Source organism: Silurus meridionalis, chromosome 8 (genome assembly GCF_014805685.1).
Source record: "Silurus meridionalis isolate SWU-2019-XX chromosome 8, ASM1480568v1, whole genome shotgun sequence".
Classification (NCBI taxonomy): domain Eukaryota; kingdom Metazoa; phylum Chordata; class Actinopteri; order Siluriformes; family Siluridae; genus Silurus; species Silurus meridionalis.
Window position 1 is genome coordinate 15,390,881 of NC_060891.1, and position 144,179 is coordinate 15,535,059.

A 144,179-nucleotide genomic window follows, 5' to 3' on the forward strand; every position below is an offset into this window, starting at 1 on the left:
TATTGGCCAGGAAACCTTTCTTATTCGGGCCATAGCAAACGAACAGCTGCTCCGACTTCCTTCATGGACTCCTGTGGAGGTAAGTGTACAGTGCGAGCACAGTCGGTTCTGTATCTCCTGGCCGGGGGCTATAAATGGAGGAGAATGCCTGTAACACAACAGGTCATGTGGGAGCCGTAGGCACCTTAGGTACGTACCCAGGTTTGTATACAAAAACACTCTGGCAATGCCAGGGGCAAATTCCAGGCGGGAAGGGGCCACGGACAGAGCCTGCAGATCCCCAAAATCACCAATAGAAAAGTGGTCTTGACCGACAGGTACCTAGGGGCTACTTCGGCTAAGGGCTTGAAGGGGGGCTTGAATAGAGCAGCCAACACAACTGCCAAGTCCCAGACAGGCACTCTGGGTGGCGTCCCAGGCCTTAGCCTCCGGGTACCGCAGAGGAAACGTGTCACCAGGGGATGCCTACCCAGTGACTGCCCCGCAGGTGGGGTGATATATGCCACGATGGCAAACACCGTAAACAGGGTTGAATGGGTTAACCCTGTGGCAAACTGTTCCTGTAGGAAGTCCAGAACTGAACCAATCGGGCTCACACCATGACGTGAACAGCCGCCACCGTGCGGCATACCCCTCCTCATAGAGGGAGCTCTGGAATGAAGTAGGTCTCTACTACCTCAGTAGAGAGACCAGCTGCTATGAAATTTGCCTCCTCAGGGGCCACAGCCACAGCTTCCACAACTCCTGGCGGTGGTGAAGTAGGGTTCAGCTCACCTGTTAGAGGAGATCCCACCTGGGAAGAATTTCCCACGGAGGGCCCTCGAGCAGGGACACCAGGTCCGCAAACCATGGCTCGCTTGGCCATCGAGGCGCCAACAGGAGGAGACAGACTCCTTACCATCGTAAGCGTTACACGACAACAAGGGGTCTCGGGACAGAAATATCGGTTCCTTCCACACAGCCAAGGCTCGAAGGGCAAGCCACGAGACCTTGATGGTACAATATGGATTCCATCTGTACAACCCACTTCCCCGGAGCCACCACTGGAGGGGCTTCATGTGAAGGAGGCCGAGTGTGATTACACTGGATGCTGCCGCCATGAGACCCAGCAGCCTCTGGAACTGCTTTACAGTGAGTGGCTGGCCTTCTCTTACCCTCCTGACTGCAGTGATGATGACTTCGATCCCTCCAGAAGACAACCGTGCCCGCAACCTGGTCGAGTCCCACACCATGCCCAGAAAAGTGGTTCTCTGTAGAAAGTGCACTCTTCCCGGCGTTCAGTCTGAACCTCAGTTCCTTCATGCAGGTGAGAATGACATCTTGATGCTGAACTGCCTGGTGCTCTGAATAAGCCAATATCAACCAATCGTCGATATAATTCAAAATGCGGATGCCCTGGAGCCGCAGCAGGGTCAGTGCTGTGTCCATGCATTTTGTGAAGGTAAAAGTGCTAGGCTGAACGGGAGGACCCAATATTGGTAAGCTTCGCCACCAAACCTCAGGAACCTCCTGTGTGGGGGAAGGTTGGCAATGTAAAAATATGCGTCCTTTAGATCTATCGTGACAAACCAGTCCTCGGACCTGGTCTGAGACACGACCTCTCTGAGAGTAAGCATCCTGAACCTGAGCCTCATAAGTGAGTGGTTCAAATAGCGAAGATCCAGAATAGGACGCAACCTGCCATCCTTCTTCAGAACAACGAAGTACGGGCTGTAGTAACCTGACTCTTGATCAATGGCCTGTTTCCCCAGGAGAGTGCACACCTCCTGTTCCAGGACCAGAGCCTGCTCAGGTCCCACCACGGTGGGACACAACCCGTTGAACCGTGGAGGAGAAGACGCAAACTGAATCGCGTAGCCCTTCTCTACAGTACGCAGGACCCACTGGGAGACCTCTGGCAGCCCCTCCCAAGCTGTAAGAAAGGTCCTCAGGGCTGGCCTCTGACCCACTCAGAGCGGCTGGAGAGGTGCTCTGCAGCCGATGACACCTCGCGAGAGGTTGTGGATCTCCCCCATCTGCAACGATCTTTTGGGAAAAAAGACAGGGAGCAAACTGCTGGAGGGAGACTGTGCCCTGAAGCACGTCTCGTGGCAGGTCTAAAAGACCGGCCACCAGGGTGTCTGAGAGGCCCCCATCCAAGTTTTTGGGCGAAAGTGGAGGGAGATGTTCGCTGGAGGGGGGCCGTGCTCTGAAGCACATCTTGTGGCAGAGCCAACGGCTGGCCTCCTGGTGGTGCAGGGGAGGGACGGGCACTGTAGCGTGAGGTGTTCACCGTCCTTCACACCGTAGGCCGTCAGGACCCACGCACCACAGCCCGTTTGTTGGAGGCAAGGGTGACCCTCTGTTTCTGGGCTTTGCGATGCCCGGAAGGACCGGCTGGGGCTGCTGCCTAACAGCCCGACGAGATTTGGCGAGGGAGGTACTGCTGAAACGCAGCCGACTGCTTTTTAGACTCCTGGAACCTGTTTATGACTACCCGTTACAGCGTCGCCAAACTGCCCAGAAGGAGTCATCGGGGCATTTAACAGCACAGCTCTATCCTTATTTGGGATGTCAGATAAGGTGAGCCACAAATGCCTTTCTGTGGCTACCAGGAGGGCCCTCGAGCAGGGACACCTTCATGGACCACCCAACGGCCCGCACCGTGTGCTTGGTGGCCCGAAGGGTTAGGTCGGCAGCACGACGCAACTCCTAAATATCATGGGTCCCGGAGCTAAGTCCCTCATCCAAATCTTACAGCACGTCAGTCTGGTATGCCTGCAACACACCCATGGTGTGGAGGCAACCAGCAGCCTGGCCTGCTGCCGCGTAAGTCTTCCCTAATAAGGCTGATGTTGCACGCACGGCTTAGTAGGGAATACTGGGGCCTTTAGCGAGGATGCTAATGAGTGACAGGTCTTGAGACTTGGTTGTCATTCAGTTTATGAAAACAGACTTAAAAAAAACGTGGAAAAAGGTGCTAGGAATTAGAAATCATATGGGACAGCGAGCTTAATTTAAAAAAAGGATAAAAGGAAAAAATTCAACTGAATCTGGATGGCGGATAATTTCTTCTTTTAAAATTAATTTAAATTGTAGTAACAGATGCAGTGAAGCAACCAATGGGCTGTTAGTAGTAGTTTCTTCTTAGCCTTGCTACATAGAAAAGATTGAACATAAGTAGATATGCAAAGTTTGTTTCCTTTTAGAGCAAGAACAATTAAAACAACCTAAAAACATGGAACTTTTTGCAGAATGCTCACAACATAAAAGTCATGAATTTATCATTTTGGAAAAATCTTTTAATAGCAATATTTTAGCTTTCTAACATACCTAGTGTCCAACTGATAAAATGATTCACAATTGTGTAGTGCTTGTTACTTTCAATAGTGATATTTACAGTGTTTTTATTGGAAGAGCATATTTAGACAAATGGCAAAACTATCCCCTGAAGCATACATTATTGCTGTTAAAATGAGAAATGACCTACAGACTGCTTCTACAAAACTACAGTTGTGAATCATTTATTAAGAAGCTTTTCTTTGCTATACCACATCAGTAAGGTCCTTCTGAGTACTCCTGCTAATAATGATAGGTCATCTCAGACAGATGGCTGCATGACTGGCCCCACTCCCTCTGTGTACACGGTTAATCCCCCACTTCTTTTATTCTTCTCTTCTCTCCTGGGCCCTATTGTCCTTTGCATAGCTTTCTTGGAGACATCCTCAGCACTTGCCACCCAGGTGATGAGGAGGTGCTGACCCTGTTTAACCTATTTCTCTTTTGGGAAAAAGGCTGAACTGGTTGAGGTTCACTGAAATAGGAGATTGAACAAAAAATGATAAGGGTGTCATTACTTTTGAAACTGCACAACCACATGTCTTAAATTTGGTCAAAGATATTGGACCAGTTATTATATAATAAAATTCCATAATAAGAATGTGATATATGAATGCTGATAAATGTCTAAAAAATTTGTCAAACAGTTAATATTTTCCTTCCTTTAATGCATAATGCTCTCAGGATAGTAAGGCCATCAGAGCATGTGTGGTTTTCAATAAAAATGTATGTTCCATTTATCATTAAATATGTTTTGGTATTTAAAAAAAGAAATAAAATAAAATAAATAATCTCCGTTTTATTACACTGTTTAATGAAGGGTTGGTTATTGAGCATTTTTTGTTTGTTTATCATTTACGTCGTACATATGAAAGATAATGTTGTTCAGCTTACTGCTGCTTATTAAATGACAATTACAATTTTGTAACGTTATTTTCAGTTGCTTTTGGTGAATGCACAACATCAAATTAAACAACTTGAATGTGTTTCAATGTGCATGATCAAATACAGTAAAAAAAAAAAATAGCTCATGACTAAAATTCTTTTTTCTATAAAAAATATAAAACAATAACAGTTGTTAATAAAAAAGTAATCCTACAATTTAATGACTAACTTGAATACCATTGTTGAATAAACAATTCAAGTTAGTACTTTTTAGAAACTTTTTTCCTGCAGCAAACCACATTCCTAAAATCAGTCAGAGATTTATATAAGGTTTGACTATAGTAAATCCCTTCCCAGTGCACAAATATTTGGTGTATGGGCAACGCCTGAAAGATCAAGATCCACTTTACTATAGGTCCTTTGTAAGCATTTCAGCCATCATTTTTTTTATGGTGATTGAATGTATCTGGCATTTAAAAAGTTTTTCCCTTATTAACAAAAAGCCCAGTTTATTTAGGGTTGGACTAATCCAGTTGTTCATAATGGAGACATTGTGCTCAGAGACAAGTGTATCCACAGCAAAAAAGAGAAACAGTTAAATTTCCAAAAATATATAAGTAACTAAGCCCTGTGGGAATAAATACTATTACCTATACAGGCAAACTGCAATAAGCTGATGACATTCCAATATGTAAAACAGACTTTTCAAGACTTGAAATAACAAAAAAGGACTTGTAATGCTCCAGTTTGCCACAGGTTGATATTATTACTACAACAAGCACAATCGCAGCATGTGGTTAAAATCAACACCTCACTAATAGCTAAAAATGCAATAATACTTTAGAAATTTCTTGCCAACTGTCTATAGTCAGCTGTGCCAAGACTCCAAGACAAAAAAAAAACATCGCAAGAACTCGGTAGCCTAATTACCAGTACATCACAATTTGCCATCTTCAATCAATGTATAGCCAGTTCTGGAAGAAAGAAGGCCATTCATCCTAATCCAAAATAAGAAGAGAGCATTGATATGCTGGTGGGACTGGACATATTGATGGCTAGAATCAATGATCTATGATCAGAGGCAGTGTGAACCTGCCAGAGGGAGAAAAATATACCTGCCTGGAAGCTCCATCTATAAGGTGCTTCATCAGGGAAAAAAAAGAGAAATATTTCAGCTCCTCCCTCAATCCAATCACCCGAGACATTGTCCCAGCCAACTTCAAGAGCTTTGTGTATGCAAGCTGCAATTAGTGATATAGTCAATAAAACAGTAGGAGGCTGTGATCACAATAGCAAATTAAGGAGGCTGTCACACAATGACAAGACAGAGATACCAAGACTATCATGAGATAAAAACAGCAATGTTTATATTTAAGGTGATATTTAAATGGGGAGAAAATGGTGAGCACTGAATAGTTCCAGTCAAGTGAGTAAGCAAAGGCAGCAAAATAAGCCAGGGCTAAGAAAATCAATTCTTCCACAAGTGAGAAGCCATTAAGATGTGATTTTTATACCTGCACTTCAGCACACACTGTAAACTTGTCCTGAATATTTATGGCGGTTTTAACTGTCCACCACATCACTCTCTGAGGTGTCACAAAGCAGCTGTAATCAAGACTTGGAGATGAGTCCAGTTCCGTGGCTCTCTATTTCTCCTCACAGTCGATAATTCTGCGTTCTGCTGTGCATGTAAATGCTTACCACCTTATTCAGTGTCTCATCAGCTGCCGAAAGTGCAGAGCAGGAAAACCATCACAGGATTAAAGCATATCTTATATTTGGCTGAACATCTAAACAATTAACATTGTCATATCATACCCAGGCTTGCACAGTGGTGCTGCAAGCAGTGCAGCTATTACATAGCTCTAGGGTTTCTGAATCAATCCTAGGCTCAATTTACTTTGTCAGCCCAGCTTTCCCAGAATAAACCCCAGATCCACAGCCACCATGAACAGTATAAAACATTTACTGAATATTAATTAATATGACATACAATTATTATAGTCATGCAATGATATAAAATACTCATCATTCATACTGGTGAGATGAATGTTGGCTAGTGAAATCCCCTATCTGTACCTAAGGATTAATTTATATGATTTTGCTATGTAGAAGGAGAATATCCAGATGGTTTGAGGTATATGATAAGACAAGACCATGTTCTGTACCAAAAGGCTACTTGATTACCTCCTTGGTGGTAGTTCCTAAATATATCTATTACTGTAGGTATGACACCTATTTGGCATTGTGTTCCAACAAAAATGTATAGTACTCCAGAGTACAATAATGGAGAGAACACTTTGGCAAAAACATGTAAAAATGTAAGTCAAAAGCCTCTATATGTATTTTTGTCCTTTTTTCTTTGTCTTGTTAAGCTTTGTAAGCTTATCACAATTTGCTCAGCCATGCTTTATTGATTGAAAAGTACTGATGCACTGCGCTTTAATTAGGAATCTACATGCTTGTGTGGAAGAAAATGGACAGGATCAGCATTAGCTGACCATGCTTTAACAGCAGTCCCAGACTGTACTTTTGCCTGCTATCTCAACCATGGCATGTTTTAAAGGACAACATCTAAATTACTTACAAAAAATGAGCTGATTACTTATGGATGCAAATATACTGTAAAATATAAAGTAAGAAAGGTTAAACTTTTTCGCTTGTGAACAAACTACTTCAATGTTCTCACTCTGCCATCGTACAGGCACTCCTGAGGTTTTATTATAAATTAGTTAATAGTAGCAGATGATGTCTAATTGAGTTAATAAGAGAAGTTAAAGAAAGTTCATTCTTCCTCTCAGACATTTTTACAGCCAGTATCCTCAAACTGAATTTATTATTTTTATGTCGGTTTTAATATGTATATATCTTTCCCAAAAGTCAGCATGTGAGAATTACACTTTTTTGTATAGAAATAGTCCATACAAGATTAAAAGACACCATTCATGTTTTTTACGTTTAATATATTTATGGTTTGCGCCATTGTTTTGACCAAAACCCAGTGTTTCATCTTGGCTGTTTGCCAGAATTCAGCCACAGCAACATCCGACTTCTCCCAGAACACTATATTTCTATAACACATTGATTATATAGTCCACAAATACTGATTTATCTTTGCTCCTGTAATCCTGAGAGTCTGCTATCTAGTTATCACAGCAAAAAGCTTACTCTATACTTCATTCTCTCAGGCCTTAGAAATTTCATTGTTCACTTTTATCCCAGTGCACACACTTAATGCTGTCAATTTGCATTAAGTTTATGATCTATCCTGCTAAAAATGCAACTTTCCTATGCAGCTTCCCAGAACAATAAAGCTCAGGGATAAGTAAATTAAACGATGATGGCATAGGCACTAACAAACAGCTCTTGAAATGCCTGAGGGTACAGAAGAAAAGTTTACCTTCCTGGTCTCTGTGGGGTGACGCTTTGTTTCATCCACAATAGTGAGCATATCCGAGTACATCAAAGGAGCATGAAGTGTTTTCAAACCCCTCCACTAATGAGAGAAGACTGTTCTGCATAAATGTGTTTAGCTGGAGTGGATTGTGCTGTTAGGATTTTCAGACACTACAGTCTAAACTCTGGTTTTAATTCATATGTAATCAGCAGTATATGTAGTACTAATGGAGAAAAAAGAAATTTTGTTTATTTCACGCACTAAAATCAAATGAATATAGTGTAATAAAATGCAAAAAAAAAGACGTTTTTCATCACAAATATGTTGAATTGAAAACTTAATAAAGTGGACAGTTTTATTATTAGTAGGACAATTAACCTCACTGAATCCTGCAAATATTCAACATTGTCAATCCTGCAAATATTTAATAGTTTTGCATATTTACAACAATCAAATCTCGTAAATAAAAAAAAAGTCCATGTTTACCTTGAAAATCATTCTCTGTCAGGGGAACAACACAGAGTTTATTTACCAGCACAAGCCAGACTAGCAATGCATCACAGGTCACTGCAACTAGCCTTGGTATTTACTATCTGACAGGACCTCACTAATATCATTATGGATTATACAGTAACCGTACCCTACAATTTACTGCGCTTTATGGCTTTAGGATTGCTTGGCACCCTTGGTCTATAAACGTGAAGGTAGATGATTCTTCATGGACTGAAGGGTGTAGAACATTGCTTTATCTCCAGATCAGCATGTTTTAAACCCAGGGATGCAGTCAGTGCATCCCATACCAACACATCTCCATATCCTTTCAAGGGAAGCCGTGTTCACTTCAAAAGGGCAAAACTGAATTGATTATTGATTTCAACACCCCATATTAGCATAAGCAGTGTGTTCCCATTAGAAAATATTCGTAGCTTTCGTGCTACTCTGCTGTGCATACCACCTGCCTTTTCAAAAGAATCTTATCAGAAATTCATTAAAAAGCAAGTCTAATCACATTAGCAGGCAATTAATATACAAAACAATATCCAGGCATTCACAAATGATCTGGAAGTCAAGGTCAATGGAGTGATTTTTGTTTAACAATTACGACAGGCTTAGCTGTAACTATTCCCAAAAGAACATCTTCCTTGGGGTGTTGGGGAACTGACCTTTGTTATTCGATTAATATTCATGTATTTTTCTTTAATGAACATCACTGTAGAAATGGAACTGAACAAAGTGGTGTTGATTAGAAACTACGACTTTCAATTGAAACAAAGGATCTGATATTGAAACTCCTTATCCTTTTGGCTCCTTTTACTTTATCTGCTAGGGTGCATGAGCACGTCCTCCCCCATCATTAGTTTTTATGCTAATTCCACTGGAGAAAAAAAACAAGGCAGAAATAATTATCTTGATTATTCAGGAAACACTGTGTAGCTGGGATTTTGCAGACACTCTCGTCTTTGGCTGTAGGGCATTTTATTCTCCCCACAAGTGGAGGTAATTGTAATGAGTGGATGTTTAATTATTATTATTTTAAATACAGCCCATTTTAATGAACTGCTTATGATTTGTGCCTATGCTGCAATTTTTATCCATTCGACATCTATAAAAACACATCAACTGTAACTTTTTCTTAAAATGAGATTTTTTTTATGTTTTGCAGTCTGCTTTTCTAGATTAAGCATAATATTTAATAGCTTATACAAACTCCAGGCAGATAAATGTTTTAAGACGGTGCAACAAAAGAGATTGTTGAATTGTGTTTGGCTCGATATACCAGAAACAGATTTCAAAAAGAGCTCAAAAGTAACATTAGACAGCATGTTTCTCAGAGGACACAGCTTTCCACTCTCCACCAGCACAAGCCTCAGGGAAAATAGGTTCTCCGTCAGTGTCTCCAGAAGAAGCAATATCACCAAACAATAGACAAATGCAGAACCCACAAGCTGATCCTATCTGCTATTCTCTCAAATATTAGGAGGAAAGCACAAGGGCAGCAGTCTCAAAGGACAACATCTATTATTCATCTAAAGACCTTATGAATTAAAAATAAGGTAATCTATCTATATGTGTTTTACATCAAAAACAGTAAAAACATTGTGATTAAAAATGATTCCTTTTTTGTTTATAATGATTGATCAACACTTAGTGAGTACAGAAATTATTAGCATTGAAAAATAATACTAGTCAACAAAAATCATCTAGATGATGTATAAATTAATTTGCAATTGTATTGTTTAAAAAAATTCGTATTCCCATTATTTTGCAGAAACAATAATATTTTGCCATTTAGTTGATTTATTCTTTAAATAAGTAAACTTAAATAAGGACCTTACTGCTACTAACAAATGCTTCAGAAAATCCAGCCAAGCAGCAAATAGATTCATCTCTTAATTAATATCCACAGTTTAAGCCTGCCAGCCTGTGCAAATGAAGACGTTAGATTGTACTTACACTTTAGCCAGTGCAAAGCATAATTTGATATGAAACATTACAGCATTATTAAGACTTGATTAATTGTTTCCCTTGTGATTAATTAACAATAAATCCTTACAACATTCAAGACCTCTGTTCGATTCTGTGTTGTGTTATGATTAAAAGTATCACAACCCTGACTGAATATATATTTGCGAGCAAACAACCTCCCAGGAAGACTTCATCATGTAGACAGTGTCCATTCATCACTGGAAAACACCCTGACAAGTGGTCGTAAGCGGAGCTCCGAGGTGCAGAGCTATGAAAACTGCTGCATCCCAGAGCAACACAATCACCATAACTCTTTCAGTTTAGTACTACGGCATGACCAAGCTCCAGTCCAAAAGCCTGCTTGTGAGTAAGCAGATCAACCTAGATCAGGGACAGTTGTTCATACCTACAGCAAAGGATATGAGCAACACAAGCAAGATCAAATATTAATATTTGGGTAAAATTCTGAAATAAATAAGAAATTGTTCATGGGACAAAACAAGGCCTTATGAAAATAGTCAAATTAACAGCAACCTCCCTATAAAGTTGGTGACTAACATTGGCATTTTGTCTTTCATAAAATCTCTGAGGTTATCACTCAATTTCCAGCATTTCCATAAATGTGGCCTATATTATGTGCCCTAAGGTCAGTTTATTATCCTCATCGATGTTCTATTTTTTGCCCTCTTTATTGAGTTGTCGGACCTCATGCTAGTGTCCATCTGTTTCCGTGCTCCAAAGGGCAGATGCCTCTCACCCGTTTTTTTGTTGTTGTCTGTTTCTGTGTGGTGTTCCTTCCTCAGCCGCAGGTGCTCCCTTAATCAGTGCAATGCACTGACAGTCTCGCACTCTCTTGGTCCTTTTGTCTCTAGCATGGGGACAGTTGCCCAACTCAGCATCCCGATGGTGGCTGACCAACACATGCTGGATCTGAGACATAATGAGATCAGACAGGATGCAAATGTGCCCCAGCAGGAGAGGAGAAAGAGCACAGAGTTAGAAGTGTGGGCTGCTAATCATTATATTAAATAGCTGGTTATAAGGATGGTCATCCATGGGCAGAGTGCATAATGTTATAACATTCTAAAAAGCAAACTACCATAATTTCCAGACTATTAAGCGCACCCATATATAAGCCGCACCCACTGAATTTTACAAAGATTTTTATTTTGAACATAAATAAGCCGCACCTGTCTATAAGTCTACATTGAAACTAATGAACTTTACACAGGCTTTAACGAAAGACAGTGAATGTTACACGGTGTAGCGGGTAATATACAGTGAGGAAAATAAGTATTTGAACACCCTGCTATTTTGCAAGTTCTCCCACTTAGAAATCATGGAGGGTCTGAAATTGTCATCGTTGGTGCATGTCCACTGTGAGAGACATAATCTAAAAAAAAAATCCAGAAATCACAATGTATGATTTTTTAACTATTTATTTGTATGATACAGCTGCAAATAAGTATTTGAACACCCAAGAAAGTCAATGTTAATATTTGGTACAGAAGCCTTTGTTTGCAATTACAGAGGTCAAACGTTTCCTGTAGTTTTTCACCAGGTTTGCACACACTGCAGGAGGAATTTTGGCCCACTCCTCCACACAGATCTTCTCTAGATCAGTCAGGTTTCTGGCCTGTCGCTGAGAAACACAGAGTTTGAGCTCCCTCCAAAGATTCTCTATTGGGTTTAGGTCTGGAGACTGGCTAGGCCATGCCAGAACCTTGATATGCTTCTTACAGAGCCACTCCTTGGTTATCCTGGCTGTTTCGGATCATTGTCATGTTGGAAGACCCAGCCTCGACCCATCTTCAATGCTCTAACTGAGGGAAGGAGGTTGTTCCCCAAAATCTCGCAATACATGGCCCGGTCATCCTCTCCTTAATACAGTGCAGTCGCCTGTCCCATGTGCAGAAAAACACCCCCAAAGCATGATGCTACCACCCCCATGCTTCACAGTAGGGATGGTGTTCTTGGGATGGTACTCATCATTCTTCTTCCTCCAAACACGTTTAGTGGAATTATGACCCAAAAGTTCTATTTTGGTCTCATCTGACCACATGACTTTCTCCCATGACTCCTCTGGATCATCCAAATGGTCATTGGCAAACTTAAGACGTGCCTGGACATGTGCTGGTTTAAGCAGGGAAACCTTCCGTGCCATGCATGATTTCAAACCATGACGTCTTAGTGTATTACCAACAGTAACCTTGGAAGCGGTGGTCCCAGCTCTTTTCAGGTCATTGACCAGCTCCTCCCGTGTAGTTCTGGGCTGATTTCTCGCCTTCCTTAGGATCATTGAGCCCCCACGAGGTGAGATCTTGCATGAAGCCCCAGTCCAAGGGAGATTGACAGTCATGTTTAGCTTCTTCCATTTTCTAATGATTGCTCCAACAGTGGACCTTTTTCACCAAGCTGCTTGGCAATTTCCCATAGCCCTTTCCAGCCTTGTGGAGGTGTACAATTTTGTCTCTAGTGTCTTTGGACAGCTCTTTGGTCTTGGCTATGTTAGTAGTTGGATTCTTACTGATTGTATGGGGTGGACAGGTGTCTTTATGCAGCTAACGACCTCAAACAGGTGCATCTAATTTAGGATAATAAATGTAGTGGAGGTGGACATTTTAAAGGCAGACTAACAGGTCTTTGAGGGTCAGAATTCTAGCTGATAGACAGGTGTTCAAATACTTATTTGCAGCTGTATCATACAAATAAATAGTTTAAAAATCATATATTGTGATTTCTGGATTTTTTTTGTAGATTATGTCTCTCACAGTGGACATGCACCTACAATGACAATTTCAGACCCCTCCATGATTTCTAAGTGGTAGAACTTGCAAAATAGCAGGGTGTTCAAATACTTATTTTCCTCACTGTATGTTGTGGCTCCTTTAAGAGCAGAGCGGCATTTTGGGAATAGCATTTTTCTGGTATTACTGCTGTCAGGGTGCGAGCGAAACAGAAGGCGGAAGCCGGAGTACAGCTCACTCGGGTTTTAATGAGTGAAAGTAAAAGTGTGAGGGAGAGAGATACACACGAGCACATACACACACGCGCACACACGCAGACACACACTCACACACGCACACGGCAGTCCATCGGTTGAGAGAGTCCGAGGTGCGCTTTGGGAGAAGCGTAGCTGACCCGAGATGCACGGGGAGGAGAAGCGCAGCCGGGACAGGATTGTAGAGAACGGATAAATAGTGTCCTGTGTGAACACCAAAACAAGAAAACATCACCCGCACGTAAAGTCCAACACATACAATAACGAACGGCTGGTGAATGTGAGAGAGGGGTTTATGTAGGAGCGGGGTGGAGTGATGATGAGCTTTAGGTGTGCATAGTTATGCCTGGAGCTCCAGGGAGAGCGGAGGCATAGAGAGCCACCAAAGGGGGCGTGGCAAGTGGATCCCTGACATTCCCAGAGGGGCGGCACCTGATGCCCCAAACCCACCGATGCCCAGAGGGACAGGACACAGGACCCCTGTGTCCGTCCAGGGTCGAAAGGGACCTGGTCAGAACTGCCTGTAGCAAAGACTGGGGACGGAGAGACAGCTTCAGCGGAGGCCAGAGGCGGAGAGACGGCTCCGGCATAGGACAGGGACCAAGCTGCGCCCGCAGCGGAGTCCAGAGGCTGAAAAACCTCCCCGGCAGAGACTAGAGGCCGAGTGACGTACTTGGCGGCAATCAGATTGACGCCCACTGGGGAGGTCTGGAGCGGAGTGATGTCCAGCACAGAGGACAGGAGCGTAACGATGTCCACCCCGGAGACCTGGAACGGAGTGACGCCTTCGGCGGAGACCTGGACCGAAGGAGTGCCAACCACGGAGGTCAGGAGTGGCGCTATGTCCATAGCGGAGATCGGGGAATGATTGATGCACTCGGTGTAGACCGGGAGCAGAAAAGCGTCCTTGGTGGTGTCCAGAGGCCGAGTGACGCCCACGGCGGAGATGAGGAACGAAGTGACGACGTGATGACGCCTTCAGAGGAACTTGGGAGTGCTTTGTCATCCTCCGAGGGACCTGGAGTAGAGACGTAAGGCATGAGTTCGCCTTTCGATGGTCTTGGAGGTGTGGCTTCACCTTTTGGGAGACTTGGGGCTGAGACGGCTTCGTCGGAGGAGCTCAGAGGAGTGACGTTGAGATCGGAGGAGTTTGAAGGCGAGACATGCTGGAGTGGAGAGGAGCTGTCAGAGACTCTGTGGAGCGGAGAGGAGCTCTCGGAGACTCTGTGGAGCGGAGAGGAGCTCTCGGGGACACTCTGGGACAGAGAGGAGCTCTGAGGCGAGACGTCGCCATTGGAGGAGCTTGGGGCTGTGGTGTCGCCCTCAGAAGAGTCTGGGACCGTGACATCACTGTCGGATGGCTCTGGAGCTTGGCCATTGCCTTATCGTGGCACAGCGAATCCTCCAACCAAGGTTTGAATCGCGCCGGGACCACGGCAGCAAACCGATCATGTCCCTGTCTTCCCTTTCCTTTTTTTTTTTTTAATCCTTTTCAGGAGGTTTGTTATTCTGTCAGGGTGCGAGCGAAACAGAAGGCGGAAGCCGGAGTACAGCTCACTGACCCGAGATGCACGGGGAGGAGAAGCGCAGCCGGGACGCATGAGGCATGAGTGACAACGAGCTCCAGGTGTGCGTGGTTAGGCCTGGAGCTCCAGGGAGAGCGGAGGCATAGAGAGCCGCCAAAGGGGGCGTGGCAGGTGGATTCCTGACAACTGCATATGTGCAAGGCCGAGGAATATGTCCTTATTATTTTCTGATGCTCATTTCTAGGTTTCTTTGACTAACCCAAAACGCTGTTGCCAAGAAAAAATTAAAAAGCACGAGTTTTGGAAACCTGTCTGTGCTTATATAATTTCTGTTGCAACTGGAGTTAGCGAACTATCCCATGACCTACACTCAACGCGCTACAACGGCTTGTATCTAAACAGTAGCCTACCAAGAAAGTCATTGTTCACTGTCTTCCTCCTTCCTTTCACAACAATTTCTCTCAGGAGTTTATGGTGCGGCTCGATTCAGTGGGGACGTGTCTGATTTGATATAAAGAGTTTCATTGGTTCACCTGTACCCGTTCAGCAATTTCATTGGTCTAATGTTATGGGGCTCAGTTTTTTGGCTTGAATCTTGTGAAACCGGTAAAAACCCAAGAAAAATCCCCATATTAGCCGCTTTGTTGTCTAAGCCGCAGGGTTCAAAGCTGGGGAAAAAGTAACGGCTTATAGTCTAGGAAATACGGACTCTGAACTGCAGAACACCCATTTCAACAAGTTTTTGTAACAAGAAGCAGAAGGAAGGAAATTACTCCCAATGCCTAACCAGAGTTTCTTGCTTATTTAAAGTATGCATGCCATGGCACTTTTATTTAGCTCACTAATATTAGACTGTGATTTATTTTAAATGAATTCATATTGGGCAACATAGCACCATTGACAGGCAATTTATTTTCCCTGAAAACACGAGAGCACCATTGTAAACAGGTTAACTATGAAATGAAGTTCTAATGAATAAGCTAGGAACACAGCTTGCTTAAATAACATGCACATTTTACCGTAATTATTTAGCTGATAGCTAAATAAAGCAACAGATTCAAAGCAACAGGTAATTCAGATTCAAAGCAACAGGTAATATGTGCCAGTTAATTGATAAATTATTGTTAAATCACAGCTAAATTGAGCACACAGTGTTCTTGGGTTGTTACTATTACCTCTGGATTAGCATAAAAATTCATTTATGTTTTAGCTTTAGCTAAATCATACCTGCTTATCGAATGCTGTAGTTATTGAATGGCTTTCTATACCAAGGAAGGACACGCTAATAATTGTTCCAAAATGTTAGAGTGGTGTTATCAGATTCAGCAATCATCAAGGGGCATATGGGTGGAAAAGGGAGTGGAACTTCAGTTAATCCAAGAACTCATCACAATGCAAATTATGTTAATTTTCCTAAGCTAGTCATCCAGTCATGGTGGAGCAGAAGTCTGTCCACTGGCATAAGGGATTCCATGTTAGGATGGCATTCCATCACAGGGAATATTTTCCCATTTTGAGTTGTCAGAAAGTCTACAACAAGGGTAAAACTGCAACCATATGCAGATTAGGTAAAATTAAATATTGAATATATTTATTTTATTTCTTGTAAAAAAATTATTGCCATTAAATCAGTTCAGCTAATGACATTTAAGCATATACTCATCATTTCAGGCCTCTGAACTTTGTGTTTGTATAATGGGCAATTTACTTTCAGATCTGAAATATATATTCTCACTACAAAATAAATAGTTAATTTAACAATAATTACCACAAGATTCAAGATGAACAGGCTATGTTATGATATAATACTACATGCATGTATTTTATAAGGATAAAGAAAAAGATCTTTTACCCTAATAACAGATTTGGCAAAACTGAGAAAAACATGACCTGTCTGTGTATAAAGCCAAACGACTGCCAGTTCAGTCTCCAATACCCTCTCAAAAGCCTTATGCCCTGAGGGATATGGATCACCTTGACATTAAAGGCTACACAAGTGCTTCCAACTCAAAGGAATATAGACATTTTCTTTCTCAGTATGAGACATTATGGAATGTCTTTAAATGTAAAACCTTGAATAGTTCCATACAAAAATATATATTCTTTTTTCAACTATATATTTAAAAAAAATTAAAAGACAAAATAAAATCCTTCCTGACTACTGACACTTTAGATTTTACATTTTTAGAGTGTGTATATTTTTAAATAAATGTGCTTATTCATACTTGGAAAAGATTGAAAGCATTTTTCTCTGTTTCAGCCAAGACTGACTACACTTGAATATAACAATTGTTTATCTTGTTGTTTTTGCATTACTGTGTGAATCCATTTGGCATCTCATGTGAAACATTGTTTACTGAGTCATCTATTACAGGTTATTAAAAGCACATTTTTACATGTAGACGATTCTCTTTTTCGACAGATATTGTAATATTACTTAAGTAAATTATTAATATTATTAATGTATATTATATATAATAATAATAATAATTCTTCAGAACAATATTTATTATCTTTGATATGTTGTGTATTTGCTAATTCTATGCTTGAAATACCATAAATGGTTTTCTATTAAACCAGTTTGAAATTTATTTAAGAGCAAATTGCAAATGTTGTCAGGAAAGAAACCTTGAGATATTGTATCCTGAGATGGGATAAAATATTTCTGAATGAGTAAATGTATACTGTCATAGATAGTGTTTTAGTGGTGCCTTTATGTTGGAATCTCTCTAAAATGGTTTGCCCAAGGGAAACATATTACACACAAAGCCAGACTGCAAAATTAAATTACTTATATTGTTTTTTGAGTTAAAATATAATATATAAATTGATGCCTGGTTATTTTACTTGACAAAGATATTTTTCCATACAAACTGAAACAAGCTTAAATGTCAAGTAGAATACCACGTGTGTTGCCAGAGGATAATACAGAGTGATTTGTGCTGCTGTGTTGCAGTATGGATCTTATATTCCAAGAAAAATGCAGTCAGGTTTTGAAGCATAAAGCACAGTAATACTAAAGTCTCTGTGCACAGAATGTGGCAGACCTGTATGCCATATGTTCAGTAAATGCAGGCTCAGGTAGCTTGTCACATTTCTGCAGTAAATGGGCCAATTCCCGCACATTTAGCAGAGCCATCATGTCCAAGTGCGTGCTAGACTTGTGTTAGTGTCTAATCTAGTGATGTAAATGGGAAAAACATGCCAGTCACACACAGTAGCTCAGATGGTGTTCTTGTATAGAAAATGCCTGAAAGCTCCAAACCTCCCTTCAGATTTTCTGTTCTGTTTCAGCAGAAGGCAAGCAATTACTGATACAAATATATTCCTAGAGAAGGCTGTGGGTAAAATATGCAACATCAGAGTAAACTGATGCAATCTGTCGTTGACTAGTTTGATCTTTTTTTAAACAGTACTTTTTTCAGGTTTGTGGTGTTGCCTATAAATAGCTTGCTTATCTGTACCAATGTAAGCATTATCTCTGGAATTCAAGTCATGTGAGGTTTATGGGCAAAACTAAAAGGCAGGGGCAGGATTCATGCCCATCACAACAAGCATGCACTATGCTTGCCACCAATCTACTGTACAGCTGATGTGTAGTAAAGAAAACCTTTCCTACAACCTACAGTCTAACTGAAAGAATACGACAGTAAAAGCTAGTTATACATGTAAGCCAAATGCTATTAAATAATGCACTATTTTGGAAGAATTTAAAAACCTGACCTTCAATCTGGGCTTTATTTAGCCAACTATTCCTACTAGTAGTTACAAACTAATGTTTGGGTAGCGAATGTCTTCTTTTGGTATCTCTCATATTACTTTTTAAAATTATTATTATTATTATTATTATTATTATTATTATTATTATTATTATTATTATTATTATTATTATTATTATTATTATTATTATTGTTATTATTGTAAAGGTCAAGTGAAGACAAATATTTGTATATGTTCATTGTTCCGAATAAGTGTGCTTAATTATTACCTAACAAGATATATTGTGTGCTTATCTTATAATCTGTTACTTGTTGTTTTTACTTGTTGTTACTTGTTGACTTGTTGTGATTTGCTTGATATAGGTAGGACGTATGATGTTACTCAGTTTCAAGTTATGCAGGGAAGTCAATGAGGTGAGATATTTACTGTCAACCTGGAGACCAAAGAGAGATATCTGACACACAAATGAAAGACAGTGAAAGATAAACACTCAATTTTGTAAAAAAAAAAAAAAAATCACAGATGGTGCTTTCACAAATAAATGCTTGTTTCACCCAGCACTCTTGGGGTCTTCTCCTTTAGCACCACAACCAATTGTGTGGAAAGGGGTGAGTAAACAGCCAATTATGAACCAATGAACAGGTGTGTGGGATCAACCTATTACCCTAGCACTTCCTCTGTCTGCTGCCACCAGCTTGTTTCCATATTACACCACACCGTTTCCTACTACACACAGTTTACAAAAATTACAGGCTTTCCCTTTAAATAAACAGGTTTTTTTTCCTTGTTCCATAAGATAATGCACCATCTGTATTTGTTAATTCTCTCAATCAACTCTAAATCACGATTTTGTGGTGCATGGCTGGAACCATGGCAATAAATTTAATATACAGTCTGTGGTGTGAGAATCCTAGGAAACCATGTGCTTACCACGACTGTCATTTTCCCTTTCCTCTGTCTAATCTATTACTCTCTATTTTTCTCTCTCTTTCTTTACTGCTCCCAAGTGGATTCACTTTTCTCTGTAATTCAGTGCCAGTCTCAGTCTCAGTCTCTCTCTCTCTCTCTCTCTCTCTCTCTCTCTCTCTCTCTCTCTCTCTCTCTCTCTCTCTCTCTCTCTCTGTATCGCTCTCATTTCTCTATGCCAGTGCACAGCAATCTGTCTTGCAAAGGATAATTTCCCATGTTTGATTGGAATACTCTTCCATCTTGGAAGCCATACAAAAACCATACAAAAACTCGAGCCCATGAGTGACCCACTCAATCTACCATGCACAATAAAGAAAAAAACATGTTTCAAGAGATATAGGAGTGTTTTATGTAAGCTTCTTTTGATCCTATGTATATTACACTTATGCCTATGCATGCAGACCACATCTTAACAGGATCTTTAATACATTCATGTTATCAGCTCCAACATCAGCAAAGGCTTCTCCGTTTCCACTTTATCCCTACTAGGAGCCAGTAGCAGGAGATGAGACCACCTAAGGGCTGACAGCACACATCCACAAACAGCGCCTGCCTCTCCCTTTAACAATGCATGATAAATATTCCAGCACATTGGCAGGATGTGCCCAATGCCTAGAAGCCATTCCACCCTGCATTGTCATTAATTACAAAGGGGTCCAAAATGTAGGATGTGAAGCCGTGCAGGCCTGGTTCCCTCAAGCTTTTAATTAACTAAACGCATGCACACTTTCTGCCCATTGATCACGGCTTAGGGAATTGATTATTTCAGCTGTGGTAGACAGAAGAGACAGAGCACAACATATCTCTAGGTGAGCAGAACACAGCTAATGAGACACCATTGCTGAGCATGAACTAATGTGCTGGTCCCTTGGTCTCAGTATTACTACATGGTCATGTACTTCTTTGATGGCTGAGAATCAGGATGAATCAATGAGAATAAAATTTAATCCGGTATAGTGACTTAGTCTAAACCATGCACTAATAATTTTGAGGTACGCATTAAAATTAGATTTTTGGGTTTATGAAATGAATGTTGAAAAAAGAGAGTCAATAAGATTTCTTTAAGATCTTAGAATCTCATTTCTCTCTTATACTGTCTGCCACACTGCAGTTGTATTAGCCTTAGTAAATGTCCTTGAAGCACAGAGGACATCCTGAAAGAACAGAGATGATGATAGTTTGTAGCTCCCAATTGGACACAGTGTCATCCATGCCCTAGAATCTCACTGTAGGAAACACACACACACACACACACACACACACACACACACACACACACACACACACACACACACACACACACACACACACACACAGGTATAAGATCACTTATATGTGCACCCGCACACACATATGCTACCTGTGAAGCCTCCTGTCATGACTGAAGCCATCCTATTTTCCAACTTAAATGAAGCAAGTGGAGTTATATTTGATCTTTAGGTTTTTGGGGGCAGGGTATGAGTGAGACAGAAAGTGTGAGACAGAGATGGCCTTGTCCTCAAGCAATGGTACACTTTTTTATGGAGACAGGCAGGCTGAAATTGGTGAGCTAAATGAAGGTGGATAGGGTGAAAATGGAGTAATGTGTTAGCTCCTTTTGGGAGCAGAGAGCATGTGCTCTCAATGGGTTCTCTTTTCCATGCTTATGACTAATGTACTCATTCATATACCTGCTTCACCTCAGCATAAATACATCCTTTTGAAGAATTAGCCATTTCTTTAGAAAGCTTATCTTAATAATGCGTAATAATCCTTCTATTATTTTAAATCTGGTTGAGCCCAATGGCCAAGGTTTACATAATATTTTTGCACCTGGGAAAAATATACACAATATGGACAAAGCAAATGTTTGTGGACACCAGACCATTAGATTCATTAGTATTTTTATACAACCCATTGCATTATTTAGTCCTGATAATAACCTCTACTCTTCTGGAAAAATGTTCGATTAGAATATGGAGTGTGGTTGTGGAGATTTGTGCTCATTCACCCACAAGAGTGTTAGTAAAGTCAGATGCTGACTGGTGTAGGGTGAGGAACCCTGGGGTGAAGTCAGCGTTCCAATTCATCGCAAAGGTGTTCAACAGGGTAGAGGTCAGAGTTCTATAGCCAGCCATTTAATATCTTTTACTCAAATACATGTACAGAGAAAGCGATAGATAGATAGATAGATAGATAGATAGATAGATAGATAGATAGATAGATAGATAGATAGATAGATAGATAGATAGATAGATAGATAGATAGATAGATAGATAGATAGATAGATAGATAGAAAAATTTTCTTAGGCATATGTGTGAATATATAAAGTCTTTAGTTCCACCACAACCTTGACCAGGATATAGCAGTTACTGAAAATGTCACTTTCATTGTCATTATAAATGAAAGATTAAATTCAGTTTCAATTTTGGATTAAATGACAATCACAAAGGTGAACAATATCTGAAAATATATGAAAGAATATTGCTTATTTTACTCACAACTCATAGCAACTCATATATGCGCCCATATGGTCTCTTCATACACATTCCAGGGGTAATAAAGCCTTGTCTAAAATAATATTTTCAAACATTAGACAAATAGCTGTGTAAGCAGTACCAGGATGTGCTGTAGCATAACAAAATTGGATTTATTTGCTATGTACTTTAATATGAATTTATTTGTTCCAGTATATGGTAACAACATGCCACATTTAGCCAGAATTGTGTCAAAACAAACCATCAATAAACTAAATGAATTAAAAAACCAACATAAACAGAAATAAAAATCAAAGAAAATAGATAAATGCAGAACTGTAATAAAACCAGGGAGATAGTATGATGTAGTATGGTGTGCCTAACAAATACATTTAAATCCTCCAGCTTGCTCTTAGCAATATCACAGACTTTAGTATTTCCTTGAACTGGGGATAAACTAAACATCAACAAAGAATACAGGATCAGTAAAACTTGTCACAGCTAAGAGGTATGACATAGTTTTGACAAGTTCTATTGATACTGTATTCTGTGTTGATGTTTAGTACCATAGAGTAGAGGTTGGAGGTTAGTCCTCTGAGATGTACGGCACAAAAATGTCTAAAGTTGAAAGAAAAAATAAGAGAAAGATTGAGTAAGTAAGGGAACTTGTGTGTGTTTGATAAAGAAAGAGAGAGACATCAAGAGAGAAAAAGAGTAAACTTGGACTGCTCCCAATGCTGACTTGTGCGATGAATGTAATAATGACAGGTTGGGTTATGTTGTCTGGGTTTGAGAGCCTCTGTATCACTGCATGACTTCCAGGAAGTCCTAGAAGGCATATCCGGCAACAGCCAGACATATACACACACAGACAGACTCACTCAATATATACTGTATGTACACCTTCAACATTAAGTGCCTTTAGCCAAATTCAGTGACACACTTGTGGACCTTCCTCCAACAGATTGGCTTTTACTAGAACCGTTTGGGTAAAGTACACGCTTGAGGGGATGGCAGCTGTCCCTTCTAAATTCTGAGCTCACCCTTTCCCCTCTATGTTCCTCAGTGTTTCTTATCCCCCCTTCAGAGTTCCACAGCAAATGCAGCTATGTCTTTTTCTGAGCTGAAACATATTTTATTGAATTAAAGTGTGTCACAGCTCTTATGTTTAATCCTTAAACTAAAGTGTCAGCAGTGAATAAGTATAAAAAATATAACTTCTGAATGAAAGGATATAAATCTCGGGTTTGTTCTTCACTAGACCCAGCTTCGGGGCATGGGATGACACCATGTAAAGTAAAATTTCATTTGTGGAGAAGCCCGATGGAAGTCTCTATCGCTCACTCAGTGCTCAATAACCTTGAGCTCATATTTCTCTGCTGGTGATTTAAGACCTTACAGCATTGCCCTGGGTTTTAGTTCTGCTCTGATCCACTGTCTCGGACTGCATCTGCAGTACACATTATTTATTTCAGCCTGCTACAAGCCACGTAGTGACACATGGGCACAGGCCAATGTCCCATCTATCTTCTGGTTAAATATGTGTCAGCCAGATCAGGTTTGAGTGTGAAGAGCCAGGTAAAGAATGTTACAGATTGGCAGCACTGGGCCCATGAATCAGCCTGTCCTGCCTCCCAGAGAGTTCAGGGCAAGTTTTGCTTGTTGTGCGCTTCTTGTCGATTACGCCGTCCTGCTGATTAATGGACCATGTAGAGTTAGAGGAAGAACATGTCCACATATCATGGACATGATAGGCTCAACAGTGTGGAATATTGATAGGGATTTTTATTACACAAACTACAGCAGTGCAGAAATTATATTGTATAACAGCAGTGATTCATTCACTGTAAGACCTGTTGGGTTGAGCAGGACTGGATTTATAAGGTTTTTAAGGTCAAACCATATATAAGGGATTTTTTTAAAGGGAAATGTCTAATAATAAGCTCATACAACATTATTTCAGTCAATAAGAAATGGCATATTTAAATTGGTCTTGATGGATACACAGACCATGTAGAGAAGCTAGTCAGCATATCATTTCAGGACATAAAAAATATTGTTGTATACGTGTTCTCCATCTGGTGCTACTTAACTGAACCAACAAAGGATCTTAAAATGGCCATAAAAGATGTCAGAGTGCTTCATAATTAATTAAGTATCTTGAAAGTGTGCCATGTTTGCATTTTACCAGTTTCTTTCTCTGATCAGAGGGATTTTAAATACTTTTTTAAACCGAGAACCCATTAATCAATTTCAAGGAGAGAAATTGTAAATTAAGTCACTCATGCAGAATACTTAACTAGCCAGACCGAGTCAGTATATTAGAAAAATCTTCTTAATATATGCATTTGTCAAGTTAACATTTAAATCACGTAACATGTAAATCTTTAGTGAGTGAAATAATTCATGTTCAGTGGGGTGGCTGTGAACGGATTGGGATGGGTGGGTTATTTCCCCTACCTCTTATTTGGCGGGGAGGGGGTTTGTCATTAAAAATATATGAGATCCTATAAGAAGGTATGTGGGTGTGTCAATTAGTGTCTGCTCCCTGACAAAATCTCAAACAATAGAATGGATCTTCTAGTTTGCAGTTTATATACAGATAAATATATGTGTAAAGAATATGAGCTTACTGGCAATTCCTCTACCATGTTTGCAGAGTATACATTGTTTCTTTAAAAATCACACTGCAAATTGTTCTATAAGGATATTTATGGTCCATCTTCTTTTCCATAAGCCACCATAGACTGCCTACAATTAAATCTTTAGAAGCTGTTAAACTGTAGAACAAATTCACTGTTAAACAAAAGAGAATTCTGTACATGCCACAGGAACATGTTTTTGCCAAGTAAGATTTCAAAGGACTGTTTTTTTTTTTATTTACCAAGGGTAATTATAATGCAGCACATGCATCTCTAGCCTCTCCGTTGTAATTAGTCCATTCTGCAATTAATTCCTAAACTACATGTGAGTGAGTGTGTGTGTGTGTGTGTGTGTGTGTGTGTGTGTGTGTGTGTGTGTGTGTGTGTGTGAGAGAGTGAGTGCATGTAAGTGTGTCTTTGTCTGTGTCTGTGTGTGTTTAGTTGGAGAAAAAAAATTCAACTTACATATGCAAGCAACTCTAAAATAAAGCATGAAAAAAACATTGAATATACTGAGTATGCTGCTGAGAAGTGGATGTTGGCTAACATACAGCAATGCCACATAGGATAACACACAGGTTTATCATTACATGCAATTTAAATGAAGACAAAAGACAAGTTATTTTTTCCAGAGTAAAAGCTGTTCAGTTGTTTGGGTTCTAGTAATATCTGTTAGTGTTTCCAATGCTAAACTCTGAATTATTCATTACATCAGTCAATTGACTAAGTTTTAAATAATTAAATTGACTAAATTTACCATTTTTGCACTTCATCAAAGGTCCACCATGGGGTGGGACATCTGTACAATTCGGGCCTAACAGTTTGTTTAGGCCCGCTCTAGGTTTTCTTTGACACCAATCACCCCAAGAAAAGTCTAGCGTGATGTGCCTGGCATTACAGATTGGACTAGGTACTCGTATTGCTAAATATGAAGAAAGTTCAAAAAGATCTTTATTTGCTGTGAGTTCTGTGATCTTAGAACTAACACAGGTGTTTTACGTTTCTGTGGTTGTTTTTAGCCACCCATTACTTAACAATTTTATCATTTGTCCTCATGCAAATTTGCACATGGTTCTTGTCCAGTGAAGCAAAACTAGAGATCTTGAGATCAAGCTAGAAAGAAATCCTAATTTTAGACAGAGCACAGTAGAAAAGTAAGCAGTGTTTGTGTATGCCTCTTAGATCTAGCGCCAGGCTTCAATCCTGAGTTACAGTCTTTGTGAATGTTTCTTTCTGTGTCTGTTGAGTGTGTATTTCCTCACAAAGCATAAAAATACTTATGGGAACCTGAGGTTTAAGAACTATTTTGAGTACACAAAATTATTTACCTGGAGAAAAGTTTTATTCCTAAATAAGTGTACGCGTTTGTGTGTGTGATTGGGGGGGTTGGGGGTACCAGAGGACTAAAATAGTTTTTAATCCTCTGGTACCCATAGGAATTTCATTATATTATGATTTGTTCAGACATTCTTCTGACATATTTTCCCTTCTGAGTCACTGTAATTCTGTTCTAGATTTAACTTATGATCTAATATAATGTCTGCACAGACATAATTTTCCTCATCAAAATTAAAAAGTAGCCACTGATGTTTTTTTTCTATAAAGTAAATACTTAACAGGTAAAGGTCAGATGTTTGTACTGCATAATTCCTTGCCATTCTCCAAGTTAATATGCTGCATCATGTAAAAGCATTAAAATCAAACAAACAACCTATAACAAGCTGCACAGGAAATGTGTGGTAATTTGATTTCAGACTTTTAGATATCTTGTCTTATGTAGAGACTATTGACTGCCACTGTGTGTAATTAATTCAGTATTGGATCACTTCGAACAAAGCGCTGACATGTCTGAGTGCAAATTAGCTTTTGGCAGGTTTGACACTCCCCTCCAGTCCTGAGAATCAACCTGTCCATCACATCAATAATCTGATCAAATTCATGTCATTGTGTTGCCTCATTTCCTAGCATTACATCCCCCAGTGCACATTTGAGTTCACTGTAGGTTACCAAATTTACTTCTGGTACTTGTTGTTTTTATGCTATGCAAAAATCAAGAATGATTTAAAAAATGCTTGGCTCTTGTTTGCAGCCCTTCGATTTGCAGGCAAACTTGTGATTAACATGACAGTCTAGAGGACACCCTGCTATCTAAACTGATTGTCATAGCCTGTATTTAGGATGGCATCCAATGCAATTTATACTATAATTAATGCCTGATGGTGATGAGCTTTGATTTCATGGATTTGCTCAGGTCAGTGTGGGCTGTATTGATTAGCAATGCAGGACTTTATTTGATATGCTGTATTTGAAAGCTTATTGAGCACATTTGCAATTCTGAGCATGTTCACTAACAATAAACCTTACAGCAAAATAACAACACGGTAGTGTCACCCAGAAATGTTAGTTGTAGAAAATAGTATGCTCTTATACTGTCTACATTGTACCCCTAGTATTAATACAATACATGATTTTCAGTATTGCCATGACTTAATGGTGGTGATCAGAAAACAGGATAAGTTTGCAAGTAAAGAATGGATGATAGTTTGTAATTAAAATGGGTGTCAAAAGCAAGTATCCAAACAAAATCCAAAAAGAACTAGACGCACCCACAAAATCATGCTCATGATGACATTCATGTTACAGAGAAGGAGATTGACACAGACAGTGTCAACCAAACCTGCTCTGATGTTTAAAAAAACATGGCTGGGTTTGGTTTAAATTAGAACAAGGAGTGCTGGGGTATAGTCTCTGAATATAACTGAATAATGCATCATTTATCTGATATGCATCAAATTTGTACAATGGAGGCCAGGAATGAATATCATTATTGCTATGTTTAAAACACACAACCACGTTTTAAATTATTCATCCAATGATACCATGTTACTTTTTCCCCTTGTATTGTAAAGTGTTCATTTTACTTTTTTTGTGATGCTTTTTTTGTATATTGAATATTTGTATTGTGGTTCACCTTCAGCCATAGGTTTTGAAGTTGCTGCCTCCACAGTTTTGTGGTCAAGCCATTCTGTGATTATCGGCAATGTCATACTCATAATTCCCTGTGGTGTGTAATTTCATTGGAGCCAACCTCGGCTGGGGTGGACACACTTGCCTATTGTTATAACCCTATTTCTCTATTCATGACCTTGAGCCACAATCATAGTCCAGGATCCTGCAAATAATGAAATATTCACATATTCACACACCCCAACCTACACACACACGTGCACACATAAGCGCGCACGCACACACGCACACACACAAACACTCACACACACACACTCACACACACACACACACACACACACACACACACACACACACACACACACACAAGCATAATCTGAACCTTTTTTGCCCTGCAACCAACACTGATCCTCTCTCACCAAAACTACTGATCTTGCCTGCTCTTGGTGAAGAATTATTGGATATTTAATTACAATGGTATTTATTAAAATATTTTCTTATGGATTTCATCTTCTCATTATGATGTGCCAGCTATTTTGTGCTTGAGGTCAGATATCTGGAAAATATGTAAATTAGGATAGGCTATAGAAATCCCAGAAGTTTCAGCATGAGGAACTCTTGTAAGGGGAGGAGGGATGCTACAGCATAGGATTGCTAAGGACATCCTAGGAGTGTGCTTCTTATTCAAAGCTGCAGTCAATACAGGTCAAGCTGCCAAGAGATTACAGCGCATTAGATTTGAGGTTGACCATAACTAAAACTGACTTAAAAGATAAGGGTCAGGTAGAGATCCTCTCCCCCCACAATGTAGCCTCAAAGGCAATGACATAGCACTGGCCATTTCTCTATTTTATAGCACACATGACCTGGTCCAGAGGGAGGGCTAAACAACTAATCAGATTTGGGAATATTCAACTTGCCTAAAAACTGCATTAGTACTCAACCTGCAGTGGTAATTAAATTACTAGGTTAATATTAGCATTCACTCTCTCCTAATCTAATCCAACTCCGAGCGGGAGAGCGTGGCCGTTAAAGCTATTTGATTGGGTTAGCCACTATCACTTTCAGCAATTCAGCGAGATTTCAGTGGAGTTAAGCGAGTGATTCACACAGATGCCACATCCCTGAGGAAATTAAAAATAAATCAAACATGACGAGAGAAACAAAAGAACTAAAAAAGACATCAAAATAAAGCATTCATCACAAGAATCATGAGATTCACATTTTAGCTTAAAGTGGCCTCTAAAACCATAAATCATATACACATCCACTGTAAATTATCTGTTTCAAAAAGGTATGGGATTGCACAGGGTATTTGAAGTGGTTTGAAATAAAGGTTTATAATAAGTGCACTATATTTATTTAAATGTGCAAAATGCATTACATTACAATAAAAATTATAAATATTATTGATATCGATCGAATTATCATATTCAACATTTAAAACGCATATGTCACACTACTCCTTCCTGTTATTGTCATTTATTTTCATATGTAACCACATAAATTCAACAGGTAACCGTATTTCTCATAGATAATCCATTAAACCACAGTTCTTTCACTGAGATTCATTAGTGATACTATAAACTATGATACAATATTGAACAATAATTCATCAAGAGTATCTCATCAAAGCCTTTATTTCAAATTTCAAAAGATCAGAAGGAGATGAATGTCCAACCATTTTGCATTAGTTCTGTCTAGAGATATTTATCATGCACAGACATATTCATAGACTCAGAGCAGAAATGATTGATTAGAATATGGGCAGATTAGGGGGTGAGGACAGACCATCCATCCAATGAGAAAATCATTGCAAACTGAATTCTCAACAAAGGCAGAAAGAGAGCTGTGGGTGGTACCATAAGTAAAGTGAAGCAGCATGCTCGTTTCTAGCAACTGCTCTCTCACTCTCTGTGTTGTTTTCCCGCTTTCAGGCATCTAGGAGTGTGGCATGCATGTGTTATGAATTTTTCATGGTATCCCATCTCTGACAATAGACCCTCCCCTACACCAGCACTGTGGAGCTTGTAAAAGCCTGTTCCAGACCCCCCACAAAGCTGTAGCTTTCCTGAACTTGAATTAGTATCTGAGATATTGCTGAGTCCTGATCCCATTCTACAGTGTAAACATATTTATGTCTATATCCAAAGCAGGGGGTTGGAGAGGTGTTAAAAAGTAGTGGTCACTGAAAATGAAATATTTTCTTGAAAGAACTCCAACAGTCTCTACCAGACTATGTGTGGGAAATATGCACGATGTAAATAACCTGGAGCTGTCTGAGAGCATCCTGAAAGCAACTTCGTAGGTCAATCTCCGTTGCTTCAACTGCAGCAGAAATGCAGGTTCTGAGAACTGAGAAGAACCAGAAAGTGGCCTTCAACATGTTTCATCAATCTGTGATTACATCCAGTAAGATAAATTCTTTAAAGGGAGGAGAGCAGAAAATAGGGGGGAAATGAGTGAGGGATGGAGGTACCACCCCTTATGTTTCACTTTTCTTCAGAAATACAGATGCTAAGCCAGGCTGAAGGCATTTTTTCAGTGTTTGGCTCTGTGCCTTTTTTACTGGTCCAATATCTACATAGGCCGTGATTACCATAATGACAAGCTATTAACTGTTCATAAGTTATTTCAGATTTTTGTAATGCAATGTTTTTTTAATTATATTATTTGTATTTATTTTATCGTAAAATGTTTGAACTTCACCCAGATAGCATGGTTTTCCACCTTTACTAGTGAACTATCACTTTTTATATTGACAAGATTTATGTAGACTTGTGGCACATTAATGATTCTAGCAAGACTTGCTTGCCATCCATATTCATGAACAACTGTGAGGGGATGAAGAGGAGGGGCAGAAGGGGGATTGGAGAAGGAAGCGAGGGAATATCGATTCTGCCAAAACTCTTACAAGCACAAGTCTGGATAACAATTCTGCCCAAGGCAAAAGTTCAATAGTCTGTAAATTATTGTGTAAAAAAAATTAAGCTAGAACATTTGGGTGGAAAATGAATATCATTCAGTTCCTCCATAGGCTGGGTGAGCACACATTTGTACGATCGCTTTGTTAGCTTTGTGACGTTAACACCTCTAACAGCTTTATCTCATTCATTTCAATAAAGGAAGCTTCGGGACCTCAAGTCTTATTAGCCATCATGCCCTAATCAATGAGCTGTAGCCCTACACCAGCCGACAGCTAATTAAAGGGGCACGGCATGTTTCTTGCTGCCCCGCCAGCCAGGTAACCAGTGGTAATTAAACCTGGAAAGAAATATCTGCTGAGAGCACTGCAAGCTTGCAGACAAGCTACACAGTCCAAAATGAATTGTTTAGGCACCTCCAGAGCAAAAGCCTAATTTGTTCTTTCAAACAAATCAACACAAGTATTTCCTCTCTGGCACAATAATGGACCAACAAACACTAAAATACAATGAATATATTCTTTGAGGATATATTCATCTAAGAGAAGCAGAGGCTTTACCCTGAAACTCTCCTTGCTCATGAAAACTATCCTTACCTTACCACAGAAACTAAACCCAGCAGCCAATATAATTTCCTCTCTCTACATTTGCCACTTTATTCTTTTGGTCTCTGCCCACATTTCACTGACTGTACTGTATATATTGCAAAATGTATGTTATTGTAATTATTGTACATTGTAAAAGTTTATATGTTTTTGACATCAAAAGTATACTTTAAAGAAAAATCACTGGGTGCTAGGGGAAATGCAGAGGTGACAAAAGTACACACATCCTTCACTTAAGTAGAAGTACAGATACTCGTTTAAAAATACTCGGGTAAATGTACTGACTATACTTTTTTACAAGTTAAAGTAAAGAGGTTGGGGCTCTGACATGTACTTAAGTAAAAAGTAGCCATTCACTCCTCTACCTGTTTCAGTGTCACGCTGGTAGCTGGACGCCATGTCATAATAATATTAGGGCTGTGAATTGACTAAAATATTTTATTGCGCTGTTCTAAAATGTACCTTAAATTATCACTTTCCAATTTTTTTAATACTCTAATCAACATGGGCATGTACAAATATTGATGCTTTATGCAAATGAATGTTTATTATTTGTGAAACCAAACTCAACATAGAGCATGTAGACAAACGATTCTTGTAAATGTTTTAAAGTAATTATGGTATGGTACCGTATTTTCCAGACTATAAACCGCTACTTTTTTCCCACGCTTTGAACCCCATGCCTTAAACAATGAAGCGGCTAATTTATGGATTTTTTCTGGGTTTTTCCCAGTTTTACAAGCTTCGAACCAAAAAACTGAGCCCCATAACATTAGACCAATTAAATTGCCGAACGAGTTAAGGTGAACCAATGAAATTCTTTATATCAAATCAGATGCGCTCCCACTGAATCGGGCCGCACCACATCATAAATATGGATGAGGTTCCACTGACGTTTGACCTGCCGCTCACTCGGACTGGCAACAGAAAATGCGAGTCATTCATCACGCTGAAAACAACCGGGCATGAAAAAACACACTTCACCTGTGTTCTGAGCTGCACGGCATCGGAAGAAAAGCTTCACCGATGGTGATTTTTAAACACACGACAATGCCAAAAGAAAAACTCCAGAGAGAAATTGTTGTGAAAGGAAGGAGGAGTTAACTATGACTTTCTTGGTAGGCTGCTGTTTATATACAAGCCGTGTAACAGACACTGTCTTTCGTTAAAGCCTGTGTAAAGTTAATTAGTTTCAATGTAGACTTATAGACAGGTGCGGCTTATTTATGTTCAAAATAAAAATGTTTGTAAACTTCAGTGGGTGCGGCTTATATTTGGGTGCACTTAGTGGTCCGGAAATTACGGTACATAAATTATCAGGACACCAAACAGAACCTTGGCTATGTTTCCACACAGACAGTTAATGAGGTGATACCGGAGAAACTGCCCCTCTTATAACTTTCATAAGGATTACATAATCAGAGAATATTTGTATTTGATGTAGACTTTTTGAGCTTTCTATACATATATTTATTATGTCTGTGAGTCAAATATTTACTAAGATTCATTGGTTTTATTGGTGTGTCTGTGAAGAATGGAGACAGAGACTACAAAAAGCGCACCATGTCTGTTTTCTTTACTTTACAAAAGCACAACATTTTGTTGTTATTATGAGTATGTACAAATAAAAGTAGGCCCTTTACATAATCAAATTATGTATCTGTTGCTCTTATCTGTACAATTAAAAAAAGACAGTAATTTATGTTCGTTTCGGCATCATAAGGAAAAAAATGCCACAAAACGGGCCTGTGCGTTTGTCGACCCCCAGAAGGATAATTGTGTGCATCTTGGTAGATTTTAGTACTGATTTGAGACTTGGCGCATCAGTAAAACTGAGTTTACTAATGAAAAATTATTTATTTTATATTTTCATTTTTATTTTTATTAATGTCAAACAGACATGTGCGCTGAATTAATCGAGCGTTAATAAAACCAGTGCGTTAAAATGAATTTGCATTTTGGCAGCCTTAATTGATATATTAATAAAAACAAATTCAACATTTTGTTACCCAATAATGTATCCAGGCTGAAGAACCACCATATAGAACACAAGCAGAAAAAAGATGAAGATCAGGTGATCAGGAATGTCACTGTTCTTAGTCATGTTTACGTTGCTGACTTCCTTTGTCTCCACTTTAACCCTATACTTATTGTTGGCTTCTGCCTGCACATTGTTTGCTTCATAAACTAGGCTACGTCTGTGATGTGTGATAGCCAGGAAATTATACACCAGTGGTAGATTAAAAAAGCCACGCAATGACAGAAAATAGGCTGATGGTCTAAAAGGCACGCAATATGAAGGAAAAAAAAAAACAGATTAAAACATAACGTGCCTGTTTTAAAAATGAAAAAAATATTTGAGTGAAAATGTAATGATTAATTAAATAGTGAAGTAAAGTACTTATACCAGAAAAATTTACTTGAGTACAGTAACAAAGTAATTGTACTTCGTTACTTCCCACCTCTGGTGAAACGTTCCAGCACTCTGTTTAAGCAATATTTAATGAGCACCTGAAGTAAGGGTCAGGAACAATTACAGAGGCCTACTGTAGAAATATGGCGGATACATTAAAAAGCATCTATAAAAATTTATATTTGTGATTTTAGTATCCTGTGGGATTTCTTGTCCATGGACTTGTGCTATAAAACATAATTATCTCTTGCTCTTGCTATCATAAGTTCCAGGGATGACAGAAAACTGGCCATGGCCAGTGGTCTGTTAAATACAGGCACTGTTCAACATATTCAACATATTGTAAAAGTTACCATTTCAGGGCAGAATTACTTCATAAATCATTCGATAATTATATAAGCAAAAGAATTAGGAAACCCCAAACCTGTTCCATCATGACAAAGCGTATATCCAGATATTGAGCTCCATGAAGATATGGTTTACATGGTTTGGAGTGGAAGATCCTTAGTGTCCTGCTATAGAGCTCTGACCCTTTTAAACACTCATTTGAACATTAACTGCACCATCCTACATCATTTCTTTACTTTACCAATACCCTTGCATCTGAATGAGCACATATGCACAACCACACTGCAAAAATCTAGTGGAACATCTTCCCAGTAGAGTGGAAGATATTACAAGAGGAGACAGGGACTGAATGTGGAATGGGACATTTAAAAATTACATGTAAATCTGGACTTCCGGTTGAGCATGTGAGTGAGAGGACGCACGTGAAGTGAACTCTCGAGCATTTTATCATTTAGCTGTATTTTTTCAGGCAACCCAAGTTATCTGTAGGTACCTGACACCTTCATTTTCATTAGCTACATTTATTACTGTATTTAGAAAGGATCTATGGCCTCTGAAAGAATGCAAAAGCCTAAATCGTCAATGACTGTTGCAGAGTCTTGACAACAAGCTACCGTTGGATATACCTTCGCGTTACTCTAATCTTCGAGTTAACAGCTACCATTGCAAATAAGGTGAAGCCAACTATCAACTCTGCTTTGGCCCCAGTTCTTCAGTCTTTTGAAGGTTTTAAGTCGAGCATTGAATCACAAGGATGGCGCATTGTTGAGCTAGATCAGCACCTGAATGCTTACAGTGATTGCATTGTAGCGCTGAAGCAGGCGGTGCAAAACCTAATCTTTGCTAATAAACAGCTCACCGATAAAGTGGAGGACTTGGGAGTCAGCTCACGACGAAGCAATCTCCGAATCATTGGCATTCCTGAGCAAGAGGAAGGAAGCGATCCAGTTACATTTATGTCAAAGTTCCTTCAGGATGTGCTCGGACCAGAAATCTTTCCAACGCCACCACCGTTTGATCGCGATCACCATGTTGGTACCACAGCTTCGGCTTATCGCAAGAATCTAAGGCCTAGGGTGCTGATATTGCTGTTTTTACTACTTTTGCAAGTTGTTCGACGTGGAAATTGGAACCAACTTTTTTTTAACACGGCCACAAAGTCTTTAACTTTCCTAACTTGAACTCGAACGTCACTAAGAGAAGGGCAGCGTTCACAGTTATGAGGAACATGCGATTCTCTCTAAAATTTCCCGCCCGTCTTGTGATAGATCTTGGCGATGTTGGTTCAACGAAAGGTATCCTGCATCTTAAAATGACAGTAGGATATTTGTATATTTCACAAATTTATAAATATCTATAAGGTGACTGTAAACCAAGCTATGACTCTAAACCAAGTGGATTTTGTTTTCAAGTAGAGTTATTGATTGCCTGGAATGCATTGCATTTGTTGTTCTCCACATGTTCGGGAGTTGCTTTTCTTGCGTAAAGAACTTATCTCTTACAGGCATCGGATGTTCCAGTGTTGTGGTGCTCTGCTTCCATTGTTTGGGAATGGAGATGTTTGGTGTTCAGAGGTGGGTGGGAGGGATGTTTTATTTATTTATTTATTTTAACTATTATTTATTTTTATTTATTTATAATTAATATAACTATTAATTATTTATTATTATTATATGATTTATTTATTTTATAATTTTTTTCCCTCATCAACAATCTTTCTAATTCTCTCTGTATTAAGAGAGTGGTCAACACAAGTAATTCTGTTTGAATGTTAATGGTTTGAATGGTCCTGTTAAAAAAACAAGATCTTAACACATTTAAAGCTACAAAAAACGAACATTGTGTTTCTTCAGGAATCTTATTTGCGTAACGGGGATCAATGCGACTCCAAACTCGCTTGATATTGCATGTGTTTCACTCCAACTTCGATTCCACGTCTAGGGGAGTTGCTATCCTGATAAGTGGAAGGGAAAATTTCACAAACAAAAGTTATATTGGTAAACGTTTATGCTCCAAATTTCGATAATGCTCAATTCACAAAAAAAAAAAGGGATCCCTGTTCTGAACACACATCTCTTGATATTCAGGGGAGATCTAAACTGTATTATTGATCCAGTTTTGAATAAATCTAGTACTGGTGTGAAGTCTCCCTCCTCTATGTCAAAGGTATGTTGATCCGTGGAGACATCTTAATTCACAGTGAAGAAATATTCTTTTTTTCTCACGTTCACCAGTCTTTTTCTCGTATTGATTATTTTTTTTATCAACAGTTCTTTAAATCCTTGTTGTAGATTCAGCCTATTGTTATTTCGGATCATGCTCCTTTAAGCCTTGACATTCTTTTTCTTTCGTGTCACACCTCTCATCCACCATGAAGGTTCAACTACTTTTATCTGATTCAGTATATTGTGAGTATATTTCTACCTCAAAAGATGATTTTCTCCTTACTATACAGACCAATCAATCTCTTATTCTTTACTTTGAGAACCTCTTAAAGCCTTTTTAAGAGGTTATATAATCTCTTATTCTGCTTATATTACCAAGAAAAAAAAAAAAGAGATATCAGATAATATTCAAGCCCTTGATGACCAATATGCTCTTAATCCTATCCCTGAGTTACATAAACAAAGGCTTAATTTGCATTCAGAATTTGATCTGCTATTTTTGGGTGAATCGGAGAAGCTCTTGTTGCAGGTTGCGGCTTTGTGCTCTGTCACTCAGATTGCACAGTATAGTGGTAGTTTAACCAAAGATCCTTGGTGCAATATTTTAAAGTTTTTATTCCTCCTCATACACAGCTGAAGCTCCTGGTATATCAGATAAGATGAACAAATTTCTTGGAGGTATTGAATTTCCCTTCATTTGCATCTCAACTTGACAGCCCACTTACCTTAGATGAGATCATTAAATCAATTAATTAATTGCAATTGAAGAAATCGCCAGGCCCTGATGGGTTTCCTTTTGAATTTTATAAGAAATTTAAATTTAAATAAGCCCCATTACTTTTGGTAATGTTTAAGAAATCCTTAGAGGTCAGTACACTGCCATCAACATTGAGACAAGCATAAATAACTCTTTTGCTCAAAGATGAGAAGGACCCAATGTCATGAAATTTGTATAAACCTATAAGCCTCCTCAACGCAGATGTCAAGATTTTAGCCAAACTCTTGGCCTCTCGTTTGGAGAGGATTCTCCCTAGTATTATCTCAGAGGAGCAAACTGGATTTATAAAGAGATGACATTACTTTTCAAACATTTATACTCTTTTTAATATTATATATTCGAAGCAATGTAATAGCTCCCCAGAGGTGGTAATTTCCTTAGATGCTAAAAAGGCGTTTGATAGGATAGAGTGGGAATATCTTTTTAAAGTGTTGAGTGAGTTTGGCTTTAAGGATGGTTTAATATCTTGGATTCACTAATTATATGTAGAACTAGCCCTATATGCTGATGATTTGTTACTTTATGTTGCTTACATCTTTCCCTGTAATAACACATCTGCTTAATTTGCCAAATTTTCTGGATATAAACTAAGCCTGCAAAAGAGTGAATGCTGACCCATAATTAAATCTGCTCAAAAAATAAAACATACTGACATTCCTTTTCGTTTTGAGAGTTTAAAATTAAAATATCTTGGAATATGTTACTTGGTCCTACTCTGGATTAATAGCAGATAACTTTATGCCCTTAATTGCATGAAGTCATTCATTATTATTGGGCAGCTAATATTTATAAGATGGTGTTCTGGGTGCGTGCCCCCAATCTGCCATGGTGTCTCTTTTAGGCAAAGTCAAGTATTTCAACATCCCTCCCTGCTATGAGGTTTTCCTCCCTGCGTACCTCTCTCAAAATATTTGATCAATTTTGCCGTTATTTTACATGATGGCAAATGCCAAATGGTTCAAATGGCTAAAATGTATTACCTACTTTAATGATGTAGGATCTTGGAGTTTGTCACGCTCGGATCAACAGTCGGAGATCAGAATACAGTCAGTACGTTTTATTTGCTGTGGTACTCAGACAGAAGCTTAGGTAGATGCACAAACTGGAAACCGGTAAAATCCGAAACAGGTAAAGTCCAGGGATGATCACTAGTATGAACTGTAGATCGGATAATTAATTACACATAAATCTTATAGTTAGGTGTGTACAAACATTTGTCCATATGATAAACTTTATATATTATGTTCCTATTTTAAATAGACAATGTATGTAATGTTCCATTGCTTCCTGATAATATTAGGCACTGAACCCAAAAGAATGATTGAAATGACTCAAGTGAACACTCCAGTCCAAGCTGGGCATACTGAACACACGGTCACTTCTGTCAAGCCCCAGGTTTTTACTCCAGTTTTCTTCTTGACCAGCCATGAATAAAAATGAGACAGTGGAGATCTCCTACCTGCCAGCTTACTCATATAAAATAATAGCAGGATATCGTGAATTCTGCCAAACCTGCTTCTATCACAGGAACTGTTGCCACAGCATGAGTCAGGCTACCACTACTCAGGATGCAATGCGTGTGTTTCGGTGACTGTAGAGATTCTATGATATAGGAAGTCTAATTGACGATAGAGAGAAAAAAGTCAAAAGAACTGTATCTTATGTAGACAATTAATATACAGTATAATCTGAATTTGTATTGATTTTTGATTGAGTGTGTGTGTGTGTGTGTGTGTGTGTGTGTGTGTGTGTGTGTGTGTGTGTGTGTGTGTGTGAGTGTGTGTCTGTGTGTGAACTGCTTTGCTTTATTGTAGACTGTATTCATTAAATGTTTAAATTAAGAATATATTGCTTCATACTTGGGATGTATTTAAATAGAAACCCCTTTTACAAGCACATACTGTGTGATTGTGGGTGTTGTTTGTGTCTCACAAAGAAAGAGGCATACTTATATATTTATTACTGAGAGACAGAGAGAGAGAGAGAGAGAGAGAGAGAGAGAGAGAGAGAGAGAGAGAGAGAAACAGACATTGTTTATCCTGTCACTAAGACAGCAGTGTCACAGCAGACAGATTCGAGAGCCAGACAGACAGCATGCCTTCTCTGATGTAAAATAGATCTAAGTCAGCAAGAAAAACATCTCTACTATTGAAATGTAAATGTAGAGTATATGAAAGCAAACTGAATTTGAGCCCAGGGAATTTTATTATATTTCAATGTGCATCTCTGATTTGAACACTACAACACAAAGTAAAGGCCACAGAAGCATTCACTGAACTATGGCCTATAATCGAAACCATACACACAGACAAGCATTTACATGCATTCTTCACCTTATCAGCTGAAAATGCCAAAAAGGACTAGATAAATGAGACATTTTCAAGTGTCTATCTATCACTGGATGCATTATTGCAAACCCTGTCTGTCTGATGGGTGAAATGGACACATCCTTCTATAGTTTTGCAATTACAAATACGGCTTCTGAAGTTAAATAGAAATTGTTCTATGTTCTGTAAAACATGACAAAAGTTCCAGATGTTTATTTAATTAATACAACTTTAGTTGTGCTTTGAAAGACATATTTCTTATTTGCTGTGCTGAAAGGAGTACCATTAAAGCGAGGTATCTGTGTACAAGTCCACAGCTTTAGGTTGTGACTGGAGCTAACAATCAGTCATAATTTACACAGCGAATTGTTTTGAAACTTTGGTATGGAAAAAAAAAAACAGTTCTTTCCATAGTCACTGTACATGCTTTGCTTTTACTGTTTTCAATGTAGGCAAGCAATTTATCCTAAGTACAGAGTTACAAAACAGTCTTCTCTCTGTTGAATGTTGTGGAAAACACAGGGCACAGGGAAACCCAAATGTTTTAAAGAAAATGGGGCACCAAGAAGACTTTACACGATTGACAAGTTTAGTTTGTTGCAGAGCAGAATTCATAGAAGAAACTCACCCTTTATGGAGAGCAAGGGCACCAGTTGGAAGTTTGTGCCCCTCCGGGCAGGTTATTCCACCAAATCCCAGAACCTTGAACAATCATTTTGGACTCCTATCTATACTGGACCCTTGGAATTGTCTCCATCTTTACCCTTTTACAGCACCCTGATGTACGGAATGCATTCGGCACAATAATGATTAAGCCTCACCAAACCAGACCTAATGTCACATGTCTTATATAATGAAAACTTTTGATGTTTGACTTTAATGTCATAAGACAAAAGGATAGAAATAAGATGCAAGTTAAAACATAGAAAATAGTGAAACATGCAATGCACAAAAAGAGCTATTTAAATAAATAGTGTATTTTTTTATAGAATAATAAACTTCTTCTGCATGACTCAGTGATATATTATATATATATATATATATATATATATATATATATATATATATATATATATATATATATATATATATATATATATATATATATATATATATATATATATATATATATATATATATATATATATATATATATATATGCCTGACAGCCTGAATGGTCCCTAACCATCTAAAGCAGCTATTTATGCCTAAACAGCTAAGCCCCATTTCTTCCTCCATCAATTCCATTTAATTTCAGCTTTTTATTGTTATCCTAAAGGGTTGAAACATACATGATGAATGTCCCCATAACCTTGCCAAAAAGCACTGTCTGCCACTGAGATGGGGCAAGGTGGCAAGGGTAGGTCCTCTCAACGCCAGACTCTTGCCTGAATCTGTTGGCCCCTTTTCTGGCTCACTGGGGTAGGAAGGAACACAAGTGGCCACCCTGCCATCCTGGAGTCCCACTCCAACAGATGGCAGATACTGAGTGCTCAGGATAGGGCTCATTCAATGAAACTTTATTGGAAAGAAGGCTGTGCAAGGTAAGTGAATGTCCTCGGACAGGCTAATTAAAAGGGCTCTTTTTCATTAGAGGAGCCCATCTGTTAGGAGCATGGGACCTGATGGAGTCAGAGTCGCTGTAAGAGTAGAAGAGCTGGCATGAAACCATATATTTGGGCTTGTCATATGATTTAGAGTGTCATTGTAGGATTTGAGAATATGTTGTGATTGGTTAAAACTATGCAATAAGCAGCATTAAGTATTATTTTATGTGCAAAACTCAGAAACTTGACTTAGTTGATCTTATTTGAAAAAATTTGATTGCCTAATGTCCCTGCTTTAAATAAGTCTTCTTAGCATCGATATAGACAATGGCATTTTATCTATGTAAATTTGGAATCATTTCTGAAGGAAAATAAATTAATTATCTTAAGGACGTAGATACACAACAAATGCTTTAACATGAACCTATTGTCCAGATATAAATTACCGAAAGCGCACACTGGAAAGGTTTTGTAAGAATTAGCCTTTTATAAAGAAGAAAATATTTATTACATACTATACAAAACAAGGATAAATTAACAGCTCATGTTAGACCAGCTGTACTTATAACACAGTTCACTTAAAAATTACAGTTCTTTAATGTATAAACACTCTGCTTGTAGTTGACACTGTTGCTTGATTTTTTTATATTGTTATAAAACACAAATAAATATGCTACAAAATTACTCATTCACATAATAGAATAGATGCGCTTACACATAACAGAATAATGTTAGTTTATGTCCCTTTAGGGTAGACAGGGCCAAAAATGATGATGACAGCATAAAGCTAAGTAGTGATTAAATGGCAGTTACTAGCTTTATATCACTAATACAATGGTCCGTCATGACTATAAGACTAGCATAAAGACCCTCACTATGATTGCATCATATTTGTAATATATAATAATCAGATTAAGATGATTGCTCTGGCATATTGATACAATAATACAATGATATGCAGATATCTCATATCATATGAGAACTAAGTCACACCAGTGTAAGAATTGTGCTATGCTCAGTAGAGAAATAAACTATATCCATTGCAATAAAGCAAAACCATAATTTTTAGAGGTAATTTTTTGACATAATAGACCAGCATTAGCAAAACTACTAAGATCCCCATAAATACATTACCACAAACTCTTCTAAACAGGAGTGTGAACTGCTTCTAAAGGAGTAAATAGTGATGTAATGTTTCTTTCTATTGTTTATCGGAACAATTGTGATCAGAAAGTTAATTTGAATCAAGCACAATCATAATACAAATACTGTATTTATTCAAGTTTGTTTCACTTGCAGTCCATTAAACCTAATTCTGCCAGACTATTAAGGTTTAATTTTATCGAGGTCACTTGTTTCTGGCCACCCAGCATGCTCCTCTCCTGCTTTACAATGGAGCCCAATGGGGTGTGGGAGAGGGGATAATGATGAGGATGCCCCAGCCTGCCTGGATGCTGCCAGGTTGCTGTCAGCTCCGATCAGTCCCGTGGTTTCTGTGTGTCTCCATTACTCCAGACTCCTGGGTGGTGACTAGGCAAACACCAGTACTACACACAGCAGACCTGTCAGAGTCATACACAAACAAGACCATTGTGTAAAGAGGAATGTGCAAGTTAAAATTCGCGTCTGGCATTGGCTTCTGAATAGTCTTTTGAACTGTAGCTGTGTTATTATCATTTATGCTTTTTGGACCATTGTTTTTTGCACTCATGAAGTGAATTTACACAAATTAAATCCAGCTGGTAATGATACAGACCCTATATTACTGCTTTTTTTGTTTAACTCATTTCTTGTAAACCTATTCATAATACAAAATCAATCATTTGTCAGTGGTCTTTAAAAACTCTGCTTCAATTCCCCTTTCCCAATCTCCCAAAACTGAAAGCCCGTTGAATGACCCCAAGCCCCATGAGAAGGCCATGCCTTAAGCAGTTCAAAAGGATAATTTGGGAACTGCTGGATAATGATGTGTGTGTTTGTTAAGGTTTGTCAATAGTTACAGCACCCTTGAAGGCAATGAGAAGCAATGTGTTAAATTTCACTCACATACTCAGGTAATTTAAGGTCTCTTTCCAAACCAGGTTGTTTTAATTACTTAGAGTAAGTGGCAGCATTTGGTTAGGTTTATAGCTCCCCTTAAAAGAGCCGGTCCCTGGTATCGAAGGTGAACTAAGTCTGATTGCAGAGTTGTAAATCGCTAGTCTTGCAGGCCTGCTAACAATGCCTGGGCCAAGTGCACAACCCCTTGAATAGAGGGCACTCATAAATTCTCTTTTAATCTTCTAACTCGCTAAGACAGTGGGTGGCACAAATATCCCCACAACACCAGAACAGCACATGTAGTCTCATAAATGAAAAGCAATTATGTTTGTTCATTAACTATATTCCAAACATTTTATATATATATATATATATATATATATATATATATATATATATATATATATATATATATATATATATATATATATGTAAAATTTACAAAGGCTATATATATAATTTTACAAAGGCTGATTGTCCTCCAATGGTTAAATGAAATGTTAAATTAATTTGGTGAACTCCCTGGGAGGCAATCAGTGAAGCCATTTAAAACAAGCAAATAAATATTCAAACCATGCAATGGAAGAAAACAAAGGTGTCAAAAATAACCTTTGAGGATGTAGAGTAAATAAGGACCTGGCTAAATTAAAACATGAATATTTCATGTCAGGACCAAACCAAAATAAATTACACAGGGGGTGATAATGTTCTCCTTGATCTCCCTAAGCAATATAGTGATTGGTTTAGGTTCCTCTACAAATCAAAGATGCATTTTTATGGGAGTGACCAAATGAGAGACCCTGCATCGTTAAGGTGTGGGTAGCTCTGCTCATTAGAAATGACTGGAGGAAGTAAATCTAAAGATCACTTCCTCTTTATGGGCCATGCACTCACTGCACTGGGTTAAAAAAGGCACAGAGTGCATCTAATTTTCAAGACTAAACGCATAGGATGAAATTAATTATCAATTGCTAATAATATTTGGTTTATGGGGCCAGATATGTAAGTATATGCTGTGCTTTATATCTTTTTATATGTCCTGTGAGCTGTTACATTTTATTTGAAAAAAAGTATAATTCCATACAATTGAATAAGTATACCTGGTTATGTCATTAGCAATAAAAAGTAGTTATTAGTGTACAAAACGTCAGTAAAATTACAACGTCATGTCCTTGGTTTTAATCAGTTATTATGATTCAGCTTGACAAAATCTGCAGGAAATTAGGTTTCTTTGGACTCTTCCTCAGTGCACTGTTCTCATGTTTCTCACCACAGGAGAGGCCAGAGGTTCTCAAGGTCAAAGTTGTCTTTAAAAAGCCTTGATCTACCAGCGTGACAATCTATCACAACTCACAGCTAGTAGGGAGTGTCTCCATGGTGTTCTCAAACCATTGCACTTATTACCTTTCCCTGTAAGCTGAACTTCCTCAAGAAAACCAGAACCCCTCAAATTGCACCAGAACACACATCATGGAAGCAGAAATGTTCCACAATCCCCAGCAGATTTTTGGCAAATCCACAATTTGAACGTCATATTTGTATCACTAGTTTGTGCTGCTGCCAGGCAAATCTGCTCAAAGATTGGTGCATTGTGTACTAGGCTAAAGAGACCCAAATGCTTAAAAAAGTGGCATGTTGAATGTTTGGAGATGTGCTTCTGCCATATTGAAGTGAGCTATGTTGACAATAACAAGCAAAGACAAAGGCAAAATGAAACCATGTCAGAGATTAGATATTTCCCTAAATTATAATATGTACACTTTAATCATTGTCATTTGAAGGATACAATTCTCTTGCCTGCTGTCAAAAACTACTCACAGCCAGCAAGACTAAAGGCCACAGATCTGATTAGTAATATAGAAGCCAGATGCTCCAACAGAGCCGCCAAATCATTACTACTGTATGCTCTGTTTTCAATCAAATTAAATCAACAGAGGAGGGAAAGATGGGAACAGGCTGGGGTTATTGTATTTGCTCTGTAAGTAGGGGATTACCTAGCAATATGCAGCCTAAGTCAAAATTTAAGCAGCTCTGCTGAAATGTATTAGAACACATTGTGAGGATATCCTCTGAAACTCTGGCAAGCGCTATAATCATAATCGGATAAATGGGGAAGACCACATTATACAGTAATTAGACTGTGCAGTTAAGGTTCGTTGCCAAGAACATATTGTGTTCTGCACTGGACTGAATCTCTCAGCTGGGATTCTGTAACCTGGCTGTCTTATGGTTCTCATCTTAAACATTGTGGTGTGTATGTGTTTGTGTATGTGCATACAAGAGTGGATTCTCAATCAAATAGTGCATTTGTTTGTAAATGTTAGCACAGGTGGCAGCACAACAGGATTATGGGGTGACAGGGTAGCTTGTGGTGTGTGCATGCATGCATGGTTTTGCTGGCATAGTTAATGACCATGCACAGCACTCACTACTTTTTCTTATTCAACACCTGTGGATTATCTACCATTACCCTTATTCTTTACTGAGCACGTGTGCTGCTATATGTCTTAAAATGTGTGTGATAAAAAATAATACATATATAATGATTGAAGAGATTAGTAAAGAGAAACTATTATAGATCTTAGTCTTAGATCTGTTTTAGTCTTAGACTCCTTGCAACACTTACACTACAACTGTACAAGGTATCAATGATCAAATGAGATCATATAAGATAAGCTTCTGTATTTAAATATATATGTATACACTTGTACTTATTTTCTAGTTTAATGTCACACATCTAATCCTGCTATATTAAGCTATAGCAGGTCCAGTTTCTCCTACAGTGTGAGTAACACGCATGCTGCTTTGCAATGTGCCACAGCACTGTAGCCAATCATTCGATAAATTACAAAACTGAGGGTTTTTCTTTTTTCCATTTTGCACACAACCTTTTATTTGCACATATTTGGAACTAAGATTAACAACTTAAAAGCACATTGACATTTTGCTTAATAGTATTTAAAACAGAGATGCACACGACAATAAGAAGGAACATGTTTTTTATTCACAACAGAAAAAAAGTCATACCAAGTTGCCATATCATACATTTTTTACACAGTGTGAAAATCTGTTACAAAAACCGAAAAACATTAGAAAATATGATCTGATATGAAATATGACATACATTTAGAATTAAAAAAGTTTTGTTTGGTGTTAGTTGGTTAATTCATGTTTATAACTGCCATGACAGTGAACTCCAGCATTGTCATTAAAAAATACATGTAAAAATGAACATGAACATATCTAAGAAATAAAAAAAAATCTCATGCAGCATTGTAAGAAAGGGCCTGAGTGTGTATACTTGTAAAGGTTAACAAGGAAAAGGTTTTTTAACACGATCTGATAACCGCCTTCGTAATTATGCTGGTATGCAAAAGTCGCTTACGAATATATTTTGAAAGACATTTAACAAACAGCCATTGTGGACAAACTACACTTGTACAGTTGCCTCCATGACATCAGGAGTATAGAGGTATTTGTAAGAGTTTTAGACTAGTTAATCAGTAAAGATTAAAAGGCAGAAAGAAATGCTCAGAAAGTCCAAATAAGGCCAGTGCATTTGTGCTAAAGGCAAAAGCATTTTTGGGTTCTACATGAACGTTACAAAAATGCATAGAACCAATGCCTGGCACTAGTACTCCAGTGTATCTTATCCACAGTGGTTCATTAAAACAATGTTAAAAGACCTGTAGCAGTAGCAGTTTTGTATCGTCACTTTCATCAGTACATGGTTTATAACAATGGAAATGATGAATATTTCAGTTCCTTATTTTCAATGGACGGTTATGATCAGTATTTCTTATGTATTTCAAACTATTTTTAGATTAGGTGCTTACTAGGAGACATCTCAGTCTTCGTAGAACTCTGCACAGTCTGTCAGCCTGCATGATTCATGAGCTGATTTATGCAAATAACAGCTAGTCTACAGAGCCCAAAGATGAATTCACACTGCTGCAGTCTCAGTAAATGTAAACAAGAACCAGAGCTAACATTATTTTTAAATCAGATTGCACTGCATGGTCATGCAAAATGACTGGATTAAACTGCAAATTAGATAAATAGCTAGATAAGTCGCCTTTTGGGCTTTGCTTTTTGGGTTCTCATTGCATTTATTTTTATTTTTTCAAATCCTTATGTACATTCAAATCGAATAAAGAAAGACTAGGAGGGACTTCAAATGAACACCAAATGCAATACATCACTCATATTAGACTGTGTTCTTATACAATTATGATTGTGTGTCATGTTTTACCTTAAATTACACAAGGCAACTGAGTCAAAGTTGAAGGGATTTATATTAAGTGTGGGTTCAACCGAGGCTGGCAGTGGTTGACTTACAACAGTATTACAAACATAGCTCTTTAAAGGACATCACAGATTGGCTTGATATGTAAGTTAGGAAGTCACACATAGTTACTAGAAAGAGAACATAAGGCTCCAGAGGTTGGATGACAAAATGCGAAAAGGTGATAGTACAGGAGAACGGCAATGTCTAGAAAAATGCAATAACATTAGCTTATTGCTCACTTTTCCTCGTGCCTTTAATATTCTCACAAAAAATGGTATTTTACAGACTGTTTAATCATATAAATACACTATACAATGCAATATAAAAAAATTCTTCTTAAATGTAATATGTTAAGGGTTGGCTTAGGTATGCTGGTTAGAGCACTAGCACCAATACAAAAAATAATGATTGAAATTATATCACAAAGGCACTTTTGTGGTATAGCAGAAAAAACTCTTGGCTGAATGATGACAATCTTGTTTCAATATTAGATGATCCAAAAATATCAGGTTGTTGCTTTTTCTTTCATCTGAAATCCATTACACAGAGCGAGGCACACTATATTACCAGTACCAGTCATTTCTCAAAGATAACACAATCCTCTTCTATGTAGTGTTCAGTGCTCCAGTCTTTTAAGTGTAATCTTTGTCTTTTTTAGTTCTTCGTATCAGTGAATTGGCTGCTACATTTCATTTTCCTTCCATTCAGACTTTCAAGATTCTTTCTTACTTCTACACCTCGTCATTTATCTCTACATCGATTCCATCCTGTTTTCATACCTCCACCTCTCGCGGTCCTTCTTGAATCTCCGATGCTACTCTGATGTCAAAGCAGGTCACCATCATAACACGTGACTTGCATAGGTTGACGCAGTACTCCAGTTCACTCGTGACTTGCTCAAGTGCCTCCAAGTACTCCTGCGATTCCGGATCCAAGTCCTGGTCCACCTCAACTGTATGGGCCACAATCAGTCTTTACTTATAGGAGAACATTTAAATGACTTGACTCACGTGTAACACTTAAATGATTAACTATAAAACTCACACTCTCCAATCCACTTTCTGGGGTCCATCATCAGTCTGGCTTTGGTGTCCTCCAGTTCTTCCTTTAGAGTATTATATTTAATTCTGAGATCTCTGATCTGTTGCTGCCGCCGCTCAACATCCTTCAGTTTTGTGTTAAAATACAGCAGACCCTAGAGAGAGCGAGCGAGAAAGAGAGGGCGAGAGAGAGAGAGAGAGAGAGAGAGAGAGAGTTGATTGCAGAGATTGGCAGTAATTATATTTCCAAAAATCTAGAGACTAACTAGTGAATTAAACTAGAATGAAATTGATTAGTGAACACAATTTTTCTGGTATGTGAATACAGGAATAAATAATTAATTAAACAGGATGAATAAAATAACATGAACTATATATTCACTTGTTTTTTAACACTTATATCATGCTACACGAATTTGGTATGAACAAAAACATACCTTATCAACATCCTGAACTGACTGCTGTAGAAAAACAGGAGAGTGCAAATATGAGCTCTATTGAATGAATGAATAATTGAATTAATTATTTAAGTAATAAAATAAACATGCATAGTGTAACATGTACGTAGTATTGTGTGTAATTAGAAACAAGTTTTAGGTAAACAAAACTATTTTTGCTTAATTTGGGGTTATACACTATATGATCAAATGTATGTACAACTGACCATCACACCCACATGTAAACGTTTCCTGGTGCCACAAATATAAAAGCACGCACTACACTAAAACTGAAAGTTCCAATCCTGTTCCAGCATGATAACTGTACACTGTGCACAGAGCCCTGAGCTGAATGTCACTGAAGATGATTCCACTAGATTCTGAATTGTGGTTGTGGAGATTTGCTATCATTTAACCATAAAAGTCAGATATTGATGTAGGGTGAGGAAGTCTCGGGTGCAGTCATCCCAAAGATCTTCAATAGGAATGGGGTCAGAGGTATATAACAGGCTACTCAAGATGTTCCACCTTGTGTAATAATTATATAAATATTTGTTACAATACTGCTTATGATACAAACATTGATGTATAGTATCAAACTGATGCAATGAATATCAATTCTCCCTAAATGCCAACAAATCAAGTGCCTCACCTGAGGCAATAGAAACAGGTCAACATCATGGTCTCATATTCCTTTACTCTACTTTATAACAGAAAAAAACACAGAGACATACATTTAAATTTTAAATGTATGGCTCATTTACTCACTTCTGCTGGCTGTTCTTGTCTCCGGCGCTGTAACCTCTCTACATCATCAATCTCATATACCTTGATTTCAAATGGCTCTTTCAATGGGCCAGATATAGGAGGCAGGTCCACCCACTGGCCTGTGGCTCCGGTCTTCATTCCCAGTGAGGTGGTGTCAGGTAAAGGAGCAGGTATGAGACGCCGCCTCTGAATGCCTAAAAAGACAAATTACATGAAGAGTGTAAGATAAGAACAAACAATAACTTTAATAAAGCAATGTACAAAAAAAATCACAGAGGAGAGATTTATCTACATATAAATATATATGAAAATTTATCAGTTTTACACAAACTAATAATCAGTTCAAAACAGGTTCAAAATTATATATATATAAAAAAACTAGGTAACTTTCAGCTAAATGCGAACTACTCACCATTTGATCTCTTTTTGGGTGGCTTCGAGCTCCTAAGTCGCATATTGGAAGAAATCCCACTTTCACTCATAGAATCATGAGCTGAAGAGGCACTTCCAGTGGCCTCACTGTCTCTGATCATACTCTCATACCCACTACTTCCTCCACTGTGGTAGAACAGTGCAGTTCGCCCCATTGCCGGGGGCAGCTCTCCACTCAAGACACTGCTGTTGTCACTTCCATGCCCACTGCTATACCTCTGTGGACGTCTTGGAGCAGTGATCTTGCTATAAGGAGAAGGCAGGATGGGGATAGGTGTATGCTTGTCTTCATTAAGGTTCACACCACTGTCGTTCCCACTGTCAGAATCGCCAGATCCTCTTGGTTGTTTTCCAGAAGGACTACCTGATGCCAGCTCACCAACTCGAGAGTTAGTTGCTCTCATGGCTTGCTTAGTACCCATTATAGTTCCCCTTGTAGATTTACCATTACATCCAGTGCCTGCACGAGGTAATGCACTCTTTCCTGAAGGTGGGAGGTTAGCATTCCTTGTTGCAGATGTTGTCAGAGACTTAGTTGAGGAACTTAGGGCTTTGGAATTGCTTGCAGATAATGTGCGAGCTTTGTTTCCATTTACAGGCACTGGTCTTGCGTTAAGGCTGTTTTTGATCTGCCCATTTTTTCCCATGTTCAACTGTGTAACAGAAATATTTGGAGAGGTAGTAGTTGGGGAAGAAGTGGCAACTGGTGAGCCAAATTTAGTAACAGATTTGCTTGACTTTCCACTTAGGCTGGCCCCACTGTTTTCTCGACTGAGCATGGGTTTAGATCCTAAAGATGTTAAACTGTCAGACCTTTCTAGTGATACCTGGCTTCCATACATCTGCCCAGCTTCCCCTCTTGCTCCTCTGGATTTAAGACTTGATGTTGCTTTTAGTAAACTATGATCTAATCTCAAATTGGATGCTCTTAAACTGTGGGAGTCTCCTCTGTACCGCAGATCATTTTCATCCTCTGACTTTGCAGGCCTGAGTACCAGTGACTTTCCTGTCTCACAGGCAGATTTTAAGGCACTTGGTGGTAGCAAGATTCGATTCTTTTGATCCAGACTGGACTTACGCACTGGAGGTGGAGGAGGTAATACACCACCAGGCAGCATAACAATGTCCTGCTTATTTGCTTTCTCATTTTTTTCCAAAGATGAAAACTTCCAGCTACCTGATGAACCAATGTCAAGACCAACCTTGACATCAATAGATGTATGAATGACAGGAACAGTCCCAAGCGTGGTTGCACCTCTTCTGAACTGTGGCATTTTGCTGGGTGTCTCCACTTTTTTAATGCTGCTGGATTTTTCACATCCATCTACCACCCTTTGGGATGAAGTAGACACCTGTGTTGTGGGAATTCGTGAAATACTGTTAAAGTCTGTGCCTGTTTTTCTAGTGGGTATGCCACTTACTCCATTTTTTAGTTGTTTAGAGGAAAGACTTGAATATGAGGCCACAGGCAACTCTGGCACACTGTCTTTTCGATGCCATGGGTCATCTGACTTCCCCTCTAGCCTCATTGGTTCACGTCTCCAACTGCTACCATTACTGCTCCCACTGATGCTACTGGTCTGGATTGGGGATGAGGTAGGTTTCATTTTCCTGGGAAGACTGCAGTGGACACTGTATGGGTCTTGCAGAGTCTGGGTTGGAGATTGATTAATGCTATTTGGTTTTGCCATTTTAAAATGATTCCTGATGGACACTTTTGTGGACTCTGGAGAGGATGAGCACTTACTGAGTGAAAGTTTACTTGATGTAGCACTGTCACTATCCAGCTCTGAGAAACTAAAGCCACTATCATTTAAGGAGTTATGGGGTTCCTTCTGGGGACTGGCTTGGAACATGCCAAGGGAATCAAGGTAAAATGTACCTCCTGATTCAATTTGGGTACCATCAGGAAGGAAAACATCTGCAGATTGTGCTCCTTCACTCTCTATAGTGCAGACACTCACTTCACTAAGCCAAGAACTGATGGAAGAACCACGGCTGTCTAAGGAGACACACGTTTCCTCTGGAAATGGTGCTACCATCTCAATATTTACTTGAGAGGCACCCACACTGGATGTATATGCATCAAATTCATCATTGATGCTGCTAATTATGCTTACTGGTCTAGATCCTGAAGCAAGGGCCTGTACAGAGCAATCACTATTAAAGCTTATAATACTGGACGGTCTTCCATTGTCCATAATACTTCCAATTGATAGTTCTTCTACAAGGGTGAATACCAGCTCGTCCTCTCCATTGAGCTCAACTGGTTGCTGCAGAGTTACTGTAGTCCTTAGTATATCCCTCTCCCTAAGTGTGGACAGTTGGCACACCTCTAGTGGGGTCTTTGGGTTTAGATGATGCACCCTGCTCAAAAGAGGAGAGCTGCTGCCAGAACCACATGGCTTCTGTACCTGATGGCTCATTCCAATGGGTGGTATCCTTACGGCACACTTTTCTTCTAATTCACTATTATCCTTTGTACTGTCTCTTGGTTGGGGGGGTGGAGGAGCAGGTTTGGGTAGTTGTTTCCTGTTGAAGAATACCTTTTCTCTCACCACTGGCTCTGAGTTTTGAAATGCTGCTGCTGGATCTTGATTTCCAGGGGAGCATGCAGTTAAGCTATCTGTTTCCACCCCCTTTGCATTATCTGACTTTCTACAACAGGCAGCAACAGGGACATCTCCATCTGAAGCATTTTGCAATTTGGAATGTTCATTTTTGGATTTGTGTTTTGGGCTGTCGAGGAGTTTACTGTGAGCAGTAAGTGGATGTTTGCACAATATGTTGTCCTGCTGAGAAGAAGATGTTTTGGTAGAGGCATTGAATGTAACTGAAAAAGACCCTTCTTTGGGCTTTTGTGAGATAATATCCATCTTAGGAGTTACTTGGCATCCTCTAACTTCACCAACAAAAGCACTTGGTTCCTCACTCCCATCAATACATTCCAGTCGCTCCTGAAGTTCAGCAAAGGTGTTGCACTTAAAATGGTCTTGGTCCGTTGGCCCTTCTTTACCACGCTGTTTTCTGTTAAGGGATGGGATAATAGGAACAAAGGCCGGTGGACCTTCGTTGTCACTGAGTTCTCGATCAGAAATTGTAGCACCACCAGGGCCAACGTAAATAACAGTATCACAAGACTGTTCACTGCTTGAGGAGTAATCTGGATCACTCATTAGTAAAGGTAGATCTGGATCCAGGGCCACCGTCCGTGGATGGAAGGGTCTTAAATGTGGGGGTCGGCGAATTCTCCCTTCATCACAGGAGCTTTCACCTCCAGAGGAACTGGATGCATACTACGCATGAAATTAAGCAAAAATTAGAAAATTAGCATAAATTATACGAAAAAGGTTGCCCATGACTATGTCATTTTAAAGTAATCTTTATTTATACTTATATCTATTCTGGATTTTCTAGTAAATAAAATATCTGTAATCTGATACCAAGTACCAGTTTCTTACTGTTAGTAGTCTAATTTTTCTATATGTTATTGTCCTCGAAATTTCCACATTTACGTTTATATTTACTTACAAACTTGAATGCAAATTACAGGAGTTTGATTTTAACTAAAGGTTCTACTGACCTTGGACTTTTTCTTCCTCATGCGGTGTATGCGTGAGGCGAGCTGGATAGTGGTGAGTGAATCAGTATAATGACCAGGTGAGTCAGAGACATGCGCTATCATTGTTGTCCTGCAGTTGATGTTTCCAAGTGAATCACGGAGCAGCATTGTAAGCTTACTATCCCTAGATAATACAAAAAAACATTAGTTAGTTATGTTTTCTCAAATATTTTAAGTCTTTTTTTGTTTGTTTTAACAATGGCAATATGCCTAAAACTTCCTGAGATGATCAAATAATGTGAACAGGTTCAAATGTAACATTATACCCAACAAATGACATCAGCAGCATACAGAGCTGATAGTAAACCTGTCAACACTGCTCAACGTGTGTAATCTTGTTGCTGTCAGCTTTGATTACGTGTTCATTCTTTCTTGTAACATCGTTGGAAAATTGAATAACAATAAACCTCATATGCCTTTTCATGAAATGCTAAATAAAAAAATATGTTTACACGATTCAAAGTAGCTTTCCCCTACCTGTATGGTACATGTTTGGCTCCATTTGTCAAAGCCAGGATGACATTGCCTAAGGCAGTGAGGGAGAGACACAAACCGCCACCTCCATCCCTGCTCTTACTAAGCACCTTTTCACAGCTGCCCAAGTCTATAAGGTGCAGTCTGCTTCTACCACCAGACACTGAGAGGGAGGAGAAGAGATGAAGAGAAAGCAAAACAAAGAGAGTAAAAAAAAAGAAGAAAAAATCTGTTAACATTTTTGAAGGATATCAGGCAAAACAGTATTCAGAGTGTAAAAGGATACTTTAAGGCAAAGTTAAAACTTGTAATTTAATTCCTACAAACAGTAAAGCCTCTGAAATGTCCCTTTAACTCAAAAGTTCAACTACCAGGTCTCTTCCTCATTTACATAGTGATTTAATCAACATGGCTGAGCACAATGTGAACAGTGTAAAGTGCCATCTCTCTAATTATAGCAGAATTGGCTTTGGATCAAAAATCTACAGGGACAGTACTTGGTGTCTCACTATTGTCCACTGGTGCTGCTGTATTACAAAAGCTTTTAAAGTAACAAATAAAGAATCCAAACCAGAAAAATAATGGTGTTTAATTAGCAATAACATAGTTATTGATTTGGCTTTCCAGTTCAATATTTAAACCACAAGTGCAACATGAAACATTCAGGACACTGATATTACAGTACTAAATACTAACACTAACAGGAGAACAAAAGCTCTGCAGGTAATAAAAAAGGATTCAACGCTTAAGAATAATGTTGTTCAATTGGCAGTATCAATGGTATAGATTGGTTCTGCTTGTTTTTATGAAACTGTGTTACAGAAGATCCCATCCCACAGTGGAGTTTGAGTGAGTGAAAGCAAGATAATAACATACCACTAACACTCCTTCTCTAAAGTAATGTTGAGAAGTGTACACAGCAGCAGACATTTACACACTCTTTGAGTAGGTCAGTGACTAGCATGACTGGCAGTGATTTATTCCTGAATAATCTACAGTCTGTTTATATACAAATCTGAGTCAAACTGACCAAATAAACAGCTATACAGTCAACAGCCGATAATTCGTGGTTCGGAACTCGTGGCTTGGAAAATTTGCGGGTTTTCATTTGGAACCTAACTAACAACAAGTTGCGGATTATCTTAAAATTCCGGAGAATCCGCAGTGGGACCGAATGTTCAGGAACATTAGGAATAACATTTTAAAATATGTTTTCACTAACAAACGTCATACAACATTATAAAACCCTATTGTATCAAAGCGACAATGTCTAGATCAGGGGCGCCCGAAACGTCGATCGAGATCTACTGGTCGAATATAAAGATAATGTGGGTAGATAGCATGACATTAAAAAATATATATTTATTTATGCATTTTTATAGTAGGTAGATCAATTTGACATGGTAATTTTATAAGTAGCTCGCATGCTGAAAAAGTGTGTGCACCCCTGGTCTAGATGAATTCACTAAGGTACCATTGGGGCTGCGGGGGTGCGTCCAAAATTCATGGGGACCACTGTATATAAAACACCAAAACATTTGAAGTTAGTCATGCTTTTATTAATAAGTCTTTGTCTGTTCAAACAACTCATCATCCATGAACATATAAACATCTCAGACCACTGGTCTAGATGTTAAACTCGTACTGCTGTGTGCTTGCAAATGTAATGATGTAAAAGAAATGTCAGATAAAATTGTCTGTGTCACAAATGGCACCATTTTGTAGTGCACTACAGCTTAATGCACAAAAGCTTTTCAATAACTATCATTACCTTTTGTCACGGCATTATAACTGTCATTCTGCATGTCACATAAAGTTGCTCAGAGTGGCACAATAAGTTCATGTAGAAGCTGCCTCACGTTAATCCAGCTACATGTACATTGTTTCACATAATGGCAGAGAAAGGGAGTGCTGTTATAGTGTTGAAAGCTAGTCCGTTTCCATTTAACACAACAGTGCAGAATTTTTTTCCGCTGTTGTCAAATACTCAGCACTTACCCCTATGCTAATGAGAATTGCAGCATTGCACTGTGACAGGTACTTCTACATTATGATCGTGGTCATTAGCTGCTCATGAATTATTACTGTCTGTTAAAATTCCAATTAAAGTTTAATGAAGTGGTCAAAGCAGGCCCGAGTGATTTACCTTCCACATGATAGATTGAGAGAAAAATGAAAGGGTGATGGGACGGTAGCTCTGATTTAGTCTGTAATATCTTAGCTATTAGATTAATGAGTTTGAAATGCAGTTCTCTACCTCTGTAAGCATGAAAAGGGAGAAAGAAAAGAAAATGGAATGCAGCCTATCAATTAACTGCACAGAGGGAGATCATCAGAGCTGGAATGTTCAATTAACCATGCACACACACTCACACACACACACACACACACACACACACACACACACACACACACAGAAATACTCACTTCCACCCTTGCCACTCTTCTCCATTCGATACTGATAAATATGAAGAGTGAAGAGCATATGCGAGTTGCGCCGGTCCTCCTCATCTGTATCAGGATGGCTGGTACTGCGTGCTGCGAGGGCTGCATCCAGAAAGAAAGCTGCCTTTTCTGCAGTGGGGGCCCGCAACTCACTGTGATTCTGAAGCTGGAATCAATTGCAAAAAAATAAATACATTAATACTATTGCAGACTCTAAAGAGAAAATGAAAGTTAATTTATATCACAAATGTTAATTCGTCATAAAAATAAACAAAGTCGATTAACAAGTGTGCATTACAAAAAAATTGTAAAAGATCAAAAGATCCATTTCTTAATATGATTACAAAAATTCTAATACATGTTTTAAACTTATTCTGTTTCCAATATCTCTTTGGTAACTCTGAATAAAAGCAGGGATAATCATGGCAAAATGTTCAGTTCTTTGTAATGGTTTGAAAGAGACAAAAAGAGAAGTTATAAAGGTGAAATAGAGAAAGCTATTTGAGCCACTTCACACAGGTAGCCTGTTAGATTTGGGAAAGGATTAGGGACAGAGTGATCTAGCAATAAAAGAGCAGTGGGTACAATGTCAAGATAATTCGATTCTTATTAGGACGAAAAGGTCAAGATCCTTAAAAGGCTATACCAGATGAGAGATGAAGCAGAAGGCTAAAAACTTGTTATGAGCTCTCAAAAAAGATCTATAAAATGTAGCTAAGAACTGCTAAAATGGAGAAAATTTTGGGTTGTTTTTAAAATAACCATGTAGCTGTAACATCACAAAAATAGGTACTGTAATTTCCGGACTATAAAGCGCACCCATATATAAGCCGCTGAAAAGATTTTACAAATATTTTTATTTTTAACATAAATATGCATTATGTACCTGTCTATAAGCCTCAGGTGTCTACACTAATGTACTTTACACAGGCTTTAACGAAAGACACGTTACACACGGTGTAACGGGTGAAATATATTGCGCTTCCTTTAGGAGCATAGCGGTATTTTGAGAATAGCCTGCCACTGCATTTTTTTCTGGTATTACGGTGATATATAATATTATGTCCTTATTATTTTCTGACGCTCATTTCTAAGTTTCTTTGACCAACCCGTAACGCTGTTGCCAAGAAAAATAAAAAAGCACGAGTTTTGGAAACCTGTCTGTGCTTATATGATTTCTGTTGCAACTGGAGTTTTAGCGAGCTCTCCCTTCACCCAGACTCAACGCGTTACAATGGCTTGTATCTAAACAGTAGCCGACCAAGTAAGTCATTGTTCACTGTCTTCCTCCTTCCTTTCACAACAATTTCTCTCTAGAGTTTATCTTTTGGCGTCGTCGTGCATTTAAAAAAGTTTTTCTCCCGATGCTGTGCAGCTCAGAACACTGGTGAGGTGCGTCCATTCGGAAATTTAATTGGTCTAGTGTTATGTCGCTCAGTTTTTTGGCTTGAAGTTTGTAAAACCAGGAAAAACTTAGGAAAAATTCATAAATAAGCCGCTTCGTTGTTTAAGCCGCGGGGTTCAAAGCGTTGGGAAAAAGTAGTGGCTTATAGTCCGAAAAATATGGTAGTAATATTGATCTGTAATGTATCTGTATTAATTCTCGGTTTGTGCAATGTGTTCTTGCGAACAGGCTTCAGATCCACTAAAGCCTTGATATGGCCCTAAAGCAGTCAAATTAATCAGTATTACAGATAGCTGATCAGACAGATAAACTCAAGCTTAGAATAAGCAGTGACTATCCGAGTTAGCAGGGTGCTGAGGAGAAGGGAAAACACTCTAAAGAAAGCTGGGTGGAGCCTCCTCAACTTCACAAGCCTACTGACAGCCTTTGAAGAGCTGGCCTCATATGGACCCCAAAAATCAACATCTGATGGCAACACCTGGCAGTGCTTTCAACTACCTGCTACCCCATGTCTCCAAACGCCAAATACCCCACTAGCATTTACCCTCCTCCAATGAGGAGCCTGGTGGGGGAAGGGAGAAACTCACATCAGTAACACCCCTTGATAAGGAGGGGTGAAACAGCTGCCTGTTAGTTAAGCGCTTCATGACTTTACACAAAAAAAGGCTACTTAAATGAGGTATAGTGAGAATGTAACTCATTAAATGCACAAAAGGCAAACCAAATATTTTCAGAGAAAAACAATATAAAAATTGTGTTTTTAAAAGGAAACAAAATAAATAATAACAATAAAGCTCTAGTCCTAACCTGTGTGCCACAGATGGGATCCTCACGCAGGTAGACCCCTGGCGACTGGCCATCCTGCAGGCTGCCTGTTGAGACATCCGAGAGCAGATCCTGCAGACCTTCGTCTTTGCCGTAGATCTCCACAGCCGAGACACGTACAGAAAAGCGAGTGCCAGTTTTCTCCCTGCGCTCACTGATGAGCTTGAAGAGCCAGGAGATGGCACAGGGCGCAATGCCAAGGCTCTGAGAAGAGCTGTCTTTGCCAATCATGGTGTACGTCTTGCCTGATGAGGGGGAGAGAGCAAGCTGTTAATTCTGGCAGAGTACTGAAAACTGCTCTGCATACTGGTGGATTCAGAGCTCTGGAATTTTAAAAGAGCCTTTTCTACTGATGATATCAGTTACTATATGTTTACTCAAATGCATTTGCCAGCCAAAATAGAGGGAACAAGGGAATTATAGGTAAGATGTCATGCTGTAAGAGTCTTTTCTTCACTACACAACAGTATGTTAAGCTTATGTACTGTGAACAAAAAATGTTGCAAAACCTGACAAGACACTGATAATAAAGCCTAGGCTGCGGTTCATCGCAATATCTAAGAGTTCTCTTTAAAGTTTGAGATATTTGCTAGCTGTCAATCAAATAAAAGCGTGGGATAGTAAACAAAAAGTAATAAAACATGTCGAAACTGCCCTTTTGGCAATATGCTTCAGCATACAAAAGAATGTTACCATTTAAAATACTTGACTGACAAATGTGTCTCCACCTAATTAACAAAACATTATATAACTTTATATAATAACAATAAACTTTATATATAACAAAAATTATATATATATATATATATATATATATATATATATATATATATATATATATATATATGCTGCATGTACTATGTAGTGTTTATCAACACTGCACAATTAAAATAATATATAAAACACATGAGAATATATTTATGAGTAGTAGTCTATACCATAGCAACTTGCCGCTAAATTTGCACTGTTAAAGAACTAAATATTCTAAATACAATATTCCTTATCTTCTAATCCAGTCACCTTACATTAATGTCGAAACTTCTTTTAAACAAGGCCTTGTTAATTACTTCTTCTGTCTACTTGGTACTTGTACTTGAGGTGGGTTGTGAATCTGAATTAGTTGTTGGTATAAAAACCGTGACGTTAGATTATTTGCACATAATGCTTGTAAGCCACTTGAGTTCAACTTTCCCAAACAAAGTATTTGTATAACTACTACCGCACCTTTCTGCTCATAATAATCACACAGTGACACACACACACACACACACACACACACACACACACACACACACACACACACATAGACATGTACACACACAGACATGTACACACACACAGACATGTACACACACTTAATCAACCTGAGTGTATCGGTAAAGGCTTTTAAAGAAATGAAAAGTGCAAATTAATTTAGTGGCTAAGTTTTTTTAACACTATTAACCATAGGCCTGGACAATAAGACACATGGTTGATACCTGTCCTGCAGGTCATTAGTAAAATGTAATGCGATGTAATTACATGTAATCCTAATGCAGAATACTGGACAGGAAATTCTTACCAAGTCTAACATGGCCAAAGCTAAAGATGCATCCATCTGCTCCATTCACCACTGATTGAATAATTTCAGCCACGGTCCCTGAGCACACTTCAGCCTGCAGACATCCAAAAAAGACAAAGATATGAACAGTCAGCCACTGTACATGACAATATAGTGTCCTTGAGTGTTGAGGAAGGCGCCTATAAATAAAATGTATTATTATTATTATAAAACATTGCTGCAGTTTCATCGCTAAACACCATGAAGTATGTAGTAACAATTCTGCCCACTGGTCAGTCTGAATGGCAGAGGTTTCTGCTGCATACAGATATCCACTTAATTCATCATTAGCAAAAAGAATACAGTGCAACATCAAATCAACCGAGAAGCAGCTCATCATGGATTCATCAAGCATGGGGAGGTTTACACTGCTGCAGTCTTCAGTGCTGTCACTGCAATCTGTTCCACTAGCCTCAGTCCACAGGGACAGTTTGCTACTGCAGCAATCTCCTTCCATACATCACACATAGAAAAAGAACATGCAAGGACAAACAGGCGATCTGACTGTGGGCTGAGAAACAGCACCTTTTTTTTATCAGGCCACTGTGTAGAATAATGTGTCACTTCAGCCACTAAAACATACAATTATTTAGTAGATTTGCCATCATGCTCATGCTTATCTACTTGTTTTAAACACCACAATGAATATTTTAATCAGACAAACACTTCAAATCAAGCATGTACTAAAGATACAAATTAATTGTTTGTGTAAAGAGCCACTATAAAATGGATTTAAATGCTGAGTTCTTTCAGCACAGACATTAACAACTCAAGCTCAGTTGCCACAAAACGTCAACTAAATTGTTTTCACTTAATCACTCTCAAGGACTGTGAATGTCTCTTAAGTGTCTCCTCATGGTTATTTGTGTGGTCGTTTGGAAGGCACTCTGGTCTTAATTTGGATGCCCTCCCAGCTCTGGAGTCCGGGTGACAAACCGAAAATGTTTGCTGAATATATGTGGCTGGAATTCTAATCATTTTCCACACTTGAAAGAAACAGCTGCTGTGCCCATACTGTGAAGAATGATGCTTAAGTAGGATGGCCATTTTTGCATTAAGCCTCAAGCCCTGTCCAGAATATGTATGTGGGAGGAGGGGGTGTTTGTATTTGTGTTGTGCAGATGTCCTACTGCCCTTGAGGAAATGTCTTCTACAAACAAATGCACTAAAATACAACCTAGGATCCAATAAAAGAAAAAGACAGCAGTATCAAAACAAAAGCAACAGCAATTCACAGTTTCAGTGGCATTTCTACCTGTGAGGCATCTTGGGTGAAGACAGAATCGAAAGCAAACATCTTTGGAACAGCTAGAGCTGTATGTCGATGCCCCGAGCTGGGCTGAGTTAGAAGCGAAGGCTCATATAGAGTCAACTGTTTCTTCCGCTGGTCCACCTTAAGGAAAGACATAGACTCTGAAGAGTCCTGCACTCCAACAGATGGACAGATCCGCACCATAACCTTCACCTACTCAAGAAAGAAAAAAAAACAGAAAAGAAAAAAGAAATGTAAAAAGTACTGTGGTAAAAATGGTCGTGCAGGATTTTTTTCTCGAAAATAAATACAACATATATAAAACTGTTTAAACTAATGTTTTAGTTTCTTTTTTTAAGATTATAGGTTTTGTAGAATGCTACATTTTAAAGATTGTATAGAATTGACAGATTTCCTTATAGAGTAGCTAAATTATCTGATGACAAAAAAAAATCTTGTGTTTTAGTTATAAAAGCTGTAAGGAACAGAAAAACTGAAACTGAAAAACTCTTCAAATACATTTAACAGTGTCAAACCCAAAAACATAGAGCCAAGAAGGACCCAGCAGCTGCAGAACTGCTCCAATTAATCCTCACAACACATCAGTGAGAAGCTGGCACTGCAGACATCACTCAGGGGCCATACAAACACAAGTACAGTATAGCGCATTCCCCCTGGAGCTTCTACAGCATTCCGATCTGAGCTGCACAAAGCCATACCACTTCCTTGTGGACCTGTGGTTAGTGTTTATTTACAGCTCCAGACCAGCTTTTGGTCCAGTAGAACAATGTCAGCTTTGCTTTATTCTACTGCCATGCCAGTAAATGAAGGAATGTCTATGCCACAGCACCAGCCATGGCTAAGCTCTCCCTCGCTTCTGCTGCTCCGCAGGGGCCGATTACTGCTGATGGACATGTGCACATGGTGAAGGAAATTACTCTGGCCGTGACATTGGAAACAGGTTTCCATAAATGACTGACAAAAAAAGTCAGGCTAAGTCAACAGCCTCCACTATATTTGCATTGGTCGAGAAGCAAGGACATGCACACTTTCTGATCCTTTCTGATCCTGTGCTGATACTGTAATTGGGTTTAGGAACATATAATTTGCCACTTTCATAATTTTTTCAGGTATTAAAGTGTGTTTTAGGTATAATTTATTGTGAAGAAACCCATAAAAAGTTGAGTTTGCACAAACTTTATTCCGACACGATTTTTTTCAGGCGGCAGCAGATGTAGGTTTTGGTAACAGGGAGCGGCAGCTCGTTAATGAAGCTGGGTTTCAATGAGTCCATTTTCAATGGGCAGTTAGCAATCATCTGAATGGGCTTAATCTTTTGGCAACATGTGTTACAATCATCTCACAGAGCAGGTGGTATGTAATCTGGTACAAATCTTCTCGATCTCTATAAATATGGTACTATGCAGCTGAACAATAATAGACAGAGGGGGTACAAAGGAAATAGTTGCTGCTGCTTGCTTTGCTCCTATTTAGAGATTCCAACTACACTGTTTTGCTAGACTACATATTTTTCTAGAATTCGTACTTACTTACTTTATTTCATTATAGCTCTGTGAAACAACTTGTGGCATTTTCTGTTGGAAAATCCAATGCTTACTTAAAATAATTTGATACATAGATGTGTTCAAATAGCCAAGTAGATAATGAGAGGAAAAATAGTTTACCAACACCTTTTAATGCCCCCTTATACTCTGAACAAAGCAGGAAAATTGCTTAAGAGGCAAAGGAAGCAGATTCATGACATTCCATGGGATTTATACCACTATATTAGCCTACACTGCCCCAAGCCTGTCTGGGAAGTAGTCTACATGATACAAACAACTGCAGCTGTGTACAGACACCCCACAGTGTGTGTGTGAGTGTGCGTGTGTTTGTGTGTGGGTGTGTGTATCATGCCAGCCAGTGTGTTCCCCACTGAACAAAGAGATGTATGGCCTTGCATTTCTCTGGCCAGGTTAGAACCAAAAGCACTCTTTATTCACTGTCAAAGAATGCATTTGTAAGCACATTGATAGTTTCTGTGTGTGTGTGTGTGTGTGTGTGTGTGTGTGTGTGTGTGTGTGTGTGTGTGTGTGTGTGCATGTTTATCTTTCTGACCTTGCCCATGCCAGGGTTCTCCTTGGCCTTTGAACTGGCCCTGAGCAGGCATGGTGGGGCGGGTGGAGGGGACAGCTGGAGGATGCTGCTGAAGTTGGTGGGGTAAATAGAGGGCTCCGGTGGCTGCAGCATAGGTGGCTGGTTCTTTTTCCGCTTGGACGAGAGGTTCAGCTTCTGTGCAGCCCTGAAAAAAAACACCCTGCAATTCAGTACAAGCAAAGCTCTAACTGAAGTCTGAAGCTGTTTTAAAGAAAATCGCTGCAACCAATCAACCAAAAGTTCTTGCACACCACAGGGAAGACTGTTTTCCGAAAAAAGCCTTTAAATATTGCCTCTCATTCAAGTTGGGAAGGTGAAATAAAAATCAATCTGCTCTTTTGCTGATTGATTTTACGGTATAGCTTGGCATTTACTGAAGTGAAAGGTCAAAAGCCCCATCTCAAAGTGAAAGTAAACACACAGCAGACTTGCTAGCTTATACTTACTCGTTCCCTCTCTGCAGGATGCCACCTCCTTTTCCTACAAATAACTAAATAGCCATATTATACCCCATCACCCCAAAATGCCCTCCTCTTTTTCAGAAGGAAATGTGAAACTGGAGCTAATAGGGTCAGTTCCACCATTAGCCTTGACATTAACCATTTGCTGGCTCTGACTCCACAGTAATCCAGCCATAATAAGGACATTAATCACATTCACAGTAGATACAGTCTTAACATTTCAAGTAGACATATGATAAGGATTTCAGTCAAATGGCAGCTAAGTGTTTGTGGTACATATTAATAACTTTAACTCTAAAGCCTAATGAATGAAGTCTCATTAATATCTGATGAATGAGACATTACAAATGGAAAACTAAAGAAACAGTACAAAGTAAAAAACAGCAAGACTACAACCAAACAGGAAAGAGGTACTAGAAGAACTTGCAAAAGATGCTAAGGCTCTGCAGGTAATGCTAATTAGAAGGAGCCTTACATGCACTGAACTGTAGGTTGTGGAGGAAAGAAGCTGACAGACAGCATCTGTCTCATGCTGAATACTGTAGTGCTGAGGGGGGAATTACTCTGTACCACACATTGTGAGCAAGCAGCACACCAATGAGACAGAGATAACTACTACTACAAAGTTAATGTCCCAATTCCTACTGTAATATTTGATTCCCTTAAAGTCTGAGCTTGTTATTCATTTACAAATCTCAAGACATATGGTTCTGTAACTCTAAGGCATTCCTAAAATATAGAGAAACTAATAAAAAATCAATGAAGATGCAATGTCAGTAAAATTGTAGTGACAGAAAGAAAGTTTTTTATTAATGGAGTCAGCCGCTTAGCCATATCTCAATTCTAGTACAGCTTAATCCAGAGCTGACAAGTTGGGAGAATACACCCTAAGGGAATCTGTGCCTATACACATTCTTACTTGGAGCAGATTAGTGCCCCAAGTCAGTACACCTCCTGGCATGGCTTTGGAGGGGATGTAAGGAAACTAAGGTGCCCTAAGAAAATCCCCAGTGAGGCAGAGAAGAACATGACCATCTCTCCACTCCTTCCTAGGTAAATGCTGCACTTGAATAAAACTTAGAATTTCTGACCTATTAAAAACCAGAACAAATTGCTACTTATAAATTCTGTGTGGTCTCCTCAACCCAGGCTTCAGCAAGTGAAATCAAATCAACATGGCTACTCAGTATCGAGACTTAATATTGATGCCTTTAAATCAGTTAAGCTGTATATATAACTATTTGCTATAGATGTATCAACATAAACAGTTCACTGTTTCCCCCCAATTGTGTTTGAACATATTGAGGTCGAATTCTGTGGTAAACCAAACACAGCAATATACACCTCAGAACACATCTGAGTTTTCTCTATATGGACAAATCTCTATATGGACTTGGCATGCTTCCTTTACTAAATGGCTAGATGATCTGTTGTCCTGTTTATAGTGACTGGATTCCACATATACCAGAGTTTCTTTTCTAAATCGATTTTATAGACAAAACAATTAAATACTTCAAAACAGTTTTTCATATATTTGACAAGTAGCCTTCTGAAAGTGAATGAATGAACAAATTAAAAATGAATAAATGGATGAAAAGTGTCAGTGACAAAAGAGCATGTAAACAAGTGTGTATGTCATTCACTAGAACAGTGTGTGTATGACAGGTGGTGTGTGTACATGTGTGTGCATCCACCTCCTCTTTCCTCAGCAAGCCCACTGCTCATTAGTCCAGTCTATCATGCCTTTGAACACGGATATGTGTGTGTGTGTGTGTGTGTGTGTGTGTGTGTGTGTGTGTGTGTGCCTACTGCATGTCCACCCTCCCTTCTATGCACCATCTCTCGATATTTCCATGAGTGTCATGCTCGCTTTATTCCTCTGTGCTCTGCCCCCCTCCTTTCTCTCCTCTTTCTCTCCAGTCCACAGCGACAGCCCAAGAGCACAATCAGGGAACACACCGCTGGCTGATGAAATAATTATAGCGTCCAAGAGGAATACAGGAGGAGTTGCTCCCCAGGGAACTGCAGGCCCATGAGTAAGGGAGGCCCGTGCGTGTGAGTGTGTGCACGAGTGTTTGTGTGTAACTGGAAGGAGTGTTAGCTCTGTGAAAGAGAAAAGAGAAAAAACAGACGCAGCTTCATAGGCGCGAGACAGGCAGAGCGTGTCTCTGATTGTGATCCAGTGACAGCACATCTACACATGCATGATAAAGGCAATGTTTTCAAAACCCGAACCCACTTTATTCTATCTGTTAATGTTTTGTACAACTTGAATCAACAACCTTCTACATTTTTACTAAAAAGCCTAAAAGCTTTGTAAATTATTATAATACATGTGGAGATAATAAATTAAGGGTGACAAATGGAGATCTTGTAAGGTTATAAATCATTTAGTATAAGTGCATAGCATGTTTAACCTCCAGAACCTACAATCTTATGATGTAACATTAGTTCAGAATTTTGCTTTGTTCATTGGCGCATACAAGTTTAACACAATCATTCTGTTCATTCATACACTAACAAGAAAGAAAAATGCTTATCACATGTGCACATCCCACCTACCATTCCTCCTTCTCAATTGCTCTTTTTCTCCCATTTCTGTTTTCTTTACTCTCTCTCACCCCTCGAAATCAAAAACCTGGCTCTGCTCATAGATGGATGCCTGCCATAAAGAACATGCCAAAGTGCCTACACTTTCCATTGCTTGTCCACCTGTTCAACTTCACAAGCAGACAAACTGAAACATTTTCACACACACACACGGTGTAATAAACAATTTAACCTCACCCATCACACGCCTTGACAAGTTCGAAAGTTTCACATTCAGAAAAAACATATATTCAATAATGAGTGAGGACATAATGAGTAGTTTGTAAAAGCCCACATGAGTTAGTAGTAGGTATGCAATAAATTCAATTAGTTTTACTTTTGTCAACAGAAAAGTAATAAGGGAATTGGGTGAAGGAGTAAAAATTTATCATGCCTCTCACACACATGCACATACACAAGAAGTGAGGAAAAGTACTTACACTTCTTTCCAGTCCATCATCTAACAAAGTAAGCACTCTGTTTTGCCAAAGGCAGCCAAAGACCAAAGGAAAGTGTACAGGCTACATCTCCGTATCCACACTTTGCCATTAGGTTTGCCATGCAGTTTGAAAAATAATACTTGTCTATATCTCTAATAATTGTTTATTGTTATTAAAAAAGATCCCGCTTGAGTTTTAAAGTTGCACTTGAAAATATAAAGTCAGGCTCCAGCAAAAAGATCAGTGGAATGGGAGGGGTCCAAGAACGCACAAAGTTCCTCTTCAGTGTACATTTCCCATAATCTGCACCAAAAAATCCAGCTGCAAATCAAGTACTCTTCTTTCCATTCATTCCAGCAGGTTTGGATTGTCTTCTCTTTACCTCTTCTTACATGTCATTCATTGCATTTTTCTGTGACCCGTGCAATGTCTTTTTGCACCTTTCTTTTTTTTTTCGTCTGTCTCTCTGTCAGTTCATTTAATCCTACACTTCCTCTGTCATACCTCCCCCTCCTCCCCACATGTTCTTCTCCGCTATGCACCAGGAGGGAAATGAGGATGAAATCTCGCAGTCAAGCTCCGGCTCGTGCTGCCAGAGAAACGTTAGTAGCCGTGCAGCATTCTCATTCACACACACACACGCGCGCGCACGCACGCACACACACACACACACACACACACACACACACATACAGAGCTCCCTCCCTCTCTCTCATTCTTTACAGAGCCCTGCCCCTTTTACTCCCCACAGCCAGAAAAGGAGTTCACGTTGAGCTAGGGTGCGCCTCTCTCCCTTACTCACTCACTTTTAACACACACACATACATGCACACGCGCACACACATACGTACACGTGCACACACACACACACACACACACACACATGCCCCTTGCTGCATGAATACTTCATGTGTAAAGAAGCTCTTTTTTTTCCTGTTCCAGACTTCAAACAGATTTACAGTACACACACACACACACACACACACACACACATATATATATATATATATATATATATATATATATATATATATATATATATATATATATATATATATATATATATATATATATATATATATATATATATATATATATGTATGTATGTATGTATGTATGAGTCTGTGTGAGCATAAGGAAAGTAAAGATAAAAAAAAACAGAACAAAAGAGGCAGAGAAAGGAAGAGATTTTAAATGTAAACTGTGCTTCACTCAGACTTTGCTTTGTCAAAGATGTGATCAGCGTGACGGCTGAGATAATGCTATTCATTGCCATGCGCGCCCGCTGAATAGTGCATTGCAGTCAGGTGGATCGTCAGATCGATTTGGAGAAAGAATAAATGCACATAGTAACTGGCCATCTATTAAGAGCATGCCACATGAATGCCCTCAGTTAAAAAGAGAAAGACAAGGAATAGCTTATGAACAGAACACCCATGTGTGCGTAAAGATAGATAGCTCGATATTCCCTTGACTGTGAATTTACTAAGAGAGCATGGTGTATAAAAGCATACTGTCTCCCCTCTGTAGCCTGAATTAAGAGTCTTAGTCAATGTAGCAGCTTTACACACTGCTTTCGTAACCCACTGGCCTACATTATGCACACCAGAGGGTGTATTCTCACTGCCTGCCAGAGAGCACAGGTAGTACAGTCAGAGCACACATAGTGTGAATGCTGATCAGTCATGCTAGAGGCATGGTCAAAAGTCAAACATGCATTTCCTAGCTCATGCCTTAAATTTAGTGTTGCTATACCTGAATACATTTGACACAATATGTAATATAGATATGCAATATAGGTTTCACAAAAAGCATACCCCTAAAAATATACACATTACATTTAATTAAAGAACTATAACTTGAATTACAGTATACAGTGTGAATGCTTATATAACCCTTTAAAGTCTGGCCTACTTTTCAGGTTACAATGTTATTCAAATACTAAATTAAAAATTAAAGTCTACTCAAAGAAAACTATTTTATCATCCAATCTGCTACCTGTTACACTGAGATATAATGTCAGTGGTCAGTGGTGTATAAACACAGAGAAAACAAAAGGATTTATTTGCAAAACGTAACATACTACTGATGTTATAGCTTCATATTTCACATTAAGCCTGAAATGTTATCGAGTTGATCAAATTCAGATTAAGTAAAAAATCAGGGATATCTACTCTACTACACCTAAATAAAAGAGGAAAGACAGCGAAAAAACATGCTCATATATGCTGCTATTAACCGAAAATTGACCACAATATGAATTTTAGTCAATAATTTGTTTACATTTCAGTGTTAATGACCACTAAAATAAAGCTTGAGGCCAAAAAAGAATTTAACTTTACAATTTTGTAATTTATTTTATTTCATAGAACCATTTATTTTAGGCAAAAGCTGAATGGATAAATGGTGCATACCTGTTATACCAGAGCCGAGGAAACATTAGTAACAATCGATCCTGCAATGTTACAAATACTAACGTGTGTATCGCTCACTGTGACAGGGGAGCTGAAGTCATCATTCTCTCGGGCTATACAAGCAATTCAGAGCACCCGTGTGAGCAGCATGTACAAACAGTGCTGGATAAGACAAAGCAATATGTTGCTGTCAAGGGATACAAAAGGTACTTTAAGCTTGTACTAATGACAGGATGGAAGTGATTGGAGGAGCGGCGTTGGCATTGTGGTGTGAGAATCGATGTCTTTGTCATACTCTGTTTATCTGTCTACTCTAGTGAGGACCCAAACCAAGTCGGCTGTTGTCTATAATCTTTCCAGACTCCTTTTCTGGTTTTTGTCCAAATTTGCAACAGGAATTCATCTGGGCCAAGGGAGTCATGGGTATAGACCGTTTAGCTTGTTTGGAAGGCACTCTTACTCAGTGTGGGTCTAATAGGTCCTGTAGCTAATTGCAGTACACTGTAGGCCCCATCCTTGACATTTTGCTTTTTAGTATGTTGGGTTTATTCTTTTTGCTGAGTAGATAACAAAGCTCTTACTACCCAGATCACCCTGCCTGCCCACACGTTATCTACTATTCTAGAACCAGCTTCTTTCCTCAACATTCTACAGGCTATAAATGCTAATACAGAAATGATGAGATATAATATAAAATAGAATCAATCAGCCACGTGCATTGTATAGCCACACATCAGTTGATTATTGATTGACTATTGATGTGTGGCTCTATAACCTGAATGCTGAACACTGGAGCATGACCCAGGGCTTGTATAGATTTGGATTTAGTTTGTGCAAGCCTGATGATATCACCCACTGGACATATCACAGGGCAGTATTGCTGCAGGTAATGGGAAAGAAGATTTAATAATGTCATTAAGACAGTACCAGTAACCTAACAGCCAAGATCCCAAAATATAAACAGTTATTTCAGTTTTGACAGTCATTTAACATTTGTAGAGACATCAGGTACGTGTGCAGTGACCGTCTCAATTTTCTGTTCTGTTGTCACTACAGTATGCTTGCCATGCGAACACATTAGGTATCATGGTAACAAAGCAACTGTTTAAAAAAGGATTACTTCATACAATGGGCACTAAAGGATGATGTCATATTCTGCTGTGCCCAGCTGTTTGGGTTCAACTGAGATTTTGAAACAGGTTTAGGAGGCAGCTACACTCATGCATCACAAAAAAAGGATTTCACTTCACTTAGTTGGTTAATTCCAAAGTAAAGTATTCAATTGTGAGTAATAAATGTTTGTGTCTATTCTCTATCAAGCCACCATGCTTAAGAATAGTCTAAGAATACACTGCATTACACAAATCCTTTTAGCTTTGTCCTAAAGCATGCTCAGTCATGAACTGTATATATATATATATAAAATCATGGGATATTAGTGGAGTAAACAAAGACTCTTTAAATAACCTCTGAACATTTGATGATAGAACAGAATGTGGTGTATTTCCTTCCCATTAACCAAAGTGATGAACAGGACCACAGAGTGTAATGGAGACTGTGAAGGAACCATGGATTTGCTGTTACATACTCCTACTGAGTGTGGGCAAATTGCAAGAACGACGTATGACATCAGCCAGACTGCATATGGTTTTGGCTGTCGCTCTCCACATGACTCCTGCACAACATAGCTCTTGGCACCCGGTGTTCCTGCTCAAACACTTCAGATATGCTGTCCTTCATTACTTCTTCTCAACACAAATCCTCTCTTAGTTTTCTTCTTTTCTGATCTTTTTCTTTTATCTTCTTTTTGCCTCTTTTTCATTCAACAGTGACTGCTTTTCCTCATCTCAGTTTCAGCCCTTTTAGCATTAACAGTCATGTATGGAATTATGAGCCCTTTCTCTCACATAGTCTAAGAGAAATTTGGCTTCAGCTTCGAGGAATCTGTCAGGTGCAGAGCTTAGCATCTGCCTCAGCTGCATCCACTCATCTATATCCATTACATCCATTTTAAGCCAAGAACTACAAAACTGAAGACACAGTATCTAGTGATTTTTGGATTATGCTAATCATTTGGGAGCATACTTTACTTAAAAGCATTGAGGAATGCATTAGTAACACATTTAATTTCAAACTAATCACTTTAGTACAGTACAGAAGGTAGAATCTCCAGTGTTATGTGAGGTATGAATAATCAATATACTGTAGTTAGCCAGTAAAAGAATCAGTAAAAACATTCTGCTGCCCTGCATTTCCGACCTGGCTGGCAACCAAATGTTTGAAGGATTATGAACTTTAACAACCTGAATTCTGGACTCCAGAACTATCTTTGGAACCATATACTGGTAGTCACCATGGTTCTCAAAAATAATATAAGCTAGATACAGTTCACTGGCATACTTCTGTTTACATTAAAATGATCAGCATTGCAGAGATTTAGAAAGTGTCTGGAAGTTATGACATTTGAAGTGAAATATGGGCACAATAGAGACCCACAGTCCTGTTTGTGGAGAGAACGTGTTGCACCCATGATTCAATCCAACTGCAAACAAAATATAAAAAAGCCTAAAATCAAAATACAAGTTAGGTGGATTATGTGACAGAAGGACTGTATTGATATTTAAATCAGCAAAATCCTTGTTTGCAAAAATGAGATGCTAATACAAATTTGAGATTTGTTGATTTAGACACAATATAGCATGCCTTCCAGAATTATAACCACCCTCTGCAACAATTTAAAAATTAAAACACAGTATTGAACCCAACACAAATCAACATGTGTTTTCATATGAATTTGTTTTGACGTTTTCTTTTGGCTAAATAGATAATGCTTTGCTCATTCGGGCAAAAATCAGATCACTCTGGCTAATATCATAATAGATTATGAGATCATCCATTGAAAGTAGCACAAGGCAGTTTGACTGCATTTAATGGGGAGGAAAATGTAATAATCTCATAAAGAGATTATTTCGATTTTTTTAATTATTGTATTATTTATTGTGATCAATTCTAAAGTAGAAAATAATGGCCTAAAACCAAAAACTTCAAAAGCAAGATTTCATGAAGTAACAGTATAGTCTAAGTTATTTAAATAAGTGGTATGATTGTAAACAGGTCCCATTGATTACAGTCTATTAGGAGAATATAAGCTTGACAATTTAATGTGCTGAGGTTGTGGGCTGAGGATCATGGAATTTTATGTTAGTTTGTTCAAGGAGTTGAATACACAAGCTTAATAGTGAAATTTTAGGACCTTGCATATTAACATTGTATAGCTTTTTATGTGACAGTGCACCTTCAATTAAAACCACTGATTTTTAGTAGGACTCATTTCTTCTGATACTGGATAGCAAGCGTATTTTATATGAATGCAAACTGTTGTTTATGCACCAGGAATTCAAAGCATGGTTAAAGGCATGTAGGACAAAGATAAATTATATTTGCACTTTCATATAAAGGGTTGCAATCAGTCATGAAAACAAAATACACATCACCTTAAACCAAAGTCCACATTCTCATGGAAGCAAAGAAGCCTGAACAGTAGTCAAAACAAAAGTAATTTACAGGAAGCATGCAATGTGTATGGGACAGAAAGATGCTGATGAAATAAAGGAAAAATAAAGGAAAATCCCAGCCAAGTATATATTTTATTAATTGTGTCATACAACGTATAATTGTGGCTTCCTCTTTTAGTTAAGATCGGAACAGGAACACAAAATATGAAGAGTGGTTTAATAATCTCTGTGTCACATTCCCAACACCTGTCTGAGAAACCCTCTCCTGCACATTTTTTTTATTGTTGTCTGACACTCCTAAAACCACATATAAAGGGTTGTTATTAAGCTTATTAGTTAAATCAGGTGTGTTGGAAAAAGAGCAAATTCTTAAATTTTGCTCTAAAGGCACTGGTATTTCAGGACCATGGTAGGGAACATGTACTCTGCTCACATTTCCCCCATCTTGGTTAACAATCAACTAGAAGTGGGAGGAGAATAAAATAAGAACTGAATTTGGATGATGAGACAAGACAGAAAAAGAGAAGAATGAAATAGGACCAGCTCAACCCTGCCTTAATGGAGCATTTGGGTGATCAGTCTATCCTCTCTAAGCTCTGAGCTTTGGCTGGGAGCCAATCAGCAGCTGTCAGAGTGAAGGTAAATCATTTTGAACCTAAGAGTGCAACAGTGAAAGATTATGGCTTGGGTAGTGCTGAGCTCAGGCTTTATTCCCCCAGTATGTCTGGGCTAGGACTCCCTAGCCATCTCAAAATAAATGAAGCTATTTGAGACTAAATGGAAAACTTTCTAATTAAATGGAAACAGGGAGAGAAAATCCCCTAGTCCTTAGTGGATTTTAAATGTACTTTTAGCTTTTTAAACCTGTGTGTATGTTAGTGGAGGTAAAAAAAAAAAAAAAAAAAAATAGTCCCTAGTTTGTGTTCAGTAAGTGTTTATACTAAAGGGAACAAATAATAAAATACATGTAAAAAAAAAATTTAATCCACCCTGATTAAAGAGGAGGTTCAGCATTTTCATAGCTTGGTAGACTTGCTTTGGAGTTCATAACTAAGATATGAAGTATACTAACCTGTCTCACTGTTATTACAAAAGCACACTAGACTAATAAAGCCAAAACCATTTTTCCTGACAAAACTAAACATGACCTTTTTAACAATAAATTATGTCTGTATTTAGCAAAGCATTCACTGCCCACATGTAGGTGCCAAACTTTACTTCCTGTGCTAGATGTGTCACTAATAAAACACTTAAACTCAAAGAACATTTTTACCCAACACCCAAACACCGCAATGTCTAGCCTCCTATCTCCCAACAATGCCAGAGGCCAAGTCAAAAGTAGACGACTAGGTCTTTAGTACCAAAAAGGAAGTAGGTAGGAATAGTGGGGGGCTGAGCATTCTCTTCTGTTTGCAGTTTCCTAAATTGCCCTCTCAATGGCATCCCCAAGCACACAGGATGTGCAGCTAATCCCAGGTCTGCAGCTTATGGTTTACACACAGTAGGGAGGACAGAGAACTAGCCGTAAAACATAGTCGGCCTGTTTTTGTTATTTAATGAGTTGCAACGTTATTCCTTAAAACCCTGAAGCCAAGAAAAGACAAGGAATGAAGACACCAGTGTGTTGTGATTATCTTGTTATTCATGAGCACCATAGAGACTATAATGGGTTTCATATGTGAAGGGTGTGTGAAAGAGCATGCTAACGTATGAAAATCTGACAGATCATTAAGACTTTGCTCACTTTCCAGTCAACCCTTTCTTCATTCCCTGTTTAAGGAGATTATCGCCTACTTTCATCTCTCCTCCTACTTGTTTCAGTGCACAACTGCAAGCAGCATGGCAGCTAATGAGCCCTCAGCATCAGGTTTCTCTCACAGATTAGTGACAATGGGGAATTTGGTTGCAGTACAAACACGTGTGGTTGCTGGCACGAAAGAGTCTCACAATTCAATGCAGGACATGCACAATCAAAACTACTGTGCTTCGAGGAGATTTTCACTCCACCTGGTCAGTTTTCCAAAAAGCATAGGAAATGAAGAAAAACAGAATTGGATGATGATAGAAAGAGGCATGTGCAAGACGAAAGAAGAGAAAACAACAGCACTCCTGGTTTAAACCCTCATCTCCACCTCATTAATCACTGTCTGACATGGAGGACACCTTGTGCTTATTTGTTTGCACTCTTTTACTCTCAGGGCTATCACAACATTCAGCCCCAGTGACTGCTGGGAACATTTGTGTGTGATTAATCAAAGTAAATGCTAAAATGGCACGGCTGTGGAGAGAAAGGTGGAGCAGAAAGGACATACTTGAGGAAAAGGACAGGTGTGGAGGGGACAGGCTAAAGAAGAATATACAAGGCAACAAGGAAGCACAACAAAAACAAATATTTGAGTCAAGCAACATCATAAAAAGAATTCACCCAAAGCTCAAAGGAGAAGAATCATCCATATTTTCCTTTTAGTGCACCATCCCAAGAGCAATGAAGCTGTCAATAGTACTTATTATGCAAAAATCACACTGTCATTGGCAGTAAGATGGATGTTGTCCAAGTCTCATAGGGTGATGTCAATTTTTCAAAGACATGGTCCAAAGCACAAAGGATAATTAACCACCTTTTAAATCGGTTGCAGAAACTATAAGAATCACAATTATAATATGGTAGTGGACATGGATACTCATTAATCAATTGTGGCAAACTAAAGATTTAAGAATATACTTCATTTTATATAAGGTAATTTGGAGTAATTAGGCAATTTGAATATAAATCCAGGAACAAGTATTTGGAGAAAGAAATAAAATTAAAGTGAAAAGAGAGACAGAGACAAAGGGAGAGTCATGGGGATTAGTATAGTATAAATGGATTTGAAGGAGGCTCTAGTGCTCCAATTCTTAAACCGATTAAAGCCTATAATCTACTATGCTGCAGACAATCTGCATGTAGAATAAAAAAAATCTTAAAAACAAGCATACAACATTAACTTACTCGGTCCCTCATTGCTTAAGAGACATTTTAGTCTTTTACTAAAACATACCTAGATCCAAATACTCCCAGAACTGAACTAGGTCAAAAGGAATGAGTTGACCTATTGGGTTTTCAAATAGTTCTTAATATTTTGTAATGCTTGTCCCTTCAGAAAACTGCAAATGAATGTATTTGTTAGAAGTGACACACGGCTGCTTTAAACTGATTAGTCAAACAGATGTACATTCACATCTATCTATTTCAGGTTTCTTTTGAATTGCAATTTTTGAGTCAGAAAGGGTACTGAAAAATGTTTTATTGGCCATTTCGAGTAAAATATGACCAAATATAACGAAATAACAAGGGATAACGAACACTGAACTGTAATATTATCACAGAGTTGAGAAATCAACTACAGCATGAGTCAAACATAGAATATTTATACAATAATTGAGATACACTGGAGAAAAGGATTAAACTGCCACCCTTGATTTCTTCGAAATGTAGAAGACAAAAAATATATCATTGAAAAGCAATCATGAATTGAAAAAAATATATCCTTTCTCCACTTAAAATTTGTTCTACGAACCAGGCAAGTAAAAACCCTCTAAGAGAATAATTGCCCCAATATATAAAGGTCATTTTAATTTGAGATAGAAATGTCTTCTCCTGATTATCATTAAGTGTCAATTAACATGCAATATCGAAATGAGATTTAAAGCTCAACCACTTGAGGAACTAGATCATAATTATTCTAGAATCAGTTATCCATATATTGCAATGTGAATGCATCAGGGATAAATTCAAACAAGAAAATATTTTGTAGACCAACTGTAGCCTTGTGGATCTCCAGATCTCTGCTGAGATGTTGATTAATAAACACAGATGACAATGTATTTCCATACAACTAAAATGGTGATCAAGTTGTGAGAACAACTTCTCAGCACCTGAAAACCTACAAACACAGTTGTCCCTCTCCTAGCAGGAGGCCAGCATCAGGCCACAGGGGAACTTCCTGAAAGATTGATTTGACAGCATTTCTTCTCTCTATATTTTATGGTGTGGAAAAGAGAATACTGGGCATTGCTGTAATAGCGCAGTCATGATTCAGCAGATTTTCACTGGCTGCAGGGCTTGCAAATGACCGGTCCTCTTCCTCTTGGGACTATGGCTAGACTTCCTGACACTGCATCTTTTGTGTGTAGTGATGTAGCTCTGTATGCTGTCAGAGACCTCGGTTGCTTCTATCTCTCTTCCAGTTTATATTGAAAAACGATTCAAGAGGGATGGTTCTTGAATCTGTGACCATTCATCTCATTTAGGTCTGTAAGCCTATTCTCCTTAACTAAACCATATCATTTCCCCAAGGTGCACAGGGTCAAAACAGTACACATGTGAGATGGTCTTCAGTATTCCAATGATGGGCAACCACAATAAAAATGAAACTATAACCATGTCCTCCACTTAAACCAAATCCCCAGTACATAATTTTAGCCCTGATTTCTAAATCAGTTCTGTGTTACTTCTAGTCTGTGGGTAAATAGTAATTCTCCAATATCTTCAAGCAGGTTTGATTTTTGCCGCAATGTAGTGTGAACCCGCAGCAAAAAATACAGCAACGAAAGCTGCCAATGAGAGCCTGAAAAGAAATAAAATTAATCTGCTCTCATGCAACATAGATCCGGTTAATCATCTATCTAATTGCATGGGCGAGGGTGAACTGTAAGCACGATAACTGCTTCTAGAAGAAATTATATGGCATGGCATATTAAACTTATAGGAACAGCGAAAATAAAAATAAATACCATATTTCTCGCAGTGCACGGTATAAATACATTACATTGTTTTTACACTATGCCAGCAGTTCTCTGTGCAGAACAGACAATGCTGTGTGCCTATAACGGCTTTCTTTTACCCTTGATTCTGTAGAAAATAGTGACAGCCACACGTTAGAGATCTCTGGCATTTACTTCGTAAAGCTGGGTTTTGGGGATCAGGCATGCTTCAGCAGATCACCTCTCTGGGTGAAAGACTGCATCCTGTATGCTTCTTTCTGCAAGCAACTATGTGCTTGCTGCAACACCTACTAACTACCAAGCGATTAAAGTCATGTAGTGTGAAATGGTCAGCAATTCAGAGTTGTGCTGTGTGAGTGCGCACTCATCTTTAGTGTCTGTAGTTTATTCCGTTGTCCCTATAAAAGCGCAGCCCTTACTTGATCTGATCCAATGCAAAATAAAACAAATGTGTGTAAACTCTTGTTCTATTGCGTTTTTTTAGAGTTCCCCTTAAAGATGACAATCACCCCAGTGTGACCTGTTTGATCATAATACGGGCTATTAACATACCTTTGTAGGTGGGGAGAAATGATGCAAATTGAAAGGACTAAAGAAACCAGGCTTTATGCTGCATGATTGTTCATCTCAACCAGGACTCAGAACAAGTAGCCACAGAATTTACACAATTGCAAGCCAGTATCACTGATGAATCAGATACACCAAATATGGTGGATAAGTGGCTTGTGGTTAGTGATTCATCTGGACACATCAGTACTCCCCTTCACAATCCCCAAGGACAGGAAATGGACTAGGCTAGGCACATCCCTGGGGCTCAGAATGATAGATCAATCAACACCTCCACCACCATCCACCCCAGGACTCAAATCTACACAGCAAACAGCCTACTGCAAGCCCTTCACACCTGGGCTTATCTTGCAGAGTACATCCCTCCCTCCACACCACTCAGCCCCAGCTGCTCCTGCTTATACTCCATGGCCATTACAGATACACACAAACACACACACACATGATTACAACTTGGGACCACCAGCTGGTCTTCCACCTTCAAAGTAAACACTAGGTAAAGACAACAAAGCAGGAAAACTGCACTCACAGCAATCTGCTGTTGTCCTGATCACAGTTCAAACCCTACAGGAAATAAACCATTGTTTTTTAAATAACAGATGTCCGAGAAAGAAAAATGAAACAAAGACATGCAACGACCACTTCTTTTTAAATTAAGATCAGATAAGACTACTTTGCTGACAATAACATAAACAAAATTCAGCATATTAGTTCGTGGGTAAAATGTTTTATAAGTCATACAAGCACACATCAAAACTGTGGTGAAATAACTTACTGCAGTTTCATGGTGGTGCTGCAGCTTGTGTCCTCAGTCTCTGCTATACAATTGGGAGAGGCTAGCCTGCCTACCATGGCTACTTGCGAATTGTCTACTGATAAATGTGTCTTCCCCAGAGCAGAAAACCCAGCTGTGTGTGTGTGTCCTCAGTCCTGGACATCACCCATCCTGCACTGCTGTCAGTCCATGCACCGATGCTGTTTCTCTCTGTCCCCGTAGTGTGTTGAACACCAGGCTCCAGCTCTGTTCCGGGCCAGACGCCACTCAACGTTAATCTGTTTTGCCAATTAGTCTCTGATGGGAATTATTGTAATGACATAAATTCTACCAAACCAACACCCAAACTGCCCCTCTACTAACTCTTCACCTGTGCTCTATACTGTCCTTTCCCTCTTTGCTTCCCAATGCTCAATGGAACTGCTCCTCTCTCTCAATTACTTACACTCATACTGTCTCTCTTTCATTCTATAAATCCTCTTCTCTGATGTATAAAGCCGATGTTATCAGCTTAACTGACTTCTGTCTGAGTGTGTGCGGGCATGTGAGCTAAGTGAGAGTGAACTCTGAACTCTCTCCCAGTCTTTTGCTTGTTCCTCCACTTTTCCAAAACCATCCCCCAATCACACTCTTTCCATCCCACCCCCATTTTAGCCAGAAGAAGGCCACGACCACCCATTAGCATAAACACAGGCAGCATGAATGTGAGAGGGGATGGTTTACAGTACCTAGCATGCATTACACATGCCATTATCTATGACATTCTAAAGCAGCAATAGGAAGCTAATCAGCTTAACAATGCGATTAAAGAGATGCATTCGTGTACGTAATTGATTTTAAATGGGCCACCCTAAGGACATTTGCAAATTACGGGCAATACTAGTTATCCATGGGTAACCAGACTAATGTAGAATAGTAGATCATAATCATTAAGTAAATGTTAAATATCTGCTGAGAAAAACTCAATCAAGCACTAATAAAAGTGCACATTTTTCAGTAAGCACTTGTGTGTAAAATCCTGATATACTGTAACTTAAATTGAAAAGGAGCAAAGTTTAATTAGGCAAAAGCAAAATATGTATCATGTGATTTTCTAAAAATCAAACAAAACAGTCTATATCAAGTGTCAAGCTATGGCTTTCTTTACAGCAAAAATTCTGCGTTGCTGATTTAGAGCAAATGTCTTGTTGTTTCTTACATTCACCGCAGTCATGTTCGTTCGACACATGCCATCAACTTACCTTTGTATGTACTTGCCAAAAACTCTTTGTTACTATAGTTACTCCCTAGGGCCTAGGCCACAAAGCATTCTGTCAGCCACAAAGGCCAGGCTGTGTCTGGGACCAGTCTGGACTGTTATGGGATAATTATGGTGGAATTTCTACTCCAATCATAGTCATTATCACCTAGGCTCACCTGGACAAGCAGCTGGCCAAAGCACGATCAGTTCCTCATGTGATCTGCAGCCAAATAGCTAACTTTCAGGCATGCATGGAAACTAGGATTGTAACATAATGCTAGTATCTGCACCAGTTAAATGCTCCACATTTGCATATGTATTTGTATTAAAAATGAATGTGGCCTAAAACTCAAGTTGTTGTTGTTTTAAATAATTATGAATCCCACCAAATATGAACAAGAGATCAGTAGATCAGTAGAAAATCTTAAGGTAGAAATTCCATCACTGGCAGAATGGTCACTCCAGTTTCTAACTAGACATACGATCCACCTTGCACTGTTTTTCTTTATAGCCCCACACAATATGGTCTATCAAATTTAATTGGTCCTTTTTCCTAAAATAATAACAAACTAGTAACCTTATTTAAACCACCCTGACCGAAAAGGACAATTACTAATGACTGTTTTATTTTTTAAATATTACTTTTTTTGTAAATCTAAAAACTTTTATATCATGGGAATTTTTTGTTATCCTTGGGATCCCAGAATGAATACACACCTGTAGTCCTAACCAAATGCCCTGTGAACTGAGCTTTCTAGAAAAAAATACAAATACAATACCTCCTGTTAGTACCCGTATCTATTTAGAACGCACAACCATTTCAGTGTAAATAATGTGTTTGTGTTTGGTTACATCCCTTAACTCTCTTAAACAATGTACATGCTTCCAGTTTTAAGTTATAACTTTTCAAACCTATTGCATAGCCTGCTCTTAAACCCCTTTTACATGTATGCATGCGTACAGAAAAAAAAATGATTCAACACTGTTTTCTCAAGCTGTCCATCATGTGCTCTCTGCTTTCCACTTCCAACCTGACAGCGCCTTTGTTCTCCCAGTCTAGTGCTCTCTCCTTCTCATCCATTTAAAAACCAATGGAGCATGGGCTGATTCTGAACAGCATTATATTCTATCAATAAATTCTTGCCTGGTTCACATCTACTATGAGCCCCTAGCTCAGAGTGCTGCACTGTAACTGAGCCCTGCATGAATCTAGAGCATGTCTTACCCATCTGTCTGTCTTCATTATGGCAGCTGTAGAGAATGTCAATATACTAATAATATGCTTTGTCAAACAGGGGCATTTCGTAATACCAAGAGCTTGAAAAGCCATCTATCACTCTTGCGTTCAATATCGCCTCCAACCTCAGCAGTCTCTGTCTTATCTAATTTCTTAATCTATCCATTTCAAATTAGTCAAAAGCATTTCCAAGGCTAAATTAACAGGTTAAAAGTATGATGAACAAAAATATTGTGGTACCATAGATTCTCCATTTAACACAGAATGTTTTTTTTTTTTTTTACTAATACAATAAATCTGGCAACATTTGGTTTTGATATGTTTTGCCTTACATTTGTTAATTGCTTGTCATTTATTGTAGGAACATCAACAGTAATATTACCTTGCCCAGTTCAAACATTGTTTGAGCAGGTGGTTTAAGACCACTGCAGATATTTAAGCTTATAGCCTAACCCTTTAAGAACCTGTTGAGTATCGTAGGAAATTATGTGCACTCTATACCAGTAGGCTTCGTATTAAATTCAATAAACATTCAAGATTAGTTATGCATGCTGAGTCACTAATGAATGGCAGACAAATAGTTCATGCTGAGAAAAACTGACAAGAGCAAAGTAGCAAAAGTGAGAAGGTAAGAGTAAAAAAGCAGACGTCTTTCTCTCCTCCTCGCCCCTCTAATTGCAGCCTAATTAACATTTCATTTACAAGAACGTGCCGCCAATACAGCAAGGCTGCTTCTTGTTGTACAAGTGGGAAAGAAACAGACATACACTAGGTGAATGGAGATGAGCTAGACTTCCTAACTCTCTTCCATTAACATTATATTTTAGAAAATAAATAAAAAAAAAATTATTCCCAAAGAGCAGGTGTATACATATTGGCTGCATTTACTGTAATTCACAAAATTCCTGGGTGACTCAGGTTTATTTAACAGCCAGGAAACACGAAGAGAACATGTCCATAAAGAACCTTTGAATGGATAATGGGTCTAGTTTTCTTAAGGCATTCTACATGAAATTGAAACAAGGAGCATTAAACCCTCTGCTGTAAGGGGGTATCTAAAGGAGTCCTTAGGTTTGAGAATTTTAAAAATAAACAATAATTACTAATACATGCCTGCATCCGTTCTTCACACTGTATCAAATAAGTGGCTGTTATGATTAATGGTAGCATAGTCATTGTGTTTGAGCATTTTTGTTTCCTAGACTTCCATTTGATGAGTGCTTGGGGTTCTTAAGGTAATAAGTAAGTACACTGCCAAGAAAAACACTAGAAATTCTTGGCGAAAGCTAATATTTGTAATGTAATGAAAGGTTGCAGCCATCATCCTTTCCCATTTCTCCTCTCGTCTCCCTTGGACATGTGGATAAAAGGGAAAAAACAAGTCTATTTTCCCCTCCCAGGCTTTTCTTTTAGGGACAAACGAGGCCTCCCTGCCTATCCGCTTGTTTAAAATTATGTCCAAAGAAAACACGGATGTGCTTATAGATCAGGCTGCAAAAATTAACCCTGTCTCATTCTGAGGTCTTCTATCTCTCTGTTTGCTGCATGACCTGGAAATATTTTTACAGGTGGCACTGCACATTGTTGCAGCTTCACATGCCATTACAGTTTGGTATGTAAGGAGCTACAAATCCATTTTCAATGCTTTTCATATATTTCATCCATCAATGTCCACAATGGACAGCATAGAACCAATTTTTCACTCACACACAGGCCTGAGGTAACATTTCATTGTAAAGTGTTAAAAGATGCATTTTCAGTTTAATAAAAATGTTAATACATTACTCTGCTCTTACCTGATGAAGAAGGATGTGGAGGTAGGCTGGGTAGAGGACAGCGTTACAGCTGGATCAAATTGGACTGGACTTTTCTGTCGTGTAGGGTTAATGGAGACAGAACTGGCAGCCGTGTCAGAGAGTGGAGCAGTCTGATCAGGCTCAGCCACAGGACCATGTGTCTGCAAGGAACAGGAAAAAATTAGATGATGGCTGCTCAAGATTTCAGTGAACCACATAAACACATGTCATGTATGGACAATGATTATAATGTTATACATTAATGTAGAAGAAAGTAGATCAAATTCTCAATAATGCGAGGGAAAACTGAAAACAATCTCCATGTATTACTAGCAAGTAAGTTAGAAATTATGAGATACAGAAGAAGAATAAAAATATCCCAGTTGGAAAGGCACCCAAATGGGTCACAAAAGATATACAGGATGAGAACAAAGTGTTTTCTCCTAGACCAGATGTGGTGAGGGCACCCTGATGTTGCTCTTCACCCCTGAAGAGGCTCTGAGTGCCTGTGCTGAATGTCATCAAAACAAGGTGGACTACACAAGCAGCCAAAGATCTGTCTGTGATACCAGTTGACGTTTATTATGGAGACATGTGTATCTTTACAATACTTACTGGCAAACTATCAGTGGCAGTAAAACCTTATCTTACAGTATAATAGTGTCTGTTCTCCAAGTTTAGATATTCTTGTTTTTTTCAAAGTATGAATTTAAAACCTGCTTCTCAAACTATTCAGAATTTAAGTGAATCCTTTTAGTTGGTATCCCTTTGAAATTACATTAAGGCTCTGTCATTAATTAAATTTTCAATCCATTTTAAATGTTTTTTAGCAGCATTAACCATAGAACATCATTCCTGAGAACGGGTTAGGTCTTGCCCAAGGGTATACCTTATTTTTATACATAGAAAATACTACATTTAGTGATGTCTACAGAGTAAAATCCATAGAAAATTCTGGCATTTTAATAATTGGTGAAGCAACCTAACCTTACTTCAGGCTTGTAAAATAGCTTTATTTAGCCAGGCTCCTTCTTTGTATGCTAACTGAGTTAGTATGTAAGCAGAAGAAGGTTGTGATCAATATCAACTGCCAAAAGCTTGTTTTGTATGTAAGCTGCTGGGCCATTTCCCAGACTCTGCCAAGACTTAATCACTTTGAGCAGCTGACATCTTTTAACTTAAACAAGGCCTACCATTTTAAGATATGTTTTATCAGTGCATTCCAGTCACTTTCTCCATGTTTACTGTGGATTAACAGTCTGGCAACTAAAATAACATAATTTATGTTCTTTTTATAAAGCATATGGCCTCCAGTGCATGCCAGCATATCCTGTCAGTGAGACTATTTATATAAATACAATGACATATGAGCTCCAGAAAACTTGCAATGCTTATATACAGGAAGGTGGGTATTGCAGTAAACTTCCCCGCACTCAACACCGAAATACATATTCACTAGGACTATAAGGCAGGATTAGACGAAAATGTAATTTTTTATTCTGGTGTGTGTGAAAATTAGTTAACTTGATACTATTGTGTTCAATGTATAGAATAACTGCGTAACAAGAAAAGTTGTGCAACAGTGCTATTGGGCATATACCTATGTTCAAATATCTTTGGAAAATGAAAGGAACACCATGATACACCCACAACATGATAAACATGACAAGGAGGGAGATCATGGCACACAACATTCCAGTTTCACATTCGCTCTGAAATAAAAACAGCTTCACACTTGTGCATGTGTGACTATTTGTGCAGCACATAAAGCCCTTAACACAGATAAGGCCAGAGCAAAACCAGGCCCCCTATCAACAGGATAAATGCTTTATGGGGCCATGCAGACCTGTCTAAGAATAACTATGCATGCTTGCACATATGCATGCACACACACACACACACACACAGTCAGATTGCTGTCAGAAAACCCCAATGGTTTGACAGGCATGGGGTTTGAGCGCTTATGTCTACCTCATGAGTGACAGACAAAAAAGAGGGCTAAGCATGCTGTAGCCCAACGGTAAGATCATTAGGTTAAGCTTTCACATGGTGTCCATATCACCTCAAGACCTACAAGAGGCAACACATAATAATATGCTCATCTGAGGAGTCAAATCAACCATTCATACATTCCTTGTTCAGGTTCCCCTTTCCTTCTCTCCCTATCAATCCCCTTTTTTTGTGTCAGCACGTTTGAGGATATCTCTCTGCAGATGCTCCCTAATGAATCCTGATCCTGAGCTCCCAATCAGCAGGGGGGTTTACTCCAGCTCATATATAATCCACCTAGTCAATCATAGCCAGTGTCTAATAATTTAATTTTGCTGCTGAGCAAACAATAAGGTCAAAAGATAAATGAGGACATTGTACAGAATTGGGAATAGAAGTTTCTATCATGTTTGTTTCCAAGTCAGCTAATGTGAATAGAGAAAACCAGGTACATGGTCAAAATGTTAAAAAAAATTATTTTCACAGTTGCCCTTTGAACAACTCCAGGAGGGACATTATGCCTCCAAAAGGAAACAGATGATAGGGAGGTTAATATGTGAATGTCACCAGACAATGTCCTGAGCTGACCTTAATAGACCACAACATCGCTTCACCCAAACAGAACATAGTGGAAGTGTTTTTAAAATATTGTAACTCCCACTGCGGCAGATTATTGAATTTGTGAATACAGATTGTGGGCTTGTAATATAACAGATTTAGCTCTAAACATTGCTCTATTTTTTTGACGAACCATTCGCCTATTTTAGTGGCAGCAATCTTACAATTATTAATAATGATCATAATCATTTATATTCTCACATAATCTTTAAAATGTATTCATTTTTAATTATATTGAAAAAAACATTTTTCTAAACATTAATTAAAAATCTTTTTTTTTATAGACATAGGTAATTTCATTGTTTTGCTTGTTAAATACAAATGTATGTAAAGTTAAATACATGAAAAACATTTAAAATGTTGCACAATAACAGTAACATACTCCTGCCCTATTTAGCTTCCAAATAAAGTTATTATTACTCCAAGTGATTAAAAATGGGAAAGCAACAAGCACTGATAAAGGTCCACTGGGTTAAAATTCATACTGCCCCATGCTTGTGGGAAGTAGAGAATACTGTTCATGACAGTGTGGCCAGATTGAGCTAGTTTTAAATATATTACAGACACCAGTAAGTTGTTTTAATAGGAAAATATTTAATAAGAATTTAATCTAATATTTTCACAAAAAGGCAGATAGCCCTGACGGTGTACAGGTGCATCTCAATAAATTAGCATATCATTAAAAAGTTGATATATTTTAGTAATTCAGTACAAAAAGTGAAATTCGTATATTATATAGATTCAACACACACAGAGTGATATATTTCAAGTGTTAATTTCTTTTCATTTTGATGATTTTGGCTCACATTTAACAAAACTCTCCAATCCAAAAATGTAAATACTTAAAAAGACCAATTAAAAAACCTTTTTTGTAAATTGTTGGCCTTCTGGAAAGTATGTTCATTTAATGTATATGTACTCGAAACTTGATAGGGGCTCCTTTTGCTTTAATTACTGCCTCAATTCGGCGTAGCATGGAGGTGATTAGTCTGTGGCACTGCTGAGGTTGTATGGAAGCCCAGGTTTCTTTGATGGTGGCCATCAGCTCATTTGCATTTTTTGGTCTCTTCTTACTAATTTTCCTCTTGACAGATTCTGTATGAGGTTAAGGTCTGGTGAGTTTGCTGACCAGTCAAGTACACCAACACCATGGTTATTTAACCAATCTTTGGTGCTTTTGGCAGTGTGGGAAAGTGGCAAATCCTGCTAGAAAATGAAATCAGCATTTGAAGCACTGACTCCAGCTGCAGTCCACTCTTTGTGACTCTCCCCCAAATTCTTGAATGGGCTTCATTTCACCTTTTTAATCCACATTTTTCCTTCCATTAAACTTTTCATTAATACGCTTGGATACAGCACCCTGTGAACAGCAGCTTCTTTAGCGATGACCTTTTGTGTCTTACCCTCCATGTGCAGGGTGTCAATAATTATCTTCTGGACAACTGTCAAGTCAGCAGTCTTTCCCCATGATTGTGTAGCCTGAACCAGACTGAGACACCATTTAAAGACTCAGGAAACCTTTGCATGTGTTTTGAGTTAATTAGCTGATTAGAGTGTGATATCACAAGTCTCCAATTTTGAAAATTTTCACATTATTTAAATTTTTTCAGATACTAAATTTCGGGTTTTTATTAGCTGTAAGCCATAATCATAAAAATTTAAAGAAATAAACACTTGAAATATATCAGTCTGTGGGTGATGAATCTATTTACTAAAATAAATCAACGTTTTATAATGATATTCTAATTTATTGAGATGAACCTGTATCTATATATAACTTATTGTAAGATACATTGCAAGATTAGAAAAGGAAGTGAGGGGTTGGATTGTTTAATTTTTGTCCACCAGTATTGCAAGTAAAATACTTGTTTCCCCATACAAATGCTAAGATAATAACTCTCTTTTTTTTATGTATAATCATTAATGCTTGTTTGTGTTTTTTGTGTCTTTTCAAATTTTAACGAAACTTCTTAACCCTGATTATTGTATCAGATCCAATACTGTTAAAAAAGGTATTAAAACTGCTTAAAACTGGGTTAATCCAAAAAGTTACTTGACATTATTTTATATTACAAGTGTGATAGCCTGTCACTTAATTTCTTTGAGGGTACTCTTGATGTCATTCTGCCCCACCAAGATCTATAACTATGAGCCTTAGCTGATAATTATTACAGAAATATTACTGGTATGCATGTCACTCATTCAGAAATGAAATGCAGAAATGCAAACAGGTTCCTCCAGAAGCCAATTAAATGCATGATGCCTTTTACACACATCTTACTTCAGAGGCATTATGGTCCTAGCTGTTGTCTTTGTGCTTTGAGATTAACTTTTTTCTCCATCTCTTCTTCTTCATTGCAAAAAGTAGCTCCTTTGCAGGTGGCCCATTACCAGGGTGAGCAGGACAAAGCCCTGAGGCAATGTAAAACCAGTAGCATCTCTAAAGACCCGTTGTCAGGGCTGGTCCATCTCCAAGACTTTATATGTCATTCCTTTCTTACAGAAATCATGATACCTTACTAACAAATTAAAGCACATACCTCTTGTCTGTGCTGACTCCACACAACCCCCAACCTCCCATACCCAACCCACACACACCATGGTTTTTGTCATTCTGCTGAGATGTCGATGTAATGAAAGAAAGGAAGGCTTTCCAAATCACAGCAGGCATATTTCAGCATGGTGGAGAGAGGCATGCGTTCTTAGCCCTGAGGGGATGCCATTCTCCATGGTTAGGATGTGTGTGTGTGTCTGTGTCTGTGTCTGTGTGTCTGTGTCTAGGCATACATATGCCTGACTGTGTGTTTTGCTGCTGAACACCACTAGGCATTCAGCTTCACACTCCCAGCAGCATTGCAGGCTTTTCCACTCGTGCTGTGACAGTATTCCATCACCGCGGGTTTTTTCGACTTAAAGCTTTTTATGCCTTTTGAATGTGAAGCACACACGCTGGCTGCTAAAAGCCTCAACAGTTGTGGGCGTACGGGAAAACAAAAGCACTTGTTGACATTAGAGCGATGAGGGAAATGAGGCAGCGGTCATACTTTTAACCTCAGCATTCATCACTGAATGTAACTCCATCCAGGAACAAAGGAGGAACGTTTTGGAGACAGTGGCTTTAAAAGCAATGGTAGACACAAACAAGCAAAGCAGTGAATTGAATTCAGAGCAATTAATAACACTCATAAAAAGTAACAATTACAGCTGGAATTTGCTGAGGCTATAACTCAGTGTGTCCATTTGTTGATTTAACCCACAGAACAGTTATACTCTATATATTTTGTTTACAGCATTCAGCTTTTATTGATGCAATTCCTTATCAGTATACCAGACTAACTTGCTTGTAAGTGTCAGATAGTAAAATATAAAACTTGTGAAATTTATAAGTCAATTTTCAGTAAAGCACAACAAGAAACTTTTTGCTAAGAGGCTATATGATTTCTTGGACTTGAAATTTTACCATGAACTTGTATAGAACAATATTTCTTTACCCGGTCTCCAACTCAAAATCAAGAATTCAATAAGAAATAGATAACGCCATCTAAACAACTCTGAACACTGAATAGAAATATGTTTTGAGGCTTAACATTGTACTATTCCATTAAAACCTTTTACAAGGTAGAAATTCTTCATTCTCACCCATATAACAATGAGGTGATTAAAATATCACATAGCTCATTCAAGTTGGCAGGTGCATAATTGCTCTATTTCCAGAACAGGAAAATCAATGACTTGTGAAGCTCAAACAATCCATCTCTCTTTTCGTCATAAGAGCATTTGAAGTTTGTGAAGATGTTTACAAATTAGAACTGTTCAATGCTGCACATACTAAACATGTAATTGCTTATGACTACCACCATTTTAGACTGATAGCTACCTTCCCATTAAAACAACAGTAAAATGAACCAAGAGCTTCTTTACCAATACCAATATTGGTCTCTCCCAAACCTAAACCTACACAGCCAGACAAATAACAATTAGTCGCACTTAAAATTACAGGAATTAGTTGAAATAAATCGTCTAAAACCTGCTTTATTATCCAAGATTGTTCTCACACACACACACACACACACAAAAAAAATCAGTCTATCCTGTGAAATAAAGTATATGAAATTAAACAAATATAACATGCAGAAAGATTCAAAGTAAAAGCAGTCGTTTTATTAAGCTGTAAATAATCCTGGTCTCTCTTCATTTCTAAGGTAAGAGTTAGACAAGACTCATGGTATGTATTTAACTGATGTTGCGTAAAAAATTCTCACTCTCTCTATTTTTATTGGTGGTTGTACACAATCATTTTCATGTTTGTCATCAGGTTTACTTATACTTATAAAAAAGCGATATAAGACTATATGTGTGCATTTTTTTATATTAGCGAAACAGCACCAATTAATGCCACACTAATGAATATACTGCTGAGTGATTCAGTGAAAAAGAAAAATATAACACAACAAGTGTCACCTACCGGGTTTGGCTGAGGCAGGAAGTTGTTGACGCGTGAGATGCTCCACATGCCTTCCAGGTACTGCTGCGCCTGTATGGTGACAGAGCTAAGTGCACCACCCAGAGCACCTCCTCCTACAGTGACCTGAACACTTGGCTTTGTGCTGGATGCCCAGTTCAAACCCCTCCTATGCTCTCCCACAGGCACCATACTATGGGCTGGGTGAGGGATTCTTGATGCAGGGGACCTGGAGGAGAGCGTGAGCACACCATGGGTGGTCATTTTGGTAGGCTGCCCAGGAAAGGTTTTAGAGGGCTGAGCCGGCATTGTTGGCAAGTCTGCATCAGGGCACAGCTCCTGGAGATCCTGTAAAGCGTGCTGTCTCAAATGTTGCATGGGGGTGGCACAGACCGGGCATCTTAACCCCTTATGCCCACCCTGGGCTGGCCAGTCTGGCAACTGTAGCTGGTCAAAGAGGAAAGTGGCAAAACCAGGGTCCTAAGGAAACAGAAAAAAAATGACAATTTCTAAATGTTTTATATTTATACAAACATAATTTTTGTTCTGCAATAATTTTTTGTCTCGCAGAGGGGAAAATATACATTCACAATGTAAAGATGTTCACCACAGAGAGTATTTTTATATTTTTTAAAAACAACAGCAAAACAGCTACATTTATAAAATTAAAAAAAACTACATATGTGTGTAATATGCTTGGGCATGACTCTATTCTTAAAAGACAGGAAGGTGCTAGACTCTCATATGCATTTGGAAAAACAAAAACAAACAGCAGGCATAAAACAAGCAAAGCTCTGGCAATGTGTTGAGACAGGGGCTAAGTAAATGTTTATAGCACCTCTGAGATTCACACATGGACAGTGGTAATCATGATAAGAGAGAGCACTTGTACATTCACAGAGCTGACCAGATGATCACCTGCCTTCAACTATGCATTGCGTATAATGTATGTAGCTAGAGAATGACAATGACACAGACACCTCAGAGCTGCTATATAGTGCTGACTGTAGAAACACATAAATACACATAATACAGATATTTTCACTAATGCCAGAGTATCAGATTACATTAATCTTACTATCAGCACAATGTACCCACTATGTTAATCAATCATACAATAAACACTCTGCTTTGGGATTTTCGAACAAAGGATTTTTAAAAAATGACTTGGTATTTCTCGTAGATCATCCAGCAATTCAGCGGGGAGCAATATCTAAAGGCTTTGGCAGCTAATGGCGGGATTTGTTAAACAGTCTCCTTATGGAATCACCCACTCAAAATAACACATGAATTTTTAAAGAGGATCTGAAAAGATAAACAACCAGCTACTGTAGCCTGAGAGTAGCAGAGCCAGCGATATAATCTGAGGTAACCAGGGGCAATCTCACAAGCTTTAATGTTCCAAGTACACAACACATACACAACACACATCTGACATACATGCATGCAGTCCTCTTTTTTCCTTCACCTTACTTCAGTACCTTGGGCCATTGTTCTCATGTGGCAAATAAGCACTCTTTTGTATTCAGTGCACTCACCCCTGTGTACATTGTTAAGACATGATTTAAGAAGCAGAATACCATTTCATATAGTGGCCCCATTCTGCTGCTTTTGCTTTTTGGGGTTATAGGTCAGGTCATAGCAGTGAGGGCTCAAGGTTTGAGTTAGCAGGAAGGTTAAATAGAACTACACTGGCCAAATTTGTGTTTTAAGGATACAGGCATGGAAAAATGAGGCAAATTATAGATGCAGCAAGTGAATAAGAAAAGGGCGGAAAATGAGAGCAATAAAAACGAGAGAAAAAGAGAGATGATTAGGGTTAGACTCCTGGCCTGGGGGTTTGTAGTCCATTGTATTACTTCATTGCCAGTCACTTTATGAAGCTCTGGGGATGAATGAAAGCCTACACTATCTCCTGATTAGGAGCCACTAAAGAACAGCAGAGAGAGCTGTAGGATAAATGACTGCATGCATGCCCTCGGTCTGTCTGGTTGCTGGACTAATGATTATGAGATATAGGCAGAGAGGGGGTAGGGCAACAGGGGCTACAATGAACAAAAAACAGGAGACAACATATATGGAAATATGAAAAAAAAAAGTAACACAGAGAGAGACAACAGAGTGTAAAGACACAAGAATGTAACATCAGGCCACATCCAAAACCTCAACCCCTGCATATGGTCTTAGGTGTAAGTACATACTTAATGGTGGAACGTACATAAGGTGTAAGTACGTACTTCTTCTTCTTCTTCTTCTTCTTCTTTCGGCTGCTCCCATTAGGGGACGCCACAGCGGATCATCAGTCTCCAAACCACCCTGTACTATACATCTGCCTCTTTCACACGAACTAACTGCATGTCTTCCCTCATCACATCCATGAACCTCCTCCTTGGCCTTCCTCTTTTCTTCCTACCTGGTGTCTCCATCCTCAGCATTCTCCTACCAATATAATTTATGTCACTCCTCTGCACATGTCCAAACCATCTTAATCTCGCCTCCCTCACCTTTTCACCAAAACGTCCAACATGCGCTGTCCCTCTAATAAACTCATTTCTAATCTTGTCCATCCTCATCACTCCCAACGAAAACCTTAACATCTTCAGCTCTGCTATAATAATAATGGCAAAAGAATCAAAATTGGATGAAAAGGATTTACAGCATCAAGTACGTACTTTTTTTTTTTTAAGCTAAATCCTTTTCATCCAATTTTGATTCTTTTGCCATTATTTTACAGTCCCCTTTTTAGAGGTCAATGCGATCACTTTAAAGGCCAAAGAGCTTTCTATACCCCTATATGTTAAATCATACTTTTTGATGTTTTTCTACAAGTATAACAGTTTTTTTTAAGCAAACTCTCATAAAATGGCTTTCTTGTTTGGTTGGGGGTTTTTTGTTTAATTATTTATTTATTTCAAAAATACTTCTGTTTGAGAATAATATGAATTATTACTCTGATGGAACAAATAGCAAATATAAAATTATGCTCCAGCCAAGAAAGTTTTTAAACAAATGTAAATTAATTTAAGTTTTCTATGCTGAAGCATTTTGTACTCTCTTGATCTTCTCATGAGAGAGATTTAACCAGGATTCTTATCATTCAAATATCAAAAGTCCTTATATGTAACTTTCTGGGAAAAAAGGTTGATATTTTTAACTGATTATGTAGTTGTCAGGTTATGTAAAAAATTTAATAACACATTTTATTGCATCTGTAATAACAATAGATGGATGAAATGTGCAGCCAAATATTGGATGATATGTTTAAAGAGATCAGTTGTAATGGGTTATTCAATACAGAAGAACCCTTATTGTAGGATTCCTCTTCATGTCTCAGCAGTTTAATTCTCAGTCTGATGAAGCAGAAGACATTTAATGAATGCTGCATATTGTTTACATAATCCTTCCTTAAACACCATCTACAAATGAGAATTTGAAATTGGACAAATATGTGTTTTGAATACAGAATACATCACACATGATGTTGCTTTGTTAGACTATTGTAATGAAATAAAGCAGGTGACAAAATATTCACCAAATTCACCAAATGAATCAATAATGCCCATAAATAGAGTTTATATATGTACATAAGAAGATACATGGGACTTTTCCATTTACTTTCATTTGTCTATATATGTGCACTGGCAACTGAACCTGGGTGCAGTAGTAATGTTTTTTTGTCTCTGGTTATGCTCCATCTGACATCAGAGCATAACAAACTAAGCACTAATGGAAGAGGCACACACTGTGCCCAGTGATGATTAAGAATCTCTACAGTGCGGCTTAAAAGCAACTTAATACACTGTAAATACAAAATGACATATTGTTTCCAACTTTATAGTGAACAGCTGGGGCCAGCAGGATACCAGACCAAACCAGACTTTTCACAGGTAGGAGAAAGAATGGGGCTTCCCCATGAGCAGAAAAGGGGTTTGGAGATGACAAGAGCAGCTGCTTCTACAATGCCCACAGTGACACAGGAGGAGAGCATGGCTTTCTCACGGCAAACCATTAACGCAGATTACACTGGCTAGGCTCTAAAGAGCACCTCCAGACCTAATCTCAACTGACCTTCTCACACACATGCCCGAGTCAATCCTCAGAATTGGAGATTTCTCTCGTGCTGGGTACCGAGCAGGACCCCTGTGGGCTTAATAACTCTCAGCAGCAGATTCGCAAGCAGAACAGGCATTCGTGGTTAGTGATTAGTCATTTCCTTGTGTTTACCATTTTCACTGGTGCTAAAAGCTCCCTAGAGATAATCTTGTCACCAGATCATGCTAAACAAATTCTCAGCAAGTCATCAGGTTGGGTTTTAACCTGAGACTTATAAACAAACATTTACAATATCAATACAGCACCAGCTCCAGTTTTAGTGTTGGTCTAAAGAAACACTTGGTCTATCGTCTTAATCAAGAGAAATGGACAAATAGTACAATGAATGATAAGTGCCAAACCATAACCTGCACATTAATGGCAGTGAGCCAGACACAAGAGATGCAAGGAAAGCATATGTTGGTCTCCGCATCAGCTAATTTGACAAGGCACAGTTGTTCTCTATTATTTGATTTATCCATCTCTGAGATACTTTGTCATCATTTCCACTACTGTAACCATGACTGATATTAGACTCAGAAAATAAACATTATAACTAACTAAATCTGCCTTCATTTACATAACAGAGTATCATACAAATAATTTCATTTGGTGCATTAGATGTAAACATGAGCATAATCCGGAAAGGGATAGAAGAGTCAATTTATTAGAAGAGTCAATTTATAAGGACTGTGTTCCAAATCATCTGAATTTTTTAATTGTGAGATCAGCCCTGATCGGGATATAATTCAGAGCTATACTTCACTACTGGTTAATATAAATCTACATGATAAATGAATGTAAATCATTCAGGAAATCCAAACTGTTACAACTTACATTAACCAACCTCTATAAGAACCATTGAAAGCACCTCTGGCAAAGTCATAAATCCTAAAGAAATGATTCAGGCTGAGGTGGCTACAAAAATTAATTACAGTATTAACCACTGAGCACTTATCAGCATCAAAGATAATTAGTGTTAGCGATAATTTAATACTTTGTATCAGTATCAGGTGATATTTCCCTTAATGCTGTTTGGGTTATCAGTTATCTGGTGTATGGTGCAGAACGTAGTAGGTTAGGATTCCAATTTAAAATTACGAACGTATAACAAAAGAAGGACAAGCAGAGGATAACCTTGTGTAAAAAAAAACCAGGTTTTGTAAAAAAAGATTGGATCAGGTCATGTATACTGATAATAATAAATGTCTACTAACAAATATCTACTGCTTAGGGTCACTATTCAGGACAACTTAACCACATCTAATATATACTGTGGTGTATGCAAAAGAGTTAAATGAGTTACACTCAGGCATGAAATAACAACTGCACCAGAATGCATTGAAATGTTTTTGTATGTCCATGATAGGGACTGTCATTACTTGCTTATTTAATTGCCTTTTTCAGCTCACAGGCCTGTAAAAAAAAACATTCTGAATGTCATGAATGTTTGGGCAGACCTTAAGTCTCACAACTATTTACCTCCCAGACTCTCTATTACTCGCGTTTCTCTCTTCCTTAGTTTATCTCTGCTTTTTTTTTTTTTTTGCATCCCTCCAGGGATAAACATCTATCAAACCCTTTTCTCCAAGTTTGAGTGTTTAATGATACATCAAAGATGTGAGATTTTTGTAGACCCATTGTGTACCACTGAGTGATCCACTTCAACAGATGTTCTACTAAGTAGTTCTTCTATTAACCCATGTACTTACCACAAAAAAAAAAATTTTTAGTTTTAAAATTTTCTTTTCAAATGTATTTCTTTTTAAACCTGCTTGAAGTCATGTGCTCACAAGACCGTACAGCTCAATCTCAGATTTACCTTAAACCCCCCAAAAAATTTTATTTACACATTTCACTCAAGCTGTAATATAAAATAAACTTTGAATTGACAATTGCAGTAATGTTCTGACAGATATTTGTGCAGTACCTTTTAACAGGCATGTGTTCGCAATCAGTCTACTGAAATCTAATGAAATCATGTCAATTTAACAATTGACTAATGTATACTTGATGTCTGATTTCACATAAAGTGTTATTTTAAAGCATGCCTAATAGCAGCTCTGCACACTCTGCCCACAACACAAGACTGTGCATACAAATGTTACACTTTGGTCTTGTGTTGTAGCTTCAGTTTATAAAACTACAATGAAACATTCCTCCATTAATAATTTATCTTTTTTTAATTTTTTTTAAATCTATGCTAAATCTGAACATACGGCCAACTGCTACATTAATGTTTTGTCTCTATGAGTACAGACTGGTGTGTGTTTTTAAATGATCTCAACTGTTTCTGCAAGTACCCTCTTAAACTTCCTGATGAAAAGCTATGAAAAATAACTGATATGATGATGAAAGTCCTTAGAACGCCCTTAATTATGTACTTATTTTCACTTATTTTGATTCTTAAGAAATACACAGAAAGAGCTAGTGGATCCTTGAATGTTCATCGCATACAAAATTCTTGGAGACGTGTGCTTGTGGGTGCATGTGTGTGGCGGGGCGTAATGTGCAGCATGGAGATGCTTCTTCACTATTCATGAGAGGACAAGCTACAAGCTGTGGCTCTGTGAATTTATTTACCCTTCGAATACAGTACACAAGCTGAACCAGGTACAGAGTGAACTCATCCGTGAAATAACGAGTTGTCCAATGCTGAAACCACAGCACATGATACATCTTTGTGGTTTCATTTATATTCTCAAACTACTTCTTTTCCTCCACTTCAATCTTCTTTGTTCATGACCTCTTTGACCTTTTTCAAAGACTTAAGAGCAGTCTTAATGGGCTGAGGTAAAGAAAATGTTTACAGGGCACAAACCCAGATTCCATTTCAGCCAAGAAAAAGGGAGATGTTTGAAGATAACATTTATAGTCTGTGCTCTCAATTCAGAAAAAAAAACAAAAGCAGCTATGAAAGTCATTGCACTCTTATAGCAATTCATGACCGTCTTATGTGGATGGCTTATATACAAAAAGGACAACTGCAGGTTAACAACTAAATGGATACAGCAGCCAGTCCCCCATAAAATCTGAACCAGGAAAGCACCACTAAAGTGATCTAAAGATTGATGATGTACTAAAAGATCATAAACCGATATCTACAGCATCAAATAACATACGGTTATTTATACCCTAGGAGGTTTCACAAAGAAAAAGCACACTGTCAGGAAATAAATCAAAACCTTTACCAGAGAAATGTACTGCACTGACATTTATCTACACCCTAAATGACCACCAAGCTACAATTGTGCATCAAGCTTCCTCTAATTCCTAATTTCTGAAAAGGGACAGCTGAGGAAGCTGGAATCAGCCTAGCTTGTCTCGCACAAAAAAGTTAAGAAGTTAATTACTGAGTAATAAAGACAAACAGGAAGAGGAAAACACTCCAGCACATAAGATCCCCTACAATCACAGCACACTGCACAAGTCCTTATGAGATTGCTCTATCTATAGCAACGAGGTTTATCTAAAGCTGCACATCAGCTTTCAGCAAACAGATTTGGCCATTTACAGCTCAAACTGCAGCCTGAGTGGACAAACCTCAGAGTGTGGTGTAGGCTTTAGGACTGTATGACTGCTGCATGCAACAGTCAAATACATTACTGAAGAAAACTTACAAAGGGTTATCAACTCCTTCTTTAACCTTTTCTGAGACAATGAAGGAAATGTCAACCTCAGCATGTTGGCAACTACACTATACCCTCATAATTCCAATACCAGCCTGCAAGCAATTTATATGGCCATTAGAGTTTATCTTATGCAAAACAATGGGTCTGAGTGACGAATCAGGAAAGTAAGTATATTAAGCAACAAATAAATAAGCTGAACTCAATAGACCACAATTAATCCTGATAATTCAGTGTGTCAAGTCAGAATGTGAATTTCTGCAGATGGCAATGAAATTCTAATTTCCCATTATCCATCTATTAAGCGTTTTTTCTTTGTGTGGCAGGTATTTAAGGACCATGGAGCTGCTGATAGAAACATCTGAGGCTACTGCAGCACGAATGGAATGAATGCTGTCTTTTGGCTAATAGACACGTCTAGACAAACTCAATAAAGATGCTCAGATAGGGAAAGAATCCCCCAAACCCATCTCTATCTAGACCAAGCACATGGACAAGTGAAGACACACGCACACAAGCACACTCACATGAGCACACATACATTATCCACTTACAAATAGTAAAAGGGAGTTTCCTCCTATTTTTTTTGGTTTGCTTTTTGTTAGGAGATTTACCTATCAAGAATAGAGACAATGGCCATTTAGTCAATGTGTCTGACAGGAACAATAGAGAAGGCTGTAAACGGCCTTGTAGCACATAAGAAAAAGTCCCTTCACTCCACATTCGAATAAGTGAGGTTAGAAGGGTGAGGACGGCTGTGAGTTATAATGGGCTGAATTGAAATGGCAAAATTACATGAAGCGAGAAAAAAGGCTCAGTGAGAAAAAAAAGCACAGACAGGGGGATGATTGCCTGTGCTTTTTCAACTGTGGATTGCTCTCATTTCATTGGCACTGTCGTCTGGCCAGGCAAAAAAATGGTCCTGTAGACTGAATATTGAAAAAAAAAAACATATGTTCATGAGTCAGAGGCTTCTAAGACTGACCTTTTTTTGCTTAAAGTGTAGTCTACAGTTAACAGAAAATCATTTGCAATGTACAGTTATGTTTTTTCAACCATGCCAAACACTGTAATCCGTCCAACATAATGCTGATGCTCTGTCTAGTTAGCATACATTTAGCTGTCCTGCATATTTATTGCGTATTTATTTCTTACATTCATCACCAACGTGTATTTACATTTTGTGTTAATCTGTATACCCTTCTGCTGTATATTGAGCCACATAATGATCCCGAAGAAACTATAAGTCATTTCAATGTATACGCATTACATATAGAAATAACAATAAAACCACTTGGCTTGACTTTTCCTCATGCCTCCCTGTCTGAGCCTGAATGGATGAGACAATTTTTTCCCTTTATGTGAATACACAACACTAATATATGTCAAACAGCACTGTAACATCCTGCAGCACACCAATTAAAACATGGAAGCAGTGCAGAATGTTCTACCACAGGTGCTAGGGAGTGTCAAGAGAGCATCTTGGGCCAAGGCTAAATCTGCATATGAATGAGAACGCATTACAGTATGTGACCATTACATTATTATAATGGCTCTTCTACTGCTAGAGGTGCATTATCATTCAGTATCACACTGCAGGAGTGAACGAGCCAAACATTACACCCACTCAGTACTTTAAGCAACAGTGTTCAGATAGTATGACCTTTGCAAAGCAGTCTGGATATCTGATTTTGGAATGAATAAAAATAGCTATGAGATAATATTAAATTAACAGTGTTTTAAAGACACAATGGAAGGCTAATGTGATGTGTTTTCCAGGGTTGCATGACATATACTTTATGTATGGTTTACCAAAGCATTACGAATACAGATCAGGCATAAATGTGGGATTAGAGATGAGTAAGCATGTTCGCAGTCCGTGCCTGGGGGCTTATTTGCAGGCTCAGAGGTCAAAGGTTAAAGGTTGGCTAATAGGGCAGCTTGTGAAGGTCTGCACAGCAGTGCTCCCCCAACAGAGACAGGCCTTCAAGTGCAATGACCTCTGACTTCTGCTCTTTCCTCTCTGCCCCTGCAATCACTGTGCTCCAGTATATACACACCATGTCTACAGCAGCCGTGCTGCTTATTTAAGAGGTGATTTACAAGATAACAATACACATGGAAACACACACAGACACACAGGTTCTGATTAACAGAGCCTTAACCCTAAACTTAAACAATGGCTAAATATACACGTGTATTTCATTCAGGCAGTTTATTATATTTGTTCATGAAATTCACTGGAGTTGCTTTTTAAAACGCACAATCAATCTTAATCGCGTTTATTTATGTTGATCATCAGGACTGAAGTATTTGCACATGCTTTGGCACTTCAAAACCTCAAACAATTCCTCTCCACCCGAACACAAAACAGGAACAAGAAGCTTTCCTCTCTAAGCGCGCTTTCTCATGCACTACAGGAAACAGAAGGCTCTGGCCTCAGACATTACAAATGACCAACTCTTGATTCTGCTGTTTAAGTATTCACATGGTGTCTCTGACATAAGCAACAGTGCAAGCGAGAAACACTAAGCATAATATAGTGGGTTGCTGAAGACTTTCTGTCATCATTAAGAACTGTGGAAAACACAAAGCAGCCACATACTGTTGTAAATGTGAGTCCAGTGGTAAATCTGTAATGAGTATAAAAAAGCATCCATGACACTTGGCTCTCTACATATAGGTTTTCTTTAACATTAAAGTGGCTCCAGGATAAACAGAAAGAGAATGTTGTCTTTTACCAAGGATTATAATTATTCCCCTTTCTAATTAGGTGTCTAGGAAATTCCAGAGTATATGTGATGGTTCTTTGCCTGGGAATCTAAAAGAAAAACTTAGATGGATGATATGAAGATCTACTGGGAGTCTTTTAGAAAGTGATCATATGCACTGAAATAGGACAAACAGGACTCATCATTAATCATTAATCTGTCAACATCCTGTCTAATGTATTCATTTATTTATCTCTCTGCCAAACAAATTTACACATTTAAAGGATCCGGAAAACAAACAACGCATAGTTATCTCAGTTTGTCTAATGATTCTTTGCACACAGTGTTGGTCAACACAGAATAGTCATCTGATCCGAGTGTACAGCCAAACATCGTTTGCATCGTTTACACTACGTGTTCTTTGCTGATGGTGAGTCAGCAATACAGTATCAACTGGAGGATGTTTCAGGTCCCCCCTCTACTCAACTATGGCAATTTTTCAGGTCATCAACAACACTAATGGTAAAAAATAAATATTGATAGATGTCAACAATAATTTTCTTTTTCATGTTTTTATTAGGGTTGTCAAAATTAACATGCTAATAACCTGTTAACGCAAATTAATTTTAACAGCACTAATTTTTATTAACACACGATTATTGCAGTGTGCATTTCTGTTTGACCATTTTTATTAAAAATATAAATAAATAAATATATAAGAGGCAAAATTAAAACCTTTATGTCTTTTGTCTTTCTTTACTCAGATATGGGGAAAAAAGTCCACCAAAATGTAACTTTGAATCACTATACATTTGGTTGTTTTTTTATGCGCCAAGTCTCAAATCAAGCAAGAAACTCCTTATTGCTGCACACATCCGGCAACTAAAACATCCATGTAGAAACAGCATGGATGCAGTTTAGTGTCCTGATGATTTGCATACTTTAAAACACTATAATTATTTAAAAACATTTACAAGAATATTTTGTTTTCATGCTATTTGTTGAGTATGGTTTCAGTAATAAACATACATTTGCACAAAGCATCAATATTTGTCCATGTAACACTTCATGCATAGAGTATTAAAACTTGAAAAGTATAAATTTAAGGTACATTTAGAACAGATAAAAATGTGCGATTCAACTGTGAATAATCACGAGTTAACTCGTGATAATCATGTGCTTAATTGTGATTAGACATTTTATTCGAGTGACAGCTCTATTGTTTAGTTTTTATACTTTATAAAGACAAAAGATTTTAGAAAAGTAGACTTAAACATTATTTTATTACTGACTTCAAATTTGTATTTATTTGTTTATATTCACATTAAAAGCCACGGATATGGGTTCAAATAAACTTTGAACATATTTCCCCATGAGCGTATTTTCAGTGGGAGATAAACAAGTCTATTAATCTTGATTATATCAGCATCATCCACCTGCAAGAATGTGTTCAAATCAAACACACTACTGCAGGTGCAGTATGGAAATACAGAGAAAATACTCCTGCATAGAAATGGTATGGAAATGCTGTACAATGCTCCATGTAATAAGAGTCCACTAGAGGAAGTTACATATGAACAGAGGTGTTGACTTCCCCTCACACAACGATTCATACGAGTGTGATGGATGGAACGAGACAGAAAAACTAAAGCGTGTAGGCATTTTCGGAAGCATGCATTGTGCGCAGGTCATAGAGAGCATCCTGGGAAGGAGGTCAACATTACAAAAATGATTAACTGCATTCCCGCAAAAGTTTCCTTTCCTAAACACATGCAGCAGGCCAGGCTCATTAGTGCTATTTAAGCAACCGCCCAGTGCATATGTGTATGTGTGTATGTTACCTGAGGACAGCTTCCAGACCTGCCCTGTACTGTATCTCGCTCAGTGTTTGTGTACCTAAGCTATCTCCCCTTTCTTCTTGTGAAAACAGGAAATGACAGAATAGGAAAATGCTATATGCATGTGCTTTGGCCACTGGCCTGTCTCTACAGTCCTGGAAACAGCACTATGTCGGGTGTGACCTGCACTGGTGTTATTTTTAACACTTTAACAAAGAGAAGACTGATCCTTTTCACAGCTGCTGGCACTTTCTACTATTAAGTTTATATAGCAGCCTTTAGCATCATCATTATTATTTTCAATATTGATACATTTATTTAATAAATAAATTTAAAAGAGATTAAATAGTGGGACAATGTTCATTGTTAAAAGCATATACAAATTAAAAAAATTTAGTATGCCAGTCCTAAAAGCATGGGTAAATATATTAAGGCTATAGGCCTGTCTCTGTGTGTAGAAATGGATTTAGGTATTAGTATTGGGAGGGTAGAAAGAACTCTTTGAAGACCATAGGAAGGTGCTGACAGGGCTTCCACATCTCTCTGCACTCATATTTTGGGCGTCAAGCTTTCTTTTATGTGTTCAGGAAACCCCTCACTGAGAGACACAACAAACCCCTCACAACCCTCTCTGATCTACTCTGGGCCATTGTTTCAGAGTCAATTAAGCATTGTCTAACACGCGCATACAAATCCCCTCTCCCACACACTCTCAAATACGTTCCAGTCAAAAACATGCACACTTGGAAATGCACAGTAAAAGTAAAGTTGATTTAAAAAGAATTTTATGCTGCAGGGATTACATGTTTTTTGCAAATGTTACACTTTGCAAAAAAACTGTATGCATAACTGTTTAGAGTATTATACAACAGGAATAATACCTTCAACAAAGTCTATGGGGCTAGAGCAAAAGAACTCACCAAACCATCTGCAAACCTACATGCCTGTATAGCAACTAAATCTGCAAACCAATTTAAGAGACTTATGTGGTGCACTGGCTGCCCAGACATGAAGTGGACAAAGAGGACCACCTCCTGATTACATTTCCTTTTTCCCACATTCTAAAGACCTGCAGGCCAACGCTAGAAGGCGGCAGACTGTGTTCGGAGACCTTGACTGGACAGATGTCTCAGAAAATCCCACCTTTCTGTGGACAGAGTCATAAAACTCTGTGAGATTCTAAGGCCTCAGAGACAAGATGGCAGCTTTTTAAGGAGAAGTAAAAACATCTTTTAACAAAAAACCTTTATGCACTAGGGATGTAATATAATGCCACTGTCTGTGTCTGTTTGTGTGCTCCAAATTTTGTATATGTACTTTAGCTTAGTGTATTCTCTAATATAACACCTAATCAAATTATCATCTAATTTAAGCCACCACAATCCTGGCCAGACAGCTACTAAGGATAAATGAACAGTGTAAATGCATCATTGTAAATGCTTACGTTCACATTCAAGAATGCTGTCTTTTCATTTTCCTGTGGGCTTCATTCTTATTCACATAATGTCCTGAATCACACCTCTGGTCTTAAACAGATGCTATGTGAGCTGTTCTGGCAAGCTTTAAAAAAAAAAAATACAAAAAAATATCTAAAGTCTTTGTTTGTATCTGTTTAGGAGACATTATCTGTTCAAGTAAAAAAATGCTACATTCCTGTTGTATACCTTCAAAGGATGCATGAACAGCCCGCATGAAAAAGCATCTAGAAACAGCATTTAAAATTCTCCAGGCTATTGAGGGTTAAAAAATTCTAAGAAGCCAAATGGTTATATAGAGTGTATGATCACTAGAAACCAAAAAGCCATAAACAGGAACGTCAGTAATATTTGATCATTCTTCATGTCAACATGTTGGAGGCTTTATTGATCTCAGCCACAATAAGAGAAAGTGATTTAGAATAAGAATGGTTTAGAATTGTGGGTAATGGATACTTTAGAAGCGTGTTTCCATTAGTAAGAGCAAAATTTGTATTTACTGTTCTCCATTCCCATCAACAAACAATTTCATCCAAGACAGAAACACATTCTGGGGAAGCCCCATCAGGGAGCAAGTGTGCATACAGGACTTAATAAGATAGAAAAGGGCTTATCGCTGTCACTGATAGTTTGCTCAGACACCATGTGAAACTTTGGCAGAAGACACGTTCACATCTACCACTCCTATTTTTATTATGGGTGTTGCACAGCAATGTTAAAAAAAAAGCTATACAGTGAGGGAGGATTACATTCTGACAAAAAGGTGTAAACAAAGGAACCAAAATGTACATCACAAAAGCCTTCCTGCAACTTCACGGTCTTATGTCAAAATCCTGCCCATGCGTTTTAATGGGGTGACTGCTACCGGAGCGTTAGGGCCGCTGAGGACCGGCGTGCCTTGGTGTTCGTGGGAAAGACAGCGCAGGGGCTCGTAAAGTGAGGTGTGAGTTAAAGGAGCTGACATACTGCAGAGATAAAACACAAGCTCTCCAGGAGGACACTACCATTCTGACATCATAAAACCTCGCTAAAGTAACTACAGCCTGTGAGACGGACATGTCTACAGTGACATCATAAATAGTGTCAGAGTAACAGAAGGGGTAATGCAAGACACTCTCTCTGTGACATCACATGCTAACAGGAGAAAATTTTTAATAAACATTGTAACTTTAAAATATAGAGAGCACTGTGGTTTATGAACGCATTCTATGACAGATAACATGCTATAAAAGGAATACAACGCTTCAACACCACAATTCCACATCTTTGCTTATTTTCTAATACTGTTAATAACTGGCTAAAATATATACAAATCCATGCATTTAGTAAGTACATGCATTTAAACTATAAATTCATTGACCTTAATGGATCAACACTTAAATATGTATGTGCTTTGTCCAAATAAGCAACTGCATATACAGTAAGGATATAAAACTTATACAAAAAAGTTTGATGAATAGTATTTTTGTTATGATATTTTTTTTGGTAAGACTATTGCAACTCGCATCTGGCTGGTCTTCCACTGTGTTTATACACAACGCAGCAAGACACATTTTCAACCTTTACAAGTTTTCCCACATCACACAATTGCTGCATTCCAACATTCCCTTGTAGCTGCCTGAATCAGATCTATAATGCAAATCCTTGCCAAAAACAGGCCAGCAGCCCATCTGCATGAAGTTTATCAGCAAAGACTGCTCTGTACCACTTGACCCCGAGATCCCTCACAAAATAAAAGTAAGACATGCATCAAGACGGTATGATCAAACTCTAGCTTCATATAAAAATCTGAAGATTCAAATCTTCACCTAGCAGTAATTCTGTGTAATTTAGTATAGGAAAAAAAATCCTCTACTGTATTTTTTTTGCTGTATGTACTGCATAGAACAGAACAAACATTTGAGAATGTAACTGAAAAAAAAAAATACATGTAAAATACTGAGAAATTATTTATAGAACAAATGGAGTAATGATTGCACAGTGAGCATAATGAACTTTCAAGATCTGTCTTTCTCTTTCTCTTTTCTTTTCTTTTCTTTTCTTTTTTTTTTTTGGATGCAAGGTTCTTTGTCTTCATGTCATGAATTGGAGCCACTTTGTCTGATTTCTTCAACTCCCCTCTTTACTGTGGTGGGTGAACATAAAGCTGTCAAAACAACATGCCCAGATGTGTGAAACATGCCCAGATGTGTGCTTGATGTTTTTTTAACACGCTGCAAAAAAGTTCACTCAGGAACAACAACTAGAAAACATCAGGCACTTTCTTGCGTAAATTGGTAAACAGCTCACCACCAGATTGTGTCTAGTGAGCAGACTTCATTTTGTTGATTGCACCATCTTTAGTACATTTACATTAATGGTATTTGGAAAAGCCCTTATTCATAGTGACTTACAATGATCTCAGTCATAGAACTGAGCAGTTGAGGGTTAAGGACCATGCTGAACTGCCATGCAGTGTCAGCTTAGTGTTGTGGTATTTGAACTAACGACCTTCTGATCAGAAGCCCAACATCTTTACAAATGATCTTCAATTATTGTGACAGTTTTATCCATCGCCATCTTTTTTAACCAAAGTTCAAGGCTCATGAGGTCAGCTGTTGCTGATGCTATAGCCTACAGTGAAGTGTGATGCTCCATTGCTTTTGCGTTCTACTTTATCTTATCTGTATTCCAGGCAAGCAGTACAGACTAAGATGTCAAAAGATCAGAGATCAGAAAAAAGTCACTTCAATGTGTTATTTTTATTTTTTTAAGCTTTGAAACATGACAGTTTTGCATTCTTATATATATATATATATATATATATATATATATATATATATATATATATATATATATATATATATATATAAAAGATTAGGGAGACAAAATAAGCAATTTCACAAATGATGTGTAACAGGGCTGTGTGTATCATCTTTCATACCTTTCCAATGCGGATAATGAAAAATGTGAAAAGGGGAGATATTTTTAAAAGACAAGAGCTTTATCCTCTGGGCAAAGTACAAAATTATTGTCCAAAGCAAAACACAGCTTCTTTTAATTTGCTGAATGAATGTATGATTGGAGTGAAATAACATTGTTTGCCAAAAGAAACAAAACTAATTTTCTATACTTTTCTAATATTTTCAATAATTTTCTGAGAAATTTTTGCCAAACATGAGAGAGAGAGAGAGAGAGAAAGAGAGAGAGAGAGAGAGAGATAGAGAGAGAGATTTACACATTTGCATGCATATACACACACACACACACACACACACACACACACACACATACACATGCCACACACATGAAGAGAGACCCTGAAGCGTGAAATGAGCCTGGGCATGAACTTCGACTAGAATTTTCATGCTCAGATTTACAGAACCCACATAGGAGTGTGAGCTTCAAACAATGGGGATAAATAAGGGCATACCAAGTATGCATCACGCAAGGCACAAACACACACACACACACACACACACACACACACACGTATACATACTAGGTCAACATCCTTAATCTTCTAAATTACGTATGAAACCAGGCACTGTTCTCAATTTCATCCTGGTGATGAACCAAATAATGGGTTATTGATAACTATTACTTCTATCAAGTATGTTGGTCAAGGCAATCTCTTTAAACTATACAGAGCACAGGAGTTAAAAAGCCCTGGTTTAGCAAGGTAAATGAATATTTTAGCTGACTGGGTACACATGGGGCTCAGAGGCAGAACGATGAGCAGCTCTTTCTTTGCTTCCTGAAATTGCAGCAGTTGTAGTTCTTTGAAATCAAATTGATCTTGGCAGCTTTAGAAAATGTGTCTGTATGTCCTTTAGCTCATATTTATATGTGTCTGGGAGAATTGGAGCTCGTCTGGCTCAAACAAACTTGATCGATGCATAACAGGCACGAACAAACACCCAGTGCATCATGCTGCTACAGCTGGTCACACTGCTTTAGCATGGTCTGTTCCAGCTTTCACAGTGGGTTTCCTTTGGCAAGCCGGCACCTCTTTCATGCCAATCATACACAATCAGAGAGCCAGTGTATTAGGGTTTTAGAGTTTTAATGTGAAGCAGCCAAGAGACAATGGCTTTGGTTTGGCTTTAGTTTTATTGACAAACACACACTCTCTCTCTCTCTCTCTCTCTCTCTCTCTCTCAAACACCCACTCTTTATCTCCAAGATTAGATTGTTATAGATTGTAATACAGGGTGTGTCTTTATAAGACACATTTTCATCTAAGGGATATGATAAAAATGAGTCTCTTCATATTTTATTAACAATGATACGACTTATTTTTGCTTCCACTTTGGCTTTGGCAGAGAAACCGGATGTTGATGAACTAAAGTATTAAAAAAAAAAATTATTACTACATAGAATCTACGGAAAATAACACGTTTTTGTATTTCAGTGCGAGCTATTTTTTTTCCACTACAGTAAAGACATTAGATGATTCTTCAGTTACAAGAAGCATGCAATGGAAACACAATTTCTTATTTTAGTATATGCCCAACAATTCAAGCTACCTGACATTTTACCAAACCCCACTCATGAACAGCTGAAACTTTCCTGCTGAAATGAGCTCCAACACTAGAGTAGAAGAGCAGAGCTCAAATGAAGCTGTGCTGATGCTGATTAAGACAGATCTTCAAGATATTCAACTTATGTTCCCACAAACACTTATTAACTCTCAGGGCTGTGCATGTAATATACCACGCCTGTATAGTTAAAAAGCCTGTAAGTCTGTGAACGTAAAAAAAAAAAACCAAAAACCATAGACAAGCAGACAAGCAGACTGCCAGACGTCTGAGAATCTAAGCTTTTTGGAGCCAGTGGGAGACGACCCACACTGTCCTACTCTTTTCTTTTATCTAGTCTGTAATCGGGCTGCTCTGATAACAGACAGGACTAGGCATGGAGAAAGGAATGGATATTATACTGGTTAAAGCGTTTTGAAATACATTCTTTTGTCCTGAATATAAAATGAATCATCTGCCATGTATCTCTACTCACTACTTTCATCGATACACAAAAACATGCTAAAGCATTCACACACACGTACAAATCCAAAGCCTCTCTTGAACATGCTGCCTCTGTCACACCTTCTAGCACAGAGATGTTTCCTCTAACAGAAACTAAGAAATCTGCCCATGACAGCAAAGAAATCTCTTTTTTCTTTCTTTCAACACATGTCTCTTCTTACTGTCATCTCCCTGTTTCTCAAAGTCTACATATCACCTGGCCCATCCTTTCATCTCATCTTTTAATGCACATTCTCCTTCTGTGCTTTCTTTTTCTGTCTTCCCTTCCTCTCTTTGGCTTGTCACTCATCTCCCACACGTTACCTTAGAGCAGTGACTGATGCCTGCTTCTCAACTCTGCCATTTTACATCAGATTATTAATTCTACTGCTCCACTATTCTGTCTGACATCCTGCTTATACAATCATAGCGCTTTTTAAGCACATCCACTTCAAGGCCACGTAGCCTATACAGAGAGTATAGCCTATTGAGTGCACTTTAGAGATGAAACATTATGAATACATATATACTGTATTCATGTTGCTTTTGAATTAATGAACTGTAAGGCCTAATTAATTTTTGTGTGGCTAAATTACAGATTTGAGTTTACTGAGTTCATGCATGTTATGTAAGTTACATATATGAAATGTGTTAACAGACAAAGAAAAAAGCTGTGAAATTGTTATGGAAAAATTGTATTGATACTAACATTGCTTGTGTGTCCCACTATAAGGATGTTTGAACAGGGAGTTGGTGTGCTTATCTACCTTTTCCTTATTTTATGATTATTTTAAGATAAAAACTTTTAATGCATGATACTAGATATTGTTTTTTATACATCTTAATCCATTCATCTTTTTGTGTATAATTTAAAGCGTTTTAATGTATAATTTGCAGTTGCAAATGTGTATGTACATGTGGAAGTGATCTGACACCTGTTCTTCTGCTGGTTAATCCACTGAAACACTACAACACATTAAAGAGTGGACAAACTGACAGGAGGGTCATAGGTCAATCAATAAATAGTTACCTATAGTTAGTATATTTGCTGGTAATCCCTAGTTATAAGTTAACCCTCCGAAACTAGTGTCTCTTAACTCGTTAATAAGGATGAATTGTTTTCTCAAAGTGCAAATATATATTCACTTCTGAACAAATCTGAAAGAAGCATAATGGCTCTTATATGTATCTTGTAACTTCATGCATATTTAACTTCATGTGTAACTTTAAATGTAATATTACCACATTAAACAAGATATTTCTCTTCATGATTAGAGTATACCCTCACAGCACTGTCAGCAACACACTGACAAATGCTAAACATTTTTCGATTACAATGCCCAATTTCTCTTCACGACTAATAGCAAATTGAATCTTCCTGCTTATGAAATAAACATCTGAAAGAATTATTTGCAAGCCTCTAGTGGCTGAGACGTGTAACTTCACCTGGCACACAAATATCTTAACCAGGCTTCCCTTATTTACACAGAAGACCCAATTAGACATAAAGCCTGTCAATCAACAGTGAAAGACAACCACACAAACATTAGTCACTGCAAGTGTTTCACTATTTTGTCCAAGATATCTCTGAGTGCTGTTCGGTTCATTTAAAAAAAAAATTTAAAAATCTCTATAAAATATATATATTTTAAAACAATACTTTTACCTTCAGAAACAGACAAATGGTAAGGGAAGAACATAAAAACAATTTAGCTTATCAGCTAAACACACAGCTTATCTTTGAACAGCTCCCAGTTCAAACATGTGCTTAATGTGCATCCATTACCACAGCCTACGCAAGCAAATCTAACACCTGTGTAGGAGTTTCATTAATCCTCCATTGTGTGGTTAAAAACAGAGGTCTTTAACCTGTGGTCTGCAGTGATGAAGGATTTAAATAGTTACAACCAGTCACACCAAAGGTGAACTGCTTCATGCAAAAACCTTCATCTCCAGAGTGGTGCTCTTAACCTGTTCCATTTATTTCACCATGACAGGCATTCACATGTGTGTCCAGTGCTACCAGGCATTCAATCGCTTCCGTTCCACTCTTCCACCTTTTGGTTTCAGCTAGATTTTCAGCATGTCCATTTACTGTTTCACCCACAGGGCACATTTCACACCAAATAACCGTAAGGGCACATGTCAAAGTCTCTGTCACTGTGGAATGAGCAACTTGATTAACAGTTAACAGAACTGAGACTATTTCTGTAAATTTAAGGGATATTTCCGGAGGTACTCTTGTAAAGATGTACATGCATGTCACATCAGTTTTTTTAAACAGAAATGTTTGCTGCGCACTGGAGCTCTGCCTTATTAAAATCAAAAGAGAACCGACAAAAATAATAACTCATAAATCATAATTGAACATTCTCCTTAGTAAACAACACAGATACTCAAAAGCTGCTTTGCAAGCCCTGTTAGTGCCAAGTGCAGAACAGCATGAAAGAAAGGTAAAAACTGAATGTGAAACCATTAGGGTAAAGTGATTGATTTATAGCAGGTGCTCAGGCATGCGTAGGGCAACCCTTGCCTGCAGGGATCTGGGTGAAGGATGGGCCAAGCCTGCCGAACCAGGACTTCCAGTAAGCGTTTACCTTTCCCTTCAACTGGCCTTCCTTCCCATGAGAAAGCGCAGGTTATGACGAAAGAATTGACTCATCAAAGTGGCAATTCCCCTCCAGCATGTATGCATAACAAGACTTATACAAGTTCACAAGAGGAACGTTATCACATCAAATACAAATTAGTGTTTTGACGGAGGAAGCTTGGGGATAAAATGACTGCGCATTAATTCAGATCTTTTTTTTTTTTTTACCTACACATTGAATTTTAGATATCAGATTTTATATTCTTTTTTGATATTCAATCCCACACCAACCAAAACCCCTGCACTTTCATATAGAACATTTCAGCTTTATTTTCTTTTTCTGTCTCCACTTTCTCATTCACTTTCTCTTTCTCTTACACATATAATCCTGCTTCTACAAGAATTAGCCTTTCATAATGAAAGACTCACTTTCGCGATCCATCCACGCAACAGGGTTCAAAAGCACCAGTTGCAGCTAAGGTAAGACAAGTAGGTTCATGTCCTCCACTGTATCAGGTGACACCAGAAAATGACCAAGGGCTACAGGTGCTTTTGACCTGAAAGAATTTTAAATGTCGTACAGATCACAACAGACGGCTTTAGTTTGTAGATCCTTGGAGATGTAGTAAGCAATTGTAATAGATGACAGCCACTTCAGTTCCACTGAGCAGACAATATAGATGAGAAATCATCCACCTCCAAGCAACAATTCATCTTATTAAATTTGATACCTGAGGTCTAACCACAATGGAAGGGGGTAAAGATTATATCCCATATAGTAGGGTTGATCTAAACCAGGTGTTCAAGCTCCTCTGTCTTGTTGAAAGATCTCATAATTGTAGTGCACAATGCAACGGGAATCCAAGACTGGATTTGTAAAGTTCTCAGGTTCTATCTTATTAGTTAATCCCATTTTACAACACTGTAATTTCAGCATAACTTCAACCACTTTAAGCCCATTTAAAAGTCAGACAAACTACGCAAAAACAGTTAAGGGTTATATGTTTATAATTTGTGTCAATAAATTCTTTGCACCTTGGAATATGTTGAGTATCCAGACCTTTTATCATGTCTAAGGCCACTGTTAAGGCTTTAAGTGGACTGACAGTGAACCATATGTAATATTGAGCTGCCAGCTTGCAGGATGGTGTGAGAATAAGTGCCAGTTCCTTAGGCAAAGGAATCACTGACAATAAATAATAAAACAAAGGATGCGTAGAACCCTGGGCAAGCCCTGTGGAAAAATGCAGGCCCATGAAAAGCTGTGGGGCGTGAAGAAAGACTAATTGCCACCTGCTAACACGTACACTTTAAAAGACTATAAAGAAGCAGCTTGTCACCAGAGCATCAGTGCTGACCAAGCATTTCCTGGACCAAGCGTGACTATCAACTGTCTGTAAGGAACGTCTCATAATATCAGTTTTGGGATCAGCTAAAAAACCCAGTGCTGTACATGCAACACTGGGTTTGCCTTTTAAAAGTCAGTACTACACAGTTTCAAAGACTCTCTTCTTTCAAATTTGTATGTCAGCAGTATGTGTTGTTTTATGTGTTGCTAATCTAAAGCTGCTCACACAACTAATATTGCTAGTGTTATAAAAGGAACAAAAATTGTATTAGAGAATTTACTGTCTGTGTGTGACATTCTGTGTGTGTATAGCTAATTAAATATGTAATAAATGTTTCATGCTAAATTTCGGCCCTGTGCCACTGAGGTTTCTGGCAAAATCCAAATACACAACGGAATGATCATTAAAGCCAAAAGCACTCCATGGGGCCACTCTATACATGCCAGATGATTACAGTAAACTAAACTTCACCACATACACCTGGGTAATGTTTAATGTACACTCCTTTGTAAAAAAAAAAATGGGCCAAGCACAAAATGGCAAAATTGTATGCTTTTAGTCAGAAATATATTAATATTATATAAAATATTAAACAAATGCACTCCTGAGACATCTGTAAAACCATTTGATTGTTTACTTTTGCTGCAGTGACCTGAATGGAAAAGCTAGTAAGAGGTAAATTCACTTATAAAGCCTCCTTAACACAAAGTTTAAATCATGATATGATTAAAAATTACTTAAACTATTATGTATATAATGATGTTAAATTCAAACTATCATGTGTTTTTAAATGTTTTTTTTCTCCTTAAAGAGTAGTTATTATTTAGTTACCCGACACACCTGATGCTACCCATTATTATAAAGTAATAACTTGATAATAACCTTATAGGTGGCGTGATAGACAGCAATTTTTTTTATTATTGCTATATTTTTTTGACAAACTATTTGTAGTTAAAAGCTTTTGGCCCAGGACTTTAGGTCAGAAATTAGGCAACCAAAATTATGTGAACTGACACAAAAAATAACAACATATGCACTATTCTTTAAATGAAAAATTCACATTAGGTCTCATAAGCAATCAGGCATAAATACAAAGTTGAATAAAAGTTCAGCAGCAATTTCTTGCTGCCTAATAAACCGTAAAACAATCCTTGGCAACCCATATCAGTCATGTGTCAGAGTTCAGGTCAGGTAAGCACACTGCAGCCCATTTGGACAATGCATCCTTTCTGCTCTTCAGCTCAGGAAACTGATCCCGCCTCCCTAAAAAGCAGCCTCCCATGGCAGTTGTGCCCACTGCCTCATTAAGCCATCAGCACAGAGGCCGATAAAGTAATAATCCTTTGCTGTAACCTCCTTCCTCTATTTCCAAACCTGGTGCAGACCACACAGGAGCAATGATCTGCATGACCAGACAGTCCAGAACTCTTTTTAAGTTCCCATGCGTAACCAGTTCCAGGAGCTCAGTGATGGAGGAAAAGGCAAGATAAGAAGAGAAGGGGAAGGGGTTTGGGTGCAGATATAACTAAGCCATGAATCCTGTTTATCCAAGTAAAAAGACTGAGTATTGGATATGCCACACATGCACAAACACACATACACATACAAAGACCTTCTCTGTCCTATCAGCTAACCTGGAAAAAAGCATTGAGGTGGGTGTGGGGGTAGTGGGGGTGGGGGCCAAATAAAGCTGGAGGGATTGAAATCCTACCTAAGCGTGAGATCTTCCTTTGAAACCACCACCACTAAATAGAGTTGGAGGGGGGACCTAAGGCTAGCCTCAGCAGCAGGTCAGACAACAATAAAGAGTTGCAAGCCTATATTTAACAGTGGTGGGAATTTGGTGCAGGGTATACAGGAAAACTTTGAATGCATGGTGAAGGTCAACTGGGTGTCTGTTTCCTCTGCAGACTCCACAGCAAATACACTCAACTATTCCCCGGCAAACCCCCCAATCCCGAGGTCTATGGACAAGGAATGAGATAAGCATTGTTTTCCCAAAACAATGGGCCACTTCTAAATCGTGCTCTACTGAAAAGATCCCTAGCTATTGACACTCTCTGTGAGTAAATGTGGGAAAGACAAGTTTTGCAGGACCAAGACAGTACAAATACAGCAACAAATACAAAAAGATTTGTTGTAATAATTTATATATTATTAAGAGTAACATTGTTGTGACAGTACTCAATTATAATAGCATACAATTCTAGAGACTTATAGAGGTTTACTAGGTACAGCACTCTTCAGGTTAAATGATCTCGGTACACTAGCATACTGTGTACACGAATGAGTTTTTTCCTGTTTATACAGACTGCAACTAATCATGACCATAAGGGGGAATTCACATTTGGCCTTGGCAAGCGATGAAGGATTTCAATCATCACCACTAATTGAGTCTCGTATAATTCAAGTCCTCCCACTGCAGCTTCAAGCTCACTAGAGCTGAAAAGCATGCTAAAATCCATAGAATAAAGGAACATATTTTATTTTTGATGTTCATACAATGATATAGTTAGTCTGGAACATATTATGATCACATGTTGTTTAGGTTTATTTAAAAACTCTGAAAGGCAATCTCCTCATATTTTAACATGATACAAAGTATGTTGCTCTAAAAAGTATAATACATTTTGACCCTTTTCATACTGGGCAACTGATGTACATTACAGTGTTAAATTACCACCTCTGATTAATGCAGAAGAGTTTGTCTACTAAACGCTACGATCTCTCTCAAAGAGTCCTTGAAGAATTTCTGATCGTTTTCGTCTTGGTAGAGATCGTGAACAACCAGTATTTTTAGTTACAGTCCTAACTGACTGGAGTTAAATGGTATTAAGTAAAAAAAAAAAGTTACTTAAAATGAGTCATGTCAACTGTAGTCTGATTAAAAATCAGAGCTAATGTGAAACATGGCAAGTTTAAAATCAAATCTTAATCTCAAAGTGTTTGGGATTGGTGAGTTGAAAGGTCAGGTATAAAAAACTCCATCCTGACCTTGAGTTACTCTCTGCCTCCCACCTCTGAAAAACATGGCAGTAGGTAGAAATTGCCCCTAAGTCTTTGTATATGTGTGCATATGGTGCCCTTTGATGGCCTGCCATCCTATTAAGGTTATTCCCATCTCACAGTCACAGTTCCCAAATCAGGTAATAGAGCCAGTGAGACTGCATAGTGAAGATGAATGAATGACACTAAAAATAGTTTTTGGTCAGATAAAGAGGGTGGCATTTCTCCTGGCTATGCTATGCTGCAGCATTTCTCCTGGCTCTGAATGCAGTATGTGTGTAGGTGTTAACGGTTTGTTCAGAAACATCTCTCAAATCATCTCTTACACTGACCTGCAGAGATGTTGGCTCGGTCAGGGCAAGTGCTTGCCTCTTGAGCTCCTCCACAGTCACACGGCATTGCTTGCACAAGTCTGCGGCTTTAGTGACGTCGTCCCGGTCCGTCTCGGCGATGCTGACTGAGCGCGCGCCCTCGGGCTGCGGTCTGCTCCCACAGCGCCTCTGTCTCGGACTGGGCTCGGAGGAAGAGCAGGAAGAAGACTCTGTACTGGAAGTGCCATCAAGCTGGGAAAGAAACGAGCAGAACAAGTTCATAAGATCAGGATGCGCATTTGAGAGCACCGTTGTTATAGCATGAACAACGAAATCCTATGCAGCATTCTGTTTTGGGCAAAACCTGGTAGCGCTGATGATCCTTCAGATGACAAATAGATCTACACACAAGACTCACCCAACAACTCTGAAAACACCACCACTCATTTTGGAACTTACTGCAGCGCCCCTGTTGCTCTGACCCTCCGCAGCGCTCTCAGCTCGAGTCATCTTGTTTAAAACTTTGCAAAAATAAAAAAAGTTCAGCAAGCTGTTTTGTTTTTCAGAATATTTCCAGGTTATGCGCGCTGGTTAGTGAAACGCGGTGAAAGGAGCATGTTTAGATCGCCATAGAAAACTTGGTGCGCTTTTTTCGGGCCATGTCGGAGCGGAGCTGCGGGTCGGCCCGCCGTCACTGCGCTTCACCATAAGCCGCTGAGGGGGCGTGGCTGTCCACACGCGTGTGCGCGCTCCAGCCCCTTCCATAATTGCTACGTAATAGTGCGCTAGAATAGGCGGACGGGTAACCTTCTTTTACAGCCTGCATGCGCTTTAGAGTGACTCTATGATATGATCAGACTTGAAATAAAACCGAAAGAACATGTCTACAACGTGCCTCCAATACTGAATGAGAATTTCTCAAATTGCATTGAAAATTCATATTAGCTGAATTTGGATGGTTCCTGCTACATAAACTGTCTTTTTTATGGACCATCCTAAATTCAGTTGTAAGCAGACCCATGTTTTACAAGAATAATGTCATATTGTACATGCTGTATAAATGTCACCGTGTTGCTGCTGCTCTGACTGGGGCGCACACGATTTTCTTCCTTATTACTCTGGCTCCATCATCTGGTCATTTTTTAAATTACAACTTACCTATATTAGTGAACTAAAAAAAAGCTACTGCGATTTTAAATATTTAATTATTTATCTCCATATAGTTGATGTTGGTGATGTAAGCACTGTGGTCACATGATTTGTAGTCACAGCCCAAGTGGAACCTCCACCTCAATTGTCCACCTTCTTTGTCTGTCTGTTTGTCACAGGCTGTGCAACATCAATTGATGAACTGTTAAAAAGAAGGCTTCCATGACACAGAAAAGGGGGTAACGCGTGAATTCAGGATCGCAAGTGACACGTTGCTGTACATACTCTTGATCATTTTTTAAATCAAATCATTTAGACTTTAGGATATGCGTTAACTATGATGTCTATCCTTTAATTAAAATTTATTAAAATTTTTAATAATTATAACAAATAGGACTTTCAAGACTTGTTATAAGGCGGATTTGTTCTAGTGAGAACACACGAAGTGAAGATGGAGCCTACACCGCGTTGCTTCAATATCACTTACATCAAATTCACCTATTGTTAAAATAAACAGTAAGCACATGCAACATTTAAGTCAATATTCAGACACATTCAGCAAACTGACTATGTAGACATATACAGGTCTACAGCTTTGGTAATATGTGCTCGAAATGTTTTATTTTTTTTTGCAATATGTTATTATTGGCTTAACTATAGCCAGAGTATAGTTTATATCATTTTCAGGTTATCAGCTGAATATCAATGTTCCCATTGGTGTATATCAGTCTTACACTATTCTACACACTCGTCCAAACGACGTGAAAGGTTTTGTTAAAGTCGTGTGTGTTCTCTGATTGCTCTTTCACAGTCTGTATCGTTGCCAGCGCAGTTTACAGAACCTGTTGCCATGGAATGATTTCTTAAACCTATTTTTAAAAACTTATTTAACATATATATTCTAACCATAAAGGTTTCCAATGACAGTAGATAATTTAAACATTGATTTGGCAGATGGTGGAGTGAGTGATGGAAGAAGAGAGCTGTTCTCGGTGCCGACTCTCGTGGCCACTCCCGCTTACAAGCGCACATTGAAACGACAACTAACTTGTAGAGTGGCTAAGATGCACTTACCTTTGCTTTCCGTCTTAAAAGATGACTTGTAAATCCAAATATTATATCTGAGTCCACGAAAAAGGTTCCCAAGTCAATGACGGTTGGATTCGGTTTTTCCGACCCGGACGCGTCCTCGGACTTTTGTACATCCATCTTATGAGACAATAATCCCTTAGTTTTAGGGCAGATTTGAGAATGTGGAACGCGATATGCTCCACTCAGTCATTTTACCTTTCCCCAAAATAATGGTTTGATTTTAATCCAGAGAATGTTTTTTTCATACATCCATCTGTAACTCACGCAAAGCGTTCAGTTTATCCTCAGTGCTTTTCAGTTTTTTATCTCGTGTGATATGTATCATCCCAGGGTTGTAGGATATGTCCAAATAAGCAACAAGCCCATTAGAAATCCTCTCGCAATCCATGCGCTATGAACAAACATCTTTGTGAGGCACTTTCCTCATTCATGCATCCACGCTGCAGCTCAGACAGAGCTGCCAGGAGACTCAAGCAACAGTGATGAGGAGGACCACCTTCAGCAACTCCACCTCTCTTTCTATTTCCTTCGTTTTCTCTCTCTCTCTCTCTCTCTCTCTCTCTGTCTGTCAGTCTATCTCTCTTTATCCCTGCACCTTCTGTTCATTCTATGTTCATCTCGCGCGCTCTGTCTGTATTTTCTCATGCAGTATCTGCATCGCTCTCTCTCTCTCTCTCTCTCTCTCTCTCTCTCTCTCTCTCTTTCTCTCTCATTGTGTGTTTTCATCTTCTCCAAACTGTCTTTCCATTTGTCCCTTTCCCACCATTGCTTTTCCATGTTAACAGTTACTAACTGCATCATGAACCCCAAATTTAAAAACTGTACTATTGCAGTTGCCACTGTAAGCATGTTCAGACTTTTTATTGAAAAGTTAAATTTTCCACTATATGTTCTTTTACAGTTAAGTACACGAAGTAAAGTGAGCCCAATGATATTGAATAAGTTAGACTTCTTTCTACCGGAAGGCCTAATATACTATACATTTAAACGCTTTTTGGTGATGTGGTAAAACCATATAAAAGTCTTAGAGAAATGTAATATATATCACCTGGGATAATCAGACATTATGCATTACTGGAGTCCTAACAAAGTACATTTGTAATGCGTATATCTTCAGGAACAGAAGAGTTCATAAAAGCATATAATCCATGTGCCTTAGAAGTGTGTGGTTGCCATGTAAGCATGTAAGCATAGTCCGCGATCTGCATAAATGTTTTAAATGTCTATTGATGCCATCGACACCTTAGAAAGGCTTTGGGGAATTTTTGGGCAGCTCGTCTCTCGAGCCTGACGCTTTGTGCATAACAGATTGCATTCATCTCAAAGCTGAAATGGGTTTCTCCACCTTTACCGTGTGGCAGTTGTGGATTAATGTGGCTTAATATCAGGGATTATTCTCCGCCACTGACATGAAAGCGAGCGCTCGTTTGCTCTGCGCTCTCAAGTCGTGCTGCAATCGAGCATCTTATAGACTGAAGCGCATTACGCCTGATTAAGTCGGTTCTATTCCGCTGTTTGTACACTGAATGCACAACATTACAGCCGGCCTGTTAATAAAACTCTTATCTGGTGCACACAGAGGACTTCGTTGTAGATAAGCAGCTGGCCATTACTGCCGTAATAAACTCGTTTCTGGTTTCTGGGTTTCCGTTGCCCCATGAAGGGGAGACACTGCCGATGGTTGACAAGTTCGACCGTGAATATCGTGTCATTGCACCAGTGAGATTCGGAAGCTTGTGATCGGTGCGTCATAAATTTTGTCACCAAAGTAAAACACGCACACAATAACGCGGGAAACACATGCGCACACACGGACACAGAGAACGCGCACCCATACACACACACATAGATGACAGTGTGGGCTGGAAAGGTGTGGTCGGGGTCACCCATCCGTTAGTGTTTTAGGACCTGATGATTGCAATCCGTTGTAAATGTGATTTAGCACGCACAGCCGCTGGATGGGGCAGGGTCACCCTAGCACGCTGATGAAATTCCGCAGAGAGTTCTCCAGGGACCGCGGGCCGACATCTGGTGGCCTCGCCCGTGTAGGCAATGCGCTTCGGGCTCCTCATTAAGAGTGCTGACATGTCCTTCTCCTCCTCCTCCTTCTTCTGCTTCTCCTCCTTCTCCCTCTCCTCCTCCTTCCCACTCATCATCAGAGCTCTTCGCCTCTGCTCTATAACAAGCAGCATTTAGCGAATATCGGCGCTAAAGGCACACCGCTGAGATCAAGCGCCTTACTCGGATAAAGAAAGCAACTTGCAATCTTGGCTTATGAATAATTTATTAAAAGCAAATGTGAGTGTAGTGACATTGTGACATTTAGTGCAATATAGTTCAGTGGGTGGTTTGATTTTTGTACATTTACAAAATCAATCAATCAATCAATCTATCTATCTATCTATCTATCTATCTATCTATCTATCTATCTATCTATCTATCTATCTATCTATCTATCTATCTATCTATCTATTTGTGTTACAAATATGGAACATATAAACATGAAACATATAAATATGGAACATGTAAACATGGAACACTAATTTTACAAGAAATTTATTCCATCCATTTTAAAGCTATATGTTTTTCATTCTGGTGTTCTTTAAGCTTTGAAGTCTGATAATGAGACACTTGCTATTTTCTAGGTTTTTTTCGCTTGACACTAATCAATATTAGCCTATTTGAATTTCGGACCTTATTTACAATTCATGAGTCTCTTTAGTCTTCTCCATCTTGTTTCTGTGTCTTGTGCCCAAGAGCCAGATAATCCCCTGGATTTGTTTTCTAATAGCCTGCAAGCTGTATATTTTGTAATATAGAAGTTTGTGGACTAAGCTGTTGTGTGTATGGTCTTCTTTCCTGATTGTTGTAATGATCACCTTTTTTTAAAACTTGTCGACATGAACTAATGAGACTTGATGGAAGGATTTAACGTAATAATTGCGCTTATTGATTCGCCTGAGCTTTCGTTCAACGCTTGCCCTCGCTTGTCGTGCATTTGTCACGCTTAGACGCTTGTAAGACTGTGCCCGTAAATCATCAGGGCAAAAACGCAGGACGTCTCCAGGATGAATACATATAGAAGAAATTGGGTTCCGAGTCCCGGAGAGAATCTTCAGCACCACGGAGAGCGCCAACTCAACGTAAAACTCAGTTCAAAACTGTCCATCCGCTTTATTCTCACTCTTTATAAAAATTAAATAATAATAATAATAAAATAACACCACAGAGATCACCGTATAAGGTAGGGGTTTTCAATCTTACCCACAAAGTGCTGGTGTGTCTGCAGCTTTTCATTACGGCCAAGCAGGGGCCACACCTAGCAGTCGTTTGAAGATCGAGATCAATAGATTAAACAAGTGGAATCAGTTGTGTTCCTGCTTAGCTGGAATGAAAATCTGTAGACACACTGACACTCTGAGGATAAGATTGAATACCACTGCTGGAGAGAACGAGAGAGAGAGAGAGAGAGAGAGAGAGAGAGAGAGAGAGAGAGAGAGAGGTGTACCTTATAGCCCTGTCGAAATGCAGCAACACAAATGAATTTACTATTTAAATAATATAGAATGTACCTATATGTAAATCAGTGCTTACACACAGATTCCTTGACACATAGCTTACCTTTAAAATAGCAAAATTGGAGAGAAAGAAAGAAAGAAGGAAAGAAAGAAAGAAAGAAAGAAAGAAAGAAAGAAAGAAAGAAAGAAAGAAAGTTATTTAAGATGTGAGAGAAAACATGAGAGATGACTGTACACACTTCGTTTTCTGAATGGAACGTTTTATTGGAAAAGAAAATAATACAATACATTTACTACAATGAAAACCTCTCATCTATTAGTTGGGAGAAATCATTTTTAACTGTTAAAACACTATTTATGATGTTATTTAATCACCTGCTGAAAGTTTGATGAAATCATCCAGACTGCAAAGGTTGGATATGCACATTATATATAGCAGCAGATTTATGAAGTATAAACAGGCGGAGGGATCTCTTTCTTCCTCTTCTTATTCAGCTCCAAAGCAAACGTCTGCCTGGTCAAGTGGTCCTAAACATTTCACAATTTTTGGATAGAACTGTTGAACTGTTAAGAACCACTGCACCCGACAAACCGCATCGATTCCATCGCTTCCGGGTAGGGAAGACCGCCAGGTGGCTGTCTTCAAATTTGGGCTACGTCCAAAACCGCATACTAAAGATTAGGTCAAATGCACGACACAGAATGTGGCGTTTTTTGACAAACAAACAATTGAGATAGTATGCGGTTTTTAACTAGGAGCAGTCGTCTTACCGTAGGTTACCGCAATCAAACCTCATCCCAGTGCGTTTCAGTTCCTTAGTGAGAAAATCTAATAAAGCAATTTCTAAATGAATAAATACGCAAAAGCAAAACTAAGCACGAAAGCGTCTTCTCCCCGATGTGCCAAATGTGTGACAGTGCAGTGTTTTTATACTGCGAGCTAAGGGCACTGTTCATACAAGCCCTATTCAATGAAGCAGGCTGGAATGAAGGCCGTGCAGGTCAGACCGGCTCTCCTGGCTTCCTACAACACCTACTCCCCAAACACTCAACTCCACATTCAGCCATGCCCAGGACACCATTCTCTCTTGAAGTTCCAGAAATACTTTATCAGTCTAATCCAAAAAAAAAAAAAAATTTTTTATTGAAACTCTAAGCAAACTACAGTTTTTGTGATCATTTTACAGATATTTTGATAGCTAATTGTTTCTATGGACCTGCACCACAGAATAAACATCCTATTATTATTTTTAAGCATTTAGATCCAATTTAAACGTTTATTTACAGTGAAAGAGTTTTTTTAAATTTCTGTAATAAACAGGATTTCAAACTTTCGGATAAAATATGGAACGTTGGTGAAACATATCATATATTCGAAATTTCTTTGCACACCTGCTACCATGAAAACCTCAGGTGTGTAAAGGAACTTCATGTATTTCTGTAAATATCATGTACACTATATGGCCCTAGGATTGTTGACACCTGACCATTACACCTTTATTTAGGCATCTTTTGCTGTTAAAATAAAGCTCTACTCTTCAGGGAAGGATTTCAATGTGTGACTGTGAAAATTAGTATTCAGCAACTAGAGTATTATTGAGATCAGACTCTGATGTAGAGAGAGGAGGCCTGAGGTGCAGTCAGCATTCCAGTTTATCCCAATGAGGTTTAATGGGTCTGAGGTCAGGACTCTGTAAAGGCCACCCAAGTTCTTATTTTACAGATCATGTTCTTTCCGGAGCTTGCTGTGGGAACAAGGGCATTGTGATGCAGGAACAGATTTAAGCTGCTTGGTTCCAGTAAAGGGCATAATAATATATTCTATATAATTTTGTCCAACTTTGTAGCAACAGTTTCAAGAAGTACTTCATATATGTGTGCTCATCTGGTGTAAACAAACTTTTGGACATAGAGTGTATATTACTAGTAGTTAGCATAATATATTTTCAAGATTCCTACAGCTATACACCATATAAATATGACAAGATGGCCTGGAATATGGGACACATTTTAGTGAAAAGAATAAAAGACATAAAATTCTTTCACATCTAACCAGATAGATGCTTTCTCTTCAGTCTTTGCCTTACATTTTTGAACTGACTCAGTCTTCAAACTGCAATGTTTGTGTAAAATTGTCACATTTAAATACTAAAACTATCTATATACTAAATATACTAAAACTTCTTTATACATTATAAAAGATTGATTATTTACTATTTGTACACAGACATTTATTTTATGTATATATATGTATGTGTGTGTGTGTGTGTGTGTATATATAAAATGACACTATATAACACTTTTGGGTAAACTTTTATTTTTTTTTGGTTCTAGTTTCATTATAAACATATAAAATCCCTTAAATTTCAAGCTAATTACTCTGTGCAGCCTAACCCTACACAAAAATTGTGTTTTTGTCAGCCTTCTGTTTTAAAAACAGAATTTGCACATTTTATTACATTGTGTTCAATTTAACATATTTCATGTTAAACCCATTTATGAGGTAAATGACATTACATAACAGCCAAATCAGCAACTTGTACTTCACGATGTTCCACATTTTGAAGATATGACCACTTTGTAATGTAACCTTTTGCAAACATGTATATTCATGAGAAAAAGAATAAAAGGTAGAGAGAGGAAGGAAAAGGCATTTAACCATTAATTTAATAAACAAAAGGAAAACAATTTGGATAAAAATGTTTTATTTCCAGTTTGTGCTTATCTAACATAAAACATAAAACATTAAACATAAAACATATCTTTTTCACATTCTGATATTACCTGAGCCTTTCTCCACATTTGTGTGTCTTCAAAACATGTCACACTATGGTGATTGCACAACAATTTTGTGGCAGTTCACATTAGCAGATGGTAAGTTAGCCAAAAGCCAAAATAACTTTGGCTAGTGCAAATCATAACACTTTCTTTCTAATTCATGACACCCTAATGGGATAATCAGCAAACCTGATTACACACGATACAGTTTAAACAGCATATCTGAACTGAAACCATTCCCAAACATAGGTTTCATAAACGCACAATTACCTTCTAAAATGTACAATACATATTGTATCCCGACACAATAACACTATAACTTTCTAATACTTGTGATGTCAACAGGTCCAGCATTATTGCTCAGTAATATGAAATACCATTCAGTCATTATACCTGAACATACATACACTTATATTTATGTGCTTCGTCCTTTATACATATGGTCCAGAGAACCAAGAACTAGCTTTGTTTTTAATGAAAAGCGTTTATACTTTAATGACAAAATTTAAGCAGGTATTTAAAAAAAAGGAAGATTGAAGGTGAGAGAAATAAAACCAGTTTTATGCTATGCTCATATTAAGATTCTTACTCACAATGTGCACATACCTAATATCCTGTGCATTACTATCCAGCACATATTTATTTTTCATCTGCGTGACCCAGGTGTTATACTGTACTTGATCATAAGCAAAATTAGTCATCTGGCGTAACTCAGGGTGGATGTTCTCCTGTCCGAGTCCTACTTCCTTAAGCAGCCTTCTTACCACTGCCACCTTTGGTTTAGTTGTTTATTAAGTAAAGCTGCTTTGTGAAATTATCTGCTGTAAAATACTATAAAAATGCACTTAAAAAAAAAAAAAAGCAAAAAAGCAAAAAAAAGGAAACGGTGCTAGAGGGATTGTCCTCTTATTACTTCTGAAAAGCTGAAAACTTGATGAATTCACCATTCTGGAAAATAACAAGAAAAAGAAAAAAGATCAAACAGGTTTTTCAGTCTAAATACATGTAAGAAATTGATTTTCTACATTTATATTTGGCCATTTTGCATTTTGGAAAGCACAGAGAGTCATGCAAAGGTCATTTACCAATGTGTTTACCCAGTAACCCATTTAATTGCCAACATTAGAATATAATAAACAAAACATTTGGCAAACTAAAAGCAGAGAAGCTGAATTTTATTTAGTAAGTAATTACTTTAAAGTACAATGATTAAGGAGCAGAAGACAAAAAAAACTAAAATAAAAGCTGAGCTGCAGCCACAGTCTTTTCAGAAGGTCAAAATGACAAACTAGGCACTAAAAGTAGAGGTTGGTGATCTGTTACTCTCCAAAGGTTTGTATGTCGAGCACACACGCAAGCATTATATATGTTTGTAAAATATTACAATTGACCTCTTCAGTTTCATCAAAAACCTGCAAAGAAACGTTATAATAATCTATAAAAAGACAATGAATATAGAAAACAGAATATTCTACAAGGCAGTGATGTGACAACACACAATTTGCTCAGAGCACATAACAGACCAAAGGATGACATTTCCCTCAGTTGAGGGTAAAAATAAAAATGCAACTTTCTGAACAAGGAATGAATGACTTTTCATTAATGCCACATATGTCTTGTGGCATTATGCATTTCATGACATCAGATGACAGCAGATGTAAATGTATGCGGTTCATTTGAGATGCCAGAAATGTTTAAAGGTGTTCTGAAATTGAATGGAATGGGAAAACAGAAATGTTCACCTCAAAAACCTCATCTGCCTGATGCTGTGTTGTGCACAGTAGCAGCAAAACAACAACATAAAAAAAGAATAAACAAACAAATTGTCTGTTATTTCTGAGTTTTGTTTCAATCCGTTTAAAGATTTCGGTGTAACTCAGCTCATGCTGTGGAGTGTGTTTGTGTGTGTATATATATATATATATATATATATATATATATATATATATATATATATATATATATATATATATATATATATATATATATATATATGTGTGTGTGTGTGTGTTTGTTTGTTTGTGTATTTTTGTGCATGAAGCAATACCTGAGCTCAGGACTGGGCAGCCTGTTGAAGAAAATGCAAGGCTTCATCATTGCCAGACTGCATGGCCTGAGAAGAAGAGATACTGAGTTATATTGACCATTTAGAAACATACAAGCAGACAAGAAACAGAAGTACTTTCCCACTGTTTTATATTTATTTGTTTTATATTTTTACTTACATTGATATGACACTGAGAGAGAGCCATGAGAAGGAATTCTAGCTATACTTACCACATCAATGGCTCTTTGCCCATTATAACTTGGCATAGTCAGATCAGCTCCAGCTAAGTGCCAAATCTCCAAGCCTTCCAAGTCTGCATTTACTACCAGGCTTCGGTACAAACAGAAGACACACCGTGTGCTCACACACACACACACACACACACACACACACACACACACACAAACACAAACACACAAACACACAAACACACACAAATTACTTTGTATAATTTTGATAAAATAAAGATTACTGAAAAACAACAGTCCTATTAACCTGATGGTCTGTTAAAAGGTAATAAATCAGCCAAGAGAGAAATAAATATTGTGTTTATGTGTGGGTGTGTGTGTGCATTTCTTCTATATTTTATTTATAATAGTGTTTATATAAACCCAACAAATGAATAAAAAGGATAGAAATTGGTGGAATTTCAAAGCAGACCCAAAGACACATCAGATACCTACCAATGATCCTAAAAATCCCCATAAAATAAACGTGAGGTGAATAAAGGACATAATAAAATGTATTTCACACTTCTCACAGTTGACCAAACAGTGTAAAACTAAATTTTTGACATTTTACTTAACACCTAAAACACCAGGCATATACTGTATCTTCTGTATGTATGTAATGTAGTTTGGGAACATTCTAAAACCTTGAGGAAGCCTTGAATGACTGGTCAAACTTGCATAAATGCTAAACAAAAGAGGAGTGAAGTATAGTGTGTGTGAGTGTGTCACCTGCAGAACTTGTTTCCGGCACCTTCCATTTCATCACGGGATAAATGGCCGCCTATCTTTCTCAGTAACTTCACCACATCTTTGTGCCTATGAAAGAAGATATGTAAAAGAAAATATGATTGATGCACAGCTGTTGAAAGTAGAACAGCTGAATTCTTGTTTTGCCTGTGATACAGTATGTTGATTCTTATTAAAGTGTTTTAACATAAAGCATACGATTTCATATTGAAAACCACTTTTGTCTGAAATGGATCTAAAGTTCCAATGATACAGTGCCATCTAGTTTTCTCAGTGGTGTTAAGCAACCCTGACCTTAAAGGGAATGTTTGTTCCTGTATTTTATCTGGCACTGAAAACCTAACTAAGTAAAGTTGCTTTGATTATGTTCGATTAACCTTTGTGCTTAGCAACTGTTGGCACTAGAGTTTAGTGGCTGATACTACAGCACCACAGTGCCTGCAAGGTTGTAGGCAGGTTGGGACAAGTCAAGACACACTACACTACAAACAAACATACCACAGGCAACATGAAAAAATAAATTATAAGAGACTGCTGGATCCCAGAATGGCAGCAGTTTAGTAAGAAGGTCACAGTTTCGCAGTATAGGACTAAAGCAACTACTTTATTATAAATATGAAACCAATGCTTTTCCAGACAGGCCTAATTAAATCTTTATCTTGGAATTCATGTTCCTCACATAATGAGAGGTGTGTTCCTCCACTTATCTATTCCAGGGTTACAGTTTAGCCCTACCCTGCTGTATGTGTTTCCTTGTCAGGTTAGTCCTACCTCGACTAGTCATAGTATCTGTCAAAGAGAGTAGCAGGTAGGGCTGGTTTATATAACACACCTTTTTAGCATTCTCCTTTTCTCTTCCTTATAAAAATGACACCTTCTGTTAGAGTTGCAGCGTTGCAAGTTTCCAAATGGATCGCGTTAATATTTTTGAAAATTGTCCCTGACTGCTGATTTCTCAGTTTACAGCAGCTTATATTTAGACAAATGTAATGCTTTGTGGATGGTTATCACAGAAAAACGAGTGACATTGCCCAAAAAAAAAAAAGACACAACAAACAACAGTGTTGTCCCTTCAGACAATCCCTCCAGACTCTGCTTCACCGAGATCCGAGATGTATCCGAAGTCTCAGAACAGCAGGAAAATATAACAGCAGGAGTAAAAATAAGCACCAGTGACTGACTGTCTTGTGCTTGCTCTAATTAAATGATAATTGTTGTCAAGGCCTTTAAGGAGTGTCTCTAATTCCTACACACGTATACACACACACACACACACACACACACACACACACACACACACACACACACACACACACACACACACACTCTCTCTCTCTCTCTCTCTCCTGCTGTGTACAACTGTAATTTAGTTACACCCCCTCCCTTCTACCTCCTTTAATGAGGTTGACATCTCATCCTGGTTTGATTGTATGTAATGTCTCCGCAGAGAGAGATGTAGACAAACTTTTGATAGCCTGTGCAACATTTGAGAAAATAAGAGCAAGAAACTCTGTCCTAGTTTCTTGAGCCAAGCCATCATTGGTGTGCCCAACAGACCGTACCATGATCATTAGGATTTGCGTGCAATGAGGCCAGCTGTATGTCTACCGTTTATGTTTGAGGGATTTTGTATGAGCAGAACACAGCAAGGTTGTGGATCACAAAAAGGCAGACGGATGAACAGAACTGCAGCACCGCAGATGCGAGAGACAGCCTCCAGCCTAGCAGATTCACAAACTCTCCATCTGAAGTCATATCAATGCCAAAAGGCAAGTCAGACTTTCCAGCACAATCTAACCATGATTATTTCATTAATTTATTCCTCATCAGTAGGCTCCTAGTGGATCCACAGTTTATCACAGCCACACTGGGCTTGAGTTAGGAACATACCTTGGCTGAGACACAAGGTAATTACAAGATTCACAGAATCAAAGAGAACGCCTTTGCTTTATGCAGTAAAAATGAAACCTTAGCTGCATGTTTACTGGAAATACATTGATTTTATTCAACCAGACCTGTGCTCTGAAATGATAAGGATTCTCTGACACTGTTCGGAAAGCAATAAGGAAATATGGTATGTGATAACAGACCTGTAAAACGAGACACCCACACACTCTCACCCACCCACTATGCATCTACACTTTCTTTCAGGAACCTGTACAACAAGTCATACTTTCAAATGCATACAGAGATCCAAATAGAAATCATGGCAAAACCTTAAATCTCACACACACATTGTATGTATAACAGGTATAGGCTGCATAACAGTTTGTCATTCTTGGTAGAAATGGGTAAAAGTTTAACTACCTTTAATCAGACCTTAAATTAAACTAATGCATTCCAGCACCACATGCTGTAATGCTTGAGAAAATTCAAAGCAAAGAACCATGTGACTCCTCAAACACAATCTCCCCAGAATTGGGGAGAGTCTGAGGTCCTCTTCAGTCCAGCCTACAGGTATTCAATGGACTAGGACACTTGTACAACAAATTGACTCTCTGATCACTGAAACAATTTTGTGTGGATTTGGATGAATGCCTTGCATAAAAGACCCAACATGTTTAATTTCCTAGCAAAAGTAATTTTATATGATTTCATATGCTCAATCATACTAGATAATGATCAGTTGCATTGTTTTTTTTTTTAATTTTCCCACATTGGTGAACGACTATGGAGATTGCATTTTTAATACCCTAGTGAAACACAAAGTCATTGACAAATGCAACAGAATCCCAGCATTCAGGTGAATTGAAAGTAAAATATGAATGGGACATGATTTACCTACATTCTGCTAATATGTTTCCCCCAGATATTTTTATCAGGGATTTTTTTAAGAATGAATTAAATTTAATTCAAGGTTTAATATCTCTTATCTTCATTGTGAAATTAACCACAGATATTTTTTTCTCTTAGTTTTTGAACCCATCCTTCCCAAAGGTGCTAACATTCATAAAGCTGAATGTATAGTGTCTTTACTGTTTTACCTGAAACGAACAGCATTTAGAAGAGGCGTGTTTCCAAAGTGATCTTTGGCATAGACGGTGGCTCCCTGGCTTAGTAAATACTGCACTACTTTGAGGTGACCCTCGCAGGCTGCGATATGGAGAGGAGTTCGTCCATCATAGTTTTCCATGCACAAGTTACCTCCCTGAAGAAAGAGAAATATTATTAAACAAAACTGCCTACTGTGTTAGTTGTGAGAGTTGACTTACAGTTTAATACAAAGTAAATCATGCTTTAAAAAAAAAAAGAAAAAAAAAATCAGCACATCAGAATGTAAAGTGTTTTCCAGAATGTAAAAAGTGTTTTACAGATACATTAATAGTAAATCTATGAAATACAGGAGAATGCTGAGGATGGAGCCGCAAGGAAGGAGGAAAAGCAGGGGGTTTATGCATGTGGTGAAGGAACACATGCAGGTAGTTGTTGTGAAAGAGGCAGATGTTCCACTGTGGTGACCCCTAATAGGAGAAGCCGAAAGAAGAAGAAGAAGAAGTAAATCTATGAAATTCTATGCTATCTTTTTTCATTCACTCTTTGTTTGTGAAATTGGTTGTGTATTTACTCTAAACCAGCTATATGAAAAGTAAGTATTATCTGTGTTTAGGTCTTGTGATTGCTGTATTTTAAGATATTATATTGACTATTGACTCCATAAATCAAACTACATAATGAATTGAATTTTCTTTAATCATCATGACACAACTAAAGACCAGATATTTGTGTGCACCAGGTTCTAGACACAAAAAGTAAAATAAATAAATAAATAAATATGTGCGGGCTTCTAATTATTAGACAGTTGAATGAGATACAGTCAAATAAATTATCTAGGGCACATAATTGAGGAATAGAGGCATTTGGGCCTCTTTTCCTAATATAGAGATCAACTCACTGTAATGTCCAGTCTATGTGGTTATAACCAACACTTTTTTCAATTGTATTTTATATAGAACTGAGTATAATTTATTGCCAGATATACGTTTCCTCATGATGCAGCCAACATCCACAGGGCACAACGGTTCTTTAAATAGTTTTAATGAGTGTAAACATTATGTAAATCATATACTATGGCCTTCACAGTCGCCAAATCTCTATATAATTGAGCGCCTACGGGAGACATGGCAGACGTGTTAGACAGCACTCTCCACCACTGTCATCAATACACCAGTTGAGGGAAAATCTTTTAGAAGAATGATGTTCATCAGCCATCTAGTTTTATTTATAGTTTGAGATTTATTTATGCTAAAGTGCCAATGAAGCTGATCAGGTGGCTTGAGGTGGCTCAACACCTTACTCATCTATACATGCCAGTAGAAAACTGGATTTGTTTAAAAAAAATTCAGTCGTTTCAGTTCAGCCCTGAGGCAAATTTCAAAGTAGCACTCGCAGCCTTATTCTGAAAAACAAAGCACCAACGTCGATTGCATAAGTGCAGCTGTATGGAGAGCAAGGTTATCAGCGACAGGTCTTTTCAAACATGGTTGCATGCCAGCTCATCAGTGCATTAGAGGCCTTATCTCAAAATGACCTCTACCTAGACAAGACAAAAACATGTTTGGTTTCCCCTCTTCTGTTTAATCAAAGGTAGCATGATAACAACTTTTTCTCTGAGAGATAAAAGAGCTGGTGCATTGCTGCTTGGCAGGAACTTACTCACAAATGTATGTTTAACTATTTTTCCCATTTATTGGGGCATAAAATGTAAATATTTTGGGGACAAAAAAATGCACTCAAATCAAGATCAAATACAAAAACTTGCAGCATGATATGAATTCAGGAGTAAATGAATTTTTAGCTCGACGTGGCACTGCAGAGAAATATCTTTGCGTGTGTTTGTTGGTCTAAAACAGGTGTGAAAACTGGTCTTAAAACAGGTCTTGGTAGTTGAGTGAAGACATGAGGAAATGGTGACAGAAAGAAGCCATTCCATTCCATACTGCAGTCTGAATGACTATTGGAATTTACGTGCTTGATAAACACAGTCTGAACCACAATAAAGTGAAGATAAGCTCAGCTCAGTGACTGAGCTAAAAGATGAGCTATTTGATATAAGGACAGAAAGTCTGGTGAAAACCTTACCATCTCTTTAATTGCCTCCAGCGCCTCAACATCGCCAATCTTAGCAGCAGCACAGGCTAAAGTTGGGGTCAGAGCATCACGGATGGCTTCCAAGTCCTGAATACAGCATTGTTTTCAATAGTAACAACTTTCATAATCTTTAAGTAAAGAATATATGATCCTGAGGCACTGCATGTAAACTTTCAAGAATGAAATACAAATCAAAACAGGTTCGGGTGCCGCACCTCTTTGCAACTGATGCTGAGGGATCTCGCAATGACTTGAATGAAGCGACTGTCACTAAGTGTCAGCTTGGCCTTCTCCAGGTGAGCGATCATCTCACCACGCAGATTTTGCTCAACATCTGCATGACAAAATGGTCTGATGTAATCAATGGCATGTTATTTTTTTTTCTATAAAAGCATCCACATGAGAGTTTTCTTCCAATCCACCTCTCACACACCTAAGACATTAATTAAATTAAAGCAGCCATAATTGTGGCTAAGCTGCACTTTTAAGAGTCGAAATAAAACTGTCATGGGGTATGATTTCGCTGAGCATTATGGGTTGATTCAGGTTGTGAATGTTCTCTTATGCATCTGCAGATCAGGTTACCTTTTTCTTTTCTTCTGTGTTGAGGTCTTTCCTGGCCAGGATATAAGAGAGTTTAGACAAAGCCGCTTCTGGAGTCATATCACCTCCAGGTACCAATCCAGCATCACTCAGGGCCTGAGAAGTGACAAAGTGAAATTTTAGACTAATTCAAATAAATAATTTAATTCTATTAAAGCAGCTGAGCTAGTAATCATATGTTTTTTAGCTGCTTTAGGGTTTATAGTCGTCAATTGGATTTTGATTTGGATTAGTTTGTTGTGAAGGATTAAGATTAAAGGTAGTCTAAAACTTACTAGAGACATAAATATATATCAATACATAACTTTCTGTACATCAGTCTACTAGTTCAGTGCATAAACAAATGTACAAAATCATCATATTTGTTAACTGCAAATTAGCTAAGAACAAACATCGATGTTTATTGTTTTTGGACTTTTTTGTTGCAGTTAGCTGAAGCAAATATAAAAAAACAAAAACTAACCAACTATCTAAATAAACAAATGAATTAATTTATACAGCCCTCCCCTCAGTGTTCAATGAGTAAGCGACACTATATGGACAAATGTTTAGGGACACCTGAGTATAAGGTATGTATGTGAACACTTTTTAAAAATCCCATACTAAATTTATTCTCAATTTCCCATTATAATAACCTCCACTCTTCTCGGAGGATGCTCCATTAGATTTTAGAGTGTGGTTGTGGAGATTTATGCTCATTCAACCACAAGTCATTGTGGGAATAGAGACCTGGAGTGCTCCAATACATCCCAAAATCTTAAAGCGCTATAGCAGCCCTTATCTTCCATCCCAGCTCATGTAAACCTTGCTTCTTGGAGTTTCTTGAAGTCTGTCATAATTTCACTTACTAAGTTCTGATTCTACCTTTAAAAAAATCTTGAAAATGTTTCTGCATTGTTTACACTTGCACACAATCATATTCCCTCTAGATACATACCTTGCCAGTGGCATATGTTGCAGTGACGGCACCTCGGAGGCATTGGGTGCAGTTGACCATAATAACGCCTCTTTCGTTAGCTTTCCGAAACTCATCCAGCAGGTCTGCACGGTTATCAGGGGCATTACCGCTGCCATAGGTCTCCAGCACAATCCCCTCCATGGGTGGCTGCAGGAAAGCTCGAACCTGGCCAAGCAAGTGATTAGATTTACTGATATCGGTCCTTTTGTTTATGATCAAATTAAACCGGCAATTGGTTAAATTGTTCAATTCAACTGCAGAGACAATAACACACACAACATAAGCTTTATTAAGATTAATCACTGAAAAACATGATCCAAAGCTAAAGTGATAGTTATCAGCAATGTCTCACACTGCCAAAAGTGCTGACGAATGCTGTGAGTACAGCATCTTAATTTTGCCCTCTGCTGTAAAGGGTCCCACAGGGAACGCCACAATCACTCCACCACACTGCCACACTTAAGAGCCTGTTTGGCCCAATAGTCCCATAGAGAGAGGAATTAACGATGCTGGAGATTGAATTAAAATCTTGTCAACCCCCACTCCACTATAGCACATCTGGAGTCTCTCCTAACCACCTGATCAGCCAAGGACAGCTTTTGCACAAGCAAAAAAAAAAAAAAAATCCCTCCCTACCTGAGAGCTGCAGTTTATATGTTACTCCTTAGCACTGCGGAGAACAGAAAAGAAGATTTTGCAAAAAAAACAAACAAAAAAAAAAAAAAAAAAGCATAAATAAAGCGTACATTTAATTATCTAGTTATATCCTATAGTTAAAAGCAGCATTATTGGAATGCTGTACCTACTTTACTTTGACTATGCTGCTTACATATTCCTCATATAAAAAAAAAAAATCAGCAGAGATCAGTCTAAAACATTCATTCAACCTTATTTGAATAACAACCCTGGATCCAACCTATTCCTAGATGTAGATAAAATGAGGACTATCAATGTGAACACGAGAAGGAAGCATATAAAGTCTACACCGTATAGGAGAGACCTGAAATAAAAAAAAGCCCTTAGGCCATAAAAGCTGATAAAAAAGCTATCGATGCGTAACATGGCAAAAGAGCCAGATTGAGGTAGTAAATATGTGCTCCTTCCCCCATTCCACTCTTCATAAGTGCTGGACTGAGAGTGTGAGAGCGAATGCCAACTCCTCGCTCCTTTGTGAAGAATTAGACAAGCCTCATAACTCTGTCTTATTACTTAGCTATCAACACTGGTCACAGACAAGTGAATCTGTCACACTGCAAATCTGGAGCGTGAATATGTACACAAAAGAACATGAGATTTTACAATGAAATTAGACAGAAATTATGCAGCTGTGCTGAAAAAGTCGGTGACAAAAACGTTACACAAAAGCAGCCGTGTATCGTCAATAAAACAATTGGTCAAGGTCATCAAAATGGCATGGTTGGCAATATCAACACTCAAGCCCATCCACTGGAACATCATCTTACGGTGTCAGCAGTGATCCCAGGGAATAAACGCAGGAGGCCCACGTTGCGGTTCATCTGTGTGTTGACCCTGAACTTTGCTGTTGTGTTTGCCCTCCATACTGTGTCCCAATTTACTGCAGAGAGGGGGAAAATAAACAACAATATCTAGCAGGAAACTGAAGGCAGAGATCAAATGATTCATAAATCAACAGATTTTTCAGTTTAGGAAGTTAAGTGAAAGTGATCAAATTACTTTTGATATCAACTTCAGCGTTGGCTAATGGAGCCAGATTGGGGGAGATAAAGGCATCAAAACTCCCAGCATCCACTTTGGTAACACGGTTACCTCGGAACAGCTTATGATGAAAGTAGAGGCACACCTGTGCAGAAGAATAGAAGAGTCTTGTTCATTTGATTTTTCAATGCCTCAAAAACTCTTAAAAAACGCTTTATACTTGTCAAAGTTGTGACATGACAAGTTATGTGTCATGCCACAAATTTGGACCAAAACACGGCATCATTTGTGGAGCAGAGGCGCAGTTTTGGAGATATCTTCCAGGGCTAGAGTCAGAGTGACTTCAGGGGTAGATTCAGAGTGACTTGACTTTGCATCAGCACATGATCTGAACAGACTTGTTGAACCAGTTGCATGGGGGTGGCTGCTCAATGTACATCAGTTTCTTACAACAAAAGAAATGACATACTAAGGAACTCCGTATGAATAAGAAACATCTGCCACCGTGCATAAAGGTTAAAATGGTTGCCTGTGATTTGTGTTTAGTACTTTAGTCTATTTGTATTACATGCTAATATTATTTTAATATTACCGCCTTAACAAAATATTATCTTTATAATGGTAAAAAAAGAGAGTGGAGTAGAAAGGTATACATGTCCATTAATGTTATTTGAAGGTAAACATCTACAGCAGTCCTTATCAAAAGTGCACGTGGGAGTTCGGGAAAGCCAGGGGCACGTGTGACCCTGGGGAACATGCATTTTTTTGCCACAGGGAGTAGGGTTATTTTAAGTAGGGTTAAAAATATTTAACAGGTATGAAAAGAAAGGCGGAGAAAGACGGAGATAATGAGACATACGTAAGTCTCCCGAAAGCTAAGACGAGGAAATATGACGAAGCGCATGTAGCGTTTGGCTTCCTGTGACTACGATGGGAGACGAGGAAAGACAGGTGTTTAAAAATGTTGGCAGCGAACAGCATGAAGCCAAATAAATTAAGGCATCCCTTAAAGACATTACATCATGCTGATAAGCCGCTTGAGTTTTTTCAGTGACTAAAAAACAATGTTAATAAAGTTATTCTTTGTTGTAAGTTGATCTATATTTCTTTGTGTTTTCTTTTTTTGTTTTCTTTAATGTTAATAAGGAAACAATAGTATGCAAAGGTGTACTTATAACAATTTTATAGACAAATTATACTATTTACAGTCGCGGCGGAGAGCTGGGGGGGCGCGAAATGTTTACTTCTTCCTAGGGGAGGCGTAACAGAAAATAATTGATAAGCACAGATCTACAGGAACAATCAGCAGGAATAATAATTTCAAACATCTATTCAAAATCTATCTTTAAAGATAAAGTCAACTGTACATAAAACGTGACTTGATTATGCAGCAGTGTCTTATACAAGGTAAGATTCCTCACTCACCTCAGGGATGAAAAACTGCCCTGCAATCAACAGCGCCCCCAACAGGTTGTCTCTACCATCATTGGTCATTTCATAGATTGGTACCTGACAGACATGCCAAGGTCAAGGAGACCATATTAGTTAAAAATGATGTACTTTACCATACAACAACATATTACTCTAAACAACAGAGTGGCTATGAAAAAACATCTCTTATTATCAAACTCCTTGACAAATATTGTCCTTCAAAGAACTGGGAACAATAAGCATTTCTTTGTAAAATGCTGTGCTTTTACTGAACAATGTGAAAAACAAAGTGTGTGTGTGAGTGAGTGAGTGAGTGAGTGAGTGAGTGAGTGAGTATTTAGCTGTTTACCTGAGAGCCAGTGAGGATGACAGGTTTGCCTAGGTGCTCACACATGAAAGACAGAGCTGAGGCTGTGTAGGCCATAGTGTCAGTGCCATGCAGAATGACAAAGCCATCATATTTCTCATAATATTTCTGAGAAGAACATGGAGAAAACCTTTAATTTCAGCACCTACTTATAAAAAAGGGATAACTGGTACCTTCTGTCAAACTGATTAAACATCTGCGTTATTAATCAATTGTTTATTTTAAAGCATATTATTCAGAAAATGTTACTCATCAGTCTACTTTCACAACTTTCACAAAACGTGCCAAATCGAACGTGCGGTTAATGAATATGGATGATCCGATGTGGCGACCCCTAATAGGAGAAGCCGAAAGAAAGTTTATTTAATGCATGTGACTGACTTTAGCCACACCTGTGCACAAAGTCACTGAGGTGTAACACAGAGTTATAACGAGAGAAGCTTTCTGGGTCTTATTGATCAGAATAAAATTAAGATTTCATTAATCAATTTGTTCATAACATAGCTCATTACAACCATTCCATCACATATACACTGTCCATTTTTCCTTCTCTCCTTTAGCTAATCTTTCTTCTGAAAGGAGTGCGTATATTGCTATTTAGCAGGAGTGTAATCTGGGTGTACACCCAGAAACCCACATCAAATACAACAAAAATACTTGGTAGCAGAGTATAAAGACTGTATCTGAGCAACTCTAGTTTTCTAAACATGACCCAGCACAGATAGTATAGCAGATCCTCTGGTGCGATTTAACTAATCGCATACACTTATGTATGAATTAATAATCTCAAAGCAGTTCATTGGACCTGAGACCAGCTACACAATAGGCTTTAAAAGATGTTGAATTTTATTTAGCTCGTCCTGTCTAATTAGCAAACTGAAGTTTATGATATAAGTAAGCAAATTTAAATATATGTATATGAATTTGATAGGAAAATAGACTATTAATTATTATTAATATCAATAGATCAAATGGATAATGGACTAAATGTGTATTCCCCTACACATTAAATTGAACACCATTGTTAACAACCAACTGTTGTAAATACCTGTATTTTATATGCTTTCAATCATGCACAGCACTTTGGTTACTGTTTGTTCTTGTAAACTTGCTTTAAAAAAAAGAAATAAAATGCAAATTGCGAAGAAATGTACTTGAATACCGGTGCTTTATGATGTGTACCTCAATGTCTTTTGCAATAGTGGCCCAGTCCTCAGTTGTCATGTTGCAGGAGTCCAGCAGTGGAGAATACTCTAAAACCGTATACACTATTCTTTTGTTCTGTTTGGACAATCTGTATTGAAAGAGAAAAAAAAAAAAAAGAAACAAAATGAGACTGACAAACACATTCCCTCAAAAACACAGATAATAACAAGCATGGCAAAGCAGCACAAATTGTTTATGTGGGCAAGGCTTAACAAGCTTGGTTAAGCCAGCGTGCCAATTAAAATGGCTCAATTTACAAACCCACTTTGATAAAGAGTCCCCAAACACTTTGCTTTGTCCATATAAAGTGACTCTTTAGGAAAATAGTAAGATTAAGACAGAGTTCAGTTTTATGTTGTATAAGAGTGGAAAAGACTAAAAGGCAGTGGCTTGAGGGCACATTCTGAACATGAAGCCAAGAAGCCTGATTTCAGAAGCCTTCTGCTTAATCAGCAGGGTGCCTCAAAATTTTCAAAGGACTTAATTGGGTGTGTTTGTAAAGCAGCAAAGATAAGCAAACATTCAAGTGTAGATAGGCAAGTGTTTGTTGGATTAGCTGAGGGGCAAACTTCTCCTTATAATGGAGCGGATTCATCTAAGCATGAACCCAATGTGCTAATTAAAAGGGGGTACATCACCCTAAACCTCACATTTACATTAACGTAGCCCCGTAAGTGGTGTTAGATTGATTGAGGCATGTTCAAGTGCACAGATGAGCCGTCAGAGGAGTGTGTCTGTCTATAGCTTGATGAAAAGACTCTTCTTAATCTCTCCTTTTCATAAGGAGATGCCGCCCCATCTTCTATTAGACACGGAGAGGGGCGCAGCTCAAGCTTGTTCAGCAACTCAATGGAACAGCAGGGGATGGAGGTAACACAGACATACAGACACACACACTCCTCCCAGCCTTCCTTCCTTTTCTCAAATGAGCCAAAGCTCAGTTAGTGCTTTAATTAGCCTCAGCTTTCCAGAGCAGCCCCAAATGTATGTTGTTGACATTCCTAAAGGATAGATGCTGCAGGAAAGAAGAAGAGTGTATTAAAAGTTCCAATTATTCATTTAGCTAACAATGTTGGCAAGAATCCTGTGGGGAGGGGTGAAATTAACATTTTTCAAGCTGAGCCTGAGGCAGCCTTTCTGCACAAGATGAAACAAGTAATGAAAAAAAAGAAAAGATAAACAGTACGTAGACATATACTGTACACTTTTCCTTGAGCGGTGTTTACTGTTAATATACCAATTATTATCAACCATGAAACACTATTATATACTGTGCATGTATTGAATATGCCTATTCATTCTGAAAAGTATCATTATTATTTTTTTAGTAAACACGTTATATCACACACATGCTCAGACTGCATTTAATCATTGAATAAAAGCACAGGCTTGTAATTGGTGTTCCACAAAAGCCCCTGTGTGGCAATGTATAATAAGACAAAATATACAAAAGTAGACAAAAATAGACAAAAGTTTGTGGACACTTTACCATACAATTCGTATTTACTTGCTGACCATCAATCCATATTTAACCCCATTTGCTGCAGAATTAACCTCCACTCTTCTTGAAAGATTCTCTACTAGATTTTTGTGTGTTGTATAGATTTGTGCTTATTTAGCCACAAGGACATTAGTAAAGTCATGCACTGATGATGGGTGATTAGCTCTATAACAGGCCACACTAGATCTTCCACTCCATCCCACGTAAACCATGTAAAGCATGGTCATGCTGGAACGGGTTTGGGTATCCTAGGTCAATTGAAGGACGCTTCTGCATCCAAAGACAATTGTGTGTCTAAAAAATGTTAAAGAAGGAAACACATGTAGCTGGAATAGTCAGGTGTCCCAATACTTTTGTCCGTATAGTGGAACTACAAGCACAACAAACCAAGGCGAGTATACTCATTACAAAATAATATGAATCACACACAACTTAAATGTTAAGACATAACAGACGTATGTATTCAAGTATTTTTGAATGGTTAGTGCACGAAAGAAATAATAAGTTATAATAAAAAAAAAAGGAGTTATAATTAGATACACTACCAGCTGAAAATGTGCTGGGGTGCTACGCTAAGACCTTTACATGTTCACATGGAAATTTGTACATTTGCAAAAAGATTTAGGGTGCAAAAATGTAATTACTTTTTTACCAATCAGCTTTACCTAGAGACCATATGCACTTTTCATGATAAAAGTAAGACAGTAATGATGCTTGAGGGGACTAGGCTGGATTCAAGGAATGGTACAGTTTACTAGTCTTTTTTCTGAAATGGTAGTATTTAAACCTATTGTTTTTTTTTTATCAGTAATTGGTTATTTTATTATTGGCTATACAAACTAATGTCCACTTGATTTAAGTACACCTATAAAAGTGAACTGATAACCATATCAAATAGGGGTGTGTGAGTGTGTGTGCATGTATGTATTTTATATATGTATGAGAACCTAAATATGACCTAAACGCTGCATCTCTGTATCTCTGCAGCTTAGACATGCAGAGACACCCCACTTGCTCAATATTTGGAGAAGATTCAAAGCATTGCGTAATATAGTGTATATCTGGCCTCCATGTGGTCTCCTGATATCAGACACGGCACCAGTCTGCGCAGTAAGAATCCGTGCAAACACATTGTGAGATCAAACATGCTTAGGACACCGCTCAGACTGCAGCTCCATGCTGTCCGCCAGCACAGGCTATCTCAGGCGGACCCCCGGGGCCGGAGCACATGGCGTGATTTTTTGGAAGCTTAGCTTGAGCTACAGCTGTACACAAATCTGCCTGATTTCACAGAGGTGTGAAATTTAGATATAAGATGAGGAACGGCAAGTGTCCTCTTGCTGTAACATCTGATAATCAGGATAACCTAATGGCAGATTGTGACACCCCAAAATCCTTATTTTCTACCACATGCTGCCATCTATATCCGTAACCTACTTTATTTTATATAATGACAATAGCAGATGTCATGAACTTCATGTCAGCGGTTCATTATAGGTGCTGACTAAGCTGTTATTTGCGGTTCATGAACTAAAGACACGATTGTACAAGTACATCAGAATGCAAAGTAACTCAATGTTGCAAGACAAAGGACAAGAACTTCTAAAACTTTCTGAAGCAACGTTTGAACATTATAAACATATTGATAGAGATTAGTTATAACGTTTATTTCGTTGAGAAATTTTTAAGTGATTTCACTGAAACCAAACCCCTTAGATAACCAGCCATACTCTACACTGACACTGAGGAAATCCAACCAATTTATATATGCACATACACACACACACACACCACACACTGCAAACCAGCAAGGACAAATATTATGTTACAAGACCTTCGAGACAGTTCATCAGCATGGTGAGTTGGCATCCTATCTACATAACACATAGCTTTAGACAATAAAGAAGACTGTGGGGTGAAATACACAAAATTAAGTACATAGCGCCCTCTGTTGGCTGTAAAACACAATTTATACTTAAACTTACCAAATGTCCAGAATGTTAGTCATTTTTTTAAATATTACATATGTAGATATTATTCAGAGGATGTAAAAAGTTTAACCCTTCTTAAAATTTTGGAATTGCAGATGCAATCTAGTAAAAAAAATCACTAGTTGGACAAATTATTGGGACACCTGGCTTTTCCAGCCATTTGGTTCTTTTCCAAACTGTTACCACAAAGTTGAAGGAACAGTTGTGTCTGCTTATGATGTCTTTGGATGCAGTAAAATTTAAATTTCCAATCATTCAAATTAGGAGACCCAAACCTGTTCCAGCATAACAATTCACCTGTCCACAAAATGCGCTCTATGAAGTTATGCTTATTTTTTTAAAAGCATGGAGGGTATAATAACAGGAAATAAGAACTAAATGTGGACCAGCTTGTTAAAAAGCAAAAAAAAAAAAAAAATACAAATCTTATCAGGTGTCCACAAACTTTGGCCATATAGCATAAATTAAGTCAAGAAAGATATTTTTCACACATCTTAGATCCTTTAAAAAAAAATGGAAGAGAAAATAAAATAATACAATAACCAGGTAGCATAAGTGTGTATAACCCTTATTAGAAGGCATGGGATTAGCTTTCAATGTTATGCTGATGATACCCAGCTATATATCTCATCAAAACCAGACGATACAGCTCAATTGGCTCGGATAACTGAGTGTGTTAAAGAATTATAAAGACTGGATGACTCATAACTTTCTATTCTTAAATTCTGTTAAGACGGAGATTTTGCTCATCGGCCCAAAAAACAGTAAACAGAAGCTCCAGCGTCTCAACCTGTATTAGACGAATGTTCTGTAACTACTAGTTTAACAGTAAAAGACCTGGGAGTTATTTTAGACACCAACTTGTCTTTTAAAAATCATATCAACATGTTTCTTCCACCTTAGAAATATTGCTACGCTAAGAAACATATCTATATCAGATGTAGAGATGCATATCCATGCGTTCATGACCTCAGAATAGACTACTGTAATGCATTACTAAGTGGTTGTCCTGCATCTTTAATAAACAAGCTACAGTTAGTCTACAAATTACTGCTACTTACTTACAAAACCCTAAATGATTTATCTCCCAACAATGTACTCAGTCTTCTAACACGCTACAATTCATCACGCTCCCTGTGATCTCAAAACTCCGGACTTCTAGTAGTTCCTAGAATAGCAAAGTCCACTAAAGGCGGTAGAGCATTTTCACATTTAGTTCCTAAATGTTGGAATAGTCTTCCTGACAGTGTTTGTGGCTCAGACACACTCTCCCAGTTTAAGTGCAGATTAAAAACGTATCTTTTTAGCAAGGCCTACACATAACACACATCACATATAACCTTGTGCTCCATTACATCTGATCAAATGCACATTATCAACTTTTGCTGTTAATATCATGAACAGCAGCTACGCTAATTCCTCTCCACTGCTTCTCTTTCTCTACCCATCCCGAGGCATCCTGAGGTTGCTCCAGCCCCAGTCACGTAACACCTTATGAAGATTGTGGACTTTTAAAGAAGTAGATGCTGACCCCGCAAACATCCCGAACCATCTAGAGACGTACCAGTGCCAGTTGGATCCCACTTCATGTGGAGTTTGGACACTGGACTTCCTTGAGTGTTTAAAGGCTCTGGCATGGAGAAGCTGGTGTTGGATCTTTGATGATCGTAAATGCTGAGCTATTT

At 38.2% G+C, this 144,179-nt stretch overlaps 2 protein-coding genes across 7 annotated transcripts in view; both read right to left on the minus strand.

Moving 5' to 3' along the window:
• Nucleotides 1-45,477: 45,477 nt before the first annotated feature.
• kif26ab (kinesin family member 26Ab) lies at nucleotides 45,478-118,774 on the minus strand. 6 transcript variants are annotated; one of them, XM_046855711.1, is made up of 16 exons: nucleotides 118,335-118,774; nucleotides 116,133-116,363; nucleotides 90,111-90,587; nucleotides 83,039-83,199; nucleotides 63,202-63,385; nucleotides 61,087-61,296; nucleotides 59,793-59,886; nucleotides 58,214-58,476; nucleotides 55,984-56,167; nucleotides 53,560-53,719; nucleotides 53,044-53,206; nucleotides 49,441-52,756; nucleotides 49,029-49,222; nucleotides 48,261-48,317; nucleotides 47,828-47,978; nucleotides 45,478-47,735 (listed from the first exon to the last, which is right to left on the minus strand). In XM_046855711.1, the coding sequence occupies exons 1-16, from the start codon at nucleotides 118,467-118,469 to the stop codon at nucleotides 47,557-47,559; spliced, it is 6,159 nt and encodes a 2,052-aa protein (XP_046711667.1). In that variant the 5' UTR covers nucleotides 118,470-118,774; the 3' UTR covers nucleotides 45,478-47,556. The 6 variants fall into 6 exon arrangements, with proteins under 6 accessions (XP_046711667.1, XP_046711669.1, XP_046711668.1 ...); XM_046855713.1 differs by having other exon boundaries at nucleotides 48,261-48,281; nucleotides 118,335-118,773; XM_046855712.1 differs by having other exon boundaries at nucleotides 48,261-48,284; nucleotides 118,335-118,772.
• A 6,783-nt stretch (nucleotides 118,775-125,557) lies between these two features.
• The window catches only part of aspg (asparaginase homolog (S. cerevisiae)), a 23,754-nt gene continuing 5,132 nt past the window's right edge, over nucleotides 125,558-144,179 (minus strand). Inside the window, 14 exon segments of the mRNA XM_046855792.1 lie at nucleotides 125,558-125,596; nucleotides 126,696-126,761; nucleotides 126,926-127,025; nucleotides 127,655-127,741; nucleotides 130,657-130,820; nucleotides 132,752-132,847; nucleotides 132,976-133,086; nucleotides 133,334-133,459; nucleotides 134,301-134,486; nucleotides 135,785-135,897; nucleotides 136,017-136,143; nucleotides 137,424-137,507; nucleotides 137,779-137,904; nucleotides 138,979-139,090. Of these exon segments, the coding sequence (XP_046711748.1) occupies nucleotides 125,558-125,596; nucleotides 126,696-126,761; nucleotides 126,926-127,025; nucleotides 127,655-127,741; nucleotides 130,657-130,820; nucleotides 132,752-132,847; nucleotides 132,976-133,086; nucleotides 133,334-133,459; nucleotides 134,301-134,486; nucleotides 135,785-135,897; nucleotides 136,017-136,143; nucleotides 137,424-137,507; nucleotides 137,779-137,904; nucleotides 138,979-139,090 (1,537 nt within the window).

What these genes read in the sequence shown, in the direction of transcription:
- kif26ab (XM_046855711.1), bottom strand. Translation starts at nt 118,469, where the DNA reads ATGGATGTACAAAAGTCCGAGGACGCGTCCGGGTCGGAAAAACCGAAT. An exon ending in TCCTGCCTCAGCCAAACCCG is followed by an intron (nt 83,200 to 90,110) that starts GTAGGTGACACT and finishes TGTTCCTTGCAG; the next exon opens with ACACATGGTCCTGTGGCTGA. An exon ending in ATCCCATCTGTGGCACACAG is followed by an intron (nt 56,168 to 58,213) that starts GTTAGGACTAGA and finishes AATTGATTCCAG; the next exon opens with CTTCAGAATCACAGTGAGTT.